The 136,213-nt window shown below is 59.0% G+C and overlaps 3 protein-coding genes and 1 non-coding gene across 6 annotated transcripts; 2 read left to right on the forward strand and 2 right to left on the reverse strand.

The window, feature by feature from the left end:
* Positions 1–4,734: 4,734 nt before the first annotated feature.
* On the reverse strand, positions 4,735–93,109 carry aPKC (protein kinase C iota type). Of its 3 annotated transcripts, none has more exons than XM_037219152.1 (15): positions 92,938–93,109; positions 90,555–90,724; positions 87,871–87,992; positions 86,215–86,304; positions 55,188–55,238; positions 48,686–48,771; positions 43,029–43,221; positions 40,341–40,445; positions 36,521–36,799; positions 33,318–33,437; positions 32,298–32,478; positions 31,696–31,814; positions 30,182–30,351; positions 26,325–26,440; positions 4,735–5,637 (listed from the first exon to the last, which is right to left on the reverse strand). In XM_037219152.1, the coding sequence occupies exons 2-15, from the start codon at positions 90,605–90,607 to the stop codon at positions 5,550–5,552; spliced, it is 1,773 nt and encodes a 590-aa protein (XP_037075047.1). In that variant the 5' UTR covers positions 90,608–90,724; positions 92,938–93,109; the 3' UTR covers positions 4,735–5,549. The 3 variants fall into 3 exon arrangements, with proteins under 3 accessions (XP_037075047.1, XP_037075048.1, XP_037075046.1); XM_037219153.1 differs by lacking the exon at positions 26,325–26,440 and adding an exon at positions 26,722–26,837; XM_037219151.1 differs by having other exon boundaries at positions 5,550–5,637; positions 93,016–93,109.
* Positions 93,110–93,446: 337 nt separating this feature from the next.
* TRNAI-AAU (transfer RNA isoleucine (anticodon AAU)) lies at positions 93,447–93,520 on the forward strand. The gene has a single exon. It is a non-coding gene; the product is annotated as a tRNA-Ile (tRNA).
* Positions 93,506–104,944, forward strand: LOC119096597 (polyamine deacetylase HDAC10-like). The gene is made up of 16 exons (XM_037219498.1): positions 93,506–93,594; positions 94,324–94,521; positions 95,627–95,810; positions 96,434–96,531; positions 96,892–97,059; positions 97,271–97,463; positions 97,942–98,001; positions 99,135–99,284; positions 100,064–100,116; positions 100,402–100,649; positions 101,354–101,420; positions 101,766–101,841; positions 102,157–102,298; positions 103,252–103,394; positions 104,498–104,725; positions 104,849–104,944. The coding sequence occupies exons 2-16, from the start codon at positions 94,388–94,390 to the stop codon at positions 104,942–104,944; spliced, it is 2,040 nt and encodes a 679-aa protein (XP_037075393.1). The 5' UTR covers positions 93,506–93,594; positions 94,324–94,387.
* A 4,611-nt stretch (positions 104,945–109,555) lies between these two features.
* Positions 109,556–110,859, reverse strand: LOC119096941 (enhancer of split mbeta protein). The gene is made up of 2 exons (XM_037219946.1): positions 110,733–110,859; positions 109,556–110,355 (listed from the first exon to the last, which is right to left on the reverse strand). The coding sequence occupies exons 1-2, from the start codon at positions 110,784–110,786 to the stop codon at positions 109,753–109,755; spliced, it is 657 nt and encodes a 218-aa protein (XP_037075841.1). The 5' UTR covers positions 110,787–110,859; the 3' UTR covers positions 109,556–109,752.
* Positions 110,860–136,213: the final 25,354 nt, after the last annotated feature.

Consider the following 136,213-nt stretch of genomic DNA (forward strand, 5'->3'; position numbering starts at 1 on the left):
TTTTCCACCGAATATGAGCAGAGCATCCAAGCATTCAACACACCCTGAGAATAATTCCCTTTGAAGGGAATGTTCCACATTTGAAAACATTATAGCAGGCTGTAGATATGATGAAATAAGCTCATTTATAACTAGTAGTACATTTTTGAGCGAAAAAGACCGCTCCAAATAACTCAATTTCTCTGCTTAGTAAATATGCTCCTCCGAACGCCATTGTTTGATTGCGTTATCGCACCTTACACAGCATTGATTGAAAGATAACTGGCGGCCTTTATATCTGGAAATCGTGCTCACGAACGCCAGATATGAACGTCTTCACAATCCCATTTGTCATGGCCTGGATCGCCCATGGCCAAGGGAATGACAGGATTTGACTAATGTCTTGCGTCACGGATGCTGAGCTGACCTTGAAATAGTCTACACGAAACTGCTGCACATCTTTGCGGGTGCGTAGCTCAAAACTGAAGGGATTCAAGCCTTAAGAAGGGCAGGGATGTGCACTGCACCGAATGATCTTCAAGATGGCTTTTTAGTTCAAAACCCCATACAAATGTGGAACACTTCCCTTGACTCATAAATAAGGCATGCAAGGCCTGCTGATGATCTACAAAAAAAATCAATAAAGCCTGCGGGTAGAGTTGAATTTTCTAGTAATTTCTGGTTTGTTTCGTTGAAAAAAGAAAAACAAGCGAACAAGCAAATACATAATGGAGCGCTTTCATAACTGAGTGTGTCATAACCGCTCAGTGTCGCTTTTTCGGGAGAGAGAGGCCTTTTTAACAACAAAGAACTCTTTCGCCAACCTCGGTGTCCCCCCCCCCCTTACCAAGACCTTGCCTGCATCCCTGGGTACACACATATGAAAGGTACACGACAGCGCTGCCACTCAAGACCATCGTCGTTCCGATCATGCAGCGTTGCAGTTCGGCACAGCCCAAAGCTACAAAGAAAGCAGTTCTGATATCACAGATGCGGAGAGCGGCGCGCATCCCTTTTGATCTTCAGCCGTGTGGGCGCGGTGTAGCTCAAGTGCTTCGCCTTTGTGACGTCTGCCCACCCAGCCCTGGGGGCCATTTCTGTTATGAATGTTGGCAGCTGAGAACGCAGCTACTCTGCATCCGGGTGACTGAAATGCTGCATTTAGTATCAGGCCCGTGTAGCGGCACTGATCCGTGTTCGAGTTTGTGTAAATCAGGACGTCTGGTGTCAGGCTTTAACGACGAACTGCATCGGGACGATACAAAATTCAAGCGATGTGCTCTTTTGGATGCATCGCCAATGAAGCATAGATTTTATCACGGTTGGAATATGAGGTATGGTGGATGTGGTAAACGCGGGAATGTGCGCACGCTTTGACATTTGATAGCTGAAGGTTGCTGGGTGCAGCCGCCTTGCCACACTCGCTGTCTCAGCATTCACGCACAACGCCGTTGACAACTCGATACGAACCGAAAACGTCCAGCATGTGGAGAAAGATCATTCTGCAGCAGTTCACCTTGCGGTGGCCCTGCCAAGACCCCCCCCCCCCCCCTCCCCACCCGATCCAGCGCGCCATCGGCGTGATTGGCCGCTTCCGTGACGGACGAGACGGGCGCACGGCGGCTCTCCACGCCGGCGGCGCACCGCCGCGTCGGTCCCTCCTTGCGGCGCGCGCCAGGCGCCCCCTCCGCGGCGCTGCGCCGCCGCCCCAGCTCCGGTCCCGTTCCAGGAAAGCCATACGATCTCCAGCCGACGGCGGCTTAGCCGGCTATTCCGTCTGCGACACTGCAAAGCCGGTGCCGAACGGGTCTCCGGCATGAGAGGTGCTGTAGCGCGGGCTCGTGCCCGCGCCGCGCGTCACGGCACGTCGGCACGTGACGTAACACGCCGTGTAGCATTGATCACCGTGAGTTTTTTGAAGCCGTTGTCTCCATTGACTTCGATCGGGCGCATGCGAACTCCCGCAAGGTCGGTGCAGTGGCTCGAGCAAACGACATACCGATCAGGGAAATCTTCGAGCTCAGTGAAGGCGTGTGTGCAGGATGCTGGGTGTGGCCAGACGGGTGAGAACGCCACTCATCGGCCCCGCGGGCACGCAAGGTGAAGGGTGGGGCACTGGTGCAGAATGCCCGTGGCCGAGGCAGATTGCACCAGGGTGGTTGATCGACCGCAGCTATGGATTGCTGTTTGATAGACCGCAACACTGCAACGCTTCGTGAGTAAGAGATGCCGTCAGCGGCCAAACCGGAAAACCGATCATGCGGCGTTAACTTGTGAGCTCGCCTGATTTGGGGGCATCCTTTAGTGGAACATGACCGCCAAGCCCTTACGATGCGTTGGTCGGATAGATTTATGCCGTTCCTCGGAGACTTTGTGGCTCAACATCATGCCGTGTTTTGTCGCGCTGGTACCTCTTTGGGAGCATCGGCAGTGTGCTGGTTAAGCTGCGCGTCTGGGAAACCAGCGGTCCGATTTCCCGCGGTGCCCGCCCTTCCTGCCCGGCTGAGAGGCAGGCGACGCCATATTAGCCTCCGCAGCTGAGTGCGTCGTGAAGCTCCAGTGGCGTGCACGTCGCGTTGCTCAGTGCATTCTGTGAGAACCGCTCTCGCTGCTTTTCGGAAGTCACGTCATACATACACTGATCTGCTTCAGATTTGTTTGAAAAAAATCCTGTCGCTATTGCCCATTAAAGCATAGCTAATGAAGCGATGTGTTTATTTACGGGTCATTATTAAGCTCACCTCTTATAAGATGCAACGACGTTGTTTGCGTCGTTGGTTCTTTCAATAACACCAGTAACACAGGCGGAGACTTGCATGAAGACAACGGACTTTGACTCCGAGGAGTTAATGATACGGTTAAGCCAGTAACATCCGTGCCTCAAGCGTAGATGAGTTCAGATATCATTACTGTATGCATGGATGCCAGTTTTAATTCCAGCAACGTAAATGAGGGGCTGCCTAGGGAACAAATGCTCTGCTATTAACAATGCCCATACGTGCAATGTGCTTAAGTCACTAAATTTGTCTTGCAGACATCAGGCTATTCGGTGCATTAATTTTGATCACGCTCGTGTTACGAAAATCCTGCTAACATCCCTGTGCAGAATTTTTACAACATGGTTCGTCCCACATTTCGCCGACGTCCTTGTCAGAGTCTGAAGCCGCCCCCTCCCCCCGCCCCCCGCCCCCCTCCACACCAACTTCCACCCAGAGACTACGCCGTCCATTCTCACTGGTATGCTTATCCTCACCACATTCGTTTCTTCATGCTTAAACCCACCCGTCGGTCAGTCGGCATTAAAGGTCCGACTCACGTCCAAGGCCAATGTAAAACAGCATGACATTATTAAAAATAGCCCCGATCCCAGCGTGTCGTGTCGGCGCCAGCAGCTGCTTTTGCGTCTACTCTCGCGTTCCACATTGACGTCGAGGGTCACGCTAAGCATGACCTTCACAATTATTCCCAATTTTTCGGGACGACGTGAACTTTGCGGGACTTTATTACCCCTTCTCATGAACCCAGACAACCATTTGGCGCCCGGGACATGCTGATATGGGCGGAACACGTCTAGAAGCCCCCCCCCCCCCCCCTGCGTGCGGAGTCACCGCATCTTCGAGTGCGGTAACCAGCCAGCCCAAGCGTTAGCTCTGGAGAAGCTGCACGCTGGACCGCACAGAGTTAGTCACCTGGGAAGACGCGGAGAGGAAGAGAGCTCCTCACGAGAAACGGACCCGCGAAACGAGACGGCGCGTCGTCCGCCGGGAGTGGTGATCAGTGTTTCCAGTAAATCTGTCCAGTCGTGACGCTTGCCTGTGCGCCGCAGGGGTGCGGAGATGTTTGCTTCGCCGTCGCAACACGAGTAGGATCAATTTAAATCAATGCATACAAACGCGCATACAAAAACGTGCATACAAAGTCGCATGCACACAAACTGACAAATAAACTGGCCATTAAGTGTGTTACGGCATCAAATTTCCGCCGAAAATGCTGTAAAACAGTTATACCAATGACAAGCGTGGAGTCAAAAGTGAAGAGGCATCACTTCAAAACAGCCATGAAAGACAAAGCTGTGCTACTTTCTGATGACTTTGCGATACTCGTAAATTTGGCGAGTTTACCAACGCTTCCGAGAACAGCTCTGGGCCGATTAGGCGCCGGTAGCCGACATCGCGGCACTGTGTCAAGCCACTCCGCCATCACTGTCCGTGACATCGGCATGCATGTCAACCGGTCATCCGGCGTGATGTCAGACAAAACTCTGGAATGAAGCAACGGGGCGTGACGCAAGCATGTCCGACCGATCACCAGCTTTATTTGACCACTTATTCGGCTGTTGTCCGGTTATTTTATTTTCATTTTTAGTTCAGACCGCCACATAAACCTGATGCAAGCTTTCGAACATCGCCCACGCCATGCTGTGAACCGGACGTAAAGAGTCGGTTGACATTTTGTTTTCGAGGCCCCATTCTGACGAACATCTGAATGCGGCGGGAACGTCATGTGGCATCCCTCGTTCATTGTTCTCGCCTCGATGACTCATATGTTCCGCGATATTCCCTACGTCCGCAGCCCCCCTGATCCAAAGACGCGGGCTGTCTCGTACAACAGCCAGCAGCGTCTCCTGCAGGGCGCAAACATCGAAGGAAAAGGGATGGCCCGGCGACAACCCTAACCCAGGCATTCAGAGCAAAGTACGGCTTTCGCCGCTGCCAAACGCCTCGTCGGTATTTCCCTAAAACAAAGGAGGTTCATAAAAGATTTATTGATAACCTTCCCCGGGGTGGCAGCGTGACGTTCGTCGGCGATGCCACACTAGCCGAAATTTGAGACACTCGTGCACACGACGCGCTCCCAAGTCGTGCACGCGTGCCCTCTCGCCGGGATCGGACACCGCACTGCGGGGATGTATGGACTAAGTAGAAATCTGCGGGCAAAAAAGCCCGGCACAAAAGTGCCCCGCTGTCGTGTTCGCAGCGCGCGATGCCACAAGCCCAGGTAAAAACGCTTTAGTCTAAGAGCTGCTATGATAAATAGAGGATCGATTCGGTGAGACGATTGCTCGCACTTACGCATAGTTAGTGAGAATGCAACTATTCAGAAGAATCACTTAACTGAACTTAACTAATACGCCCACATAATGGAATGGTACGAAGTCGCACTTCTGGTAGCTGCTGCCTTATAGATCGGCCATTTGATCGCGTCATCGAGGAACTGATCCACCCCGCAGCCGCCTCTATCCAATATGGAACAGTGTACAACAGAGACAGACACCGTTGGCGACGACAGTCGGTCACAGACCAGCTAAAACGAGGCATCGGCCCTAAATCACGAGCGTCGCTGAAGTCCAGCGACGCTCCACGTAAACACCGGCGACCCCCACGCTCCGAGTCGCTGAGGAGCCGGCTGGATGTGACGGCGTCTGGCCGCTCCAGAGGCGGCGCCGCCGGAGCTCGGAGCTGCTGCTGCCGGCCGCCACCTCCGCCGACCGAGCCTTGGCCGAGCCGGACCGGGCCGACACCGGAGCCGGCACCGGCACCGGAGCTGGCCGCCGCCGGCGCCGGCGCCGGCTAGACGCAGTCCTCGAGCGACATCAGCAGTGGGTTCACGTACTCGAAGCCCTCGAACTCGCTCTGGTCGATCTTCTCTATCACCTTCCTGCGGACGGGAGGGCGCGCGCCGGTCAGCAGTCAGCGGTCGGCGGTCAGCGCGCGGCTCCGGTGGCGGCGCCGCCGCTGAGCCGGCGCCGCGGCGGCCTTGACAGCGCGGGCGTGACCCCGGCCGCCCAGACGCCGGCACCGGCGCCGCGCCGTGCCTCCCGCCACCGGCGGGCCTATATGGGCACGGGCTGCAGGAGCTGGCGGGCCGCGCGAGACGCCGGTCATCCGCAGGCAGCGAAGCCGGACAGCAGCGACAGCGGCGCGGCGGTCCGAGAGTCAGGCTACAGCTGGCGTTTGGAATGATGTGGGGGTTTTTGGTAAACGTGGGCGGTGAAGACGTCTTTCTTTGCGGATTTGACATAGAGCGCCTGGTTTGGCAAGCCAGATGGTGTGGGCAGTTGAATGCACGTTGTCTGAGAAATGAAAGATATGGCGTTTGGGTAGTTTCCGCAGAATCCACGTGGCAAGAGGGGTGTCGGAAACGTCTTTAGTCCAGTGTCATGTGCCATGACAAAACAACAGTCGTCCACACCAAACCTGCCAAACTTTTTGATCTGCAATCCTTCTGCACCGTCGCAATAAACGGGGCTGCACAATGCTCCCTTCAATACAGGGATCAGTACTACTCCAATCGTCAGTGCACACGGCCAGTCCGGTTTTCAATAGATAAAATCATAGCGGTTGTCCACAAACCGATAACGTGCTAAACAGCAATGTACCAAAACATCGCTGTTTGACATCAGTAGCATTAACATACATCAATGGAGAAGAGAGGTCCAAAACCGGCACGCGACAGAACACAACTTTCACGAAGTGCATAAAAACAGACGTGCCCGTCATGCTGAATACGTCGCAGATCAACGACCCAGCCAGACTACAAGAGCACATTAACAGAGGAGGTCGCTGACACAGGCACACGGAAGGCTATGACCGGCCATGCACCCGTCCTGCAAAAAAGCCACGACCAGGCGCCGACCAACAAAAACGCCAATGGCCAGCAACGAAAAAACAGCAGAAGAGGGAGCAAAAACGACCGTCATGAGAGCAAAGCCCTGGCCGACATGCTCAGCTGGGACAAAAAAGCCGGCGGGATGCGGAACACGCGTCGCTTTCAGCGGCCCGCGAGCGTCCGCCGATGCAGGGGGAGGGCTGCCGCCCCTCGGAGCCGCCCTCCCTTCGCCCGGCCCGCCCCGCCACCTGCGCCCAAGGTCAGGTCAGCGTGGCCGTGAGGCGACAGCCCCACAAAAACACCGACGCAAAAACGCACGTCCACCGCAAAAACTCAAACAAAAACCGCACAGGTAAAAAATCAGCAGTGCCGGGGGCGGCCAGACGCGACAAAAACCCGGGCAAAAACCGGAACAAAAACTAGGGCAAAAAGCGTCGCGCCGGCCTCGCCCGTCCATGATTAACGAACGCAGCGAGGGTGGGGGACGCCAACAAAAAAAATCGATTACAACCGACGAGCAAAAACGACGGGAACAGATGGCGTTGCCCTTTTGTTTGGACAGGCACGTCGGGCGCGTCGGCTGTGGTGTCCGATGACCGCCGACAGGAAGTCCATGGAGGGGATGGGAGGGGGGGAGAGAGAAAGAGGAAGGGGAGAGAGGCGAGAGAGAGGGGGAGAGGGGGCGGTAGGGCGGGTGAAGGGCGGAAGACACGGTCAGCGAGACAGAATGACACCGACGCCAACCGGCCGCGATGAGGCTGATTGGGAACGCCACCCGGTCCACAGCTGCCGTCTCCGTCTTACTCGACAATTACCAGTCATGACATTCGCCGATCGCCCACTGCAGTTGCATCAGCAATCACCGCCAGCGATCCAAACCAGCCACGGCCGCCGGTGACAGTCCCGCCCATCGCGGCGAGCCGTCAGAGCGTCCGGAGAGGACCGGACCGGCCGAGATCGGCGCTCGCTGCGTGTCATCCCCGGCGACTAAGCCCTGCCGCGATGCTATCGTCCGGCAGCGGCGCACAGTTCGGCGCAGCACACGGCCGTGGAGCCGGACCCTACGGCCGCCTCCAGAAACCGAGAAGGCTGCCGACCGCGCCGAAAAATTCGGGCCGCGCGCGGATTTGCAGCGCCGGTTGCATCAGCCGGCAGGGCGGGCGGCCGGGCGGCCGGCCGGTTCGGCTCGCCGACCGTCGGCATCAGCTTGTCGCCGGCAGAACTGCGGGCCCGATGAACACAGCCAGCGGACGGCGCGCTGCCCGGCCCCTGACACGCACGCGCCACCAGACACAACAGGCGGCCGCTTTCACGAGCCCGGTCACTGCGGAACATGTTGGTGGTCCGAGGTCCGGGACAGCGGCGTCGGTCGGGCAGCCCAGGCACGCCGGCGGCATTGGAAGAGGTGCACTGTCGCCAGCATGCAGTGACGTCAGTGAAGACCTTCCACTGTGGTGGGACGACTCTGATCGTCGCTCAATCTAACCGATCCGATCAACCGATCGCAACAAAACCAACGGTATCGCGTTACGGTTCCCACGTGCACCAAAAATTTGAAGCCGATGCGTACAATTCAAGGGCAAAACAAATCGTGACAAAAAAACGCGACCACTATTCCTTCTATCCTGAATAAAAAAGGAAACGGATGAGGTATGTCATTCAAGTGAGGCGCTACTAGTGTCCTGGGCAGCGGAGGACAGAGGGCAGACTGTGCGCGGCGAACGGCGGTGCGGCGCCGGCTGATCCGGCGGGCTCCTCAGTCGGCCGCGCTGCCCTTCGCGGCCTACGGTCCAACACCGAAGGTCGCGCCGGGCCGCGCCGCCGCGCCGCCGAAGCCGGCGCGGGGGACGGGTCCCCACCGGCGGCCGCCGCGGGCTCAGTGCAGCGGGCGGGAACGGGGAACGAGGAACGAGGAAAGAACGAACGGGAACGAGGAACGCCAGGGCGGCAGACGTCAAGCATCAAGCGAACGGGAGACACCGCTGCGTTCCTTTTGTGAGAGTGTGTCATGACAGCCGGACGAACGGGCGCGATCCCTGAACACCTGAACCTGCGAACCCCCGCGGTCAGAGCGTTAGGATCACCAGGCCACCGACAGAGCGGTGCGTAAGTGCCGTCCAGAGCCGGCTGCGTCCGCATCAGCGTCGGCTGCTAGCCGGCACATCCGGTCCGCTGCGTCGATGCCGCAGCGCTAATCCACGGCAAAGCTAATTGAAATCGGTTGTCAAGGACGCCGTAAGTTGTAACATAAACCGGGCTTTAGCCCCAGCCGTCGACAAGCGGCGTTCCCCCGTGAACGTTGGTACTCACCGACAACAGAAGCCGGAGCTCCACCAACTCTGCTTACGATCCGCTGTGGAGCTCGTGCCCAGCACGCGGCGCAAGGTAAGGCTCAAAGCGTTCCGAATCGGTGCCAAGTGGCCAACGTAAAACATCGCCCTCCCCGCCGTCGCGACGGGAGGGGAGACGCCGGCCGGTGCCGGCGCCGGCGCCGCCGTGGGAGCAGGACCTCGTCAGCGGTCGGCGCGAGCGACGGAGCCGTCAGCGGGCGCTCTCGGCGGCGAGGACACGCTCGTCAGCCGGCGACAAAGGCCGATCGGTCACGGCCGCGACGCCACCCCAGTTCTCACGCGTCGAGCTGGAGACGGACGTGCCGCGCGCCGGCGGACGGACGCCGGGGGCGCGCGCCTCCCGAGCTAGGGGGGCGCACAACAGCGCCGGTGCCGGCCTTGCTCGCGCACCGTCCGCCGAAGACGCGGCCGACGGATCTGATGTGGCGGAAAAAGGAGACAAAAACTCGCCGGCCTTCGCAGGCTTAGCGTCTTACGCCCATCCACCTTTTTTTAAGACTCGTTGTGACAGGCGAACACGATCGGAGCAGCGAAACAGGACGCGGTCCCCAACCTGCTCAGCCCACTTGGGACGGGCCGGAGAGGCGCCACTGGGTTCCCACCGCCGGCTGTCGTCGCGGCTCGACGAGAATCGCAGTCGCGAGCTGAGCAGTCACGTCCCCGACGGCCGATCGTGGGAGGCGGCAAGACCACGTGGCGGAGGGCGTCGACAGCAGGCCGGAGCCGGCGTTCCCGCCGCGGATCGGGCGCCACGACACGTCCGGCACCTTTCCAGCAGCGTGCCCATGAAAGGAGTTAACGACGCATGTGTTTCTTATCGCGGCTAGTGCTGCAATCTCATGCTTCGATTAACCCAGAAAGCGGTTAACGTCAGGGTCTGGCCACGACCTGCAAACTCGCGCCCCCTCACACTCCAGCCATGCCACGCCATGTCCCCAGCCTGCGCCCCACAGATGGTCGGGCGCCGCCCGGTGGCGCGGCTGGCACTCGGCTCGGCGAGGGCTCAGCCCGCCCGGCGGCGTTTGCCTCCAACAGAGCTCCAACGGAAAGAAACGCCTGTCAGTCCGGTGCTCGAGCGCCACCGAGGACCGCCGCTGGCGTCGCCCGAGGCGGCGGCAGACACGGCGCGGCCGGCCGCATTCTGCCGGCGGGCGGACGTCCTTTGTGCGCGGCGGCGCGGTGGGACGGCTCCTTTCAGCGCGGCACCCCCGGTCCGCCCCGCTCCGTAAAGACGGCTGTGGATATCACACGAGGCCCGCCGTTTCCAAACTGGACGCGCCATCCGGGCGGGTACGCACGCCGAGCGGTGTCCAGCTGACACGCCGCTGGACCGCCGGCCGGACCGCCACCGCCGGCGCCCACCAGCCGGAGGCCGGGGCGCAGAGGGCGCCGGCGGCGTGCAAACCCCGGCTACACGGACTCGGCAACGACGGCTGCATGGGAGCCTGGGATCAGGGACGGAAATGTTCACCGGTGTTCACACATCAACCAAACAGCCTTCCGGACTATCTCCGCCATCGGGACCCCGGGCTTACATACCAGGTAAAACTACTGTTGCCTATGCGCGTTCCGGTGCTGGCCAGTGACATCGCATTAACTACTCGCATACACCCGAATGTGCTGCCAAACATTTGGTTCTTTTCAGTGCACCGTTAAAGTGGTTTTAAGTTAAATGTCCATGCCCGGCCCACGCACGCTTGCACAGAACTCAAAGGGAATGATCCAAATTTGAAAATATTGAAGTAGACATAAAATACGACGAAAGAAACCCGCTTATGAAAGAGGCTCACTTAGTATGCTTGTAAGTGAAAAAGACTGCTCTCGACAACACAATTACTCTATTAACTAAACGTGCTCCTTAATCGCCATTGCTTGACCGTGTCATCGTACCTTACATTACAACGATTGAAAGCCAATTGACGGCCGCTATAGTTGGAAATTGTGCTCACGAACACCCGATATGAACGAATAGACAGTTGTACGCTTCTTGGTCATTATCACCACTTTGAAAATGGACTGGCAGGATTTGAATGACGTCGTTATGCCGTAATGGATGCCTGGGTGGCCTTGAAAGTCTGCGCGAAAAGTTTACACATCTTCACGGGCGTGTAACTCAGAAACTAAGGGGGTTAAGGTCCTGAGAAGGGCATGGCTGTGAACTACGCCAAATTATCTTGAAGGTCGCTATTTCAGCTAAAAAACCCATACACATGTGGAACACGCTCTTTAACAAATAATGAACCTTCAAATTAAACACTTGTAACAGCATCTGTACATTAACTATTTCTCATTGAGACTTATTTCTATGATTCCTATTTGCATATCTCAGTGTATGTTTTTCACTTCATTTCTACATTCGTCAATGCCTTACACTGAATGAGGCTTCGCTAGCCATGGCTGTCGCGCCTCTCACGGTACTATGTCCATCACCATGAAAAGATTGTCCACCACTAGTTTGAACTAAATCCTTTTGATTCAAACAGCTCCCTAAGTGAGGTCCTTCCTTCAGCCTTTTTCAGCCAGTTTTCTCATTCAGTAAGATTGTGGAGTGCAATAGATTAGTTTTAACTGTAGCTGAAACCCATGACGACACCCAGAAATGGGTGGATTCATCTGAAGTCGTGGATATCAGCGATCAAGAACTTCCATTTCTGACCTTTTTGTGAACTTCCGCCACATGACCAATGCAAATATCAAACTCAGACCCATCGAGCTCTGGGGTGCCAAAGTTGTATGGGCGACACAATGAAAACGGCGAAACCTTTTGTTGTGCGGGCCTTAAATGGTGTGTATAGACAGTCAACCTGACAATGGCTGGCCCATTGGGCTAGCTGCGATTTACTGGGGGAGGGGGGGGAGGGGGCCTTCACATGTCTACAAAGCCAATGACCCGATTTTGCAAATTTCAAATGCAGTAGACAGCCCAGGACTTCATGACCCGGCCAACCCCTGCTGTCAGCTTCGACCTCACTGGTCACGTCAAAAGCTGGGTCAAGCTGAAAGGTCTCGACGCAGCTGCGAGCGACCGCCATTTACATGCGAAAGCCAAAGTCAGCGTCTAAAATTATATCCGTGCTTCCCGCTGACCCGCCAGCCCATGTACGTTTCGACAATGCTCTTCCGTCACTGTGGCCTGAAGCTTGGATGGGTCAGACCACTCCGTGGGCCAATATTTAGTGATGCCCTGTTCGGCGGACATGCTGAACAGCACGAGGACATGGGACCGACATCACTACATGAATACATCCTTCCCATCATATCTCTAAGCCTAATCATCAGATTGTGAAGAGCACGATTAATCTATGACGGTCAGGTATGAGGATACGATCTCCAAAACAGAATATGCGCTTAGGCAAATACCTCCAGTAAAACGCAGAACACCTAAATGAAAACAGGGCGGCACAAAATAATAGTATTACTATTTCAACACTGCACCTGCCACATGCTCCACATGCGAAGAGCACTTTAAAATTGCTCACACGCTCTCGTAGAGTGCGACATAACAAAGGGCAAGCTGGACCAACAGCCGTGTGATTTAACAGAGAGCTTTGCTGTACTCGATCGACCTTCACTGCAGGCAGTCGACCACACCCGCACACATCGCACTGCAGCACTGAAAAATAGACCACAAGGGCCTGCGCTCCTGCGTTTGGCATTACGAGCTCCTCTGCTAAAATAACCGGCCTTCAATATACCAGGAGGCTTCGGTTCAATAACACCAGGCAAACACTGAGATGCGTTCTGGGAACACGGGACGTTTCCCGGCGGCGTTTATGGTCACCGGTGTGCGGACACCGCGCCCCCACAAAGCGGACAGAGCGTCGGCGAAAGAAGCCGCCAGCAGCGAATCCCGACTGAAACCGGCCCGGCTGTAGCTTGCGTGGCATTATGAGTTCCTGCGCTAAAAATGACCGGCCTGACCGGCCAATAAGGACGCCTCATTTGGAAGCCTCTTCCTACTTGGCCTGCTGTAAGCGGCCAAGTACTCGATTACTGCGGGGCGGCCTTATAAGGCACGTCAAGCGCACAGATGAGCCCCGAGGCGACAGTCCCGATCGCGTACTTCGTGCGGGCTTTCTAGCGCGGCTGTGCTGGGAACGACCACCGCATCCGGAGAGGTGGCGCCTGACGGTCATATATAATAAACTGAATTGTACCTCGCTGGTTTAAAAGTGAAGCGCTGGAGAAGATCACAGAGCACGCCTAAGGGCCCCGCGGCCAAGCATGCCAAGCGTGCCGCATTTCCACGCTTGGCTCTAAGGCTAAGAGCCTGGAGTAATAGAAATAGCTGCTCATCCGCGGGTTTCCCGCAGACTGTGTCTAGTGAAAAATCGGCAACGATAGCGGCAACTCTCAGCACCAAACGGTGTAGATGGGGAAACACCAGCGGCGACAAACATTCTGCACAGGAAAAACAGCGCTGCTGGGCTGCTGAACAGCCTCGGAGCCCAGCCTCTGACGTCATCGGCTCCAGAGCTCCATCCATCTTTCCTCTGGCTCCATCGACTTCAACGCCTGCGGCGGCTGAAGGCGTGTCACAGCCCTGGTCAGGTCACCGCCCAGCCTGTCCGTCTACGGCTGCTGGCGGTGGCCCGGCCCAGTCGCCGGTGCCGTCGGTACCATCTGGGGGGAGGCCCCGCTGACCGGGCGCCCGCCCAGCCTGTCCGTCTACGGCCGCTGGCGGTGGCCCGGCCCAGCCGTCCGTATCGTCTGGGGGAGGCTCCGCCGATCGGGCGCCCACCTCTGTGACGGGTTGGCGACCAGACGGCCGGACAGCGGCCGCCGCCGGCCGTCCTCTCTCGACTGGGACCTATTCTGGGCGCGGCGCCGCCAGCTGCCAGCTCGCCTCGCGGCTGACGGGTCTCCCAGCCGTCATATAACCGCAGAATCACTCGCTGACTGCAAGAGCAACTGACAACATCCATAATAGAACGGAAAGTCGCCTCTAAAGGCCAGCTTCTGACCAAACATGGCTATAAAAAGATGCTGAGGGAATCAAAACTGACGACCCGGCCGCACCCGCAGGACGCCTGCCTTCTGACGACATCCGACGGCTACATGATTGGTGTAGACGTCTTCAATCTCAGCCTGTTTCTGCTTCCCGGACGTGGCGTACACTGTATCCAACGGAGTTGCGAAAGATGCTTCGGTCGCGTTCGGAACAAGGACGGTTGTGACCGGGGCTGGCCCCGGGCTCGGGAACGGAAAATCTCAGGGGCGACTCCTTCTAAGCGCGGCCTTTCAGAGGTGGGGAGCCGACACGAGGCCAAGTCAGGAGAATATAATTATAAATGAAATAAGGTTACCGACGACGTCGTGTTTGCGTGACTCGTCGCCATTCATACACGAGTTGCGAACTAAAAATAATGTGAAACTAGTTCTGAAATATTGCTTACTCTTGTGGATTTTCTCTGACAGTCCGTTAAAGCAACGCATATTTTTTAAGTTGAGGACAAGACATGCAGCAGACGACGGAATTTATTTGTTATCAGAATACCTAAGCATCAATTTCTAATCCTGATGAGCGGTATGAAAGTTAAAATTTGATATTCTACCTTGAAAGCTTGCACCTGATCACACCTACTCTGTCCCACATATTGTCCCTTACTGTCCATGGACAGCAGATCGCCAGATGCGGACGCCGCCGGGTCAGAAACGCCCCGGGCGTGAGGCCTAATATGGACATGATGTCAGCGAGGCCTGGCCGGGCGCCGCCGGCGGCCGCGCGTCAACTGATGGGGGGGGGGGGGGGCGGGGGGGGGGGCGATCGACAGCGGGACCAGTCCCGGCGGCCATCGCCGGATCCGGACATCCCCGCAGAAGCGGTCGACGGCTATTTCTGGGCGTCGATATCCGGCCTGGGTAGGCCGACCCTTCCCCCCCCCCCCCCCGTGCCGCCGCCGCCGCCGCCGCCGCCGCCGCCGCCGCCGCCGCCCAGAGGCCGGCCCGCTTCTCCGAACGCCGAGTGCCAGCCGGCGCTGAGATTAGCGTCAGAGCCGGCCGCTCTCCGCGGACCAGTGGGCCGCACGAGCGGCCAAGCCGCCTCTCCGGATGGCCGTGCTGAGGCCGAAGCGCCGGGGCCGACCCGCGGGAGCCGCAGCTGGGCCGTCGGCGAGCTGGGCGCGCTGAGGTCGCTTTGGGGTCGGACCCAATTCTTATACTGTCCTTTCCCCAGTTGTAAGGCCCTCAACCCTACTCGTTCTCCGCCATACCTCTCTATCTCAGTACAGCATAGACAGACTCCTGGACCGGCAGTGGCACGGCCCACCACCGCTGACTAAGCTCGTAATCGCACCATCACCTGGTCCCTGTCCGCCGCCCGTGGACTGGCCCCTGTCCCGCCCAGCCCTGGCCTCCACCTCGGCGGCAGCGGGCGACCGAGCCCTCGGCACGTTCGCGGCCGGCGGCCGCCGCCCCGGCCGGCGCCGTGGCAAGGCACGGACGCGCGGGAGCATCCGTCGGCACTAGGTCGTCGGCGCTGCTCGCTGCCGCCGGGCCTCGCTCCCGGCCGCTCCGTCGGAGCCGACACCGCACGGGCCGGCGCTGCTCACTCCCTCCAGGCCTCGCTCCCGGCCGCTCCGTCGGAGCCGACACCGCACGGGCCGGTGCTGCTCGCTTCCTCCAGGCCTCGCCCCCAGCCGCCCTGTCGGAGCCGACACCGCTCGGGCCGGCGCTGCTCGCTCCCTCCAGGCCTCGCTCCCAGCCGCCTCGTCGGAGCCGACGCCGCACGGGCCAGCGCTGCTCGCTCCCTCCGGGCCTCGCCCCCAGCCGCCCCGTCGGAGCCGACGCCGCTCGGGCCGGCGCTGCTTGCTCCCTCCGGGCCTTGCTCCCGGCCGCTCCGTCGGAACCCACACCGTTCGGGCCAGGACTGCTGGCTCCCTCCGGGCCTCGCTCTCGGCCGCTCCGTCGGAGCCGGCACCGCACGGGCCAGCGCTGCTCGCTTCCTCCGGGCCTCGCTCCCGGCCGCTCCGTCGGAGCCGAAACCGCTCGGGCCGGCGCTGCTCGCTTCCTCCGGGCCTCGCTCCCAGCCGCCCGTCGGAGCCGACGCCGCTCGGGCCGGCGCTGCTGGCTCCCTCCGGGCCTTGCTCCCGGCCGCTCCGTCGGAGCCGACGCCGCACGGGCCGGCGCTGCTCGCTGCCTCCAGGCCTCGCTCCCGGCCGCTCCGTCGGAGCCGACGCTCATCCCGGCGACGGTCAGCCGGCGCGTCGGCGGCGTCGGCCGCACAAGACGCGGCCGCTGGCACCGGATCACAGCGCCGGCCAGCTATGCCGGCCCGCGAGCGGCACCGGCGGGGGGATCCGAGAGGGAGGGGGCAGGTCAACGGCAGGCGGCACTCGGCCAGCGGCGCGGCCGGCGGCACTCGCGGCACGCTCGGTCCCGCCGGCCGGACGGTGTACGTGTCCGGAAGAGGATGCGCCAGGATTTGGGCGGCCGGCGGCCGGCTAGCCCTGCGCGCCTCCGCTCAGCGGCCAGTGCGGTTACTCCGGGGATAAGAGGCGCTCGGCTCAACGGCCGGTCGCATCGGATATCGGAGCTCAGACAACGTCGACAGACCGCTCAGCCGGGAGGCGTCTGAGCTGCGGCGTCGCGCCGCGACACACACCAGCATCGCGCTCCTCCGGCTGGAGAGCGGCGGCACATCCAGCCGCCGCTGACATCATTCGGCGCTCAACCCTCCTCGACGCCGCTGGCAACGCCTGCCGATGCCAGCCGCGCGTTCCCCGGGCAGCTTCGGGGCGGCCCTCAGCAGCCGCGGCCGCCGGAGGCGTGGCTGGACGTGCTCACAGTAGCAGGACTGACGTCGGGCTGATTAGAGCCTGATGCGACCTGGCAAGGGGTTGACACGGGCCTGACGCGAATCTGACACGTGCCTGACACGTGCCTGACTTGTGCCTGATACGTGCCTGACACGTGTCTGGCATGTTTGACACGAGCCTGACACGTGGCTGACACAGCCTGACACGTATCCCACACCGGCCTGGCACGTGTCTGACGCGTGCCTGGCACTGACCTGACATGTGCCTGACACGGGCCTGACGCGCTTGACCGCAGCGGCCGGCCGGTCCGCCGGCGGCTCGGACCCCTGACGGGCGGCGCCCGCCCGGCGTTTGACACTATCGCGTCCATCCAGGCGGGGAGCTTCACGTCGTGGCGAGCATTACGTTCTACTGACGGCACCTGGCAGAGGGCGCTATCTCCGGCCGGCGCCGCCAGCCTGGGAGCGGAGCGGCTGGCAACACAATCGGCCTCTGGCCGTCGGCGAGATCGGCAACCCCGCGGCGGTCACGTCCCGGCACGAGTGCAACCCCTGCAGACGATGGCCAGGCGCCCTCGTCGGAGGCGTGGGGGACGCCTCAGCACGGGGAGCGCGGCGTCGTCGCGTCCCACGCGACGCCACGTCCCGCGGGACGTCATCACTGCGTCGCCACGCAGCGGTGCCAGCCCCGTGCCGGCCATAACCCGCCGCCGCCGGCCCACGCCTACCCCGCTGCGCTTGACAAGGCGGTGTGGCGGCTCTAGCGCATGAAACTGCCCCGGTGACGACGTGAACCCCTGTCAAAGACGCAGCGCCGGTCAACCATGGAATACCGGCAGGTCCTTTTAAAGGATTAAATGCTTACATTTGCGACGGCGACTGGAAACGTGCTCTCTGACGCCTTTGGCTGCTGCGGCCATGGGCGCTGCAACTCGTCGCGCCGGTTACGGGAGTGCTCTGCATTTGTATGGGGTTTTCAACTGAAATGGTCATCTTCAAGACTATTTCGTGTTGTTCACAGCCCTGCCCTTTTAGAACATAAACCTCTCTAGTTTCTGAGCTACACGCCCGCGAAGATGAGCAACTATTTAGTGTAGACTATTTCAAGGTCACCCAGGCATCCACGACGCCATAACAGCGCTATTCAAATCCCGCCATTCCGCTGGCCATGCGGCAATCAAAGCCACGAAAAACATAACTGCCGAGTCGTTGATATCTGGCGTTCGTGAGCACGATTTCCAGATGTAATTGCCGTCAATTCACTCCCAATCAATGCCGTGCAAGGTATGATGACGCAATCAAACCATGACGTATTGAGCAGCATATTTACCAAAAAGAAAAATCGTATTATTTGGAGCAGGGTTTTCCACTTGAAAGTATACTAATACCTGCCAGTGAGCTTATTTCATCGCATCTGGTGCTTGCATCAAATCTTCAAGTGTGGAGAATTCCCTTAAACGCAATACCGTTTGTAAAATGTTTACCCAGTGCGTAAGAACCGTGCCAGTAGAACAGCAATGCCGTTCGGTCAACAAGCTAGAAAAAGTCGCAGCGTTTAGCGCCGCCACTCGTTTCTGAATGATGAGCCATGAATCCGCTCAAACTCGCACGGAGGCACGCTGGAGATGGTGCAATAACGGGTCCAGGCGGCTGGTGTGATTAGGCCGGAGCGCGGATTTGTTTGCAAGCTCCTGTAATCACTCGTCGGAGATAAAGCTGTTACGTGGTCCTGCATAATATAGATTGCGATCGGACAAAGGCAACCGAGGCCAATAAGCACAACTGTGACGGGCGAGATTAATGAATTAGGAAGCCTAAGTCGGCAAAAATGGAGACCAGTTTCCGTGTTATACGTCAAAGGCGACAGCAGTCCGTAATCCCTGCAGCACGCCCGTGTGTTGGTGCGGTGCTAGCATAACTGACATCACCGAGATCACGCCGCCACGTTATAACACAGAAGCATCTGGACACAGCCGTGCACTGGCAGTAGCGTTGCCCTGTCGGTGCGACGCGCAGGCACACCAATAGCAGGACCGTCCCCTTCAACGGCGGCGACGCCACGACGCTGCCCTGATATGGCGATACCTTGGTGTTGCTACACCACAGCGGCGCTTCACCCTGGTGCCACTGAACAGCAGCGGCACACCAGCTGTCTTGTTGACGTCCCGTCACATACGCATCACGGCGGTGCTCTGCTGCCGCGAATGACACTCGAATCCCAGCGGGGCACCTGTATGGCATCTGCTCCCGCTGTGTTGTGGTGATCCCATCTCAGCTATCCAGGATGGTCCCAACGTGGAGAAGAGCCCGATTGAAAAACAAAACAATCCAGCATCCACGGGCCCCTGGCGCTTACCCCAGATGCCACAGACAAGCCGCAGGCCGCCGACCTCAGCTGACAACAACGTTGTCAACGTCGGCAGAAGAGTGTGACGCCGGGGAGACCACATTGGCTGCGCCAGCGCGGTATGAAGTGTGGCGCCCTAACGCGACCGTCCACGTACGAGAGGAATGCACGTAGAGCGCCCACGCGTTTCCAAGAAGTGATCTTTCGAGCTGTGTTAACACGACAATCTTAAGCCGCGGAACGACGCCCACGCTACTGAGAAGCTAAGAAACTGAGAAAAAAAAACTCGCCGAGAAACACGACGTTACTGAGAAACTCGCCTGACACCACCCCTCCCCCTCCCTCTGCCCCCTCTCCATTCGCTTCCAAGCTCGGACAGCCGAGAACAACACAATGAACCACCTTGCCAAGTGTTTACTTATTTAACGCCAGAGAAATGGCGAGACTCCACCGAAAGCTCTTCAGCTGCGCAGCCAGCGTATCGTCGCGCGGCGAGCCTGCACCAGCGAGCGCGGCTTCACACTGCGCCCCAGACCTGACGCGGTGCGCGACGGCCGGCCGTGGCATCGGCTGTTCTCTGATCTGATCTGATCTGATCTGATCTGATCTCCGGATCTGACCGGAGCACGGCGCGATATGGCCCAACGCACAACGGTGCATGGACTCGACCTGGCCTGAAGCGTCCAGCCGACCTGATCTGACCTGGGACAAAGCGCACACTCCCAGACCACGGGCGGCTCTCACGGCGGAGGCCCTGCGTCTGCTCGGCCTGCTGTCTGCAGGGCGTGACTACCATTTATAGCTGCTTCCGATGGCCTGGACCCAACACCGCATGACCTGCTGCCGCACACGACAGAGGCGCGGGAGTCCAAACACGACCCGCCGCCGGACACGACAGAGGCGCAGGTGCGACAGAGGCGCGGAAGCCTAAACACGCAGCGATGCGAGTGTCGACGCGTGCCACCATGAACGGCCGGATCCCGCCAACCGTGCCCACGCCTCTCCTCCGTGCAGTGTGATACGGTGCTCCCGGTGGTCCGAAGCACCGCCGTCCCGGGCCGAGGGCGGCGGGCGTCCGCCAACCGTGCCCACGCCTCTCCTCCGTGCAGTGTGACACGTGCTCCCGGTGGTCCGAAGCACCGCCGTCCCGGGCCGAGGGCGGCGGACGTCCGCCGACCGTGCCCACGCCTATCCTCCGTGCAGTGTGACACGGCGCTCCCGGCAGTCCGGTGCACCGCCGTCCCGGGCCGAGGGCGGCGGACGTCCGCCGACCGGGCGGCGACACGGGGCGCCTCCCGACGCAGCAGACCTCTCCAGAGGCGTGGCAGGTGTGGCGGCCAGCACACGGACGCGGCCGGCGGCCGGCAGACGGACGCGAGAATATGGCCCAGGCTGCGATGCGCGTGTTGGAGGTGGGATGCGCTGGAGTGAGTCGTGAACCTCTAGCAGGCATGGCTACCAAATGGTAGAGCCACCACGGCTGCTTGCGCTTGATGATCTTGTGCCGTCTTACAAAGGGCGGCAGTCACGTCTCGATCCGGTGCGGTACCGACTTCCGAAATTTAAGTTTGGTAGACATCTTTGATGGCCATTCGGGCCAAGCAACCAAACAACCAAGCTCGTCGTCACGAGGCGCCTTTCATCACACCAATGAACGCTGTTTGACGCATAGCAAGATGCAGATGCAGATGATTTCCTCCGACCGGTGGCGATTGGAGACAAGAACTTGACAGCGCAAGAGCTATGGGCTGTCTTACTCTTTCCCGGCGCTGGCAATGTTGAGGAACGAGTATACCTTGTGATTGAACGAAGTTATGCAAGAAAAAACGCGGTCACCACAAAACGCGAAGAGCCAGACTCTTAGCTCACATAACGTTATGCTGACATAGTGTCAGAACGTCCTTGGACAGCTAAGCCTGCTTGAGTTGTCATTCCTCAAGCCTCAATTTGCACCTGGATTAAGTGAAGGCTTTTTCCTTGCACGTCCGCTTACACCGTCGTCCAGACACAACGCTGCCGCAGATATGCTCCGTAATCCAACCGGGAGTGAGGGCTGGGGTGGCACGGCCAGACCAGACCAGACCAGACCAGAGTAGACCGGACCAGAGCCAGAGTCAGAGTCAGAGTCAGGGCCGAGGTGGCACGACCGCTCCCCCGCCGGGGACAGCAGTGGAAAACTGGAGGGGAGAAGGAACTGACGGCGGCAGCGCGTGCGCACGGCCCCAGCCGCGCCCAGCGCCCAGCGCCCAGCGCGCGGAGAACGAGACTCTATGCCATCGAAACACAAGACAGGCGCCACGGCCAAGGCGATCCCGAGCCTAGACCTGTGTGACCTTATGACCTCACGCGTCTGTGTGACCTTATGATCTCCGGCGCCTGTGTGACCTTATGACCTCACGCGTCCCGAGCCGGCCGGCGCGGCTGCTCTCCAGCCGGGGGTCTGCCCCTCCCTCGGCCGAGCGCCGCTGACGGCGCCGGGCAGTGGTGTCCGTCTGCGGCAGCCGTCGCTGGGCCGCCGCGCCGCCTCAGCGCGACCGTGAGCCCCACCCTGGCGCCGCCGTGTGGCGGCCTGCGTCCGCACCGCCCGCACCCGCCGGTCGCCGGTGCGCCGCAGCCCCGTCCCGGCTGGGTCGGCCGCAGCCTCGGCGGCCCCGGCCGCTCCGCCGGCCAGACGGCCCGGCCGCCGGCCGCGCCCCGCCGCCGCCGGCAGCGGCCGCCGGCCGCTCACCCGTCCCGGTGCGGTCAGGGACTCGCCCGCGCCCGGCACGACTGACTGCCGGCGCTGGGGACCCAGACGTTTCTCAGCCGCGGATCGGCCGGCAAAAAACGCGGCCGCGGTCAAACTTTTGCGGGGTAGTGACGTCAGTCGAGCACCAGTCACAGGCTGATCCTTGTTGCTGGGCTTGTCTCCCGGCACGAAATGCGCCCGCAAGGCTGCTCCAACGGCAACATGACAAACACGTGTAGGAGAAAGGGCGTTCGAAAAAATGAGGGGCTTCATAGCGATTGTGTAGAGGTTTACGTTAATTCTTTACGTGAAAACCATTGTTCGAGGACTTACAACGAGCGCCTGTGCCTTATACGGCCCGTTTTGATTAGATCATCACCAGCCGCATGCCTGCTGTGATGTAAACGATCTTTTACACAGCAAAAAAACACCAAAACATGAGCCCCACACGAAGGCAAGCCAAAAATGTGTAGCACCACGCTGCAACGGACCAAAAGCAGGCCAACTAGTCTGAGGCCGGCGCGAAGCAAGCTAACACCGGAGCAGTCTGAACGGCTCCAAAGTCCGTTCAGACTGCTCGAATCAAGACGCGTTAGGTTAGGTTAGTTGTGTTCGGACGTCTTTTTCCCGGTTACAACCAATGTTTGACTGAACTGTGTTGCTTGTGAGAGGGATCTCGTCCTTGGCCAACTAGAGATAACGGTTGACTTCCAGACGACACATCGCATCCCAGAACTGTACCTGGCACGACTGGCGTTGACACTATTGCTGAGAGACAACGCACCATGTCCGAACGCCCCACTTCACACAATGTCTCAGCGGAGGCCATCCCGTATTGACTGGGTAAAGAGCTGCGGTGTCGGACAGCACTGTCAGGACCGGACGGCGACCGCGTCAGCCCCTGAGTGACCCGCTCTGTCGGGCCCTGGCGACAGGGACTCCGGCGCAGCCCGCTCCTGACGGGCCCAGAATAGGCCCGGCAGACGTGACATGACCCATAAACACGACACGGCGCATACACCGCGTCAGCCGATGCCAATCCGAGTCTTATCGCCGTCTGGGCGGACACTAACGCGCCGCAGGCCGGCCGGCGGCTCCCCGTCACTCCGTCAACTGCCGAGCCTTCCCAGAATTGCCCGGCGCGAATCTTTGCCAGCGCCGCTCCACTGACGAATCGCCCCCTTTAGCCGGCGCATCATGGCCTGATTGCAGCCTGTCTGGCGGTCATCGCGCCATCAATTCCGATGCGACTGACACGCCCGCCTCGCAAACATGCTCACATATTTTTATTTATTTATATATTTGTCCGTAGGAGAGCGACGCTGTCCTTGGCAGGCTGACGACCCCGACGGGCGCCGACGAAACGCGATCCCCGTGATCGAATCGGCCTAACCTCATCAGCATGAGAGAGCCGGGCCGAGGGAGCGGCGCTCGCCGCCCGAGCTCTGAGGACCCGCTCTCCTCCCTGCCCTCCCCTCCCCTCCCCTCCACCACCAGGCGTCCTTTGATGCTGGGAAAATCCGGCCGTCCCGGCTGCCGGCCCGGCGGACCGACGGCGAGGCCGGCCGTCAGCCCGCACCAGCGGCTCAGGGGCGGCCGGCTGCTCGCGACGGACCCGTGCCCGTCTTCGCGCGGAGTCGGAGTCGACTCCACAACCGGTCGAGCTCTGGCTGGCCCCAGGTGGACTCGGTCGAGTTGGAAACGTTTGGCGACGTAGAGGTGATCCCACCGTCCAGAAGCGGGAGTCGACACGTCGATTCCGGCACAAATGCATAGCGCGGATCCTGACTGTTTTTTGCATGACTTGTGCGCACAGATATTGGATCGCTTCGCATAGCACAACTTCGTCACTCGTCAACATCCATCTCCTAAGCTGGGTCCTACGTCGCCCACTGTCAAGGGCGCTGTCTTCTGGGTCGCCTGTTTTCACGCACTGTCGACAGCGGAGTCGAGTACGAAATTCAGTCACAACTTCATGAATTGGGGCTGGAGTCAACTCAAACTGGTGCAAGTTTTCCGGAGTCAGACGGAGTCAGCCATAAGTGGGATTTTTCGAAGTTTGAATCGATTCTGCCGGAGCAGAATCGACCACAGGTGCGACGCGGTGAAAACCCGTTTTCACGCAACCAAACGGCTGGGATAATGCGGCCCACATTGGTGGATGTTCCCCTGAAAGTGCGACAGGCCGCGAGGAAGAACCTAAAAAGGGGGGAGGGGCACCAGCGGTGGCGATGTTGGCAGGCGGGGCACCTCCGCTGAAGGAGAATGCCGACGACCACATGGGCAGCTCAGCGGCTCGCTTTGATGCAGAAGGTATGCTTGGATGAGCGCCGTTATTTCCACCCCAGCGAGGCCGCGTGACCGATGAGGAGCGGCCGGCCAGCGCCGTCGGACGACTTCTGCGAGTGCCGCCGACGGTTTACGGCCCGCGGCCGGGTTCCGCGGCTGGCAGCAGCGCAACACTGGTGGGCCGCAGCTGCTCCCTCGGTCCTCCGCCACCACGGCAGGGCCTCTCGCACGAGTGACACGTAAAGCGAATGAGAAACGCACGACAAACACCCCAACAGCCTCGCAATGGTCCCGGCCGCTTCACAACGGCTCACGCCTCAGCGGTCGTCTCCGCAGTCTAGTGACCCCCCACCTCCCCCCCCCCGGCGGTGTGGCCGGGTCCTCCAGTGTCGGTCCGCTTCCGGTGACCTTGACCCTGGCCGGGGGGGGGGGGCAGCCGCCGCCGGCCCCAGAATAGCCCCAGCCGGCCGGGTCAATCGGCGCACTTCAAACAGGCGGCGAGCGCCGGCGCCGGCCGAAATAGCCGGCCAGTGGCCGAAATACGCCCGCCAGACAGCCGCGCCACCAAGACCAACACGGCGCAGACGGAGCCCGTCGGACGGGGCGCGCCCGCGCCCGCGCCGGCCGGCGGACGCTTGCGGCCCGCCGGTGCCGGCGTCGCGTCGCGTCGGCGAGGTCGGAGCGAGGTCGCGTCAGAGCGAGGAGGCTGGGGACGCGGCCGGCGTCGTCGGAAGCGGGCGCGCTCGGTGAGCCCCCGTCGGGAGCGGGTGCGTTCGGTGAGCTCCCGTCGGGGCGGGCGCGCTCGGTGAGCTCCTGTCGGGAGCGGGTGCGCTCCGTGAGCTCCCGTCGGGAGCGGGCGCGCTCGGTGAGCTCCCGTCGGGAGCGGGCGCGCTCGGTGAGCTGCCGCCGCCGCGCGAGATCGACGGGGGACGCCCGGGCGGTCTGGTGTTGGCCGTGTCGGGCGGCCGACCCCGGGGCGCCGTACGACGCTGACGCCGGCGACAGGGATGGCCCAGCTGACCGTGGACGGCCCGGAGGACGGAGCACGCTCTGCAGCAGTGTCCGATGGCGACGCCACACGGAGCGGTCGGTGGAGCTTCATCTTTGACTACGTCGATGTATTCCGATGGGTAGAGTACTGGGGCACTTGGTGCTACAGGTATCTGTTACGACCTTTATAACTGGACGGCATTTGCGACGGACCTCCGACCACGACCAACCAGATCACCGAGAGAGCACCTACTGACGGGTCTTCATCGACGAGTGGACTGAGTGAGGTGCGCCATCCAGCTCCTCCGTCTCGCCTCCCTCCCCATCCCCTCCCCGGCTGGCGGTCACCAGGCCGGCAGACGGCCACCTCATCCAGCGGTGCTCGGGCCACTGACCCGCCTCCCCCTCCCCTCCCCTCCCTGCCTCCAACTCGTCCGGCTGTCTCTTACTGTGGGCCTCCCAGCGCCAGGCTGGGCGCGGCCAACCCGTTTCCTGCCGGCCGGCGGCCGTCGCCCACAATAGCTCCACTATTTGGGCGGGCCGTCTAATTTCGGCGGCGGGCGGGCGGGCGGGCCGTGCCGCGCCATCTCCGACGTTGGCCGAGGGCGCCCCCCCCCCCCCCCCTCCACCCGGTCCGATCAGACCGCGGGGACCTCACTCCGGACGGTCGTCGGCGTGGCGGGCACGGGAAAGGTCGCGGCGCCCCGTGTGACCGGCAGCAGCGGAGGCCGGCCGCCGTCCGGACATGGCTGTAAACACGCCGACTGCAGCCCTTCAATATTCAAACATTTTCAATATTCACGATCGTGGGGCTTTCCGCCTGTGACCCTGACGCTCCTCTGGACCCGATAAACTGCAGGCTCGTGACTATCACATGCCGTGTCGGTGGGTCCGAGGAGAGCGCGAAAGCCGCGCCCCTCTGAGGGGCCACGTGACCGGTCCGCGTCAAAAGAAGCGGCCCGATTTAACCCCGGGTTAATGGGTTCGAGGTGCACGTAAAAGCCGTGCACCTCCGAGGCGCCGCACGAGCGATCTCCGTGCGCTCGGGGCCGTCTGGCCGGCCAAACCCCGTCCGCCGGCCGCCGCGGCTGCTCAGCGCTCTCGCCGCGACAGAACCCGGGAGTCGTTCGCCGTCCAGCTGTGGGCCGAAGAGCAGCACACCGCAACGCGGAGGCCGCTGCGGTTCCGACGATCGGCGCCGCCAGTACTGGTCCAGGTCAGGTCAGGCCAGGTCAGGTCGCGGAAGGTCGGGTCAGGTCAGGTCAGGTCACTCACCAGTCGTCCGGGGTCAGCTGGACGGGCTCGTCGGTGAACTCGGGCGGGAAGTTGGCCAAGTCGCGCTCGGTCTCGACGCGCGGCTTGTACGGCGGGGTCACCTGCTTCTGCTCCAGCTGCAACAGACGGCCGCCAGAGGCGCCACCGTCAGCCAGCGCGCCCCAGTGCGCCCCGGCCCCGCGACTACCACAACTACGGACACAGGCGCCACGAAAGCGGGAGGGTGAGCGCAGACGACCCAGGCACGACAGCCGACTGCGGGAGAAACGAAACGTAAAGCGCACGACGAGCAACAACGGAAGCAGCCTGAAAAAAAACAAACAAAACGAGACCAACCGAGGAGAGTCATGCGGCCGGCCGGGCGGACGGCGCTGCCGCCGCCGCCGCCGGCACTTACGGGTCGCTGGGGGTCAGCTGGACCGGCTCCGAGGTGAACATGGGGTCAAAATACTCGAGGTCAGTGTCGCCGGTCAGGGGCGGCACATACGGCGGCACCAGGCGGCGGCAGCTCAGCTGAAAGGCAGCCCCGGGGCGGGTCAGACGGGGCCGGCGCGGGCCGGGCTCGCCGCCGGCCCAGCAGCAGCGCCGGCCGGCCGCCGGCGGCGTGGTGCGGCGCTGAGACATCGGCGTGCGCCGTTCAGGCATTCAGGCGACAGGCGTTCGTCACGGGTGAAGCAGGGTGAGCGGCGTTCCGCCGTGCCTTCGTGGCGTTGTTTATTGTGGTTGCATGGTGCAGCAAAGCTCATTTTGACCGCAAGTGCGCTGTTGGTGATCTTGGCTGGCCGTGAATCGCGGCCGGGAAGCTGACATACGGGCCGGTGACAGACAGCATGCCAGCAGACACATCAGTTTGCACGGAACTGCCCGACAAGATGAGGTGCAAATTCCAGCACTGGCGCCAGCCGCGACGCGCGGGCGCCAGAACCGCTCGCGGCCATGGCTGAAAGGCACAAGTCACATGGCGGGACACCGAACAGTCAGGCGTCGGTCGCAATGCACGCTCGTTCACAAACGGTCTCCAAAGCCGCCTGCACCACCGGGCCGCGTGTTGACCAGGACGAGAACCTCGACAAGCCGGAAGCTTCAGCACGCCCGTTTGAACCGGCCGTGACTGCCCCTCCCTCCAGTGACTGCCTCTCCCAGGGCGTTCTCAGTGTCCCAGGCTCGCTCTGGCGGGACCGGGGGGCGGCGGCGACGGCGGGGGAGGAGCAGGCACACCCGTCTCCGCGGCCGATCCTCGGTCGGCGGCGGAGGAGCAGACACGCAGTTCAAACAGTCGGACCGCCACACGGCTGGCGGTAAACCGGCGCGCTCGACCACACAGCCGGGGGTAAACACGGCCTCGCCGGCGGACGCGGCGCCAGTGATACGGAAGCAGGGGTTGTACTAACATTTACATTACATCCGGCCGCGGCGAGTGGAGACGCGCCCGGCGAGGGCGCCGACAACAGACGGACGCCGCCGCTGACCGGTCAGACGTAACACTGTTGTGCTAGAGCGCGCCGCGCCGGCACCGGTGCGCTCCGCCGGCATAGTGGGAGCGCTTCCAAGCGGGGTCAGCACGTCCGGTGACCGTTACAGTTGCCAAAATGCGGCGGAAAAAACACAAAACACGCACACGGCATGCATGTGCAACGCACTGCGAGTCGGCGCGCACGGCTACTATTAGGATGGCATCTGCCGGCGTTACCGGTCGCAAGAGATGAAAGCGCTGAGATTCGATAAGTGCTTCGCCAACCGGATGCATTTGGCTGCTCAGGATAACACCGCCAGTTCCGGGCTGGTTTTTGCCGGCTGTCAAGCAAGGTGGGATTTCCAGTCGGTCTCGCAGGCGCAATAATTCGACGAAGGACCTTTTAGGCCCCATCTCCGGACATATGCCAGTTCGCATCTCTTCTGGGAAGTGACACCGCCCTGCACGAGCCGCCGGTACCGACGGGGCTCCGTCCACCTTCCCGGAGCTGGACTGGAGCCCGCCCTGAAGGACGGGCGCCAGTCTCCTCCGCGGGGCGCGCCAAACGAAGCCCCCCGACGCAGCCGGCACTGCCGAGCCGGGAGCCGCCCTCCGCCGGTGCCGCGCGTCTGTCCGGAAACTGTCCGGCCCCCCCAAGACTTCGACCGCGGAGATCGATTCGGCCGCGGGCGCCGCCGGGACCCCACCGGCCCACGGGACCCACGGGACCCCACCGCCGCACCGGCCCGCCGCCCCTGCGCGCGCGAGAGCGTCCCCGCCACCGCCGCAAGAGGCCCGGGGTCCGCAGCAAACAGCGTGATTCGATTTGGCGCGGGAAGCTCGGCGGCGGCGGCAGCGGCACCGGCGCCGTAATAGGACCACGCGCCGCGCGCCGCGCGCCCCGCGGCCAGCTTTTGAAGTTGCCAGGACGGGCCGTAATGAAATTCCCCGGCTGGCCGGCCGGCTCGGGAGCCCCTGATTGAATTTTGAATTGCTCTCGAGAGCTTTTACGGCCGTCGCATAATTCCGGCACCGAGCGGCGCCCGTCGCCGTTCCGGTCAGGCCGCCGTCCCGGGGCGGGTCAGATGGGGGTACGAGCGCCGACCCATCCCCCTCCCCGCCCGGCCACAAGCCGTCGCTGTGCTGCCGCGGACGGGGCGGGCGAGACCGGGAGGGGTAGCTACCCCACCCCCTCCGCCTGCACGGGAAGGCGCTGGCAGCTGCGAGCTCTTGCTCAGGTGACAGCGCGCTGCTCCAGCGGCCGCCCAGTCGTGTCACTGCCGCAGCCCAGCCCAGTCGGCCTGCACGGTCAGAACTGCGCGCCTGCCGCCGCCCCGGCCACGAGACGCCAAGAGGTCACCCAGCGCCTGACTTGACCGCAAGCCAGCGGTGGCGCCGCAGCTGCCCTGACGCCTTTTTGCAGCAATAGCAACCAGAACGTCTCAAGCAGAGCAGGCGCCCCCCGCAAGGCCGCACACACGGTGCCCACAAACGCTGCCAGGCCGGCGAGAAAAAAAAAACAACCGACAGAAAGTGAATGGGCTGACGCAATGCACCAGCTAGAACAAGTGTTTTGGGGGATTAATACACGAGGACAAATTTCGCTACACGAAGCGGCGCTTGTTCCCAGAAGCAGGCGAGCGCGGCGCCATTGATTTCGAGCCACCTGCTATCATCACGTCCAATTACGGTAGGGCTCAACTGACCGGCCCCATTAGAAGCGTATGTTTCAGCTTCTTTTTTGCGGCACGGAGCTATCTCAGATTTCACCGCGAGTGCCAGGCTTTTGACACTCCATGGCCGGACGGCATCAGCACGAGCGGACTGCCGTCCCGTGCGAGGCGTCATTTTTAGGCACACCCGGCGGCGAACATGTCGCGGCTTCCGCGAACTGACCTGCAACAGACTCTAGCCACCGCCGAGCCGTGGACACGCTCCGAATAAAACGTCCGAAACATGCGCCGGACGCCGTCCGTGGGTGTGCATCCGAGCGTGGTCCAAAAATACACGGAACAAGGGGCTTGGGCTTGTCACCGGCTGGTTACTCACGACCGATGTCATCGCCACGCTCGGCTGAACGACTCCGCTCGGCTTTTTTAAGCCGTGCAGCCGCTGGCGGAGCGGCCCGGCGCCGGCGGCACCGGCCGCCGTCCTCGGTGAATCCCCGGCCGCTCCCGGCCACGGACGGCCGTGCGCGCGCCGCCAGCGCCGCCCCGCGGCGGCCGGGCCCAGCGCCACCTGTCGGGGTATTGATCGGGCCCGGTCCGGTTCCGTGAAGCGAGCTCGGCGCGGCCGACCGGTCCGCGAGTTCGCCGCCCGGTCCGCTGGCACTTGGCCGGGGGCGGGGAGGCGGCCGCGGCACACTGGCCCGGCCGAGCGGCCGCGGGCGGCGGGGGCCACGTACCAGCTCCCAGTCGATGGACTTGAAGAACGGGTGGTTGACGATGTCCTGGAAGCCGGTCTCCGGGTGGCAGCCGAGACGCTCGCCCGGGTTCTTGTTCAGGAAGCCCTTCAGGATGCTGCACGCCTTCACCGACAGCGAGCGCGGGATGCGGATGGTCTTCTCCAGAATCACTGCGGGCGCGGCCGGACGAGTCAGAGGCGCTGCCACCACGCTCCCTGGCCTCCCCTCCCCCTATCTCACCCCACCTCACCCACGCACCATCAGCGGCAGGCGCCTCCAAACCGGGCGCCGCGGCGCCGCGGCAGCAGCGAACAGCTGCTCTGCTCGGCCTCATCCAATCAGATCGCAGCAAACTGGATCATACCGTGAATGGGCACGGGGTATAAATGGCAGAGGTCGTGACGGACAGGGACGGTCTTCGTGACGGAGAGCACTGAGCCGCGCGGCATGACGTGCATCCTGATCCCACGTCCACCAGCCTCAACAGACTCACTGCACACAGCGTTATGCGAGGAACGGGAGCAACACATTGAGGGGTAACGAGCAGCAGACACCAGAGTCGCGCAGCACCGGTGCCGACCGCGCGCGTCTCAGATGTGCGACGCGTGCGTCCAGCAATGTGGACAGCATCGCACATGACGCCGAAAGATTGGAACACACCACTGGCCAGGACTGGAACATAGGCGCTCAGCGCATCGCCAAGGGCCAGCAGACAGCGGCGAAGCAGGAACGGGAGGCTCAAGGGGTATCATCTACGGGTTTAAAAAGGCCCACAGGGATGTCCTCACTGCGAGCGAAGCCACCAAATGACAGCTGGAACGTGATGATGACGTCAGCGAACCGGTGACGCCACCAGGTTCAGACCGACGTACAAGGCACGCACGTGCCGAACTCGCCTTTGAAGAGGCACCACATCAGACGGAAATAACACGGCAACTTCAAACAGCACTGAGTCAGTCACCAAACGGAAAGCGCTGGTTCAGAATACTTCTGTGTCCGAGGAACAGCACGTTCTTAAATATTCCCACCGAAACACATTTGGACGTCGCGGATGAGCGACGGAAACTTCACCACCATGCAGCGCAACACGAGGCAGATCGGTTCCCGTCCGGATAAAAACACCATTCAAATGCACACGCGCTTCAGCCTCGGCTGTCGCCAGTGTCCTGGTCCATCGTAAAGCGCCTAAAGACAGATGTCATGAGACATCCAGCCTCTGCCCCGAGCGACCAACACCCCAGGGTCAGGAGTCACCACGCCGCAGGAGCGGCTAACACCACAGGGCCAGGAGTCACCAGGCCACAGGAGCTACCAACGGCAAAGGGCCACGAGTCACCAGGCCCAACACCACATGGTCAGGAGTCACCAGGTCACAGCAGCGGCCAACACCACGGGGTCAGGAGTCCCCAGGCCGCAACAGTGACCAACACCACATTGTCAGGAGTCACCAGGCAGCACGAGTGACCAACGCCACAGGGCCGGGAGTCACCACGCCTTAGGCAGGGTCTGCTCACCTTGGAACAGGTAGTCCTCCGTGTTCTGGTCGGGGGACTCGGAGTACACGCCGATGTCGAACGGGCTCCGGCCGGCCAGCATCTCGTACATCAGCACGCCAAGTGCCCACCAGTCCACACTGGAGACAGACAGCGGCGACATCTAGCGACCGAGCGCGTAACCAAAGCCTGTCCGTACTGCCGCGACGGAACGGCCGGCGCGCAAAAGCCCGCCGTCGCAATGAACATGATCAGTGCACTGGTTGTCAGCATGAGAGGGCGCTTTTTGTCGGCTCAGAACACCACAGCCAAGAGGAGGATCAAAGTGCATATACAAAACTCTGGATCAGACACATCAGCTCGAGATCACGGCGGAGGATGGATAGGGCTAGGCTTCATCCGGCTTTCGTCCGTTCCCACGCCCAGCTCTCTAGCCCGTGACTGGGCACCTCGTCAAGTTCATGGGATTCTCTTTCTCCTCATGGTGCCGGATTCCAGGTTACGTTAGCCGTAATGACGGTTGGAGGCTTTACTCTGGGCCCCATACCGGGTCCGGGGGCACACGTACGCGGGCCCGGGCCCGGGGTGCTGTGGGGCCCAGATCAGGGGGGGGGGGGGGGTACCTGAAGCCGTAGTCCTCGCCGCGCAGAATCTCCGGCGCGATGTAGTTGGGCGTGCCGCAGAAGGTGGACGTCGAGTCGCCCTGGCGGATGCCCTCCTTGCACATGCCGTAGTCGGTCAGCTTGATGTGGCCCTCGTGGTCGATCAGCACGTTGTCCAGCTTCAGGTCGCGGTAGATGATCCCTGCCGGAGGATCCCCGGTCAGGCCCGTGACACCGGCCGCACGTCGCTGGTCTGCGCCGCCTACTGGCCAGACCATTCTGTGCCGTGCTCCGCACAGACCAGGGAACGGCTCCTGGTCACCAGAGTCCCGCCCGGCGCCGGACCCCAGGCGGAGTCGGGATCGATTCCCAAGCCGACCGCATTTTCCTTGAATCAGAATGGACGAGACTCATTCATACACATACCTGAGCCGCAGACTCAGAATCGGAGTCGACTCAGAGCCGTCCGTACTGCTGGGAATCGGTGCCAGAATCACATCCCACATGCCTGTTGGCGAGAATCGGACTCGACTTCACCCGGCGAAAATGTGCACGGAGCCGCCGGCGAGGGTCACGGTACCCCGGACCCCCGCTGGCAGCCGCCCGGCCCGCCACCGGTCGCGTGAGCCCGTGCCCCAGACGAGACGGGAACGTCGTCCGCGGAGTGCGGTTACAGCTCACAGCTTATCCGGATAAGACCCGGATCCCGCAAACCGGCCCGCTGCTGGGGCTCCCACAAGATCCGCCCGTCTCGTCTCATCGGCCACTACAAACAACACTGTAACTGGAGCAGGGAACGCACGGCAGTCGTCACCACAGCTCTGTTTGTCGTGCGCTCCTCGGGTTATTCCTTGGGCACTGCGGCACTGAATTTCAAACGTTCCGGACGCACCAAAGCAACACAAGGCTGCGCGTAATTGGAGCGTGAGACACAGTAGGCACATACCCACGGTGCCGTTCTCTCGTCGTGACCAGCCGCCGTCCGCCGCGACCCCGAGCCGCACGGCCGCCGCGGCCGCGCCCCGCCGGCCCGGCACGTACCCCTCTCGTGCAGGAAGTTCAGCGCCAGGCAGATCTCGGCCGTGTAGAACTTGGCGTGCTCCTCGGGCAGCTTCCGCTGGCGCTGCATGTGGAACATCAGATCTCCGCCGCGCACGAACTCTGCGACGGCGGGAGGAAGGCGGCGTCATGCGGCGGATACGTGGCGACTCCTGGTGGAGGTGCCGCCAACTGTGCTGCCGGCGGCGGCAGCTGCACGGCTGTCGAGAGCTAGGACAGGTATAATGGGAGCGTTCGCTCTCATTCGATGCGAGACGGGGACGGGAAGCCAGCGAGAAATGCCTTACTCCGCTATTCACGAAACGACAAAAACCAGCGCGATGCCATGTGAGAGTCGGGCGGGTCGAATGTTGCCATTAACTCCATTCGATCGGCTGGGTCATTTCTCACACTCATGCAAAAGAGGGCTTCGCCGAACGCACTGCGTCACTTTCGAGCACGTCCTTTGTCACAGAGGCAGACAAATGGGCTCAACGCATGCATCAGTGAGCGCATACATATTTCATAGCGGGTCTTATGACCTGAGTATCTTCTGCCGCTCAGGCTCTGTCGTACATCACAGTTCAGGCAAGAGTGCTTCGCTGCCCAGCGCAAGAGCAACGCACGAAAGACCGACCGGAGCCCGGGCTCACGACGACAGCCCGCTTAAGAAGAGAGCGGCAGGTCACTCACAGCCCACTTGAGACCCCACACGCCTGCAGAACGAGACGCCCGACGGCATGTAAACACAACCATCAGCTCCGCAAACACGCACAGACCATCGCGTCGACCTCGTCCGCGGCCGGCGGTCGCAGTCGGCGCCGGGCAGCCCGGACGAGTGGGCGCGCGGCCCAACCGGCGTCAAACGCCATCTCCGCCGCGCCCTCCGACCGGACGCGCCGCCCTGGCCGACGGCTCGCGTTACCGCCTTTTTCTCAGCGCCACTAATGGCGAGCGATTCACGGCCGCTAAAACGCCGCCATGTCGGAGAATCGAGCGGCGCGGCCGACATGCCGGCGGCGAGCGAACCGCCGCAGCGTGGCGCATCCGACGGACGATCCATCGGCACACCTGCGCGCCAGGTTTGGCACCGGAGAGGTACATGGACGCCAGGTCTGGCACCCGAAAGGTACACGGATATCAGGTCCGACACCGAAGAGGTACACGGACAACAGGTCTGGCACCGGAGAGGTACACGGACAACAGGTTTGGCACCGGAGAGGTACACGGACGCCAGGTCTGACACCGGAGAGGTACACGGACGCCAGGTCTGGCACCGGAGAGGTACATGGACGCCAGGTCTAGCACCCGAAAGGTACACGGATATCAGGGCCGACACCGAAGAGGTACACGGACAACAGGTCTGACACCGGAGAGGTACACGGACGCCAGGTCTGACACCGGAGAGGTACATGGACGCCAGGTCTGGCACCCGAAAGGTACACGGATATCAGGTCCGACACCGAAGAGGTACACGGACAACAGGTCTGGCACCGGAGAGGTACGCGGACAACAGGTTTGGCACCGGAGAGGTACACGGACGCCAGGTCTGACACCCGAGAGGTACACGGACGCCAGGTCTGGCACCGGAGAGGTACACGGACGCCATGTCTGGCACCGGAGAGGTACACGGACACCAGGTCTGACACCGGAAAGGTACGTGGACGCCAGGTCTGGCACCGGAGAGGTACACGGACGCCATGTCTGGCACCGGAGAGGTACACGGACACCAGGTCTGACACCGGAAAGGTACGTGGACGCCAGGTCTGACATCGGAGAGGTACGTGGACGCCAGGTCTGGCACCGGAGAGCTACACGGTCGCCAGGTCTGGCATCGGAGATGTACACGGACGCGGACGCGGTGCGAGATGCCATGCCGTAATAAGCCCGTGTTGATCAAAACATGAGCGACACTCAGCCACCAGTCATTGGCATGCGGTACAGAAGATGCGCAGAGCGTCAAGTACAATAAACTGGAGGTAGAAAGGGGCGCATTGGCTGTATTAAGGCAGCGGGAGGCTCTCCGCCACGGATAAGCGATAAGAATATAAGATCAGCTCCTGCCAATAAACAGCAACGTCTCTAAGACCGCCGTCGCACGCGCCGGTATCTCAATCATGTTTTTTAATGGGCAGGGGAAACCCAGTGGGCAATAGAGGTCCACCTTAACGACGCCGTTGTCCGCGCTCCTTGCTCGGCCAATCATTACCGGCCTGGCGGGGCGTGCCTCTGGGGTCTCTAATGAGCAGATACAGAACATCACGCCATGGGCCGTGCAGGTTACCGTTCGGCCCGTCGGCGTCGACGAAGGTCAATCGCGCGCGGACGAACCGGCCAAAAGGCGAGATTGATTAAACCACGCGAACGGAACGAACGACGGAGGCACCGTGACATCCGGATGGGTAAATCGACCCTGGGAGATCGTCCCTGCGAACACGCAGGGCGGAAAATGACACCGGGCATCACAGAAAAGGACATGAAACTTTCGAGGACGTGTGGGAGTGGTGAGCAAGGTACCCCCCACCGGGAGATCGACGATGCATCAGATCGACACGAGGTGGCTGCTACGCCACGCCCTGTGCACTTCCAACGTCCAGCCGCCGGTCCCAACACAGCCGCCGCACGTGGGAGTATGAAAACGGCCAACTCTTTACAACAAACCATAAATCAGACGCAGAACACAGCCGCAAAAACGTCCGCACAGAGCGACCGACCAACAAAGCGACGAAAGTCTCACTCGAAACGACGACAGAAAGTCGCGCTGCACACGGTGGCAAGAGCTGACCACGCTCGCCAGCCGAGGCGCCGTCTTCGCCACCCCAGGCGCTACGCTCATCGGCACAAACACCGTTCTCATCAACAGATAACGTCCCCACCAGCGAACAACATCCTCACAAGCTCAGACACTGTTCTAACCAGCTCAGACACTGTTCTCACCAGCCCAGACACTGTTCTCACCAGGCCAGACACTGTTCTCACCAGCTCAGACACTCCTCACCAGCCCAGACACTATTCTCACCAGGCCAGACACTGTTCTCACCAGCTCAGACACTGCTCTCACCAGCTAGACACTGTTCTCACCAGGCCAGACACCGTTCTCACCAGCTCAGACACTGCTCTCACCAGCTCAGATACTGTTCACACCAGCCCAGACACTGTTCTCACCAGCTCAAACACCGCCCTCCCCCGCCACACACGGTTCTCACCGATGACGAAGAAGAGCCTGCTGGCGCTCTGGAAGCACGAATGCAGTCCCACCAGGAACGGGTGGTTGGACGCCGTCTCGAACACGTGCTTCTCGGTCTGGACCCAGTCGATGTCCTCGTCGTCGGTGACCAGCTCCTTCTTGATCACCTTCATGGCGTAGACGCGCTTGGTGCGCTTCAGCTCGACCATGAGCACCTTGGCGTAGCTGCCGCGGCCGATCACGCGGATCAGCTCGAAGTCGTTCAGCGAGTACTGCCGCTGGCCGCCCGGCTCCAGCTCTGCCGGCGGCGGCCAGGTCGGGTCACGCGCCGGATCGGGTCAGCGGGACAGCGCGGGAGGGGGGGGGGGCAGCGACACCACTGGAGCACGTCATGCAGATGCGTTGGTTGGTTAGTTACTGGGTTTAAGGGCGCATTGACTGCGCTGGTCATTTACGCCTCATGAAGGTTTGCGCGATTGGCCCGCAACCCAGTATCGTGACTAAACGATGCATCCGATGTGATACGGTGATAGTGAAACGGCCGCCGTATCACTGGGTGGATACGGAAAACGCACAGATAATCGTTGGCTGTTGAAAGGCGTTCGGAGCAGCTCACTGCCAGCTGTTTAGCTTGTAAAATAGCAAACAGCGTGATGGCAGGCTTCCACCTGGCGTCACACGTGACGGGTCCGATCCCTGAGCATGGACCATCGGTGATCAGGTCCCACGGCGCATAACCCTGGCTTCGTCCACTCCCTAACACTCCCCCGTCCCGGCGCGGCGTCCCTGGAGCTACAGCCGCCCAGTCGACCGTTCGCCCCTTCCCTCCCCTTCCCCCTGCCAGCGCTCGAAGGGCCACGCAGGCGGCTGTGGCGGTCCCGCCTAGCGCCCTCGCACGAGCCGACCGGCGCGGCCGGCGCGCCAGCTTTAGCGCCCACCTGGGGATCGATGGAAACGACCCGAGGGGCCACCCTGGCCGCCGCCACTACCGCGACCCGAGGCGAAGGCCGGCGACAGCGGACCGGGCCGGCCCGACCGGCAGCGACCGGGGGCGGACCGTCGGCCACCGGTGGCGGCCGGGGGTAGACGAGCGGCTACCGGCGGCGGCCGCAGGCGGATGGTCGGCCACCGGTGGCAGCCGGAGGCGGACGGGTGGCCACCGGTGACAGCCGGAGGCGGACGGGCGGCCACCGGTGGCAGCCGGAGGCGGACGGGCGGCCACCGGTGGCGGCCGGAGGCGGACGGGCGGTCACCGGTGGCGATCCGGGCCGTGACGGCTCCGAGACCCGGAGTCTTCGGCGGACCGCGACTACCAGCAGCGGCAGGGGACGGGCTGGGACCTCCCCACGGCCCCGGGAGCTGACAACGTGCACAGCTGACGCCGCGCCACACCGAGACCGGCCACAGCCAGGCTGGCGTCCAGCCGTGGGGCAGCCGACCGGTCACCGATGGCCGTGTGTCAGTGGCCAAGCGACTCCAGCTGGCGGCACTGACCAAAGCTCCAGCGAAGGCAAATGGTCCTGTTCCGCGCAGAAGGTGGCTCCCGGTAATGCCCGGTCAACGGCGCGCTGCTGCGTGTGGCATCGAACCGCCGAATACCCATCGCATTCACTCTCGATGGCGCCAAATGAGCACGGACCACGCGTGGGGCCACGGAACCATGCGGACCACGGACCACGGCCCGTGGCGTTCCAAACCGAGCAGCCCCGCCCCCTCCCCTCCCTGTCATAACCCACGCACCTGGCGACCGCTCGGCGCACCGCTGTCCGGCCCGGGACAGCGGCGCTCCAGGTCCCCGAGGATTAATACTGCAAGCCACTCCAACTCCATCAAGGACAAGCCGGCGGTGTACACAGCCGGGCGCGCAAACAAGCCGCCCGCCACCGACAGGCAAACAACACTCTCGCACGGGGACAGACCACCGCCGCCGCCGCCGTCGCCGGTCGACGACGCGATGCATCGCCGGGGGCGATAGCGAGCGACGGCCGACGCCGTTCCGGGCGCGAGGTTTTGCGCGCGCCGGGGTGCCGAGCTGTGCGGGAGTCCACCACCTCAGGCAGCCGAGACTCGGCGCCGCGCGGCCGGAGCTGGCTTGGCTTCCGCGTCCCCGCGAGCCTGAGCTTCGCGGCACCGCCGCTGTCTCGGCCGACGGCGCCGGCGGCCGGCCGTGGCGGGGGCGCGCGCACCAACAGCCTCCGCCGGATCTGGCCGGTCACAAGTGACCCGGGCCGTGGCCAAGACCGGACCGGCGGCGGAGCGGACGCCGGCGAGCCGTGAGCAGCGCGCGCGCACACCGTCGCAAGTCTGCCGCGGCTCCGACCTGTTCCGGACATCGGGCTGCACGTGTGTGGGGCTCTACGTCTGCATCGCTTTGCGAGCCTCCAGAGAAGCCTGTGGATCCTCACCCCCACCCCCTCCTTCCACCCACCCCTCCACCCGTGGCTGAGGGCCGAGCACGCACCCCCGAGGAGCACTGTGTTGCCTGCCAGCGGAAGTCCGCGTCACTTTGCGGGCCCATCGATGAAGACCTCCATCACCTTGCATGTCCCATCGCGCGGCTGCGCGTCGCCGCCACGCGCCATCACTGAAATGTACGCCGCCGGGGGCGACAGCCGAGACAGCCGGGCGCGGCCGCCCCCCGGCAGCGCTGAGATACAGTGGCGTCGGCCTCCGGCGACGCACGAGACGGAGCGCCATCCATTAGCGCCCGCCACCGCGGGGGGCGTGAAACGAGCTGCCGTCGCCGTCGCCGCCGCCGCCGCCGCCGTCGCCGTCGGGAGCCTGGCCCCGGCCAGCTTCGGCGGCGGCCGGCTGAGCGGGGAGGCCGTGTTCACGGGCCGCGGGCGACGACCGGCTTCAAAGGAGGCGCAGCCGGGCTGCGCTCGGACGCCGGGGCGGACCGCGACACCGGGCCGCCCTGGGGCCGCCCTGATCAGGTCGGGAGTCGCACCATAACAGACGCCGGACCGAACGGGAGGGCGGGCGAACGAACGGCCCGCGGCAGCCAGCAGCAGCTGCCGACGCCGACTTCACGGGCGGCACCGTGTCGCCGTGCTTTAAGACCACGACCAGGCTAGACATGTGAGGTTGCATCAGCAGTCCCCGGGCCATAACCTCCCATCAAACATGGGGGGTTATGGCTCGGGAAATGCTGACGCAACTGACAAACAGCGCCTCACGGTTGTCGCGCCACTGCCCCCATCCCCCACCCCTCTCTCCACACATCCATACCAGGCTCCCATGGCGCGTTTGCAGCGCTGGAGTCTCAGACGCTGCAGCATCCCGTGCTCAGTGGCACCACTCGACGCGATACGAGCCCCGTGGCATGGCCATCAAACTTAACGTTACCGGCCAGCCGCGCCGTAGCTGACGTCACTGCGCCGTTTCGCTGGGCGGCCTCGCCATCGGTGCCAGTTGAGGGCACGCGGCCTCTGACGTCAGTACCGCCTAATGACGTCATACAGCCCCAGCGACGTCAGACATCAGCCGCGTCATTTCGGCAGCCGATCGTTGCAGGTTTGGTGGGGGGCGGGGGACGGGTGTGCACCAAACCACACCTATTGACGCCGGTTCCATCCATCCCGGCGTCGCCATCCTCCCCTCCCCCCCCCCCCCCCCTGGTGCCGGCATCCTGTCGGACCCCTTCCCCTAGCGTCGATACGCTTTGCGCCCCTCCCCCCTTCCCCAGCCGCCGCCGACATGGCGTCGGCCCCCCTGCCCCGGCCTCAACACCCTTCCCCCTCCCCTTGGCGCCGACACCCTTCCCCTCCGCTGGCACTGACACCCTGTCGGTCCCCTGCGCCCGGGCGCCGGCGCGCCGTCCCGGGGCGCCTGCTGACCTGCCGACGGCGCGTCCACGCTGACCACCTCGGTGGGCGCCGAGGTGGCGTCCTCGATGGGCAGCGGCACGTGCGCCTTGGTCGGCGGCACCACGCTGGTCGCGTCTGCAACACACGCCAGGGTCGACAGTGACACATGCAGACGCCAGCTCAGACAAGAGCGCGCGGCGAACGGCGAGCAGCAGTGGGCGACGCCTCCGCGACACAGACACGCATCACGCCACGCTCGGCCCGACAGGTCACCGCGACGAGAGCCCGACGCGGGACAATGGGGACGAGCGCTTACGGAGAGGTAGGAGAGGAATCAGCGGGGCAGAGCGCAATAGCGATCGCGCTGGAAATGCACCCGGAAATGCACCCGGTCCGCGCTGGAAATGCACCCGCCACTCGCTCCAGCATGAGTTGTTCCGAGAGCATCGACTCGCCTGCCTCTCCGCCGACAGCAGCATCACATGCATTACTCGCCGCGTTTCGCTGGAAGACGTTCGTCATGCATACAGCACGAATTCACCACGGCCGCAACGTGACAAGAACGACACCCACTTCCCAGTCAGACGAGCGGAGGCCGAGGGCGTGGGCGCGGCGGAGCGGGGCCAATCCCGTGGCTAATGTCGAGCCCATTCCAGTCAGCAACTCCTCGACGTCCGGACGACACATCGACTTGGCAGTGGGCCGGCGCCCGCAGCGGCCCACAAACGGCCGTCGGGCCCGCTTCGAATGCACGCCCAATCACCAGCTGACTCGGCCGAGCGGCGTGTTTGGACTCGTCGCAAAGGTCAGCACAGCCGCGGGCCAGTGTCGCCGATGAAAATGGTGCCCCGATGGCCGCGCCCGACGGGGCGCCGCGTCTGGACGCGGTCGGGTCGGGGTCACGCCGGGGTCGGGTCGGGGTCGGGGCGGACAAGTGGCTGGACCACGCGCGGCCAGAGAAGCCGAAACGCCAGGCGAGCCCCGCATAGAACAGTCTCCGCCGGATGAGATGCTATGCAGTGGGATTAAATAGGCCCATCTCGTGCCCCATTTTGGGATGCCAGGCCGGCCTGGTGAGAGACGCGCAACGTTCGCCACTTGGTCTTCCCAGGGGCTGCCCACAGAATGGCGAAGAGTTCATTTTTCCGTTCCACATCAAGTGGCTAGTGTACACCTTACGACATTGAGCTATTTGCAGAAGACAGGTTAGGACTGAACCAGCTAGCCCACAAGACCAGCGAATATCGTTAGCAGCTATGTTATATAAATGTGATCAAAAACAGGGGAGAGCCAAATTCGGTCATCACGTCTTAAAATGAAGATTGAGCACCAAGTAGGCGGCATTGCGCCCTGTTCACGATCGCACCCCGAGTGAGACGTACTGAAGATGCCCGGAGGGCTGAGGGTCCTCTCCTCCGCGTCTGCCAGCACCCCCGCCGCGGGCCGCAGCGTAGGTCCCCACAGCCGACCCACCGGTCCCCTGACCTCCCACCCTGATCACGCCTTCCCCGCCGTTCGGCCCCGTCCGGCGGGTGCACTGCCCGGCGGGTGCGCTGTCCGGCGGGCGCGCTGTCCGGCGGCGTCGAGCGGACGTGCTCGCGTGAACGCCACCGTCGTCCAGTATTATCAGCGGCTGGGGCCGCGCACGCGACGCGAGCTCCGCAGCCGCCCGGCGGCGGCGGCGGCGGCAGGTAGGGTGACGCCGGGGGCACCCATACGGACGTCGATTCACCGCCCCGAGGACGCCGCTCGTGCCGCGCACCGTCTTACAACCGGTCGCGAGACGCCTCTAACGGCCAATTAGGCCCTGACAGAAGCGGCGGCGGCGGAAGCGTGCGGGCCGGGCCCTGTTAGCGCACGCTGGCTCCAGGACTTGAGCAGCGCAGCTTGTACTGATCCGTGAGAGCTCTCCCCGATCAAGCCAGACCCGGCAGCACAGCTAGTCCGGTGTGGCTGATCGAACCTTCGGGTTCAATTTTAACAACTCCACAATGTCGGACATTGTTGAATGACGTCGCCCCGCGTCCGTCACAAGGAAGGCGTGCGAACGACAAGCGAGCACTAGCTGTGCGGATCAGCCACCCCGGGACGTGGCTGACGAGCGTCGGTTGACCTCGCGACGAGCGGATGAGGCCGCAAAACACCGCGCGCCATCCGTTTGTTCCTAATCCATCACCAGCATCGGGCGGCGGCAGCCCGGGACAAAGCCGGGATGAATGGATCGTCCCGCGTCCGACGGCGGGCAGGAAGGCCCGCCGCCGGATCCACCGGAGACGCCGCGCGACGGAGCTGCATCCGACGTCATACCGCCGCGACGCGATCGGCGACGCCGCCACAAGCCGGGGCGGCTCGCGCTCCGCCGGACCCGGAGGGTGGAGCCCCTAGCGCCGTCGGCGCGTGGCGGCCGTCTGTCCACTCACGCGTTCGTGCGCGGTGGTGGCGCGAGGCGAGGTGGCAATTAGCGTTATCAGCACCAGATGGAGCGGGAAAGGAAGGTCTCGCAGCGCTTCTTTTTCACAGACACAGAACCGCAGCACCGCCCTCCATCAACAAGACAACGGAGCCACTCTCCCATGGCAGCAGCAGAACATCATCACCCCTCCCTCGCCGTAACAGGACAGCGCAACCCCTCCCCAGCGTGACATGACACCTCACCACCAGCTTCCTTCAGTCGCAGGAGAGTGTCACCACGACCACGCCCCCGCGCGCGCCCCTCACCGGGTGGGAGGGCATCCCGCTCGCCGTTCGCCGAGTCGGTGCGCAGGTGCGTGGGCGGCACGATCTCGCCAGTGCACTTGTTCTTCAGCAGCTTGTGGCACTTCTTGTGGATGAGCAGCTTGCACTGAGTGCACTTGAAGCCTTGCCGGCCCAGGCCCCAGATCCGGTCGGCGCAGTAGGCACACGCCGCGCTCTGTGGAGAAGAGAGGCGGCGGTCAGACGTGAGGGGCGGCGGTGAGAGAAGAGGCGGTGAGCAGTCATGTGGTGAGAGGTGAGACGGTGTGACGGTGAGAGGTATGGCGGTGGCAGGTGAGGTGGTTAGAGGTAAGATGGTGAGACGATGAGGGGTGATGTGGTGAGACGGTGAGAGATGAGGCGGTGAGACGGTGAGAGATGACGCGGTGAGACAGTGGAAGGTGAGGCGGTGGTACGGTAAGAGGTGAGACCGTGAGAGATGACATAGTGAGAGGCGATGCCGTGAGATGCGAAACGGCGACGACGGCACACTCGGAGTCGGAAGGATCGTTCAGTGTTGCTGTTACCCCACGTTGATGAATGCGTCTAACGTGGCGCACCGATTAGCGTGATGGGCTTTGGCGTGAACGCCCTGAGTAGGTGCGCGATGATTCATGATGTGGCCGTGGTGTGCAACAAGGGTCAGAGACAGCCACGGTTAGACGAGGTCAGAGAATTCTGGTCAACTAAGGCCGGAGTGGGTGAATGCAAACAGTCTAACACACACAACACAGCCATCTGATTAAACCTTACCACTCTGTCACGTTCTATTTTGTTATAAAGTCTAAAGCCATCGGTCGCACCTGCGATTCAACCACAGCACACTATTGTCATAATCGAAAAGGGCCCACTAAAAAGCGGACAACAAGCGACCCTTTTACACAGAGTACGGATACGCACCTGCGATACAACCACAGCACACTATTGTCATAATCGAAAAGGGCCCACTAAAAAGCGGACAACAAGCGACCCTTTTACACAGAGTACGGAGCGAGCCAGCGTCGAGACTTGGGTGAAGCCAGGTTAGGATCGCACCCTTCGGTCCCGCCCACTGCCCCGACCAGCATCTGGCCAGTAAGTCGCGTACGAACATGATGGGTGAAGTGACACGCCTCCTCATCGTGGCAATCACAGCGCCGGTCCGATTACGAGCGGCTTCTTTTAATCACAGCACGGTCCGTTATAGTCAAGCTCTAAATCGAGGGCGGTCGACTAAAAGCTTAGATTATCGCTAACCGCCCGGCAAACAATGAAGAATGCTTCGCAGGTAACGTCGGATGCTTGCTCAGTACATCACTGGCACTCTCCAATTGCATTCAGCGTAGGTGTTGACCGAAGACTGCGCGAAACTAAAACGATCGCCGCCCAGTGAACACTAAAATGACCGCTGAACTTGCTATAATATGAGCGTTTCCATTCTTCAGCGGCAACATTCCAATGTTTTATCGTCGGTTTTATAGGACTTTTGCATGTTATGTAAAGTATAATTACTTGGTTATCGGGTATCGCCAGGCGCGCTGTGAATAATAAATCACAATACGATCCATAATGCTCTGGAATCCATTTGCACGGGTCACTGGATACTTCATTGATTAGCCCAGGTCCAGCTGGCCCAATGAGCCGCTCGGGTTGCGCCCGCCCTCACAAGGCCACGGCCGGACACCGCACCCCAGCTGTCCCTTCTCAACCACTGCTCCCTCCGTTCCAACCGGTCGGCTCGGCGCGGCGCGAGCGGTGACCCATTCCGGCGCGGCGCGAGCGACTATCTCCCCCGGCGCGGTGAGAGCCGTGACCCATTCCGGCGCGGTACGAGTGGCTATCTCTCCCGGCGCGGCGCGAGCCGTGACCCATTCCGGCTCGGTACGAATGGCTATCTCCCCCGGCGCGGCGAGAGCCGTGACCCCTTCCGGCTCGGTACGAGTGGCTATCTCCCCCGGCGCGCCGAGAGCCGTGACCCATTCCGGCGCGGTACGAGTGGCTATCTCCCCCGACGCGCCGAGAGCCGTGACCCATTCCGGCGCGGTACGAGTGGCTATCTCCCCCGGCGCGGCGAGAGCCGTGACCCATTCCAGCTCGGTACGAGTGGCTATCTCCCCCGGCGCGCCGAGAGCCGTGACCCATTCCGGCGCGGTACGAGTGGCTATCTCCCCCGGCGCGCCGAGAGCCGTGACCCATCCCGGCGCGGTACGAGTGGCTATCTCCCCCGGCGCGGCGAGAGCCGTGACCCATTCCGGCGCGGTACGAGTGGCTATCTCCCCCGGCGCGCCGAGAGCCGTGACCCATTCCGGCTCGGTACGAGTGGCTATCTCCCCCGGCGCGGCGAGAGCCGTGACCCATTCCAGCTCGGTACGAGTGGCTATCTCCCCCGGCGCGCCGAGAGCCGTGACCCATTCCGGCGCGGTACGAGTGGCTATCTCCCCTGGCGCGGCGAGAGCCATGACCCATTCCGGCTCGGTACGAGTGGCTATCTCCCCAGGCGCGGCGAGAGCCATGACCCATCCCGGCGCGGTACGAGTGGCTATCTCCCCCGGCGCGGCGAGAGCCATGACCCCTTCCGGCGCGGTGCAGACGGTGGCCCTTCCGGCGCGGTACGGCTGGCTATCTCCCCCGGCGCGGCGAGAGCTGTGACCCCTTCCGGCGCGGTGCAAGCGGTGACCCCTTCCGGCGCGGTGTGAGCAGCCATCTCCTCCGGCGCAGCGAGAGCCGTGACCCCTTCCGGCGCGGCGAGAGCGACAACCTCCTCCAGTGCGGCGAGAGTCGTGACCCCTTCTGGTGCGGTGCAAGCGGTGACCCCTTCCGGCGCGGTGCAAGCCGTGACCCCTTCCGGCGCGGCGCGAGAGGTGACCCCTTCCGGCGCGGTGCAAGCCGTGACCCTTTCCGGCGCGGTGCGAGCGACAACCTTCTCCAGTGCGGCGCGAGCCGTGACCCCTTCCGGCGCGGCGTGAGCAGCCGCCCCTTCCGGCGCGCGGTCGGCGGCAGAGCCTGTGCGCCGCCGCCGCGCCGAATGACAAACTAATGGCCAGCCGGCCGGCTGATTGGGAATTCGATGAACGGCAGAGGCCGAGCGGAAGCGCACCTCATCCGGAGCGGAACGAAATCCCAGCGGCGGGAGGGCGGGCGCGCCGCGGCCGCCGGCGGCCTCATCTGAATACGCCCCAGCCCGCCGCGGGGCCAGCCGCGCTGGCATTGACGCGGTGCGGTGCACCGAGTGCGCGGGAAGCGGCGCCGTTTTCACAGGAGTGCTCCATTATTTAGCGCGAGTGTCCCTGCACGGCGCCGAGTTCGCGGTCCGTCCACCAGGATCGGCAGGACTCTGGGACGGTGGACGGCCGTCCGACGGCGCCTCTCGGTGAGCGCAGCGCCAGGACGCCGGTGAACGGGGGCGGCAGCGCCGGCGCAGCGGCGCAGACGGCCCCGCTTGGGGCGTGGGTGAGGTGGCCCATCCCAGACGTGGTCCAGGAATGGACCATTAGCGACGGTCCGCCGAAGGCCACCCAGCAGCCGTGACCTCGGCGGCACCCGCGGCAGAGTCGGGCGACGGCGCGGCACAGAGCCACGGCGGGCCAGCTTATGACGGCTTCTGCCATCGATCCCAGGTCAGGAGTGGCAGGAGCGCCGGCCGGCCGGCCGGCCGGCTGACTCGGCCTCGGCGACGGGGCTGCCCTGGACTGGCCCGCGACCCAGCGGGACCGTAGGGTCCCGGCGACGGGTTACGGTCTCGCGATCGACCCAACCGGTCGGCGGACAGAGGCGGACAGCCCAGTGACGAACAGAGCGCAACGAAAGTCTAGAAGAGGACGATGGGAAGGCAAGGAGGAGAGGCGAAGGGGTTACAAGATTTCGGCGCACAAGTTATTGGGGACGGTAAGATTGCGGGAAAGAAGAGCATAACGTAAAAGGAAGAAGCGCTGGGTAAGAAGAAACGGCAGGATCACTAGAGAACGTGTAGGGGACAAGGAAAAGATAATATGTGGAGGGCGGGGAGCCAGGTGTGGGACACCATGAGGACAAGGGGACGACTGTGCACAGACAATGAGCCAGCCGGAAAACAAGGGCAGAGCGACAGCAGGACAAGAGGACAAGCCGAGGATAAGGTCTGTCACTCTTCCGTTGGGGATTGCGGCGATGACGAGTTTAGCTCCAGATGCCGTGGCAGACTGACTACAGACTCCAGACAGGACCAGAATAGGAGCGCCTCTGGCTGGGACGCCGACACCGCCCGCCCAACTTGGCGAGGACGCCGAACAACGCCAATACGGACCGCAGCATGGCCCGCGCGTGCCGGCAGTCAGGCGGCGTTCGTTCGAGTGGGGTATGCATGCGATATCGACTGAGGCCCACTTATCTAGGTCATTTAAAGTCACGCGCTGTGGAAGTATGATATATGAACGCATTGCGTGAGTTAAGGGCATTACCCGCACGCGATGTCACGGGCATTTATGCATTGACGTCAATGTTGGCCGCCCCTACAAGAGTCTGGGTCAAGTCATCTCGGCGCTCCCGACCAGTGGCGCAGTCAAGGAGGGAGCTTAAGCCCCTCGACCACCCCAGTCAGGTTGGAGCGGTTATTCATCACTACACTACACTACACTACAGACACTACGGAACATAATGTCGAAATCTGGTGACCAGGAAAACTGTTTGGGCAAGAAATATCATGGCCACTACCATGGGCAGCGACATGTATGGCCCAGCAGACGTAATTTGGTAGCAGGACTAGCGAATAGCCGAGGGAATGTGCACGGAACGCAGCTGGAAGAATTGCATAAGGCACCAGGGCAAACGTAAATCGATAGCCCATTAATACGCTAGGTGCTGTACCTATCATCGTTTGTGGGGTTTGTTAACCTGTGCGAAGTGCGTACGTTATGTCAATGAGTCTGGGACCGCTCCTAAAACATTACCTCCCCCCCCCTCCCTTGCAAATCTTGGTAGCTCCCCGTCGCCAATTCTGGCTGAGCCTCTGCTCTCGACTCTGTCTCGTGCCCAGGACCCACTCAATCTACAGTTCACGCCCTGAACGCCCAAGAGCTGTAAAATGTCTTCGGATCAGGTGCGCAGAGCAGGCGCCAGGCCGCCTCGGAGAGCCAGAACACTGCCGGTCATTCCGGGCATAGGACAGTCGCTGCAGTCTGCCGTCTTGGGTCGGTCAGGCAAATGACAGGTCCACACAACAGCAACGGGAACGCGGCCCAAACACTGCTGTTTGAAACGAATGAGCTCCTAAAAAAGCATTGAAAAGAAGCCCACCGAAAAACTGTTGTTTTTGTTTAGTTGCATGCGTAGAAAGTTGCGTCATTTCCTCCGGCGCGCTTTATTGTATCGTGCCGTCTGCCGTTCACCCCTAACGCTGCAATGCCGCTGCAAAGTTCCGCTTCAGCATGGGGCTCGTGGGAGGCCTGTACGGAATACAGGCAGCAGCAATGCGACGCGGCGCTCGCGTCCCAGCCTTATGACAAAGTGAGCTGAAGACCCCACTGTGAGCTGAAGACCACAGGTGGCGCCGTTCCACTGTGTCTGCACTAGCTGAACTTGAAAAGCCGCCTAGCATTTAATATTCCTCCTCGCTCTAGAATTCGTGATCTGTTTTGATACGCACAACTCGTTCAACAGGCACAACTCAGGCAAACGTCAGGACTCACCCGGTTAAAGCGTTTGGCCTGGAAGATGTGCCCGTTGACCTTGTAGAGCTTGCGCCACCGGCGGGCCCCACGCCGGTATATGCTACCTGTCGACACGAACACGCCAGGTCAGAGCAGGTCACGCCCTCCGCTGGGCGGCATGACGTCACAACACGTGCCCGCCGGACGAAGCACGCTCGGAGGGCGTGGAGGGGACAATTGGCTCGCGCCCGCCGGCGGACTGAGGCCACTTCCCTGACACCGACGGCCGCCCCGGCACACGGCAGCGCCGAGCCGCTGGGTGGTGGCGCGTGGCCATGTCAAACCTGTCCGCGAAGGGCTCATACACGCGCGCTGGCCCCAAATCAATGGCGGAGCACCGCCGTCGGCCGGATCACGCCAGATCCTACAAATACGGGCGGGTTAGCATCAGGCTTAGGTTTGGTGCGGACTGTGGACGCTGTGGGTGGTTTGCGTCGAGTTCGCGGCGCTGGTGGATGTCCCACCAGCGCCGCTGAATTCTCGCACGAACCTGCGCCAACCCAATGACAGTATCTCCCATGGCGTGTTTCCGCGCCTGTTCGCTTTTCCACGTGCGGAAACACAAACCCACACAACTGACGCCAGCACCCTGGCGCATGAAAGACTCGCAACGGTCACCACTTTCCAATGTTGTTCCCTTCCTCTTGACTGTACTCTCCCTCACATCCGTCACCTTCCTCCTAGCTGCCATCTTGTCCCAACTGTCACATCAGTCCCTGTTGTCAAATTGTTCCCGGCCGTGACCTCCCTCCCGGCAGTCACCTCCTCCCAGACGTCATCTTCCGCTCAGTTGTCTTCCCCTGGTTGACCTCTTCCTCCCAAACGTCACCCCCTCACAGCGGTGCCCCCCCCCCCTTATCGGCTATACTTGTCCTCCGACAGGCAACTTCCCCCCTCCCCCCACCTGTCACCTCTCTCCCCGCTGTACTCTCCCTCCCAGCTGTCATCTCTCTCCCAGCTGTCCCCTCCCTCCGAGCAGTCACCTTACTCCCAGCCGCCCCCTTCCTCCCATATGTGACCTCTCTCCCAGCTGTTCCCTCCCTCCCAGCGGTCACAAACTCCCAGCGCCAACTCCCCCCCCCCCCATTTGTCATCTCTCTCCCATCTGTCACCTCTGACCCATCTGCCACTTCCCTCCCAGCTGTCCCCTCCCCCCTCCCAGCTGTTCCCTCCCTCCCAGCAGTCAACTAAGACTGCCTGCCTGCCACACTCGCAAGCCCGAGGCTACCCCGCGTCCTGCGCAGCCATCTCAGCCGCGGTCATGTGTCGCCACCAGCGAGTGAGCCAACTTCATCAACTCAAACGACCACTTGACGCCGCGCTCAAAAGTTAATGCTCGTTAGTTAACGCTCATTTCCAATTACCAGCGAGCGGTTCCCGCAGTCGGGCCCCATTTAATATCCGCCCCAATATCACCGCATGTTTTGACCGGTTGGTTCAGCTCCATGGTGGACGAAGCCTCCAAGACTAGTCAAGCGTTGCAGCTGGCACCAAAGAAACGACTCGTGGTGTAAAGACCAACACAGGGACATCGCGGCGACACCTCGTTGCCATGGGAACCACAGAAACAAACGACCTAGTCAAGACATTTGCAGTTCGCTCACGAACCATGGCGCACGGTTATTCATCCTGCTTTAAAAATGAGCACAGCGCGCGCCGTTACCTGCACCCAATTCTAGCGTGATCTTGCGGAGCCTCGGCCCTTGCTCCGTGTCGGCTCTGTCTGACGCAGCCTCTGGGCACGTGAGAGGTCAGCCCGCCGCTGACCCGGCCCGCGCCTGGCGTCCCCTCGGGCGTCGGACGGGGCCGGGCGACGCCGGCGCCGCTCCCGAGTGCCCCAATGAGCGTGTCCGCCGACCAGCCACCGACGCCGATAACGACAGCGCCGGAGGGGCCGCGCGTGATCATCGTCAGCTCTCCCCCCTCCCCCGAGTCAGCTCCGTCCCTCCCTCTCTCTCGAACTGTCGCTCTCTCCTCCGATGGCACAGGCCTCTTCGTCAAGCCCGCTCTCGGGCTGGGGCGATAGCGGCTGCACGTCGGTGCCACCGCATTCAACAAACGACCGGTCGACTTTACGAAGTGGGGCAATCAACATGCCCGGCCTCCTCGCTCCCATCCACCGATTCAGCTGGGTCTGGGAACCCAAATCGAAGTCTTTTCAGTGTCTTGGACTAACCAGAAATAACTGGAAATATCGAGAAAACGTTGCGTTGGTAGTGAACTTCTCCAATAAATCAATTCGTTGGAGGCGCAACTTCAGGATATGTTGCGTCTAAGCTGATTGATGTATATTACATCAGCAAGTTGTTGGAGATGAAAAGGAACTTCGAATATAAGAGCAACGCCTCAAGTAAAATCAAAAACCCTTCGAATACATCGGAATAAAATGCAACGAAGGAAATGCGCTGAGCCCAATAACAAACGTTTCATATTACATACACGTATCGGCGGTCGCATCACGAGCAATCACACTTTCAAATTCAAGTTGATCAAAAGGTGTTAAAACTGTTCACTAAATACCGTGATTGCCTTGATCAGTTGCTTTGAATGCGTCTTGATTGCCTGGGAATTGGGCATATCGATATCGTATTGTTGGTGAAACGATGCTATTGGGGGAATAAAGGCTTTGTACGTATGTATGTATGTATGTATGTATGTATGTATATATATATATATATATATATATATATGTGTGTGTGTGTGTGTGCGTATTGTATATATATATATACATATATATATATATATATATATATATATATATATATATATATATACAAAACCTTTTGCCGAATGAGGTTAAACAAAATATAGGGTCGATTGAGCTTGCTCAGAAAAAGCCCATCCAGGATAAACAGCATGAGAGCCCTGTCCCGAACCTGGCCGTCTCTCTTACAGGAGCTAAATGCATTGTCCCTTCAGCGAACTGGTCCCTTCAGCGAACTAAATGCGTGGTCCCGTGAGCTGCGAACCGATAGCCCTCAGAGGCTGCGCCTCTGCAGGCTGGTCACACCTTCCCGTTTCTCGGGGATGCGCTACAGCTTGAGCCGATATATCCATAGCTCTTTACTCACCCAGAGGCGGAAAAAACAGCCGTCAGCCAATCTCTCCTCTTTGCATGCAACCAAGGTTCGGAAGCCCAACTGATCGTTTCTCACCGAGGAACTGCGCCCTGGCAATCAACAGCCCACTTGCATACGGAGCGAACTCCCGAGCTGGCAGCGAACCATCCCTTCCCCGGGCCCGCTCCACCTGCCGCCGCCCTGTTTCGGCCCGGTCGGGAGGACGCCACGCCGCGCTGGGCCCGCTCCCCCCCGCGGCGGAGGATCGCCCACGCCTTGCCACCGCCACCGGCGGATCAGCGGCCCGACGCCAGCCGCAGCCGACCCGGCGCAGACGACGCCCGCTCCACCTGCCGCCGCCCTGTTTCAGTCCGGCGGGGAGGCCGCCACGCCGCGCTGGGCCCGCTCCCTCCCGCGGCGGAGGATCGCCCACGCCTTGCCACCGCCACCGGCGGATCAGCGGCCCGACGCCAGCCGCAGCCGACGCAGCGCAGACGACGCTTCAAACAAAGCCTGCATTATGCATTCGGCCGCCGCCGCCGCCGCCGCCGCCTGGAATACCAGGCGGCCCGCGGCCCGGCACCGCGGCCGGACGGCCCGAGGGCGCACGCGGGGGGCGCGCGGGGGGCACGCGGGCGGCGCGCGGCAGCCGTCGGAGGCGACGCGACGACAGCGACATGCGCCGCGGCGGGGCGGCGCCGTGGGACGACGGGGGCTGTCGCGGCAGGCGCGCGCGGCCGGAAACAATGTGGGGCGAGCCCGGCTTGAGGAGCAGACGCGACAATGGCGAGGTGCCGGACGTCGCGAGAGGGCGGCTTAGGGGAGCGCGGACAGTCGCGTTATTGTCAGTGCGGGGCGCAGCGTGGGGCCCACGGCCAAGCGGACATTTAATGATACTGATGACGATGATGATACTGAATGATACTGATAATGATACTGGCGGACTGTATAGCACGTATCAAATGATCGCTGATTATTCGGAGCAGCTGCATGGCCTTCCTGAATGGCCCAACGGCGTGAGATTTGGACTGTCCCTGAAAGCATGCTAAAGGCCCCAACATCTGAGACGTTCTAGCAGCTCCCGCCGAGACCCACAACGGGGCCATTTTTCTCAAAAAGCACCGAGAATCCCACCCTTCGACCTGCCCACTCAGCGGTCTTCGAGAAACATCGATGCCCTGCCATGCGACACAAATCGAGGCTGACACTCAGTCATAATCAGATACGCATCATCTGATAGTAGTCAGCATGATTTTCTTTCTGAAAGGCTCTGTTTTACAAATCTTCTGGGGTTCATGGAGCATGTTACTAGTCAGGTAGATGAAGGCAATAGTTCAGATGTCGTTTAACTGGACTTTAATGAGGCGCTTGATAAAGTTCCACACCAGCGTCTCTTAGAAGATTCAACATGCACGGCATTGAGGGAAAATTGCTTGGCTAGGTAGGGTATGGAAGGATAGGGTACGTACTTTTGGGCTGTGTTCAATGGTACTAAATCCCAGTGAGAGGTAGTAGAGTGGGTTCCACAGGGATCGGTGTTGGGCCCTTTGCTCTTTAATATTTTTGTTAACAGTATTGAAATAGGATTAGAAAATAAAGTGGTTAAATTTCCTCATAACGTCAAACTGATAAGGGGTCTCGAAAAATGGAGACCAGATGAAACTTGACTTGGAGAAACAGGTGAGCTGGGGTTCCCTGTGCCAGATGTCACCTTATTATGATAAGCGTAAGGTGATGCATTAGGGCAGTTCTGGCAGCGAGGACATTAGCTATAAAATGGTATGCCAAGAGTCAGGCTACATCGAGAAAGAAAGGGAAAGGGAGAAAGGGACGAGGAAGAAAGGGAAAGGGACCGGTCGCCCGCGGTGGCAGCTGCCGCACGGCCGCCGGGGTGATGAGCTGCAGATGGAGCTGGCGGCCGACGAGCCAGACGCCTGGGATGAGCCGGGTCGCTCAGCGAGCCACGCCACCCAGCATGGTCGACACCCAATCAGTAGACAGGCGCTGAGGTCAGGACCCGAGCAACAAACTGAGATGAGGTCGGCACGTAGCCAGCCAAAGAGCTGAGGTTGGGGCTGTAGCAGTCAAAGAGCCCAGGTTGGGCCCAAGCAGATAAAGAGCTGAGGTTGGGACCCAACCAGCCAAAGAGATGAGGTTGGGGATTTGGCAGTCAGAGCTGAGGTTGGTGCCCGAGCAGACAGAGCTGAGGCTGAGGTCCAAGCAGACAAAGAGCTGAAGTTGGGGCCATGGCAGACCAAGAGAAGAAGTTGGGGCCCAAGCAGACGACCATACCTGGACCTGGACCCGAGCAAATATACTGCCAAGCTGGCACTCCCTGCTCAGGTCCCCGGAGTCAGGCCAGTTAGATACCCGACAGTCCGACACAAGCTGCGACTCAATTACCGTGAGCAGCCCACATGTCAAGCACAATGGCTTGAACTGGCGGGTTCTAGGGCTTATTCTGATATAAATGTCAACCCCACTCTCCCTGGCGAGCATTTCTCTGCAATTACTACCGCTGTGTGCGCCCCACAGACACCTAAATCACCAAGCATTTCTCTGTCATTACTACCGCTGTGTGCGCCCAACAGACACCTAAATCACCGATCAAAATAGTATTTGGAATCGTCGTGACCGGTCCATGTCGGTAGGCAATCATTCGGCAGATTCCCCTCCATCAAGTTACATACCTTATGACTGACATCTTGATATCATGTCGGCCGTTTCGTGTCGTGAATGGAGCTGGTGGGGGCCATTGCATGCGCTTAATACTCTAGATAGCATGCAGTTACAGCAAAACAATGGCGAAACCACACACTTGTTGGCAAGTCTGTCGGGATCTACGATAGGATAATCATGTGACAATCTATAACGACAAGCCGCCTTCACATACCATATACCCATGGCACTTTCAGCACGACACTAGATGCCCAGGACATTTGGACAAAACACGTTCCAAATCACAGAGGTCGAGCGCAGCTTGGTTAGGTATCAGGGAAGTGGTCTCCTGCCCAATATAGCCACAGTCCACGTTTGTTAAGCTTCTGCTGGGTGTTCCTCGAACCTTGCGGGCAGCCTGTCGTCTCTGAATGTGAGGAAGTGGTCTCCTGCTCAATGGAGCTACAGTCCACATTTGTTAAGTTTCTGCTGGGTGTTCCCCAACCCTTGCGGGCAGCCTGCCGTCTCTGAATGTGAGGCAAGTCAATGCCCGTGCAGTTTCCAGGCTTGGGTCCAGTTTTGCGGTTATGCTCACACAGACGGCAGCTGCTTACTCCGTTCACTCATTGAGCCAAACTACACACCGCTACCCTTTTGAGAAACAAAAACTGCGAAACCGGACCGCGACCGGCCTGCGGTTGTCATTAACTGCGAAGACAAAGCACCGCAAGGGGCATTTGGCTCGACCGATGTCCGTCACTTACGATCCTCTCCAGCGCAGGGCATCCCCGGTGCCGGAGGTATCCCGGGGAACACTGAAAGAGACAGGACGCAATCGTCAGTCTTTGAATAGGCTGTCGCAGCCGAACTCAGAACCTCATAAGCTGCACAGCTCATTTCGGGTGACGAGTTTGACCGCACCACACGGACAGCCACTTGCCAACACCCGCCACGCTGAACGCTCACAAAGTGACCACTAATCGCGACATGAATGACATGGAAGTTGATGCTTCTCGAAATAATCGAACAGCCCTCATGCTTCCAAATTCCATGACAAAGTCATCGAAGGTCGTACGCCGAACGGGCCGGCCACGCTGACCGGCCCGATGTCCGGGGTCGCGGCAGCCTGACCCAGGCCTGACCCAGCGGCCTGACCCAGCACCCTGACCCGGGCCTGACCCAGGCTCGACCCAGATCCGACCCAGCGGCCTGACCCCGCCGCTGGCCCGAGCCGGTGCGCAGCACTCGTCCCACCACATTAGCATGTCGTTTGTCTCGGGCCGGATTAGGGCGCATCCTACGGCATTAGCATCGGAGTCGACTGGGCCGCTGCGAGCGGGCCATCCACCCCGGGAGCCGGCAGCGGCGCCACGCCGTGACTGACGAGGGACGGCCGTCCGGCGACGCTGAACACACACACACCGGCTGAATTGAACAGCGTCGATCCCGACGTCACTCGGCTTTCAACAGCGCGCTGATGTTAACATAACAACGGGGCGTAGGGTCGGGGGCAGAAAAAGCCGCCGGATCACTGGCGCGCGGCGCGGGCGCCCCCGACGAGCCGCTCGTGCGATGTGCCGCGGTCCATACAGCAAAGGCCTCGAAGTCGTGAAAGACGGTTCCGAAGCCGCACTCAGTTCAGTTCATAAGACTTGTCAACAGAGCTGGAATGACGGGCTGCAGTGTGTGTGAACTAACGCCGCTGCAAGGATTGATAAAAAGCCAAAAGTTGAATTATTGTGGCGGGCTTGTCAACATCCACCATCTTGAAAGATAATCGTACAGTTCCTGACAACTGCCACCAGCGTTAATGCCTGTAGCAATTCTGAATTCAGAGACCGACCAAGTATCAAACAATTAAGGCTTCCCCAATTCAACAACCCAGCCAACTTAAAACACGGCTGCAGCTCATTAAAATCCTGCCTGTCTCAGTCCAGAATCGTGCAGCTACTTTGCAACCGTCGACGCTTTCCGCCAGCATATAAATGGGCAGAACCAATTAAGTAATGATGAATAATTACACAGATCAATTGACTCCCACCATGCAAGTGCTTTAGCGTTTCTGCAGCCTGTTACGTAGAAGTACCATAAACATTTTCATCGTAAAATAACCGCGCTATCACATTTTTCGGTTTTAATTCTACACGCATTCAATGTCTGCATCCCTTCAAGAAACAAACTTGCTGCGTCTGTCACGAGCCGGAACGTCTGAGACAACGCTCCTCCAGCCTCCAACACATCCAAGCCCGACACACAGCAAGGCAAGTCGCACGAGCGCCGAGCCCACGGGCCGCCATCCAGGCCGCCACTGCACAAGGCTATCACCGGAGCTCCCCCACCATCCAGCCCCCTCCCCCCCCCCCCTCCACTCTTGCGCACAGGCCATCACCGGAGCTCCCCTAAATCGAGGCCGCCCCCCCCCCTCCCCTACATACAGGTCACCATCGGAGCTCCGGTGGCTGTGACAGTTTGGGACCCAGAACACAGGGCGCTAGCCACCATCAGCCCCAGCAGCTCAGTCAGCCTTCGGGCCCGCGGCCCGGCCCGGCCCGGTCCCGGGCAGCGTGGCAGCTCGGCCATAGCAGGCCGACTCCGGGATTGGGCGCCATCAAGTGAGGCCCTTCGAGTCGGCCAACTTCTTCAAACAAGTTTTAACTCAATAGAAGTTTGAATGACTGCGGTGGTGGGCCAAGTCGCCGCAACAGCTCCTCCTTCGCGGATGCGCCAGCTGGCTTCGGTGAACCAAACCAAGCCGGTTCCGGACGTGGCCCGGCCGCGGCTTGGAGTGGTCCAAAGTGGTCCAGAGTGGTCCGCTTTATTGCCGGGAGGTCCAGAGTGGTTCAGTCGGACGCGGGAGGCTCCAGAGTGCACCAATCGTTCCAGAGGGCGGTTTTAGAGTGAAGAATGGTCAATGGCCTGATTCAGCGTGACCCGGGGGCGGAGGGGGGGGGGGGGCTGGGGGGCTCGGGCCGGCTCGGCCATAGTCCGAGACGCCTCAGGCTCCTGGGCCGGGCGGTAACGTGTAACGTTAATGTAACGTTTAACGTTTAACAGGCCGGGTGCCGTAACGTTTAACGTCCGGCGCGTTCGAGGTAAGACCTGGCGTTACCGACACGGCGGCAGTTAACCGCCGGAGCCGCTGAACGGAGCGGCTGTCTACGGCAGCCCCCACCATCAGCGAGCGTCCCAAGCAGCGTCACTGAGTCGGGCGGCCTCCAAGACCCCGGCACTACCGAAGATCGGCCAGAGCCGCTCTGAATACACAAAACCCTCAAGTGAGTCACCCGGCAAAAATGAAGAGCGGACGGCGTGCTACAGAATGCAGCTGAGAGGGAGATTTGGGCGATTGGATTCGTTGCATCGTGAGAGGTTAGGCTTTCACACCGACGGCACACGCCGAGCTACATGCACGCGGCACAAAGGCACCGCAGTCAGTCGACTCGCCCCACTCAGAATGTAAGGCTGTGTCCTCACGGTAAACACACAACCGGCGAACGATGTTGACCTCCGCGCGTGATAGGCATGATCCGTGTTTGCGGTTGACTTACGCCCCGCGTCTCGTGCGAACAGCGTTGGCCATCGCCCCCAGGCGTCGACCCCGTGCAAACAAGCGCACAAGAGCCCAGCCAGCTCGTGTAACTACCAACACCTGATCTCCCCACGAGCCGCCGCCGCCAGCGACATCTTTGAGGAGACGTCGCCGACAATTACCGGCCGTCCCCCTCGCCTCGCGAGCGGCTGGGTCCCGCCCGCCACCTCGCCTCGCGACCGGCCGCGTCCCGCTCGCCCCCTCGTCTCGCGACCAGCCGAGTCCCGCCCGCCCCCTCGCCTCGCGAGCGGCTGGGTCCCGCCCGCCACCTCGCCTCGCGACGGGCCGGGTCCCGCCCGCCACCTCGCCTCGCGACTGGCCGCGTCCCGCCGCCACCTCGCCTCGCGACGGGCCGGGTCCCGCCCGCCACCTCGCCTCGCGACTGGCCGGGTCCCGCTCGCCACCTCGCCTCGCGACGGGCCGGGTCCCGCCCGCCACCTCGCCTGGTGGCGGCGGCGGCGGCAGCCTCCTCCGGACCGACCGAGCCAGTCGTGGCGACACGGTAATGCACCTCGTCTGGAGGCGGGAAAAATCCATTGTAAAAGCTCCTGAATTGAAAAGTCTTTTCGACTGTCAGGTGGTTGGAAAGGTACATACGGTAGTCGAGCGAAAAAGAAAGGCAGAATGGATATGATGGTGATCATCATATACAGCAAGACACGCATCGCAGAAAATGAGCAATAAGGCAATAGCCGCTGTGGTATGAGCCATTACGTAATGGCTACATGGTACATCATTGCTGCCTGCATGACTGGCGCGGTAACAATGGAGTTGGCTGAACCGCACGGTAGCGTATTAGGCGGGGTAAAACACCGCATCAAGCTCCGAGGAGCACAAAATGTGTTACGTCACCGAGCAGGAGAGCACTGTAGGAGCACTGAGTGCGCTATGTTGCGACGTAGGGCACGAGCTGAAGCACCTCATCCCATCTCCCGACGAACATCCCGGCACGCAGATATCAGACCGTGTCTGTGGTATGACACACTTCTCGCGCAAAAGGGAGCGCAAAAGAAGAAAGGAAGCTCCGCTTCAGCTCCCAGATTGCCCCGTTCGCCATCTACATAAGGATGTCTTTACATCTGGCAGCTGCCAGCTCAGAGCGGCGCGGCCTGCGCTCCGAGGCCCATGGGAGGAATGACCGCCTGCTTCGTCTGGCGATAGCTCCCAGACGGGTCGACCCTCGGCCCGGCTAGCTCGATGACAGGTCGACTCTCGCCCGGCCAGCTCGGCGACAGGTCGACATTCGGAAGCCGGTGGCCGACCGCAAGGACGGCCGCCGGTGCCACTGCCGGAGCGTGCGGGGTGCCGCGGGTGCCGCCGCGGGTGCCGCGGGTGCCGCGGGTGCCGCGGGTGCCGCGGGTGCCGCGGGTGCCGCGGGTGCCGCCGCCGGAGCGTGCGGGGGGCCGACGGACCGCAGCCAGTTGGACCGGCAGCCTTTGTTTCAGGGTTGCGTAGCGCAAGTAATCGCGCCACCTTTTACGAAGCGCTGGCGCCCGCACTGGCCATGATACGCCCGGAGGTCATTGCGCCCGCCGGGAATCGAACCCACATCGCTCGCGTGGAAGCCGAGCACGCTGCCAACAAGGCGATTCAGGCCCTGGACGACGAGCCTTTAGTGAGGCATCCCGATCATTCGGGAACGTACGCAGGAAATCGGAACGGTGCAGACAGTGGGGCTAATGACACGGAGAAAAAGAGAAAACCAGAGGTTAAAAGAGAAAAAGGCGACTTCAGAATAACAGAGAACAGTCATGCATAAAGGATGTGCAAGAAAATGAAAATATATAACTTGGATCGACCCTGATTTAAAGGGACGGACGAACAATCAAAACGGGGTTAATCGACAGCGGCATCCGGCAATAACTGAAGGATTTTGCGCCGCCTGAAGCGCTCCAATCGTTTCAAAGTGCGTCGAGTCACCCACGCGCCTAATGTAAGGCAGCCGACGAGCTTATTAAGGCGCGCGGGTGAGCTCCTCGGCTGTTCTATAAAACCATATTAAGGGCGAGGCAGCCACCGTCGAAGAGTGTCGGTGAACACCGCACCTTCCGCGTAATCGCGAGATCAGCGCTGCACATTTACCAACTCCCTCGATAATCCCGCGTCAGCTAAACGCCCACACCAGACAGGAATCCAATGTAAAAATGAAATGTCACGTCGACGTGGAAACATTTCCAAGTACGAGACAAACAGACAATATTACAAAATTGGATACCAGTCATTTTGCGTCGTACCCAGACCGTCTCTACCCCCCTCCCCCCCCCCCCCCAGAGCGCCTCTCCCGCGGTAGAGCATCGCAGATCCCGATGTCACTAGCGTCAGCGCCGGATGAGCGGTCAGTGACGCCTCGCCACCCGACCCGAGGTCATCAGCGTCAGCGCTGGGTGAACCGTCAGTGACGCGTCGCCACCCGACCCGAGGTCACCAGCGTCAGCGCCGGATGAGCGGTCAGTGACACGTTGCCACCCGACCCAGGGTCACTAGCGTCAGCGTTGGGTGAGCGGTCAGTGACGCGTCGCCACCCGACCCGAGGTCACCAGCGTCAGCGCTGGGTGAGCGGTCAGTGACGCGCCGCCACCCGACCCGAGTTCACCAGCGTCAGCGTTGGGTGAGCGGTCAGTGACGCGTCGCCACCCGACCCGAGGTCACCAGCGTCAGCGCCGGGTGAACGTCAGTGACGCGTCGCTACCCGACCCGAGGTCACCAGGGCCAGCGCTGGGTGAACCGTCAGTGACGCGTCACCACCCGACCCGAGTTCACCAGTGTCAGCGCTGGGTGAACCGTCAGTGACGCGTCGCCACCCGACCCGAACGATATCGCCCCCAATCACCGGTCGTTCCAAACGTAAGATAGACCTCCATTAAGGACATCGCCAGCACACTATGCTGGCGATGTCCTCAGTCGATGGTCGGTACCAGCGGCTGCCCGTCACCGCCGACAGTGACGACGGTCGGCGGTGTCGCCGGCTGGCCGGGTCGGCCGCGGGGATGACACCACCCACCGAGCTGGACGGCGTAATGAGGCCTGTTGTGCCGGCGCTGTATCGGTTAGCGGCGCATTGACGCGGCGCATTTGCCGACGAATATCGCGTTATGGCCGCAAGCTTTCGCGGCCATTCGAAGCAGTGCGTTGCATACATACTTGCTTCCGTCCTACCACCCAATGACCATCATTCATGTCGGCCGCCGAGGTAAACAAAAGCTGGCGTCGGCGCCGCCCGGCTCCGCGCTGCCGCCTGAGCTCGGACGCCGCCGGGCGGGCGCTGATCGACAGCTGGGTGCCGGCCGCAGCTCCGCTCCGGCCCGAGTCAGCCGCCGCTCCGCTGCCTGCTCCCGTCGGCCCTCCGTCGGCCCTCCGTCGGCCCGCCGGCTGCCGACTCTATCCGCGGATCGGCGGCGCGGGCCGGGCTCTGCCGGGCACGCCGCGCGGGGGGCGTCACGGCACGCCGGCGGAGGCAGCGCCCCTCCCGGCGTCACGTCACGTCTGCAGTGTCACGTCACTGCTGACGACCCTCCTCGGGGCGTCACGTCCTCCCTGACGGCGCGCCTCTGAGGCGTCTGGCCGCCGCCTGTGCTGGTGTCATCCCCGGACGCGACTGGGGATTCCGGCCGCTAAATCGGCGGCCGCGAGCCGCCCACGTGCCGGGCGGCCGAGCGCCGTTCGGCTGCCGGCCCGGCGATGTACGGCGGCCGGCGAATCGTGCCTCTCCAGACGGCGAAGCACGGCGCCGGCGGACCCGCGGAGGGGCGGGGGAGGGTCCGGCGCAAGGCTGGAGGTGGTTGTGGTGACCACGGATGTCACGGTGCTTTATGATGTGATCGGCCGGTGCCAACGCTGCGCGCCACGGACGCAGAGCACAACAGTCACGAGGAGATGGATTGGTCCCGAGCGAAGAAGACAAATCCGCATGGAGTCGTCCATGGAAGTTCATAACCTCTCATCTAATGACTGAAAACGAGCGCTCGCCGCGCCGGTTTCCGCTAACCTTAATGAAGACTAAACACTGAGCTTGCATGGCAGTTGGTTGCAATATTACATCGTCTAGCCATCCCACGGCGATGTGAATCTTCAACAGTTGCGTGACTGCATAACCATGAATGGCTGCACCAATCCAAATTTACCGTCCTTACAGTCTCATCACGGCCCCGAGCAGTTCAACACGCCTGTTGGTTTACCCTACTTCGGGATATGTTACGACGCAGGCCCTTCTGAACGCGACGCATTGTCTTTATCTTGGGTGCTAAGGTTTGCTGCTAGCCTCCCCTCCCCCCCACTCCCGCGACGCCTTTCGCGCAGAGATCTATCACGCTCATTTCCAGCCGCAATGACGACATCAAATGCAGGGAGCGGGGTTAGTGAGGCATTCGGAAACCCGAGCGGATCCGTAAAAATGGCAAAAGGCTGAGGCATAAAAAACGCCCGCCGGCTAAGTACGTACATTCGTCTTGGTAGTTAAAAATACACGGCGTGAGAACAGCAATAAATCGTTTTGTGCTGCGCACGTCGTCCGCGTGTCAGTGGCCACGACACCGTCGCAGGCCCACAAAATGTCTTCGGCGGCAGACTCCGAGCTCTGGCAGTCGTCCCTGAAGGCCGAGCACCGAAAGTTCCGTCGTAAACAGCATTAAAAGTGGCGTCCGTGTCTCCGACCGGCCGGGGGCGCACGCCGCGCCGGTCCGTCGCCGTACACCACAGCCGTGGCCGGCAGCACGGAGACCCGAGCGGAACTACGCCACCACACGTCTCCCACGCCGTCCAGGGCGCACCGACGTCCTCTGTGCCCGCTGCCAGAAATGGCGGCAAAGCTAAAAGCGGCAGTCCTCGTGAATGCTCTAAATTCAGAAGCGCCCTTCCCTGAAATGATCAGAAACGAAGCCCACGGCTCCATCTCTGGCCGCTCGTCAGACATCGCGGGACTTCCCCAAACAAGACGTCACCAGCAGAAGATCCCAGTCACACCGCGGCACTCCCCCCTCCCCCCTCCCCCCCTCCCCGACCCAAACAGCGAGGTCTGTTGGGGGGCCTGAAGCCCGGAGCCGCGCGAGCCGGCGGCGGCGCCGGCCATCGGCTGACCTGATCCTGCCAATTGCCGTCGAACGACGGCCCGCCCTGACGCGGCGGAGCGGACCGAGGGCGAGCCCAGGTCGCGCGCTGCTGGCCGGCGGCGGTGCCGCGCGGCGGGACGAGCGCCGGCCCGGGTCACTCGTCGCCGTCGCACTGATTTCATGGGCCGTCTGCTCGGCCAGCGAGGCGGACGGGGTCGAGAGTGCCCGTCGGGCTGCCCCGAGGCCCCAGGGAGGCTATTGCGGATATTGAGGGCGGTGGCGGAGACGCTGCAGATGGCAAACGGACGTCGCAAAAAGGAGACGAGAAGATGTACGCGGGGATGGCGCATCCATGCATTGCTGGAAAGCCGGATGTTCGCTCTGGACGAGCTGGAAGTTATGCTGGGGACGAGTGGGGGAGACGATGTGAGGGATGTGGGATAACAAAAGAGGGAGGACGGGACGACGCACATACATCACGCATCTCGCAATAACAAGACGGTGGAAACGAATAAGAGCCAATATCCCAACCGAAACAGGAAGACAATGGCGGGAATGGGAACGGAAACCGAATCAGGCCTCGCCCCAAATCACGACAGTGTTGCCGTATGAGACGTCGCCACCGCTCGCCCTCATCGGGCCGCATTCATGATTCAGTCGCGGGCGGCACGCGAGGTCGGCGTCCTCGCCCGCCGCGGGCAGTGCATACCCCCGCCAGAGGGGCAGAGAAGCCGGCCACAGCCTCTGCCCCGTCTGGGGCCCGTCGGCGGCCGCCACGCTCCGCTCCCAGACCGTGCTGAATGGTCAGAGGGCCGCATCCTGGGGAGGTCGGGCGCGGGTATGGTCCTGGAGAGAGGTGAGGCGCGGGTATGGTCATGGAGAGAGGTGAGGCGCGGGTATGGTCCTGGAGAGAGGTGAGGCGCGGGTATGGTCCTGGAGAGAGGTGAGGCGCGGGTATCACCCTGCAGAGAGGTGAGGCGCGGGTATCACCCTACAGAGAGGTGAGGCGCGGGTATGGTCCTGGAGAGAGGTGAGGCGCGGGTATGGTCATGGAGAGAGGTGAGGCGCGGGTATAGTCATGGAGAGAGGTGAGGCGCGGGTATCGTCCTGGAGAGAGGTGAGGCGCGGGTATGGTCATGGAGAGAGGTGAGGCGCGGGTATGGTCATGGAGAGAGGTGAGGCGCGGGTATGGTCCTGGAGAGAGGTGAGGCGCGGGTATGGTCCTGGAGAGAGGTGAGGCGCGGGTATGGTCCTGGAGAGAGGTGAGGCGCGGGTATCGCCCTGCAGAGAGGTGAGGCGCGGGTATCGCCCTGCAGAGAGGTGAGGCGCGGGTACCATTCTGGAGAGAGGTGAGGCGCAGGTATCGGTACGTGCGTGCGTGCGTGCGTGCGTGCGTGCGTGCGTGCGTGCGTGCGTGCGTGCGTGCGCCCGTGCGTGCGGGCGCGCGTGCGTGCGTGCGTGCGTGCGTGCGTGCGTGCGTGCGCGCGTGCGTGCGTGCGTGTGCGTGTGTGAGCAGGGTCTGCTGGAGTGGATCTGCAGGCGTGGCTGGGGATAACATCGGTGCGACAGCCCGTTTGGGCGTGGGTGCGACACTTCTCTGCCGTTTTATGCCGCCTTCTTTCAGTTCTACATGGAGTTCACCCGTACCCAACGACCGCCGATGGATTCCAACGGCGCGACACCGCTTGAAGAGGCGGATCTTTCTAGCGCGCGCGCTAGTCAAGAATGCGTTCCAATCAGGAACCCTCGCTATTGGAATAGCAATAGCCAGCCCGCGGAATGACGACGGAGCCGCCAGGGCCAGCCAAATAGGCTGCCAATATGCAGGGAGCGGCGCCGCAACCTCGTACGCACGACGCTGACGTCACTGGTGTTGATGATGATGAAACAAATGACTGCAATGGAGCTGATGATGATGACGATGGTAGAGACGGTGACGGTGACGGTGATGGCGATGGCTGTGATGACGGCAAGCGTCATACTGCGTGCTTCAGCGTCCCGGCGGGCGCCACCAGCTGCGCTGCGGCTCCGTTCCACTGCCGGAGGCGCGACGCCCGGGCCCGGCCGGCCGTCGGGCCGGCTCTGTCGGCGCTTCGGCGCTTCGGCGTCTGGCGGCGGCGGCCGCTCCTACCGTCGCCGGCGGCCGTTCCTGCCGTCGCCGGCGGCCGCTCCTGCTGTCACCGGCCGCCAGCCGCAAAGGGCCGCCACGAATGGGCGGACGGGCCAATGTGCAGCGTCCGTCCGGTGTCGACGGCCGGCCATGTCAAACAAGTGGTAACGAGCTGCCGGCTCGCTCCCCCCCCCCCCCCGCCCCTGAGGACGCCTATTCAGCAGCCAACGTTACAAAACAGAAACCGAGAGGCAGCACGGAGAAGCTGTCTATCCGCGCGGCCGCCGTTCGCTGCCGTTCGCGCCCTGCTGTGCCTATAGCTGGCGTTGGTTACATATAGCAATCAAAACTGCAAGCTCTGTACGACGCACGTCTCTAAGGCGAACCTCCCATTGACCGAATCAGTGGCCAAAGCCACTCAGCCGAGTCTCGCCGGAGTCACGGCGCCAGAGAGCACCGGGGCTGAGCAGCGTCACGCCAGTCCCCTACCCTACCCTGCCCGTGTCTCACGCCTGATTAGATTAGCCTAGCCCAGCCTAGCCCCGCCTTGCCTTCCTTTGTCTTCCCCTGGCCTGTCCCGTCCTGCATAGCTCCGCGCTATCCTGTCCTGTCCTGCAACGGCCTTGCCTTGCCTTGCCTTGCCTTGCCTTGCCTTGCCTTGCCTTGCCTTGCCTTGCCTTGCCTTGCCTTGCCTTGCCTTGCCTTGCCTTGCCTTGCCTTGCCTCGCGGGCTTGCCCCGCCCTGGTCAGCCCTGTCCTGCCGGCCCACATGCGGGCGTCGGCCGGCGGAACACAATCTGGTCGGCCGTTCCCGTGTCGACACCGACCGCGTCCCGACAGATGGGCGCCCAGATGGGACGGGAGATGGGCCTGCCACCGGCCATGCTCGGCCCGGCGCACCGGTCCCGGGGCGGGCGGGCGGGCGGGCGGGCGGTCCGGGTCCTGGGCACCGGTCTCGGGTCCTGGTCCTAAGAAGGGGTCCTGGATCGGGATGGCGGTCCGTTTCCAGTTCGTGTGGTTTGACGGCAGGTACATGCGGACAATGAATGCCCTCGAGGTGACGCCGTTCTGCAACCTGGTCGCCACAGCTGCTGCTCAGCGGAGGCGATGTGACTGGCCAACGCTTGGAGTTGGGGAGGAGAGTGTGGAGGTTCGACGTTCAGTTTGCAACATTATAAGCCTCATGTTAAGCCTCAGGAGTGTGAGAGGACACGTGCCCCCGTCTCTCCGGTGACACCGCCATCCGCCATCAGTCATTCGAGCTCGTAAAATAGCAATAGTGGTTGGTTTAGTTATCAACGCAAGTGACTCTTCAATTCGGCGAGGCCAAATCTTTTCAGAACCATTCCATCACCGTATCCCAAGTGGTTCCTGATATAATGGAATGGATTTATTTGTCGATTCGTACGGACGATGGATGATTTTTCCCTCTTGTTGAACAGGGCGGACTGTTGGCTCACTATAACGATAACGGTGTGCTCCTATGCCCAGTCTGCCCACCTGTCCGTGAGTGCATTCCCTTGCACGACCCCACTACAACGTGTCGGCCCGCGTCATGACCTATGACCTATATATGGTCGTCTCAAAGTCTCTGTAGCCCGACGACTACCACGCCAACCGTGCGTGCGACGCCGCCGACTTGGGCGAGCGACCAAACCCCGGCCCGCACTGAGCTCCACGCGGACTCGCCCTGCGCCGACTCCCCCGCGCGCTCCTCGACCGCCGCCTCCGCGGCGCCGCCGCGTCCGCTGGCGGCGCACCTGTGCGGCGAGCCTGAAGCAAGGCGGCACGTGGCAGGCGGACCGACCCATCGCCGGCACCGATGGCTACCCGCATGTCCTGGCCGTGCCGCCCCGGGGCGATGAGCAGCCGTCGGGGCGGAGCGAAATGCCCCGGCCCGGCGCGGCTCCGCGTCGGGGCCGCCCGCCGCCCGTGCGCCCGGAGCCGCCTGGTGAGCGACGGCAAGACCCCGACGCCACTCCGATGCCCTCCGCCCTCTCCCGTGCCGGGCGGCAGCGGCGCGGCTCTCGGCTACTGCGCGTGAGGCCGGCAGGGACAGCACCGTGGACAGCCCGCGCGCGTCCAAAGACAGCGAACCGCCGCGCGGTTGCCGCTCCGAATGACAGCAGCTGATTACATTCCGAGCCAGCCGCCCACGGCGCGGTGCCATACTGCAGCCGGCCGTGAGATTAATCGCCGGGTTATTAACTTTTGAATGCACAAAGCGGGTCAGGATATGCCGGCCCGACAACGACAGCAAGATTGCATTAAAGTTGCGAACAATGGCTGCGTAATCATCCGGTTCTGGAGTCGTCTCTTCACATGCGAAGGCAGTGTTGAAAAGACGGGCTGAAAGCAATCGGCGGGGAGTTCCAGCAGCGGGGCGCGTTTGAACAGCGTTCAGAACGGCAAGAACAATAACTGAGCGCGATGAACGTCATGCGCGACGACATATGCGCGACGGCGGGCATCCATGCTGCCTACCGAAATGCAGCTCTCAAAACTGTGCAGTGCGATGTTCCTTCCTGTTTTCGGTCTGTACTAGCGGTCTGCACACAATGCTCACAAAAACACGCAGGTAATGGTGATCAGCGACTGGCAACTTCCAGCGTGGGTTGCTCACGCCGCTGACGACATCTGGCACGGGTGTCGAAAGCCACAGACCACCGGCAGTATGGTATGCTGTACGGTAAGTTTCTCCCTGCCTGTCATTACCTCGCCTTGCATGGCTACGCGCAAGACGAGCTCTCGACCGAGCCGGCGCGCAGAACGAGGATGACACGGCAATGGCCGTCCGTCTGGGCCGGACAGCCGAGGCAGCTGCCACCGGAGGCGCAGCGAGGGTGCTCCAGCCGGGCCACCAGGTCGTAACGCAGTCCGCGCGGGGCGTGACTCAGCCCGCCCGCTGGGTGGCGCTGCGCCGCGCGGCCGGCCGGGGCGCACGGCCTGCGCCGCCGCCGCTGTCGCCGCCGTCGCAACCGTCGAGGCCGACGTCCGACGGCGCGTCGCCGTCGCGGATGCGGCGGCACCGCCCCCGCGTCGACGGCGCTGACGCCGCGCCGCAACATAAGGCCATCACGCAGATTGCCCGCCGACCCCGAGCTCATGAATCTCTGACGGGTCAGTGACGCCGCTGGCCCGAGTGCAAAGGCGTGAGCGACGCGGCGTCAGGCAGGCCCGAGCCGGGTTTTCGCGCCGCCGCCATACGCGGGCGGGGCTCGTCTTGCAAGGGTCGATGGGTGGCAGGTGGTGATGTAACGCAACACACGCGGTTTGGTGGTGTTCGTGATACTGGCTGATCGTGACGCGTGTAAGAGGGCATGACACTCGCACAGCTCATAAGAATGCCCCGTCAACTAACGAGCGCCTCGTCCCGTTTTATCAGCGACGTCGGGGTAGCAGTGCCCAAGATAAACAGGCAGGAGGCGATAACGAACAGTCCAGGGTGCACAACAAAGGCAAACATGTAAAGGGCACGCAGGGAAAGGATGGGCTTTGTGTTTGAATTCCTTTGCTGGTTCTTGCTAACAAACAACGCATACTGCAACTGTAATACCATGCCACGCAGGCAAACTGAGCATCCCTAATGGAGAATGCGTTCTGGGACGGTGGTAAGCTGCACCGAGGCCAGCGTGCGATCGACAAGGGAACGACACGATTCTTCAGCGAACAGGACGCATCGGACGCGATCACAAACGCGCGGAGATGCGACAAAACGCCAAGTCCGAAGACTTATAACGTATTGAGCGCCAGATAGTCCAACAGTGCAAGAGCGTCATCGCCGACAGAAAAAGAACGCAGCGGGCAATCTGACCAGTGACTACGACACCGACCGAGGCCTGACAAAGTAAAAACAAGAACATTCTCACTCTTGTTGTGGCGTCGCTAGACGCCAGGCGCCAGATGAAAATAAATGCGACTGCCTTTCGCTGCAATGCTAAGGCAAAAAGGCCCATATCGAGGAGCCGGTATTACCTGGCAACCATTCTTGCCGGCTTAACACGACGTGCTGGAGCAACATAGCACTAGCAACAAGCAATGCACTTTGTATCGCACAGGCAAAAAAGCTGTTGATTTCAGCCCCTTCGTCGCCTGTAATAGAGCCTGTCCGTCCTTAGGACTTGTGACGGTTTTACCAGCTTCCGGTCCTCAGGCTCCCAGCAACCGGCCAAGCATCTCAATGCAGAAGCGGACCTGAGCTTAAAGCAGGGCTTGGCAATACAGCGTCACATCAGAAGGATGTGGGCGCTGCCGTGACTGGTGCTCAAGATCATCATAACTTGATTAAAGGCGTGAGACTTCACACAAAAATCGGCGCCCTGCAGCTTGAAAATGCAAATAAAACGGCATCGTCTTTGCGATCTAACCATGTGACTAATCATCTAACCTCTGAATCTTACTTGATTAATCTGGCTAATGACCTCAAACAAACCATACACTTTTACTGATAATTAATCGCATCCGGCTTCTAGAAACTTCTCTTGATTTCGGGACAGATATCAAGCATCCGGAAAAAACCCGTTGGCACACAGCAGCTGTCATATTTTCAAAAAAGGATGCACGGAGCAAAAAAAAGTACTGACTCCCACGTTTGCCAGCAAATGCGGCACATCCGCCGGGCTTCGGCGGCAGTCCGCCAGAGGCGCCCGGGCTGGCGGCGCACCGTACCTGGCCGGTTCAGGTAGACGGGGCCGTCGGCGGCCGGCAGGCGGACGGAGAGACGAGGCGGAGGCGGCGGCGGCAGCAGCGGCCGCGGCCGGCCGCTGAACGCTGCCGGCGGCGGCGGCGGCGCGCAGCATAGCACCGGCTGCCGCTCGACGGTGACGGGCGCCGGCGCTGGCGGCGGTGGCGGGCCGCAGCAGGAGCGCAACGGCAGCGGCAGGGGCAGCGGCAGCGGCGGCGGCGGCGGCTGCGGCGCGGCGCGCGGTCGGCAGCTGGTGCGCGGCCGCGGCTCGGGCGACAGCCGACACTGGCACTGGCAGCTGCAGGTTGGCTCGCCACCCACTCCGGCGCTGTTGGGCAGGTAGCCGTTGCCGGGCCTCGCGGGCGCACGGCCGGCGTCCAGCCGCGGACGCAGCGAGAACGTGCTCCAGTAGCCCCAGGCCATGGCTGGCGGCGGCGCGCGCCGGCGCTGGGCGGCGACGCTCGGGCACCCTGTCGTGGCCCGGTGGCCGGTCCTGTTCCGTGCACTGCGCCCTTCGATCTGATTTGTACGGCCTATATTCCAACGTTCCACAGGCGCGCTCTTCTCGACTGTGGCGAAGGTCCCGTGGTTCGTCTTGCGTGGACCACTTCCGGCACAAACCAAGGCGATGTCCGCGCTGCTGGAAATCACTCGCATTTGTACTGTCGCACTCATCGCGCCATGCGACGTTGCGCGAGGAAAATCTCAGCCCTCCCCTCCCCTCCCCTCCTCTGCCGCTTCTCGCAGCGGTCATAGAAGTTCCGCTTTCGTCAAGAGGGCCATTACCGTACAACAACACATTCGTCTACTTCCGCAGCTTAATGTTCCTCCAGAGCTTGTTTACATAATGACTACAGCAGACTTCTCGTCGGCCGAGTAACATATATCGCTGATTGGTAACAAAACACCACCACAAGAACGCCCAATATAGCTGCTCTGGGAACGGATAAATATCCGCCATATCGCTCGAATCTAAATCCCAACGCTGCTACCATGAAATGCCTTTGACAGGCCAGAAGCCATGCGAATAACCCATCTAAAAAGCGCTCCCTTCAACCTGCGAGAAAGGATCAGCGACACTGTACGGCACAGTCTCCACACCAAACCGAGGATCCAAGACGATGGAAAGCGTTGCCGGCGCCCGCGCTATCAAACCGCTGGTCGTCTTCTGGATACGCCGTTTCCCTGGCCATAAAGGCGCTTCAGTGCCATAGTATGCCGACCATGGCGGCCACTGGAAAGATACTGGAGGAGGAGCGCCTCTAATGGCCGCGCGGGTCCGGCGAACGACAGTCCACCGGCCGGCCAAAAATTCGGTGAAGGTCGATGGCGTTTGACAGCGGAGGACGGAGCGGAGGAGGACGGAGGAGGACGGCACCCCGAACAGGGACGCAGCGGCCGGGGTGGCTGCGTGCGTGACCCTTCTGTCTCCCCTCCTCCATCCCCCCCCCCCCTTCCCCGGCTGCCGCCGCTGAACTGGGCGGCGTTCGGGTGCGGCGTGGCGGCGGTGGCGCCGGTGCTGTTGTGCGGCACAGTCTGGCAGCCTGGCGGCGGCGGCGGCGCCCGCAGCACGCCACGACGGCCGGACAGGCGCCATGATGGACACACGTGCGGAACGATCGGCGCGTGACTGTCACGACGCTCGCGCTGACCGCCAGCCCGGCCGCGCGAGCCAGATGCCAGCCTGCTGATGGCTTCCGTTCCTCGGCAGTGGGACCCAGCTGATGTCAGCCCGTCCCCCGCCTCGGAACGGGTTGACAAACGACAGAGAACGATGCGCGAGGGAGGGCACCTGCTCCAAAATACAGCCAGTGGGGTGAGTGACGGTTTCACGTGTTGACCCTATCTCGTAAATTCACGTCATGAAACCGGCTGCCGCTATAGCTCTGGGAGCAGGAAGTTATTTCATCGGGGACCTCCGACAAATGGCTGCTCGGTTGACCTTCGACCCTGAATGAGCGCACCACATATCGACCCCAGCATTGCCTGAGGCTGCCAGATAGTGGTTGCCTCAATGCCTCGTTGAAACAGAATCTGTTGATATCGCTTAAAAACAGGTGTGAGATGTGAGCGGGGCATTGACGGACATTAGGACGCATCCCTTCCCGCCGCGGAACCCTGATGAGCTCCCTTCCAAACAAAGGGAGAACAGCTCCCCGCCGCCTGACATGGGCAGCCTCACATTAGCACCAAGCGCGGCTCAATGCCCCGGCATCTTTCCAAAGTAAGCACGGCCTGCGTCGTTCTCAGCGGCGGCCGCGACGCCCTGCTCCGGCAGCTCCAAGCGCCGCGACGCCCTGCCCCGGCAGCTCCGAGCGCCACGACGCCCTACTCCCGCAGCAGCTCCGAGCGCCGCGGCTTCGGCAGCTCCGAGCGCCGCGATGTCCTGCTCCGGCAGCTCCGAGCGCCGCGACGTCCTGCTCCGGCGGCTCCGAGCGCCGCGACGCCCTACTCCCGCAGCTTCCAGCACCGCAACGTCCTGCTCTGGCAGCTCCGAGCGCCGCTCGTCCCGCCGGCGGAGGGGGGTCATTTTTTAGACGCCGGGGGGGGGGGCACCATCGAGGCGGTGGCGCCGCCGAGCCGCTGACTGGTCAAAGCCATGACCCCACGTACCAACAGCCAGCCGGCGGGGGCAACTCTGACGTTCGCTGAAGACTCCTCATGACACCCGAGTGGGGCTTGAGAGAGCGCTCCCATCGACGAGGTAAGAAAACACAGCCACCGGAGGTCATCGACGACTGGCGGCCGACCCCAACAACAGGCGCAGAGCGGTGGGTCTGTCCACAATGGGGATGGGGGTCGGCAGAGGTCAGGCCCCGTCAAATCTATCCGTCGAATCGGGCCACCTTCAAACGAACGGGTCGGGTCGGGTCGGGTCGGGGCGTACCAGGCCGAGCCAGGCCAGGGCACGCCAATGTCACGTGACCCCGCGCCTCCCATTCGGCCCAGCTCGACGACCCGGCGGGCGGCACCAGCCGCCAGCACGGCCCGCTAACGTCGTCACAGCGACGCCCGGCCTCTCAGCAGCACCACAAATCACCGCTCACGCCGCCGCCCGCCCAGTGGAGCGCACCGCCGCCAACTTAACCGACACAGCGCCGGCCGCCGAACGGCGCCGCTCGCTCCGCAGCACGCCGGCTCGGCCGGGGTCGAGGTCGGGTCGGAGTCGGGCGGTAACGGCGCCGACGCACGGCAGGGATGCCGCGGCTTTGCCTGCCATCCGCTGACGGTGGCCCCTTGGCTTTCACACCCCGGCTGGTGGTGAACCGAGAGGTGTTGGCGGTGGCAGTGAGCAAGAGGGCACGCGAGCGCGCTGCTGATCAGAACGGGCGGACCTGACGACATCGTTCACAGCGTCGAGGTAGAGCTGGACCATCTGGAGCACCGGAGATCCTGCCTGGAATAGCCCGAGGCTTGCCGAGCCTGAGGCAATGCACTTGTGAACATCACCGTATCTCCATTGCTGGGAATCTTTGTGGGGGACAACTTTTCACGAGTTCCATTAAAATAATTACTTCTGATTTGATGGGCGGTGGCTTACCAAGCAAGGATACACCGCATATAAAGCGTCCTCCCTCCATAAAACCAACGCGCGCGTATCAACGGGCATCTTTTGATAATCCCTTCAGCAATAAGTAAGTACAGTTTCAGGCTTGTTCATCCTGCCTCACATTTATACCAGATGTCTGGTTATGACCGCGGCCAGCGCGTCAGGGCGCCAGCACGACCCCGCTCGACTAGAACACCCACCCGACAATCGCGGCCGTGAAAACCCGTCGACACGCCCGGGGCGACGCCACAAGCCCGCGAACAGCACCGCACCGCCTGGTGACGACCGCGCCACGAACGGAGACCAGACTCGGCACTCCGGACGGTCCGGGCGAAGGCGCCCTCGGCCCGCCAGGCCGCTGTCCCGGCGCCGCGCCGCGCGCCGACCTCACACCAGCAGCCGCACTGTCCCGCCGCCCGGGGCAATCACGGCGCGCACACCCGGCCGGCGCTCGGGGCAGCCTAGCGCCAGCGCCACCGTACCTACCGCCAAGCACCCAGTACCCAGCAACTAGCACCCAGCACCCGGCAGCCGGCACCCGACGCCGGCCGGGCTCGGCCCGAGCCGCGCCCCGCGGCCGGCGCCGCCCGCCACACCCACCACGTGACGCAGACTGGCGTCGGCAGCGGCGGCGCCGCCGACGGGCGCCGCTATCGACGCGGCGCGGTCACGGGGCGCGGCGCCACGTACCTGGCCGGCCGGCCGGCCGACCGACACCGGGGGTCAGCTGGTCTGCGGTCCGCGGCGGGCCCGGCCGTCGGGCATGGCCGGTGGACCACACTGGACGTCCAGCACAGCTGGCAGAACCGGTCAGCTGGTCTCAGTGAATGGTTCGGCGGGTCTGGTCGGCTGAGTTTGGTCGGCGAGTCTGGTCAGCAGGTCTGGTCTGTGGGTCTGTTTGGCGAGTCTGGTCTGTGGGTCTGTTTGGCGAGTCTAGTCGGCGGGTCTGGTCGGCGTGTCTGGTCGACGGGTCTGGTCAACGGGTCTGGTCGGCGGGTCTGGTCGGCGGGTCTGGTCGGCGGGTCTGGTCGGCGGGTCTGGTCGGCGGGTCTGGTCGGCGGGTCTGGTCAGCGGGTCTGATCGGCGGTCTGGTCGGCGGATCTGGTCGGCGGATCTGGTCAGCGGGTCTGGTCGGCGGTCTGGTCGGCGGGTCTGGTCGGTGGTCTGGTCGGCGGGTCTGATCGTCGGGTCTGGTCGGCGGGTCTGGGCGGCGGGCCTGATCGGTGGGTCTGGTCGGCAGTCTGATCGGCGGATCTGGTCGGTGGGTCTGGTCAGCGGGTCTGGTCAGCGGGTCTGGTCGGCAGTCTGGTCGGCGGGTCTGGTCGGTCCTCCTATCGGGACAGCCAGAACAGGCAGCCGCTATTCCCGCCGACAGGCTCGGACAGGGAGACACAATGGCCTAGCTGAGCTCGGCAAGATCTAACGCGCCAGATGGCCGACCTAAGCCAGAACACATTAGCTGACCCACCGCCCAGCACACCTGGACGGCTGCGCGGGACAGCCACGGGCGCGGACATCACCGGCAGGCCAGTCCAGACCGCCCAGGACCGGTGCCGCGGCCAGGGCGGCCGTTTGGCACACCTCTGCTGTTGGCCCGTCCGGCCCAGCCATACGGCCCGGCGGGCAGCCGCTGGACATACGTCTGACCGGTCCGGCAGTGTCGGCCCGGTCGGCCAGCCCCGGGCCGGGCATCAGTCCCCTCGGCCGCCGCTAGGCCCGGTCCGCCGGCGCGGTCGGCCAGCCCCGGTCGGCCACCCCCGGGCCGACCATCGGTCCCCTCCGCCGGCCCGGTCGGCCAGCCCCGGGCCGGGCATCAGTCCCCTCGGCCGCCGCTAGGCCCGGTCCGCCGGCCCGGTCGGCCAGCCCCGGGCCGGGCATCAGTCCCCTCGGCCGCCGCTAGGCCCGGTCCGCCGGCCCGGTCGGCCAGCCCCGGGCCGGGCATCAGTCCCCTCGGCCGCCGCTCAGCCCGGTCCGCCGGCGCGGTCGGCCAGCCCCGGGCCGGGCATCAGTCTCCTCGGCCACCGCTCAGCCCGGTCCGCCGGCCCGGTCGGCCAGCCCCGGGCCGGGCATCAGTCCCCTCCGCCGCCGCTCAGCCCGGTCCGCCGGCGCGGTCGGCCAGCCCCGGGCCGGGCATCAGTACCCTCGGCCGCCGCTCAGCCCGGTCCGCCGGCGCGGTCGGCCAGCCCCGGGCCGAGCATCAGTCCCCTCCGCCGCCGCTAGGCCCGGTCCTCCGGCGCGGTCGGCCAGCCCCGGGCCGGGCGTCAGTCCCCTCCGCCGCCGCTCAGCCCGGGCCGGGCATCAGTCCCCTCGGCCGCCGCTCAGCCCGGTCCGCCGGCGCGGTCGGCCAGCCCCGGGCCGACCATCGGTCCCCTCCGCCGCCGCTCGGCGCCAGCTCCGCAACGTCAGCGTCAGCGCCGCTCGGTGGCCGCTCCCAAAGGCCAGACCGGGGACTGTGTCCGGCAACTGAGGCGACGAGCCGGCGCGCCGGCCGCGCGAGCGGGGAGCTGCAGAGGCGGGTGGGGGAGGGGGGGGGGGGCGGGTGTCGTGCACGCCCGCTGGGAGACGGCTGTCACCAGCAGCACGACCGCCGGTCTGTGCGGCTCCAACGGCTGCCAACGCCGGCGGCACTGACTGATCTGCCATTGATACTGATCGTCGAGATCAACGCTTGTCGCTGGTTGTTGCGACCGGGCTAAGGAGCACGCCGTGCGCGATATGCGGACACGGGTCCGTCTCGGGATCAGCAGTAAGATGCGCTCTTGACGCACTGGTGCTGACATATTTTCCCCACAAAAGCCGATCTGTTGAAACGGGCGACCACGAGTGACATTCACGCGACCCGACCCAGGTCTCCGGTTTGCTAAAACGTGTTTCGCGGTGAGGCGTCTGCTGGCGCCACGGCCTCCGGCGAGCGCCAGACCCGATGGTCGAGGAGAGCCAGACCGGCAGGCCGCCGTCCATCACACGACCCGGGCAGTCTGGCCTCCCCCGCCGGCCGCTGACCGGCCCTGCAGCAGACGGCCGGCCGCCGCCTTCAGCTCGGCTAATCGGCCATCAGTCGCCGCCGGCTGCCAGATGCGGGCTCTGCGCTTCACAGCGCCGGCGGCCGGCGGCCAGCCGCCTCCTCAGCCGGACACTGCGGGCCCGATCTCCGCCGCGCCAGCGACGGGGACTCCCAGGCTCGCGGTCATCACGGATCACCCCCGCGGGATCCAGCCACGCGGGCCCGCCGCGCCGGCAACGGGGGACTCCACAGCCACGTGGTCATCACGGATCACCCCACGCGGGATCCAGCCACGCGGGCCCGCCGCGCCGGCAACGGGGGACTCCACAGCCACGTGGTCATCACGGATCACCCCACGCGGGATCCAGCCACGCGGGCCCACTCCACACTCATCACTACACACGGGCCCACTGATCACCGACCATGGAGCAGCCCCAGGCGGCCTCGCATGTGCGGCATACACCACTGACCAATGTTTTTTATTAACTTCCACCTACCGCTGTTGTATTGGCCACCTGGGACCGCTTGGCCAGCTGGCGCCACACTGAATGCTGACAACGAACAGCGTTTGCTGGGATATCTCTGAGAAATGACCCCACTTTCAGACACTGAAGCTGGCGTTTGGTGTGTAACGCCCGACCAACGGCATCAGTACGTCAAGCCACCTGATGCAAGGCTTGAATGTCCAAAGAACTTATCAGAACGACGGTTCCTTTATCACTCTCCCCTCGGCGGCCATGCGATACACTAAGCCTCCCCCTCTCTTTCTCTTCCCCTGCCTGCGTCCCCGCATCGCCGCGTACATTTCGCAGCGCCTTCCCCGTAACACATACCAGCTGTCTGGCAAGGCACGCCCAGTCGCCTGCTGCTCTAACAGGGATATAAAACATGGAAGGTCGCCGCCACATGGCCGTGCTGGTCTCAAACTGGCGGGAAGTGTTTAACGGCCAGCCCAGCACCGGCAGCGGCAGGGGTAGCATAGGTGTCGTCTCCCTTTTTCCTCTTTTCCTCCTTCTCATCTCTGTCCACTCGATGATGGCGAACGCCGAAAATGAGTATTTGCATCTTCTGATATTTGCTCATCTACCAGCCAACAAGTTTTCAAGACCAAACAGGGTGAAAGGTTATGATCTCCTCTCAAATACAATGTCCTCCATCGATGTGGCGACTCGACAAATCAGGAATATGCAAACCCCCAGAAACATGCCGGACCAATTCCATCCTGAAATCCAGAAACATGCCGGTCCAATTCCATTCTCGCGTCCAGAAACATGCCGGACCAATTCCATCCTAAAGTCCAGAAACATGCCGGACCAATCCCATTCTGGCGTCCAGAAACATGCCGGACCAATTCCATTCTGGCGTCCAGAAACATGCCGGACCAATTCCATTCTGGCGTCCAGAAACATGCCGGACCAATCCCATTCTGGCGTTGGCTCTTTTCATGCCCCGCCATGGGGATAATACTTAACTCACACAAGACAGCGGAGCGGCTATACATCGGTCCTGCCTTGTTCCTGGGCCTGTTGTTTGCCGGAACTTCCCAGGGCCTGACCTCACCGCATACCCCCATGACGCTGGGGAGCTTCCAAAGACACCCCCGGGCGTCTTTACCTGCTCCTCCCTGAGTAGCGAGGCCGTCCGGCCGGCACGTCTCCCGCAGTGCAGAGGTCAAACTTCGCACGGCCTGACCGCCGGTCCCAATCGAGCACTGGATTCAGAGGCGTATGCGGAACCTCGCAATGGGAGTACAGCTCATACTGTCACTGAAAAGATTTCACCGTACCGCAGGCCACCAAGTTTTCTTGTATGATGTACAGCACCATCGCGTGTTTTAAGCCCACTTCTGTTTACGTCGGTACCTCGACTTTTTCATTACCTTAGTCTATTCCGACAGCTCATCATTCATTCCGAAATTCATTCGCATGCGAATTAATCCTCACACAAATATGATAAGAATGGCACGTGCCGCGCATCCCCTGCCCTTTCCGCTCTCGGACACAGCCCTGGCTCGACTGCCCCGCCCCCCCCCCCCCCCCCTTCTCCCAGGTTGCCGGCGGTGTCCCGGCAGCGGCGCCCACTACGCTGCCGGACGAAACCCAAGGCCGAAATGATAGACCGCTCGCGACGGAGCCAATGTTTGGCAGCCGGTGCCGACGGTGATGACCGCCGCCAGAAGGCGCGACGCGAGACGATGCATGCACGGCAGGCGCGCCGCCGACCAGCCGGGCCCGGCCCGCGGACCGGCGCGCCGCCGCCGCCGGTGGACGTCACCTGCTGCTCTCCACGGCACATGCCCCCGGCGAGAACGCCCGGCAAACGAGAAAAGTTGTCACATGTAGTTCGGAGCAGTGCCAATATGCAGTGACGGCAGACGACGATCGGCGGATCTCGCGATGCGACTCCCGTCGGCTTTATGTCGGCGGAAAAACGCAATACCACCCGCGTTGCACCGCTCAATGAAGCCGCGCCACGTCACCACCTCCCCAGCCGGCAGAGCGTCATCTCTCCAAACCAATAACCGGCTGATGCCCGCCTCGCCCGACCCGCCGTCACTCGGCTCTCCTCCCGAGCCCTGCCGGCCTGCTCTCGGCCGTGGCCTCGTCGTGAGCCGGCCCCGTCGGGGTCAGCGCCGGGCGGGGCGGGGCGGGGCGGGGCAAGGCGCGCCCCACGCCCCATCGACCCCGCGTCGGCGCCGACGCCGACCGGCCGCGGCGACGCCCGGCGGCGGCGGCGGCGGCGGCGGCGGTGGTGGTGGTGGCGCACCGCCCCGGCCGCCAGCGGGTGCGGGCGGGTCGCGCGACACCCCGAGATGGGCCACGCGGGTGGACACCCGCCGGCGCCAGGCGAGCGGCGGAGATGAGTCGTTCTGGAGCCGCCCTGGACGCCAACCTGGACCCGTCCTGGAGGGCGCCCTAAAGGACCCCCTGGAGGACGCCTTGGGGGACACACTAGAGGAGGCCCTGGATGACGCCCTGGAGGATGCCCTGGAGCCGTCTTGGAGCCGCTCAGGATGTCCTGGAGGATGTCCTGGAGGATGTCCCGGAGGATGTCCTGGAGGATTTCCTGGAGGATGTCCCGGAGGACGCCCTGGAGTCGCCCTGGAGTCGCCTTGGAGCCGCCCTCAAGGACGCCCTGGAGGAAGCCCTAGAGCCGCCGTTGAGGACGTTCTGGAGGACGCCCTGCAGAGTTTCCTGCAGCCACCTTGGAGCCGCCCTTGAGGACACCCTGGGGCCGCCCTGGACGGCGCGCCGCCCGGCGGCCGGTCCGATCCGGTCGCCGCCGCGACGGTACCTCGCGGACGGCGCGCGGCCCACCTCCGACTGATTGGTTCATGTCGGTGCGTCGACTTGATTCCGGTCGAGCGAAGGCACGGCCGGTCAATAGCCGCCGACACGAGACGGTCGGCTTATATGACACGAACCGACCGTGCATGTTAAGCTCGCCCCGTTCCGTGATTTCAATTCTGCTGCCTTCTCGGAACATAATGGCGTGTTTGTATGCTCAGCGCCATCAATAACGCCGGCACCTGCGGGCGTAAGCCACCGCAGCCATTTCCAGAGCGCTGTAAGATGCATCGCCACATCACACGGCATCGACATATGTCACGCTGGGGTCACGGCGCCGCAAAGCCTGGCCTATTGAAGCTGGCTTTGTCCTTTTAGCCGAGCCCCAAGAGCCATCAGATACACTGCCGAGTCGACCTCACAGTATTGGTCCCGCTATTAGCGACGCCGGGGCGATTTTGTACGGGTCATAACGCCCGCTGGCACAGAACACAAGTCGTCGCATGCCGCTGACTGCCTTCGGACCGGCCGCAGGGCGGGCGCCGCCCACACGCGCGGCGCCTCCCTCTCCGGCCGCCCGCTGCTGGTGACGGCCCGCCGGGGCTTCCCGACCCGACGCCGGGCGCGGAGGCACGGCGGGCGGCTCGCGGAGCGTGGGCTCCCGCGCCGGGGGTCGAACGAGCTGCGTCCGGACGCCCCCCGCCCATCCCCGGTCCCGTCACTACCCCAGCGGCCCACTGCAGGCCAGGCGCCAGGTCAGGTCAGTCGCCAGGCCAGGGCAGGTCAGTTGTCAGGTCAGGGCAGTTGTCTGGTCAGGGCAGGTCCGGTCAGTTGTAAGTCAGGTCAGTTGTAAGTCAGGTCAGTTGTCCGGTCAGGTCAGGTCAGGTCATGTCAGTTGACAGTTGCCAGGTTCGGTCAGTTGTGATTCAGGTCAGTCGTCAGGTCAGGTCGGTTGTCAGATCAGATCAGTCGTCAGGTCAGTCGTCAGATCGGGACAGTCGTCAGGTCGGCCGTCAGGTCGGTCGTCAGGTCGGCCGTCAGGTCGGTCGTCAGGTCGGTCATCAGGTAAGCGGATCAATGTCCTGTGGGTGGCCGCAGCCAATCAAGGCCTCAAAGCCGACCGCGGCGAATGCTGGAAAACGCCCGCACGATTTAGTGCTCAATAGCCATTTAAATGGAACTGATCAAGAACGAAACGTAAATCATGAACGCCATCGCTGAATGTTGATTTTGAGCTGCTTGGACCATGAAACATGCATATGAATATCACGCAGTGGACATAAATCAAGCTCGTTTGCCATGGCCTGGCACATTTGTAATATTCCACGACACAATGCTTAGAGACGGTCCGATTTATTTTCAGCACACGCTTCGCACCGGCCAGCTGTACGGGCCAACAGCACGGCAGCCAGCGGGTCCGTATTCCCCTGCACGGTAACCGGGCCCCAGTGCGTAAACACGGCTGTCCTCGTGGGAGCAGCCACACAGACGTCACCGACCGGACCGTGACGTGACTGGTTAACCGGCCATGACGTCACTGGTCGGGGTCGGCGTGACGCAGCCGGCGCGTCGTGTTGACCTGGTCGGCGAGGTCACGGTCACAGAAGGGAACCCTCGCGGCCTTTCCGAAAGCATCTGCCGCGCCCTCTACGGCCGTGAGCCACCTCACCTGGCATGTCATCGCCAGGCGGCGGCACGCTTGACTCAGAAGCCCAAGGGTGTGCGTTCAAAACTCCCAGCAACTGTGTTTCGATTCATCCTCCGCAGTAAGGTTCCCCGCAGCGTTAATGATCTGTCAGTTGCACGCGCCGTAAATAAGCCTCACACCACCACAGACAACGTTGGTCGGGTCGGTGGTGCGCGTGCGACAGCGCTAGGTGGCCCGTATCGCCAGCTGACGCCGCCGGGCCTGGAGGGGTGCCGACTCAGCGCTGCCGGGAGCGACCGGCCGGCCAGCGGCGCCCGCCGGCGGCCGGCGCACACACCGCGTCGGTGCGTGGCGCCACGTCGCGGTGCCGTCAGGGGCGACTGCAGGCGCGGCAGTCTACCCTGGCCTACCCTCGCTCTACTGCTGCAGCAGGCCTCCTCTCGCTCCCTGTTCCTACCACTCCTTACTGTCCTCCTCCTTAGGAGACTCCAGTCCTGTCGCTGACTAGCGGACAGCTCCGGTCAGGGCGACGTTCGGTCGGGTCACGCCCTGGGCCGATTCCCGCCGCCAGTCGGCACATGAGGTCAGGCAAGGTCAGTTTAGGTCGCGGCCGGCCCGCTCTGGCTGTGAGTACGTAACTGGTGTCGAGCCTAGACTTCAGTCACCCTGTCAGCGCGCGGGCTCAGCTGGCCGGCGTCGGTCTCCGCCAGGTGTGCCTGTCCCGGGTGGGCCATCTCAGACTAAATTCTGCCGCGGCAAAATCCTCCACGGGGTCACGGCAGCTCGGGTTGGCCCGAAGTACAGCTGGTGGCGGCGCCAACGCGGAAAATCCCCCCCGGGACTGAGCGCTGGGCCAATCCTATTAGAGTGCTAATTAACTCATCTCACAATTTACAGCTCGTACAGTGCGCGTATTCGCTAAGCGTCAGCATCCCCATGTTAACTATGCCGCCTGGCAGCGCGCTGCGGACCGCGCTGTAAAAACTGGCCGGACTGCCTCCCACTGCCGCACGCTCTCGGCTTCGCAGAGCGCGACCGAATCGAAGAGCCGTTCATCGCCTTCTTGAACAACAAGCTGCAAATGCTGCAATTTGTGTGTCGTCTGGCATTCACCGGCAGGCAAAGACGCCTGGGAAGTGAGATGCACGGCTTCGAACAGTGCATAAAATCCCAGCCGGGAAACGATCAATACCGCGCCGGCCAGACCGAACGTCCAACGGGTCACAAAACCCGACGTCCAAACCGTCGCACGCCTTGCGCGTCCGCACAACTCCTCCTCGAGCCGTCATTCAGCGCGGTCGGCCGGCGCCCGGTTCGGCGGGTCGTCTGTTGCGCCCGTCGCCACCAGACGCTAATCAGCGCCGGCAGATGCGCTGACGCCGCCCCGCTCTGCCCGGGCCCGAGTCAGCTGTTTGGCCCATTCGCCGGCGGCTCCATCCAATCACTGTCCCGAGCGGCGCGCCAACTTCTTTACCAATCGCCGCGCCCTATTTCCAAAACTGGGAGCCACTCCGGCGGGCCCGCGCAAGCGACGCCATCATTAGCCTCACTTGATAAATTTGCAGACCCAGCCGGGCGACCTCTCGCCTTCTCGTCAGCCGCCGTATCTCCGCGGGCGGACCGGACCGGCGGCGCCCCGGCGCTCACAGCGCGGGCCGCGTATCGCACGCGACTCATCCATCGCGGCAGGATGATGGGGCGGCAGATGGTGTTTTGAGCCGGCGCGGCGCGTACACCGCGGCCGCCGGCGACCCCGCCGGCCAGCGCGCGCCCCGGCGGCCACGGCCCACTGGCGCATCGATTTCAATCGTGGAGGTTTGGGCGCCGCAGCGCTGCCCAGACCGCACGGAGGGGCGTCAACATCGGCGCCGACACGGCACGGTGGTGTCAACACCGCGGCGAACACGGCGTTGGGAGGGCGCCAACACCCGCGCCGAGGAGCCACGCAGGAACGGCGCGTGGCGGTCGGCGTCACGGTCAGTGACGCGCGAACGGGCGGCAGGGCCTAACACGGAAAGGAGGGCAGACAACGTCGCACGACCGGGCGAGTCTCATCACCGCAGCCAACACCACAGTCAACGTCTCAGTCGACATGACGGGGAGGGGCGACAGCACCGCAGTCATTACCAGTCACCGCGGCAGGGAGGGGCGTTAGTACGGCAGGGAGGGGCGTCAGCACGGCAGGAAGGGTCGTCAGTACGGCAGGGAGGGGCGTCAGTACGGCAGGAAGGGTCATCAGTACGGCAGGGGGGGGGGGGCGTCAGCACGGCTGGAAGGGGGCGTCAGTACGACAGGGAGGGGCGTCAGCACAGGCGCAGCCAACACCACACAGCGGGAGAAAACCTCAGTCGATACGACAGAGACTGTCAGCGCCACAGCTCACACGACAGCCGGAATTACAGACAAAGGGAGAAAAGTCAACACCGCCCAGCACACTGAGCCGTGAGTGGCGTCAATACCACATCTAAAAGCCGCAGAACTCGGCCAAAACACCGACTAAGGTCAGCTGGTGTGGGCAGAGGTGTCCACACCACGCGGCACCGCGGCAAACACCACTCAAGCTTACGGAAGCGACGGCACCACGGCGGCAGGAGCGGACGGCGGCGCGGGGAGCAGGTCGACATCGAACGCCGCCATGCCACCCAGCTCAGATGGCGGCGAGCGGCCGGGAGAGAGAGCGCCAGCCTCGGCACACACGGCGCGCACGGCGCACCCGCCTGCCGCCGCACAGCCGTCCCGCCGGCGCACGCCTCACGAGTCGCGGTCGCGTCCGCGGGGGCAGCCGCCGCGCGTCGCTGACGAGCCTCCGCGGCCGTCGCCGCACGCGGCCAGCACCAGCCGCTGTGCACCGGACACCGGGCGGCCGTCTGTCGCGCGCGCGCCGGACTCGTGCGCCCACCGCCGGCCAACGGCCCACTCCGGATCGGGTTTCACACGTGCGGTGATCGGGTTCACACGTCACACGTGCGGGGTGTGTGGTGCACAGCGGCGCCACGGCAGCGTGGCCTGGGCGGCCACGCTCGCCTCCCGGACTGGACGGGTGATGCACCCCTCAGGCATGCATCCCCAGGTTCCAGAGCTCGGACCGACTGCCGGTGAGTGAGTGTGGACCGACCAAACACCAGCTGTTTCCAAACAGGATCGCCCATACCGCTCAAAATAATGATCTGCGAATTTGACGAAATTGAAAGTTTCTGGTCCGTGGACGACACGACCACAGAACTGTCGGTTAATGCACGGCGCGCCGCATAGCATGCGATCCTCAACGGATCGCGCTCAGCAGCAACAGGGGCTATCGTTCTCGTTTTTCCTTCTTTGTTTTGTTTTTCTTTTAGTCTTTCATCGCACGCATTTCATCCCCCATCGCCATCCCAGTTTTACACAAATCATTGCAACTGCTCAGTTCTTCAATTTACACTCATTTGCTCGTAAACCCAGAGCACTCCACATACGTGTGCTATTTTGATCACACTATCGTCGTTGACGCTGTCAAACGACCGCTCCCAGACAGCCAATTGTCAGAGCACGTTCCACGGAGGAGTGGTATAGCTGTGGAGCATTCGCTACTCCCGTGATAAGGCAGCCAGCGTATGGTGCCAGCGGAGCACAGATATTGTGCCATGTCACGAATACCCATGCCCGCCCATGAATACGCATTTCGGTTAATTCTTCGCATCCTTTTTCGCGGTATTGTGTTATTTGACTACATCATGCTGTGGAAACCCCGTACCAAGTTGGTACAAAGCTTGTGCAGTCCACCGAAATGCTGTAACATCGGTGAAAATGGTCTTTTCGACCTTTGAGAACCTTTTCGACGTTGCTTACTGAGCGTCGTCTGGTCGTTCCCATTTGGGATTTGTACCTTAACACGCGCCCGGGTGGCCGGCTAGATACCCTTCGTTCGGGTGGGGGGGTCAATTTGGACCCCCCTAAGATCTCGGAAACCGAGAAAGCTAGAGGCACCAAATTTCCAGTGTGTCTTGACCTATACGTGAACTCACTCAGGTCAAATTTTGAGCTTCCTATGTCATGACCTTCAGGTCAAATAAGGTCAAACAAGGCCAAATTCTACGTTGGTCACGAAAGTGCCCCCAGAACCTAGGAAACTGCATCTATGCAAAAATTTAAGAGCCCATTTGAGGTTAGTGACCTTGTTTGACCTATTGTAGGTCATGGTGACCAAAATCACACAAAACTGCTCTGAGTTTTGCATTTGAACAACCGACAAAGATTACGCTAGGCAGTATGTTCATAGAACAAAATGTCGACCCGGGTCATCTTAGGTCAATGACCTTTTCTGACCTCCAAGAAGTCAATGGAAGATGTACAATGCGGTTCCTGCTGTCAATAAACTCGAAATGAGCACCACAAACTATCTCATACGACAAGCCCCAGAGTCATAAATCAGGTTGGTTGTGGCCTTGGTCTGACCCTCATACCTGACCTTAGGTCAACGTTATTTGCTCATTCAATATTGGTAGTGCCTAAGAAAGCATATCAGAGATGTATGGTTTCATCAAACACTACATGGACGATTCCCTTGAACTTGCCTTCGCTGAAACCATGGCCTGACTTTGACCTGCCATAGCTCAGCGACCTTACAAGGTACATCTGAATTTGTATCTTAAACGATCCGCCATTCAATTGTCTACAGTTATGCAAAATTTGGCGCGGCTACGTACCGCCGTTCGGAAACCATTCTGGAAAAACCTTCGGAGGGGTCAACTCGAACCCCCCCCCCTCCCCACCCCACTCAAGCGCGTGTTAAGAGTTGGACACAACTGACTTGTCTGGCCAGCACCCATGAGTGTGTTGGCTGGAGCGCGCCTGTCGGGGGATTCCCTGAAGCCCACATCATGAGGCGGCGTCACTCACCGTGGATGGTGATCTCCGAGTCCTTGTTGACCTCGTACAGTCGAATGGCCTCCTCCAGCTCCTCCTGGGTCGACAGCGTACACGGGTCGCCTGCCGACGGATCCCAGGCATGACGTCACAGTACTGCACAGACGAAACGACGCCATTGGCGCACGGCACGGGCTTAGCTGCGTCACCGGTGCACGCCACCAGCGGCGTGACGTCACCGGAACATGTCATGACGTCACCGGCCCCCACAGCTCGGGCGAGCGGCCGGGACCCGCATGCTACGACTGGGCCTTCAGCAGCACTGCCGCCAGCCGGCGACGGCAGAGCTGTTGTCTGTGGCCTTCTCACGAGGCCGCACGACATGTGAGGACGCGGCAGCGGCCGCCTCGCGGCCCGTCCTGCCGGAGGAGGCGGACGAGGCGCGCGCGCCGCCGGCCCGCTGAGCAGACGGGCCCGGCCGCGTGACGGCCCGCCCGGCCGGACAGCCGGCTCAGCCCAGTGGCGGCTGACGAGGCCGCGCCGGAGGCCGACCCGCGCCCGGCGCCCACCGGCCGGCCGCTGCCGTTACGCCGGCAGCAGGAGCGTGAGTGGCGTCGAAGGTCGGGCAGCGGGCCCGCGATGCCCGCTCAGGCTGAGCTGGCGGGAAGGCTTAACGCCTCGCAGCCCGGGCTTACCGAGCATCAGCGTCAAATGAGCTGGAAAGCGACAGCGAGGGACGCGGATCCAGCGGCACGCTGATACACGACAGCTTTCATTAAGCGCCCGTGCAGGCATTTAACTGCAATGGTCTTAATGGCCGAAGCTCCCCGATAACACAACAGTTGAGAGGAGCGATCACGCAACGATGAGCATTGTGGGTTTCTGGCATAGCATGTACTTCGTCACGACAGCCGCCGGAGACCAAGAGTGGGGGAAAACTAAGACAAAAAGCAGTCGGAAAAAGCGCAGCCCACTTACGACAGACTGTCAGTTCACTCCACATCTCGCTGGAGATTATGAGCACTCCATTCATCCACTTAATGAAAGCTTACTTATCCCGACTAAAAGCCAAGCACGACGTCAGAAAAGAGCCCGAAGAAATCCGAAAGGCAAACGAAAGCTGACTTCGTTTCAAGACCCGCACTGCCATTGCAACTATGCGCATTTTGTACACCACGCATGACGAATGAACCAGACTATGACTCAAACTAAGCTTACAGGTGGTTTACAGCCGAATATCAAATATCTTATCTACAACTCTGGACACAAGAGCGGAATGATCAGATCCACACCAGCTGCGCCCAAAACCAGGGCCGGCTCAGTCACTGCTGAATGCCGGGGTCCCGGGAACACTTCCGTCTTCACCACTGCACCCACAATGAATGCCGGGATTACGTATGCTCTCAACGACGCCTCAGCTATCGTTCATCATATCATTCTCCTCAGCTATCAAAGCTATCGTTCATCGCTCATCATCACCCGACTAAGCAAGTATCGCGAGTTTCAAAGTGAGGTTGCTAACGACTTATTACGACCATAAGACAAGACAGGCGACACTGCCAACAGCCGGGAGCGTCGCCTTCACACCGCTCGGCTCGCTCGGCTCAGGGGCGCCGGCCTCCGGGGCGCGGTGCCGCAGGCGGAGAGGGCGCGCGGATTGGGCGCGCCAGAGAGCCGGCCCCGTCTCACCTTCCTCGTCCACCCATTTAACGGTGAACTGCTCCTGCGGCGAGAAGCGGCACGTGTCCTTGATCTCGCCCACCAGCGCCTCGAACCGCATCGCCGGGCTGATGTAGGTGATGTAGAACTCCCTGCCGGACGTCGGGAAGGAGGACGTGTTCAGACGGCGACAGCAGCCATCGGTATTAATGCCGCTGCTGATGACGAGTTGGGGGAACAGCAGGCGTCACCAGAACACCGTGCTAAGCACCGGTGGTAGTGACAAGCCTATTACTGAACACGAAACACAATCAAATGTTTTGTAGTTTTAAGCGCCATAGAAATAACTCAGTGGATACGATAACCGTGCGTAAAAGGCCTGTGTGTCTACGAGTTTGTATTCGCATCGTTGCATCGTTGCATCGATGGTCCGCACCTGGTAAAGACTTATGCGCAATGCAATCAAACGCAGGTTAAATGGTTGTCACTCATCTCGTCTCAACGCGAGGGTCGACTAACTACGACAAATCGCCTGCATTCTCGCCTCAGGACCGCTGGAAACGCTCCACCCCACAACCAGACCCCAATCAACCGGCACGAGCGACGCCAGGCAACAGCAGGCGCGGTGACGCCCAAACTTCCCGCCGCCGGGAGCGATATGGCCTCCGAGGTGAGGACGCGAGGGAGCACCGGCGGGTGCTGACGTCCGATAGTGATCCGCTCCGGCCTCCCCGCAGTTCCAGGGGCTGTCCGGTGGACCATGGCAACGCCCCCGCTCCGGCTTCCCCACGGCTCCAGGGGCTGTCCGGTGGACCGTGGCAACGCCCCCGCTCCGGCGCGAGATCCACCCCGGCATGACTGTGTTCATACGCAGCACCCGCTTCGGCGCAGGATTCACCCCGGCATGACTGTGTGCCTACGCCGCACCCGCTCCGGCGCAGGATTCACCCCGGCATGACTGTGTGCATACGCGGCACCCGCTCCGGCGCAGGATTCACCCCGGCATGACTGTGTGCATACGTGGCACCCGCTCCGGCGTGGGATTCACCCCGGCATGACTGTGTGCATACGCCGCACCCGCTCCGGCGCAGGATTCACCCCGGCATGACTGTGTGCCTACGCCGCACCCGCTCCAGCGCAGGATTCACCCCGGCATGACTTAGTTGATACGTGGCACCCGCTTCGGCGGGATTTATCGTGGGATTCATCCCGGCATGACTGTGTGCATACGTGGCACCCGCCCCGGCGTGGGATTCACCCCGGCATGACTGTGTGCATACGCGGCACCCGCTCCAGCGCAGGATTCACCCCGGCATGACTGTGTGCATACGCCACACCCGTTCCGGCGCAGGATTCACCCCGACATGACTTAGCTGATACGTGGCACCCGCTTCGGCGGGATTTATCGTGGGATTCATCCCGGCATGACTGTGTGCATACGTGGCACCCGCTCCGGCGCGGGATTCACCCCGGCATGACTGTGCGCATACGCCGCACCCGCTCCGGCGCGAGATTCACCCCGGCATGACTGTGTGCATACGCGGCACCCGCTCCGGCGCGGGGTTCACCCCGGCATGACTTAGTTGATACGTGGCACCCGCTCCGGCGGGATTTATCGTGGGATTCAACCCGGCATGACTGTCTACATACGTGGCCTGATACGGTATATCGGGCGCTTAAGGAGCAGCGATATAGGGACAGAGGGGGAGAGGGACAGAACGGGAGCGGGAATGGGACAAAACTGGAGGAAGCGGGAGCGGGACAGAGCGGGAGTGACAGCGAATGGTTCGGACCGGCACCGCCGTTCTCGTGCCCTCCAGACGACACGGACACAGCTGAAAGGTGCCAGCTGCCTGCGCGTAGGTGGTGCGCTCAATGGGCTACAAATGACATGTTATGTCAGCTCCCACGTGTTGGGGCACGTGGACTTTCGACTTGTGCTCCCCATTTTGTCCCACAAACAGTTGCGCGACGTCTTTTGGCATTGAACACAAATAGTACTGATGTTACTAAAACCTTTAGGCGGTTCCGCACTGATTCCACACTCCTTACTTGATGATAACGTCAAGAGGAATTGTGCCAGGCTTTGAGGCGGGTCTGAAACGTGGCCGTGTCGGCGGCCTCTGGTGGCAATGCGGTCTGCAGAGCTGATCACTTTGTTTATGTGACGGCGGCGTGGCTGTGTGGTGGGCGCCCCCAACGGCACACAGCACGTGATGTGTGGAAAGACAGATGACCTAGGGGACGGTCCCGGCTATCCCGCCGAGGCCGCCTGAGGATGACCACTGTGATCAGTGGACCGCAATGACCACAGCGTACAAAGTCACTTATTTGCCCTTGCGTGCTCGGTTTCCAACTAAAAAAAAAACGCATCAATTAAACCTCCACCTAAAAACATGAAGCCGCGGGCATGCGGAACAGACTGAGAAGTGTGACGCTCCGCGGACGCGGCGGCTGTCCCAGCACACACTCCATTATTGCCTGGTTACCTCCGGGACCGCTGACAGCGAGCCACGCAGAGAGCGTGGCCAGCGCAGCCTCGCCACCGACCCATCACGCGGCAAGGTTCACCACGATGGGTAGACGGCTGTGGAGAATTCTTTCGGCTCCGAGCTCTTAAACCAGCTGGGACCACGCCGTCCGGACGAGGGCGGCGCCGGCGCCGACGGACAGCCGGCGGCGAAGGACGCCCGGCGTCGGAGGCCGCCACTCACCCCTTGTAGGCCGTCTTGACCTTGATCTCGTCGGGCACCTGGTCCTGGGTCATGGTGCGGCTGGTGGGGCGGCTCCGGCTCCAGCTCTGGCTCTGGCTCTGGCTCAGGCCTCAGCTCGGCTCAGCGTCGCGGTCGGCGTCAGATAGGGGCGAGGGGGTGGCGCACGGCGGCTGTGGATGCGGCGTTTGATTAGATGTGTCAAAACATAATGGGCATGGGGTCTTGGATGCTGATGTATGTGATATAAATCCAGTAGGGCTCTGAATTTACTAACCATTTCTGCTAACATAGATTTATCTAGTCTTTTTTGGCAAAAAGTAAATGCTTATCACTAATTGCAGGTATCAGCTGAGTTCAGCGTGGAAAAGGAAACCACAATTGCTGTAGCAGAAAAGCAGTCTGCTGAGTTTGACAAATTATGGTGTGACATGTGTAGGAATAGCAAAAGGGCAGAGCATGGGAATGACAATACATCCCTGTTCGCTCTCCTATTCAAAAAATGCACCTTCACCCACACATTAAATAACATCATCAAACTATCTCTCCCCATAATTTTCCACTAGTTCCTAGCTTCTCCACACCCCTTCCCCTGTTGTCGTGAATCCCTGTGCATCCTATCTGCCATGCACTGAAATTTAAGCATACTGCCCCACCTATGCTGTAACTTCAGCTGTCATTTACAAGAGCAATATGAACTGCTCTGCAAAAAAGGGAACAAGTTGTGATCAAATTACTGACACCTATAGCTGTGAAGCTACAAAACAATTGTTAGTCCACCGCATCCGAAATAGGATGAAATATTGTATACTGCATTGCACAAAACAGCCCTCATTCAGCTGCAACAATTTCTGTTTTCAAGACACTTCTCTATCTCAAACCACCACCATTTTGTTCAAAACATGGCATGTCACCCACTGCAGCAAATATGGCAGAACCATAGGATATTGACACTGCTTGTCTCTGATAACCTCATGAACCTCATGAGCATTACCATACAGACAGTATCCAGGGGCTGACAAGGGCAGGGTAGGGACAATATCCAGAGGCCATTGCTAAAGCAAACTGTGGTGTAAAGCATTAGATACATCAAAACTGCCCGTCATGTAATATCATGCACAAATACAACTCATATCAGCTGGTGGGTAATGGTGAGATTGTCCAGCTTTCACAGAGGCACCCAAATACCAATGGTGTTTTTTATCTACTGACTGTGAGGGCTCTGAGGGATCCCTGCTGATAGCTCAGTTCTTTAAGAGCACCTGCTTTCTGATCCATGCATCCCTGGCAAAAGGCAGGGTGGCATCAAGTCACTTTAGGCATGCTATTTGCTCTTGGCAAGCATGGCAATGTCAGGTGACTTCAGAGGGTATAATAGAGATGGTCAAGCAAAATGGCATGTTAAACTTTATGAACAAGATTCTGCTATTGGCCAGGAATTGCACACTCAGATTGGAGATGTGGAACTCACACAATAAACACTGTTTAGCATGATCTCTGATCCTGGAAATATATCAATTCAACAGGCTTGGATTTGTACTACATAAAATATTATGGAAGCCAGACAAGCAAAACCAGTCACTCACCTGTTCACATGCTAACATTCTGATTGCAGCCAAGATGCAAGTGGTATGACTAGTGATATCTGTCATGTCATGTTCTGCATGCATTATTATTTATTTGAAACCTATGCATGACAATCAATGGGAGATTGATCACAGAAAGGGATAGGTCAATACTGGTGACAAAATAGATGAGTGGTCAAGGTGCTCATCTAGTGAATCAGAGATGCAGAGTTTGATTCCCAACAGTGCCTTCCCAGCCTGCCCAGGTGAGAGGTGGATAACACCACATAGCACAGCACCCGAGGGGGCCCCAATGTTCTACTGGCAAAAATAAATGGGACAACAAGGCAAAAAAATACATGAAAACAAGTGAACAGCCAAGCAAACCAGCATGTTTTAATTTAATTGTGCCGTCTTTTGGATGATGGGCAATCAACCAAATAGAATGATAGAAGTACACATGCTTGAATTCAATTATCACTTTCTTAGCTTTTCTTAACTATCCAAACCACATGAACTGTCATGTAAGGCTGCAGCTGATAAACACTGCTTCATTTTGTATTTTCATAATACAACAGCATTGTTCATTGCATGATTTGATGTGGAAATGTTTTAAGAACTTATTTGCAGAATAAGCAGCCATGCTTAGAAGCACAGAACCCTCTTAAAATTACAGAATCAAGCTCCAGAGAGAAACAGCAAAATTACTGTTTCTGAAAAAAGTGTCAATGCAACTAACTTCCAATCATGGCAAATGATGGTTAAATACGCCCTAACATAGGCAAGCAAATCAAACGTTCAAACTATGCCAAACTAGTTACCTTCTTCCATTGACCAGACTGATGAAAGGTGAGATGAGATAGTCACAGAATGCAATAAGTAAACGTAAAACAGCTTACTGGGTTGATTTACGGCCTCTCTAATGACCCTTCACGACCGCCTGAAGTTCACCGCCCCACGCCGAAACCCTCTGTACGACCGCCCCGAGACCGATACAACGCGAGGTAATAATGCCTCCCAGAAGGTCCATAACACTGCTTCGTCCAAGTTGTAGCGCAGTGACGCATATTTCGTCACATATGTTCGCTACCAAATTTCCAAAATTTACTTAACAAGGATATTTTACCTTCTGGCCTATCTGCATTGTAGACGCCGGCTTTTGGAAAGTAGTTGTTTCAAAACACTTGCATCTTGAACAGAGTAATTTTAGAAAAAAGAAAAAACCATGATTTTTCTGAGGATCTCATCGATTGACTAAATTGTATAGTAGCACTCGCGGCGAGGTGGTACGATTACTGCTGTTTTTATACAACGCACGCCAGCGGCCGCCGGCCGGTTAGCTCAGTTGGTTAGAGCGTCGTGCTAATAACGCGAATGTCATGGGTTCGACCCCCATACTGGCCATACTTTTCCACTCAGCACAATTAATTGCTCATGAATGGCACCGCGCCGGCATCACGGCGGCTGCGACCCTGCAGGTAAGTTTCACTTGTAGCTTTAGGTGGTGCCTTTGATGGGTAATTGGAGTGTCTTACTACGGTGTACCCCGTACTTTTAACGTTTGTGAGATTCGAAGCGGAGGTGTCCTCCCGGTGCATCGATATTTTACTGGATCGCGTGCGTGAGAACATAATGCACAGGTACCAATGTGCTCGCATAATTCTGACATGCTCAGAGTAAATGGCATGGCTTTGACAGCTTTCACCTTGCTAGATAGACCTGGTATCCTGTGTGAGGACTGTTCCCAATATAGGACTCGCACTTCCCACACCTGTAATGGTTGCAGTAGATGTAGCCCAATGCACAATACATATTCAGATTTGGGAATCTCTTCTTAAGTATGATACATTTGAGGTTATGTAAGTAAAAAGGTGAGAGTGTAGATGATTATTATGACTTCCAAGCTTCATATAAACATCAGATATGCTTCCCCCTTGCATTTGTTTTGCATTGCAAAATGGTCACAGGAGAGAGAGCTGGCATACTGAGATGAGAGAACCTCAGAAACAGCAGTCACCATTGACCAGCAGGGTGGTTGTTTGTAATCGGCATGTTTTTTCATGCGTATTGCAGGTTGATATTTCATGGATGTATTTCAGGTGCCAAAGTTATCCTGCCTGCTAGGTTTTGAACTATCACTGCATTTGTCTGACATTTTCTTAAATTTGGCAACCGAAACTAACCCATTGTCTGTGTTGGTGTTCCAGCAGCACAAGCCTCAATATATGACAACACAAGCCTCTCCACATTTCATCAATAAGCAAGTTGATCATGGATGCCTGCATGCTTCAAACTTCAGCATCCACTGGGGTGGTTTATGATGAAGATGTGATGCTACAACATCATTGCCTCTGGGATCCAGATTTTGAGGAGCGACCAGAGCGACTGGAGGCTATTCTTAACAGGTGGCCAGAAATTATTCCCAGGAATACGCCATCTTTATATTTGTGTGCCACTGTGTAATTACTTGAAGGTTACATTAGATTCAATTAGCCATTGCTATGCATGTTTTGGGCATCCATCTAATTATCAGTAAAAGTGGCCTCTAATTTTTACCACATTATCTGCTTTCAACCTCTTGATTGGAAGGATATCTAGGCACAGAGCTTGATCTCATTATAATAGATTTCTGATCAAAGGTAGCATTCCAGGGCTAGAGCTGGACACACTGCCATGTTCGCCATGGCCTGCCTCACCTTCTGATGTTACCTGACCTTTAGCATGGTTGCTGCCGCTGACAGCGGGCCAAGCCACTAGGGGGGAAATGGCAACCACTGAAAGCAAATCAAACCCAACTCACCAGTGGTAGTCAAATTGGAAGACAGGTGCTCCAACCAACTGAGCTAATGGGATGGACAGAACTGATAGCCGGTTTGGCCACTGATTTGGGAGAGCACCGAGTTTGGTCTCTTGAAGTCCCATTTGGATACCTATTTGCCCCATTGTGAGTTTTAGATGTAGAAACCCCAAAGAAGTCCAAAAAGAGGTTATCCTAGCCTTGAACTAGCGGATAATTCACGGTGATTGCAGCCACCACCAGGAGAACGAGTGATCCGATCATTCACGACCCAGGTGGTGAATGAGTGTCCCTAGTTGGCTATTTGGACTTTGGGCATGTGGACCCTTCACTGGCGCTCTCTAGCCATGTCGCAGTCGGTTCACCAAGGGACTGCTCGGCCGGCGGCGGCACTCCGCTGTGCAGCGGTTGCAGCGCTGTGCTCGTGTCTCCCTCCCCCCCCCCCCCGGCGTCTGTGGTGGAAGGAAGCCCTCAAACCGCTAGTTGTTGCTTGTGAGACAACTGCTGTGTCTTGCTCGTGGAACTTGACCTACCTGTCCATGAGAATGACCGAGGTATGACCACGGGCACCCCCTTGACTCTGGCGCTGTTGAGGGAGTTCAGCTGGGGGTTTGCCGAAACCAATGTACGTCATGATACAAGTCACGTTTTGCACCATAGCGCCCGACTTCTAACCCCGCCACCGACTGTAAGCACGCCTTGCCTTGCGTCAGGTGCCGTGAGTTGGGGCTGTTGGAGCGATGCCAGCTCCTGCCCTGCCGACCAGCCACGGAGGCCGAGCTGCTCATGTACCACTCCCAGGGCCACGTGTCGACGGCGGCCGGAACGAGCAACTCCGAGGATGCTGAAGCCCTGCAGGACCTCTCTTCCAAATACGATGCAGTGTACTTTCATCCAGTAAGCAGTGGGAGGGCTCCGAGTTTCCATTGAGTGTTTTCTGCTATGACTGCTCAATGTTGGTGGTGTAGGTATTGTTTTTGTCGTTTAAGCAGACAGCAGTTCAACTCATCATGTATTTTGTGACTGCAGATGATTTTTAAGGGCCGATCAGTGCCTTTGACAGCATGTATTACCTTAGATTCCATGGCGTGAAATATAATTTTAGCGAAGCCCATAAGCACAAAGTGGGCCGAACGAGGGCATCCTATAACCCAGCTTGACCCCAAACTGGAGGGATACATTCGGGCTCCTGGAGCAGATGGCTGTGCATGACTGTTGAACTGTGTTTAGCATTGCCTCGGTGCCACTCGTTCTCGCACGTGCATGCGTTTTCGCCAGTTGTATGTGGCCGCCCGTCAGGGACGTTGTGTTGTGTCAGGGATGGTAGGTGAGTCGAGTCGGAATCTGGGGGATTATCCTGACTTGAAAATTTATTTTTGTGACGAAGCGCGCAATACTAAGCTGGAACCTTTGGGGGCTAAATGACCATGTTGGCAATTTATCGGTGAGTTGGGGCACATTCCCCTAGCCCAACCCACCCACTGATCGCACCCATGCCGCTAACCTTCTTGTATGCTCAGTCTACATACAGTGCTGCCTTGCTGGCGGCAGGGTCAGCTATCAGCCTTGTCGATGCCGTCATAGATGGCACCGTCAGAAACGGAATGGCGCTGGTCAGGTAAATGACTGCTGACGCTCTGTGCCGATGTAATCCATGATGCCCATGATCATCCATGATGTAACTTCCCCGTTTTGTTGTTTCTTGTTTCACGTTTTCGATGTAGATTTCAGGCGTAAGTGTCGCGTGCTCTAGCACGCTGGGCTATTTTGCCCGTCAAACTGCATGACCGATAGCGGGGTTTGCCACGCAAGAAGATCCCCACACCTTTGAAAGCTGCTTCCTTACTTCCGTTATGCCCCGGGGCAGTTTCGCTGCGCCTTCCTGTCGCTTCACGGGCAGCTGCCGTGCACCTCGCCCCCAGCTGTCCCCCCAAGAGCCGCGCGTCGGCGCCTCACACAGAGTCGATGTCTGCCGCAGGCCGCCGGGCCACCACGCCTCCCACAGCGAGTTCAACGGCTACTGCTTCTTCAACAACGTGGCGCTGGCGGCCCAGCGCGCCGCCCAGCGCCGACTGCGCGTGCTGGTGGTGGACTGGGACGTGCACCACGGCCAGGGCCTGCAGCGGGCCTTCTACCGCGATGACCGGTGGGCGCGGCGTGCCGGCACGGTGTAGGAGGGATGGGGAGAGGTAGTGCGGGCGGCAAGTTGTTTACGTGATTGTCCGTTGGAATAAGACAACGGACTAAGCCGTTGCCTTTCTTTTTCCTTGAGGAGAAACCGCATCCGTTACTGCGCCAGGGCGGTTCACTCGTCCCCGCCCGTGGCGTAGTACTGCACCGTCGCGCGCTGCCGCCAGGGTGATGTACATCTCCGTGCACCGGTACGAGCACGGCACGTTCTGGCCGGAGCTGCGGGAGAGCGAGTTTGACCACGTGGGCGGCGGCGCCGGCGCCGGCTTCAACTGGAACGTGCCACTCAACGCCACGGGCATGACGGACTCCGACCTTCTGGCCGTCTGGTACCGCCTGCTCATGCCCGCCGCATATGAGGTGACCGGCCAATCACAGTCGGCACTCGGCCGGCGTTAGGTTGAAATACCCGCCGCGTATGAGGTGACTGGCCAATCAGTCAGCACTCGGCCGGTGTTAGGCTGAAATACCCGCCGCGTGTGAAGTGACTGGCCAATCATAGTCGGCACTAGGCCGGCGTTAGGCTGAAATACCCGCCGCGGATGAGGTGGCCGGCCAATCAGAGTCAGCACTCGGCCGGCGTCAGGCCGAAATTCCCGCTGCGTATGAAGTGGCTGGCCAATCAGAGTCGGCACTCGGCCGGCGTCAGGCGAAAACTCGGGTCATGTGTCACGAAAGAATGAGGTAAGCGCGGGGCTAAGAAAGGATGAGAGGCGTTTTACCAAGGAGTTTTACGGCGTTTTACCATTTTCGCCAAGGAGTGGGATGGTTAAGCGTCTAGGCTGGCAAGCCGCGTCCTTTGGGTGTTTCGTCATAGGTTTATTGTTTGTTTTTACAGTTTGCCCCCGACATTGTGCTGGTGGCAGCGGGATTCGACGCGGCACTGGGATGTCCGCAGGTCAGTCAAAACCACTACAGTGATATATAATTACTTTGCTTATATATACATACATACATATACATATATATATATATATATATATATATATATATATATATATATATATGTGTGTGTGTGTGTGTGTGTGTGTGTGTATGTATGTGTGCGTGCGTGCGTGTGTGCGTGCGCGTGCGTGTGTGTGTGTGGTTGACAGTGGCCACATTTTATTGGTTGCTTAGCTTTCCTCAATTGACATTTCCCTGACATGTAGGATGCCATGTGTGCGTCATTTGAGTAGTATGGGTTTGATCCCTAATGGGGAACATGTTTGTGTGATTGTTATGGGGTCAGGACCAATAATTGAACTCGCCTTAAACACAAGGCTGGTGTACAGATTGTAGCTAAGTATGCAGACCTCAGTTCCAGAGCTGGAACGATCATGGAATTCACACATGTTTACTAGAATGCAATGCTAGTCCGTACTTGGTGATCTCATAAATCTTTCATCTGAAGGTGATCGAATGTGGTGGGAAGATTAAACAGAAAAAAATAATTACGGAACCTGATGCGAGTTGTTTCCTTTAAACGTTTAGCCAGAACAACATTTTGGTTGGATGGATTTCTGAGATCAGCGCCGCCGCTGAGGAGTCAGCTGACCTTGAGCGCGGCTGCTGCCACCGGCTGCAGGTCATCCCAGTGAGGGGCAAATAACGAGCGCCTAAAGCAACTCGAACCAACCCCGCCACGGGCGGGGGAATCGGAAGGTGCCTTCTGACCTACCGGGATAGACAACTGTCATATTGTCGACTCTACCCTTCACAGCAATATCTGCTTCGGATAACTTGTCCATTTGTTGGACATGGAACCTGATGGCTAATGGCTTAGGCATTGACGTGTTAAGACGGGCCTGGAATTACTTTTCGCCGTGAATCACGAAACACTTAGCATGCGTTTTGCCCTCTGGTCTGCTTACTCAAACAGATGTGTCAGATTTTTATTTATTTATTAGGTGCAAACAGCCGAACCTTACTCTACCAGGCGAGTTATCTTCCGCGGCGTTGTGATGCGTCATCGCTCACTCGGTACGTTGCCTCCCTCTGGCCGCAGCGCCGGCCGTCCCCTGACCCCGCTCCGCCGTCTCCGACCCCCAGGGTGAGATGCGCGTGAGCCCGGCGTGTTTCGCGCACCTGACGCTGCCGCTGATGGCGCTGGCGTCGGGCCGGCTGGCCGTGGTGCTGGAGGGCGGCTACTGCCTGTCGTCGCTGGCCGAGGCGGCGGCGCTGACGCTGCGCCAGCTGCTCGGTGATCGGCCACCGCCGCTGCCGCCGCTGCCGCCGCCCTGCCGCAGGTCAGCGGCCGGCTGGGTCACGGGGGAGGGGGCGGTCCTGTGACCGGGTCATGGGGGAGGGCTAGTCATGTGGCCGGATCACAGGGGGACGTTGGTCATGTGGCCGGATCACGGGAGGACGTTGGGCATGTGGCCGGATCACGGGAGGACGTTGGTCATGTGGCCGGGTCACGGGAGGACGTTGGTCATGTGGCCGGATCACGGGAGGACGTTGGTCATGTGGCCGGATCACAGGAGGACGTTGGTCATGTGGCCGGGTCACGGGAGGACGTTGGTCATGTGGCCGGATCACGGGAGGACGTTGGTCATGCGGCCGGTTCAGGGAGGACGTTGGTCATGCGGCCGGTTCACGGGTGGTCCTGTGACCGGGTCACGGGGAGGGGACGATCCTGTGGCCGGGTCACGGGGGGCGGTCCTGTGGCCGAGTCATGGGGGCAGGTGGACGGTCACGTGACCGGATCGCGGGGAGGGCGGTCCTCTGGCTGGGTCACGACTGGAGACGGCCGTACTGCAGGGCGGGTCTGGGCTGTGTCGCCGCGTGACTCGGGCGTCGTACCGTCCTGTCATGGTGGCCCGCGTCTGGACACGACTGAGAGGACCACACTGCTCTTTGTCTCTGGTGACAGATATGTGACAGGATGTGGTGTCAGGCGTAAACATTCGCGGTAGAGTGTGGACGCTGCCCTGGCCCATGTGCCGGACGTCACCGCGTGTGACGTGGCACATGCGCAGGGGGATGGTGCTGGCACGCGGCTGACGGTGCGGGGCTGCCGAGTGTCCGGCATGTGATGTTTGTGACTGGAGAAGACGGCGGCACTCACGTTGACGTAATTTACAAGGTCGAAGAAACGCTAAGTCAATATCATTGTGAAAGGTCCCATTTGACAACATTATAGTGAAGTGAAATGACGGTTTATCGTGTGCGCGCGGATAGAAAGCAATTTACCCTTGTGGTCTAAGGTGTTTGTGAAACCTTGTGATGATGAATGACCACGAGTGATCTCGCACTTTTCTTCGAATGCGGTGCATCCCCACGGACCGCCGCTTCTCACCCTTCGCCGCCTGCTCAGCCTGGAGGAGACCGTGCTGGACGTGGTGTCGGTGCAGCGCCGCCGGTGGAACTTCCTCGCGCTGTACGACTCGTACGCCGCCGGCGCCGGCGGACTGGAGGTGCTGAGTGAGCTTCACCTGCCAGAGGTGGTGTATCGCGGCCAGCCGGCCCAGCCCGGTCAGCTGTTCCCCACCTGCGGCATATGTCCCGTTCAGAGTCCGGCGCTGAAGGACCGGCTGGAGCGGGAGCTGGCGGAACTGAGGCGAGGTAGGCGCACTGGACATTCGGCTGGCAGCCGGCGATCGGGGCGGGGAGAGGCGGGAGGGGGGGAGGCTGAAAGTGGAGAGGGGTAGGGGGGCGAAGCGGTTAGAGGTGATATGGGAACCGTGCTGTACGGTTTACAGTTGAAATTGTAGTTGTATTACCTCCTTTTGATAAACTGTTTGGTTATATTACACTCTTTCCAAGCAAGCATTCAGACGTTTTCACGAAAATATGTGTTATTGCACTTAGCTTACGTGATATCTTCATCTTTACCACAGGCCCCATTTGTGATTTGACAGTTTATTGCATGTCTTTGCCCACGATCGAAACCAGGTCCACTGTGAACCGTGACCTTGAGCCCATGGTATAAAAAATCACCGACGTTCTTTTATTCGCCAATTTTTCGTCAACGAATACATGCCGTGTTATGCAGACCATTGGACAAAAAAGTACGTCACGGAAAACACGTTACGAAAAAGCAGACAACGGGCCATTTGAGCATAAGGAAACCCTGTGAGACAGTTTGTGGGGCGGCACTACGCGATAGTCGTGAAGCGATGACAAATGCACTCCGGGTTTGGCGATACGGTCCTGTTACGTCACTGATACGCTTTCCGTTCAAGGCAATGGAAGGAAAATGGCGCCAGGTGATCCTAGCTGCAGCGTCCCGTACGTCTCATAACTTACATACCGTCGTTCTCTCGCAGTCACTGATCTCAGCGTGGCTCCTTACCGTGTGGTGTTGCCCACGAAGCGGCACTCGCCGACAGACTGGTACGCACGGGCTTCCCTTTCCACGCCCATCACCCACTGCGGACGATTTCGCTGTCCTAGGTCAGATCCCATCGGATGCAAAACGGTGTTTCAACGAGGCTGTTGGCGCCGATTTAGAAGTTGCTCCTTCCATTCTGTGTAAGAGGCAGGCTGCTGGGCGCATTTCATTCCCAAAAATAGTCATCGCTTTGAATCGCTTGAAGTTTTGTGCAGAGACACTGTTTCCGCGTTCTTGCTTGTGGTACGTTGGCAGCATGACACGCTGTACATAACGCGTGCCACATCGCGTGCTTCGTGTCGGACTAGTTCAGCTGACTGAGCGTGCGTGTCCTGACTGCTTCGCAGCGCCACGGAGCCGACCTCGACGGCGTCGGACGACTGCCTGGAGGTCACCTGCGAAGGGGACGAGGCAGTGACGCAGGTCAGCCGCGTGCGCCGCCGCCGCCGCCGGCACCACGCCGACTGGTCGAAGCGCTGAGAATCGCCGCCACTGACGGGCTGATCCGCAGTGAGGCTGCTATGTCCGGGCCGCTTTCCTCTGATGTATTCGGTGTGAACGTTGTCCCTGCGGTCTTTAATCCATGCTTGCGCTTGTAAGTGAGCAGTGTTTCCAGGCTCGATGGACGTTCAGTGGCTCAGCGCGCCGGCAGCGTGCGGCCGTCGTATGCCCACGCCCCAGCCGCACCCCTCTCCTCACCATGTCAACCATGCTTGCACCGTTCCCCTCCTACGGCAGGTGATTGACGCGGTGCTGGACGGCCGCGCCGCCGCCGGCTTTTGCCCCAGCGCCGACCCGAACGCGACGGCCGCCGTCAGTCACGCCCTGCGCCGCTGCCAGCGCCTCCTGGTGGTGGACTGGCGAGACATGGCCCTTTGCGGTACGACCCCAGACGTGTGGGGGTGTCCCGCGTGGTGTGTGCGTCTTTGATGAGATGGGCAATGGGATGGATGTCTCTCGGTGCTTGGCATCGTGCTAAGTAGGCGTGATGAGTTGCAAATAGTCAACAACACAAAATTTGGCGCGTATAGATGAGCTGCAGCCGATAGCCACCTAGTTATTTCCATTTGTTTGTAATGGTAGAGGAGACGGCAGATGAAGGTGATAGCCTCTGATGTGAAACAAGGGAACAGAAGGGCTCTGTGGGTGTTACATTGCAGCTGCATGTATGTTTCTAATGCATGTTTCAATGCCTGTTATTGGTATGTTTTATATTCAGAACGCAGTCTGGCACCATGCCTGCCTTCCACATGATCCTATATGGTTATCTCACACTCGCTGCCTTCCAATTGGCTGACCCTAGATGGTCACCGACTCAGAAATCGGACTGGTTGGAACTGATCGTCTGGCACGGACCCCACTGTCCACCTGACCTCAGGTAGTAATACACTGGATAGTTGAATGTGCCCCCATCTCGGTAACTGGCCGCTGCGGGTAGCCGACCGACACCCCAACTGACCCTAGGTGATCATTAACCCCAACTGGTCTAAAACCCCAATTGATCGTAGACGATTGCCTGGCAGTTACGCTGCTTCCAAACTGCCGCCTGCCGTCCGTCTGACGCTGGTCCCGCCTGCGAGCTGGCCCCGGCCGGTGACCCTGCCTCCCAACTGACGCCTGCCGTCCGTCTGACGCTGGTCCTGCCTACGAGCTGGCCCCGGCCGGCGACCCTGCCTCCCAACTGACGCCTGCCGTCCGTCTGACGCTGGTCCCGCCTACGAGCTGGCCCCGGCCGGTGACCCTGCCTCCCAACTGACGCCTGCCGTCCGTCTGACGCTGGTCCCGCCTGCGAGCTGGCCCCGGCCGGTGACCCGTCGCTGCCTCCGTCCGCAGACTGGCCTATGACGGCGAGCGCCGCCTGCCCGCGCGGGGCTCAGGCTGTCTGCGTGTCGATCTCCTGCCAGGGCTGCGAGGTCACGAACCTGCATGACCGGCGCGGGACGCTGGCGCCGCCCACACCCACCACCGAGCCTGCGGTAAGGCCCCGGCCGGCGCCGCCCACACCCACCACCGAGCCCGTGGTAAGACCCCGACCGGCGCCGCGCACACCCACCACGGGGCCCATGGTAAGACCCCGGCCGGCGCCGCCCACACCCACCACCGAGCCCGTGGTAAGACCCCGACTGGCGCGGCATGCTGGCGCCGCCCACACCCACCACCGAGCCTGCGGTAAGGCCCCGGCCGGCGCCGCCCACACCCACCACCGAGCCCGTGGTAAGACCCCGACCGGCGCCGCCCACACCCACCACCGAGCCCGTGGTAAGACCCCGACTGGCGCGGCATGCTGGCGCCGCCCACACCCACCACCGAGCCCGTAGTAAGACCCCGACCGGCGCCGCCCACACCCACCACCAAGCCCGTGGTAAGACCCCGACTGGCGCGGCATGCTGGCGCCGCCCACACCCACCACCGAGCCCGTGGTAAGACCCCGACCGGCGCCGCCCACACCCACCACCGAGCCCGTGGTAAGACCCCGACTGGCGCGGCATGCTGGCGACGCCCACACCCACCACCGAGCCCGTGGTAAAACCCCGACCGGCGCCGCCCACACCCACCACCGAGCCCGTGGTAAGACCCGACCGGCTTGCGCGACGCGAGATGGCGCTCGTGTCTGGGTGTGAAGGTGAGACATGGTGGATGGTTGGTGGATGCTGCTGTCGTGGTACAGTCTTGATTTGATAGCACAAGCGATTGCGAGGGTCTGGATGGCTGATGGTTTGCTGTCATGGTATAGTCTTGAATTGATAGCACAAGCGATTGCGAGGGTCCGGATGGCTGATGGTTTAAGCGGTAAGGTGCACTGCTTATGGGTGAGGGCACGCCGTTAGGAGCCCAAATAAAATGGCAGATGCTGTTCACCTTTTAACTGTAGCCTCATGAATTATTTCTTTATTTGTCACGGGAATTGTGGCGGCTGCTTAGTAATGCTTGTGGCGTAGATACTAACACTGGAGTCTTAATGGTTGGCTTATTGGATCATTTCGCCACATACCGTTGGAGCCGAAGAGCGGTTAGGGATATTTACTGTTTCATGTGGAATGTTAGAGAAGTCGGCCGTCACGAGACTCCGTGTCACCAGATGTCGTGGGCGGGCGCCGGTCGGATCCGCACGCCGCTGATGCTGGAGACGCCGTCGCCGGACGCGGCCTGGGGCGCCGGCGAAGTGTTGGCGCTGCTCTGGCAGCTGGTGCTGCCGCTGGGCCGTCAGCTGGCGCCGCAGCTGGCGCTGCTGGTAGCGCCGCGTGTGCCGCCCGAGCTGTGCGCCCACGTGACGCACCAGCTGACGGCGCTGGCCGGCGGCCGCCTGGTGGCGATCGGCGCAGACAGCTGCCTGCCGGCGCTGCTCGGCCGTCCGCCGCGGCCGCTGCCGCCGCCGGGCGCGCCATCTCCCGGCGCCGTGGCCAACCTGCGCCGCGCCATCGCCCGCCAGAGGCAGCACTGGTCCGCCCTGCCTCGCATCAAGAAGGTTCCTGATGCGATGCCGGAAGGATCGAAGTCGGAGTCGACTGCTGCGATGCCTTGCTGAGTTGGTTGGGAGTGGTGGCTCACGTACAAGCTGAGTTACCTGAAGACTTCCTGTTGCGACTTCCAGGATGTAATGCCTGTTCGTGCACTGGTGGCTGACGGTCAATGCCGGCGGCATGTTGGGTGCTGACTTCTCACGTATTTTGAGCCGCGTGATAGTGCAATGGTATGGTGGCTGTGTTCGCACTGGGAGTCGCGGCGTGTCGTCTTCATGAGCAAGGCTGAGGGCTCCAGCAAGCGTCACTGTGGTGTATGCGCTGGTTGTGTAGTAGGTTCTGTGACAGGTTTTGTAGCGGGTTATGGTTCTGCAACAGGCTGAAGTGTAGATTTTAATGGGTTGAATCCTATCAGTGCTGTTCTGCTGCGAGCTGTACAACATGCATTTATATCGGGGTCATTGCAATATGTCTGCTTAGTTGCTTTGCTTACAGAGCTTCATGGGATACTCAATATGTTTGTAACCTTAAAGGGCTATGTGTTCTTGATATGGTGCTTATTTTTGTACTATGCGGGCTGTTTTACCTCCCGATGAGTCCGCGGTTTTTTATGTGCTACTGTTTTTTACATTTTAAACTGGAAAACATTTCGTCACATGCCGACGTTTTCGGTAACAGACATGTTCGCTGACAGGTGGTATTCATCCATCCAACTGTCTGTGAGAGCAGTAGGTCACCGAAAGGTCACGGAAACCCCACCGAAGGTCGTCAGTGAAGTGTGGCTGTGTACAGAACCACCCAAATGAGGCTCACTGTTCCTGCGTTTTCTTCTGGCCAAAACTCAGTTGGTCCGTTGTCCGTACCCGGCCAGGATAGTGGCTCGGATTTGGGGAGGCGTTCGTACAGCAGAGTTGCCATGAGTTGAGAGTTGCCATGCGCTGCCTTTGGGAGCGAGACATGAGGCTCCAGTGGGTCTGCCTCGCTGCCAGTGATAGCGCTCTGTGGTTACGGGAGTTTGCTTTCTTGATATATGTATGCCGTAGATGGAGGGATGGTAATGCGCTACTAAGTACGCAAGAAATCATGCTCTTCCGCTGATAGGGGCAGCTAGTTTGTGCACCCAACAAATATACGCCCTTATTTCTGTGGTCGCCGTGTAAGTGGTCTGTGGATAGGGCGTGTTACGAACCAAGCATAGATGTAATGGACTATGCCAACATTAAGTGGATGTTGACTGACAGCGGTCGGTGCATCTGTGAGGTGACTGAGACATATGTCACTGAGTCCCCGTGCTCTATTGCTAGCGCATAACCCTTAATCACCAACAATCCTAACAGATTGTTTAGGGCCGCATGAATGAAGAAGCATGTGCTGTGGTGCAGACACCCATCCACAGCCAAGTAACACGACACAATATTAGGAGGGCAACCGACCTGACGAAGAATCCTGACAAAGCTGTCAACCTTGCTCCGCTGGCACTAGATGTCTTATCATGACCCGCTTGGTGACGCCACTTGGCGCCCGCGTAACTGGGCTGGCTTTGCTAACGGGATCAGTGATTAATTGCAACTTACGGCAAAATACATAACTAGCGCCTCTTGACAAAAAGGAAGCCGTCCGGTATGGGGGGGCTCGGGCTTGATGTAGGCCAGATAGGCCCCCGTCTGTCCCTTCCGCAGTATGAGTTCCGACTTACCGCGTTGAGTTATCCACCTTCATTACGCCAGGAGGTACTGGTAAAACGACGCCATATGGCAAACATTGTTTACACTGACAGAACTTGACGTTTCAAGCCGTGTAAGCACAGCTGAGCTGCTTTAAGCAAGCGCAGCCTGAAACATTGAACGAATATAACTAACGTTTGCTCCATGGCATCGTTTCGCCAGTAGCTCCTGGTATATTGAGTGTCGATATTTCAACATGAGAACTCTAAAGTCATAATGGGGCTCGGGTATACCTTAAATCCCGAACGTGTGCCGCGTGGCCTCCCAGTCCGCGCGCGCCACGCCAGCGCGGAGGCGTCGCCGGCCGGCCCCAGACACGTGGCCGCTGGGCCATCAGACACCGGGCTGCTGGTTCAGGAGATGGCGCGGTGACGTGGCACCCAGCCCTGGCCAGCGCGCTGACGGGCGTGAGCTGTGCTGCTCCGCTGGGTCACAAGGCGCGCGGGCCAGTCACCAGCGCCGCAGTGGAAGACGTGGACGGCAATACGCAACGTTAGCCGTGCAAATTGGGTTGTACTTGCATTGAATTGAAGTAGTGCGTTCAGTGATTAACGATTGGACCTCAGGAGGCGTGTTGTACTTGTAAGAGGAAGGGACTTAACAAACATCGTCGGAGCAATGTAATTTTGCGAAATCACTTGGAGGGTCAGCCTAGTACGTCTACCTTGGCTCTCAGGATGCATACAATTGCATCTCGTTGCTTTAGAAAAGCGTAAAGACAGGTTCACATTGCTCATGTTTGTTACTTTTAATATGTCCATGCGGAGTGTTGTGTAGGAACGTAAGAAAGTAGAACTTTGGCAACAGGCTGTGTGCACCATAGTCCATTTACATTCCCTCATGTTTATTTATTTATTGCTTTCATTTACTAGAATCGTTCAATAAATGCACCCGCAGGGTGGGAGGGCTCTCGCTCAAGTACAGAGGCTCAGCCGCTAGTTGGATGGGCTCGAATATGACCTTGAACTGAATGCGATCCCAGGCCCCTGCACCATACATTGTATCGAAGCATTGCATGCATTATAGCTCTACACAAACGCAACGAAACAAAACTCAAACGAGCCGCATCCACTGACTCCGCCGCGCGGTTTCCATCGGGGATTGCTGATGCGACACTTCAGTGAGCGCCGCTGGCACTTGTCATATTCCTTTGATGTGCCGAGCCGACGTCAAGGAGTTAGGGCGCCGGTGCGGTCAGACCCGCTCTGCATGCTGTTCTTGAGAGGCAAATTAAGCAGCGCAGAGATCGAGGCCAGGGGTGAGGGCCTGCAGGATCCCCTCTGCCGCGTTGGCACCGTGCCTGCACCCAGGGAGGTCGAGTGGGGCTCGCAGCTAGCGACCGCACGACCGCACTGATCACGCTGCGGTGCGACCTCTGCATAACACGGCCACGTGCATCTTAAGCTGCTGCGACGGTGGCTGACGAACATTTCCGAGGCTGGCTCGAAGATTATGTCCGATCCCCATGTCATGCTAACCTTGTTAGCGGGCTTTCAGGCGACTTTTGGCTGATAATTCTTGTTTAGCGTTATGGAGGGGGGGGTGTATTCGACTGACTCGCAGTCTGACATACATGTCCCAGAGGGGGTGACACTGGTGCCTTACTGAGTGGTGTGATGAAACCGCTAATGGCGTCCTGCGGCGGGGAGCGTTCTATATACTATGGTCAGATTTCGTTATTTGGTGGGTACGAGGAATGTAAGAGTGCATCAAAACAGAGCGTCGTCCTTGATATTGTAAGCTCAGTGTAGAGCGTTGTTTTATCTCGGTAGTATTTTCAGCAGCTAACGAGGTCAACAATCTCTACATTGTCCAGGTATCATATGAACGTTGTAAGCGTTTTGTTCACGTGATTTTGTTCAGTCGATAACTCTTTGCAGCCTTGAGGAGGGCTCGTCGCAAGGATTTGCGGAGCAGTCGGCGTGCCTCAGAGACGCGGACACCAGTGGTTCGCTGTCTGATGGGCATAGCGCTATTTCCATGTATTTCTGGTGGATGTCGTTTGGTGTTAGCATTGTCCAATTTCATTGTTGGGGTGCTGCATTAGTGGATACTAGTTTTGTTTCAGCAATCATATTGCAATCCGTTATACCAAGTATGCACGCAGATCTATTCACGTACGACGAACAAAAAAGATATCTTGAAGAACATGGTCACGTGGAGTTATCTATTCCGCTTAAATGGACCCGCGATTATGCAAGGAAGATTTGGGTGTTCTTTAAAACCCCAAATTCCTTGATTTCTCATTCCCTTGCCCTTCCAGGAGCTTGCGGAAAAATAAGCACGACACCGCGGCCCTTCCCGTGATTTAAAGTGCGTTGGGCGTTGGGCGACACATGAAGACAATCCACGGCGTCGTTGACCCCCTTTGCAATTTGAAAATCGAATCGCATCTCGTCGATCTGTTCGTCCCGTACATCTTCTACGGCCGCTGCCGGCATGCTGACACTTGTGCATCCCCAACAATGCGGATCCGCAGACGTGGAGGTGGTGGGTCAAAAAGGGCTTTCGCTCTCTCCTCATCCTGGGACGTTGCTACGCTCACACACGAAGGCATTGTGCTTATGCTACTCCATGCACGTCACTCATCGAACTGATGAAGGTGCTGCGCTCATGCTTCTTTATAGGCATTATTTATCGAAACTGATGAAGGTGCTGTGCTCATGCTCCATGGACGTAACTTGTAACTGATGATGTTGTGCTTGTACTACTGCACTGACGTAACTTCCCAAAGCTGATTGACAAACGAACTGACAATACAGGCGTAGATAGGGCATTCCTATCCTCCTCCTTTACAGTGCAGAACTGATTGCCATCATTTCGGGCGGCTGTCCGCGTTACCGAATCAATTCTCCACTTCGGGTGCATTCTAGGATTATCCATGGAGGTTCATCCTGTGATATTCTCACCCCGACATATGCCTCCTCTCATCCGTTCTTTTAGCGCAAAATATCAATATCTCGCACGGTGTATTCATACACACTAGGCTGCAGGTGAACATGAACTCCGAACAACAAATGAACATGCGAACACAATCAACACGACTATCACAGGTACACAAGTATCACAGCGCTGTCATCTGGCAGCTCCTCTTCTGCGGCGCGCGGCGCCTGAAAGCCCTCGAGCGGCGCACGGGACGCCCGCGCCGCCTACCACGGCCTCCACACGTTCTCATCGCCAAGCTTCAGGTTGAGCGGGCTGAACTGGTCGGCGCGCGGCGCGGCGGCGGTCGGCGTGGCCACCGTCAGCAGGCCGCTGTCGGCGCCGCTCGAGTAGCCCGAGCTGCAGCTGTCGGCCGGGCTCACCGGGCACGTGGCGCCGACAGTGGTGGGCACGCGCGTGCGGAACTGCGGCACCTCCACCGACAGCGGCGCGCTCAGTCGGCGCTGGTCCAGCGCGCGGAACGAGCTGCCGAGGTGCTGCATGACGCGCGTGCCCAGCTGCACATCCACGCCCGGCGCGAACGCTAGCGCGCGGCTGACGACCGTGGCCGCCGCCGAGAAGCCGGCGCGGTACCGGTCCAGCTCGGCCTGCGGGTTGGGCGGCGGCGTGGCGGCAGCGGCGGCGGCGGCGGCGCGCTGCCCACGCAGCCGCTGCAGGTGGCGCACCGCCAGCTCCAGCACGTCGGCCTTCTCCAGCTTGGCGGCGCTGTCGCCCTCCATGGAGAGCGCTTCCACCATGAGGTCCCGCATCTGGTCCAGGCAGCGGTTGATGCGCGCGCGCCGACGACGCTCCAGCAGCGGCTTCAGAACCTGGTGAGGCGGAGAGAGCACGTCAAGATCGTGGGTATATGTAGATCGCGAGGTATGCTGCAAATGCTTCAGCAGACGATGCTGTTGAGCATCTGTCCCACGGCCGACAAAGCGCTAATTTGAACGCGAGTCAATCGAAAACGCTAGTGTTGCGCTGCACTCCACCTCGCCGAGTGCAATGCAGTGCCTTTCACGCTTTCACAAGCGTGAAGGGTCAGCAGCAAGCACATGAGGAGTGCCATGAACCAAGCAATGCTCGTCGGAATCTGATCGTACAAGAAAAAAAAACTTTCAACAACTAACAGGAGACCACATGGTTCACTAAACCCGTAACGAGTTACAAATATCGAATCCAAATAATTGCTACCGATCCTCACCTTTTTGTAATCATCCGGGCGAGCTCCGTCGGCAATCACTTGGCTGGGCGCCATCACTGGTCTCGAGAGCAGCACACGTGTCTCGCCGATGTATCGCACTCCGCTCCGCCGTCCGCCCCGCTCGAGCTCCCAGAACCGTATGCCGGCCGGCGGCCCGCCCGGCCGGTTTTAACGGCCGGGCGCCAGGTGCGCGCGCCGAGGGCGGCTCGCCACAGCGTGGGAACGCCGACATTCCCACAGTGAGCGCGCGGCGCCGCACCTGGCGCGCACATGCGACGCCGCGCGCGTAGTGGGGGAGACCCGTAGTGGGGAGGGGCGGCTGCACGTGCAGCCCGCGCGCGCGGCGGGCGGCGCGGCGGGGGACGTCGGGAAGACGGAGTGGCAGACGCAGTGGGGAGGGGAGGGGGACGCGCCGCGCGAGACGCGGCTGGGGTGGCGCTGGAGGGGTGATGGATGTCGTTTGGGAGGCGATGGCACGGCATGGCTGCTCACCCCCTGTTGTTGCGATGAAAGGCTGCAAGCGCAACGAAAGGCCGAAAAACATATGACATGAATTGTAAGGTAGCTTGTTATTATAGAAGTCATTAAATTATCATGTAATGCATATAATTGTCAGACACGTCCCAACTGCTAACACACGAGGGATGGAGAAGCAGCAGAGAAGCACTCCTCTTCAGTGTCGTGACTGGTGATTTGTGATTTTTTAGATAGACTCTGGGGAAATTCATCATGAATTCAAGGCTGTTACGCTGCAAAAACGCTCTGCATGATATCTCCCTGTTTCATATAAGCAGAAAGACCTTGGACTTCGTCTCTTTTCTCGCAGAATTATGGGCAAGCGTCCTTCAATATTCCAGGAGATAGTGGGTTAACGACGTTATCATCAAGAAATGGTCATATGGACAGAACTCGACGCCCGAGGTGTCGTCATAGTCATGGGTAAGCAAGGTGAAGCAAAAGCTGACATTTAAATAAATAACGTGGCAGAAGGTGAAGTTACTACCTTGCGTAAGACGCTAGGATTTGGGAGGTCGAATGATTGACCATTTTGATATATTTCTAATGGCAGTGCCTGCACGGGTGCGAAGTATTGCCGGTATTCCGGTGCATTGGCCTTTCAGTGCGAATTATTGCTTAATTGTTCGTGACACGACTTGACCTCTTGACTACGGCTTGAAACAACATAACTGTTCCATTGTTTGTTTGATGGCGTTTAAACAGCACCTCATGGCACTGGTGGAGATCGGTTACCCTCGGCATAAGTACCCTCACCTCATAAGCTCTTTGTTTCTGTTCCTGACGATTATTGTCCGTGGGTCCCAGTGACTGTCAGCAAGAAAATATCTTGAATTTTATGATAGGATGACTATCTTCATCAAACTATGCAGACTTTGCTCGCTCCCGGCCATGAGCGCTCCCCGGATGCGTTCGGTGACGTCATCCACTGCAAATGAATTTTGGGATCAAAAGTGGTGCAGTGTTGTTGCTTAGCCGGACACAGTCATGCGATTTTTTGTCATTGCCCTGTGACATAGAAGTAATGATTAACCCAGCAATGTTTTTGTCAATAGAACGCTTGGAGGAAAAACTTACTTCTAGGTGTTATTTAGATTTAACGGGACTATGAATGCGGCATAAAGATTGTTGAAGACAAATCGGTCGTTTTTTCAAAGCAAACCAGGAGTCTGGTGGCAGAATTCTACTCAATCGGCGTTTCGAATAGTAAATCTGAGCCATTGAGGAAGCGTTTGAAACCTGGGCCTGGAACATAATCGGACATGTCCAATCCGTACAGTCACGGCAGTGTGCATTCAAATTCTGATCAATCAGGTGGCCTTTTCGCTTTCACGATTAATCGACTTAAGTCGAGCGTGTCTATGGCTCTCCACTCTCTATGACTTCTCAATGCTATAGCACGGTCGCCGATTTGCGAGGCGTGCGTGCTGTTTGAGCCAGGGTGCATGAGCACCACAAACAGCAGGCACACGTTGGTGCTGAGGGTGCTTCAGTCGGGTACGTGCGTCACCGATTACCGAGACCAAATGGGCCGGAGCTTCACCAACATAGATATTGTAAGCCCAATTCGGTTTTGTCTTCTTGGGTGTGCTCATCAGGATGATGCATACTCGGGTGGAACGTTGAAGAATAGATGGGGCCTCGAGCTCAAGGCGCAGCATCCACAAAAGACATCGGCACTTAACGCCTTTAAAACGCTGAACCACGTTGAACCGCGTTCATGGCGGGTAATGTACGTGTGCTACGCCCAGCGTTTACATCGCGTGGCGTGTACGTTGCCCCCGTAGCTTCCCCGCCACCATCCTCACCGCACTGGTATCGTGGCTGGCAGGCGTGTTTGTTCTGCGCTGGAGCTGACAGGCGTGGCTGCTCCGTGCTGGAGCTTTCAGGCGTAGCTGCTCCGCGCTGGAGCTGACATGCGTGGTTGCTCCGCGCTGGAGCTGGCAGGCGTTGCTGCTCCGCGCTGGAGATGATAGGCGTGGCTGCTCCGCGCTGGAGCTGACATCATCCTCCAGTCCTGTGCATCTCTGAGCAATAGATTACAATGGCTCGCATCACTCGAGGTCATGGTATTGAAGATGTGCCGGTGTTTCCACGGGAGTGCTTGTGTAGCATGCGCCCAGCGGCTACCGGTCGCTTTCGGAAGAGAAAGCTTCCCCGGCGGGATAGCGGGGACAGGACAATGCTGTGAAAAGGAGTCACTGTGATATATTCCTCTTAATTGCTTACGATGTGCCCGTTTCGTGTCTGGACTTCGTTAAATTACTGTAAATCCAGTAAATTTGTCTGCTCGCCATATCTTTGTCAAAACTCTTAGTAATTAAGAAAGTACGTGTGTATCGGGAATAAATTAACCCAATTTCTCACCATAAAAGTCTATCCGCGGAGAAAGGATACCACATGGCGCGCACGCCTTCCGCGCTCCTTATCCGATCACCCCATTTTCCACCTTTCTCCTCCCAGAGCGAAGGTCGGCCCGGTCCGTTACGCCCTGCCCTATTGTCAGCGCGAGACGATTTACATAACTCCGCACCGAGCAGCAACGGCCATATGCCGCGTGCGTGCGCCAGGTGCCCTACGCGCCTTTTTACCGGCGGTCTGACACAGTTAGCGCGCGAGACAGCCTTGAAAGCGATCGTCGGGGCCGTCGACGCCGCGCCCCGCACATGCTGTAGCTCGGCGCGTCGCATTCCTGGCAGGTGAACCTTCCGCCCCGCCCCTGCCCCGGAATGCGCCGAACTGGAGCGCTCCGTGCCGACCATCTGTGGCGGCGTCGGCACGCGGCGGTCAGGTGCGCCACTGGCGCATCTGCCGAGCGGAGGTGCCCCGGAATGCCGGCGGCACGTGCGCGCCGTGTCACTCCATTCAGCAGTTTAAATGGCGCAGCCGGCGCGCTCCCACGGGGCGCGCGCGGCCCGGTGGGCTATCGATCGGCGACAAGGCCGCATAGCTGCGCCCTGGGGGACGCTGGAGGTCGTGGGGTGCCGGCGGCCGGGTCGCCGGGCGCGCGGGGTTGACGGGCACGGCGCTGGCTGGGAGCCTGAACCTATGGTGGATGCCGCGGCCTGGTTAACGCGCTCTGATTGGGGACTTGGAAGGCCGGATCAGATGGGCATAGGGTGCAGAGTGCAAATGCAACATGCAGACAGGTAAATACGATCTGAAGGATGGGCACGTGGAAGAAGCGCCTCATGGTGATCAGTTGCTAACGATGCAGCACGCGGTTATGGCATGGTGCAGCTGCAAAAACCCAGTCCGGGCTGCTTGTCGGACTCTTTATGCAGCTCGCCTGGTGGCGGTAATAATAAGCCTTCCGTTTCATGAATTATGTGGTTGTTTGTTGCTTTACATTAAACTAAGTAATTTTGTTACGTCAGTATGGCAACAAGCTTGATATAAGCAGGAAAAACGTCTTTCTCGACCATGAGCAAAATGTTCGCTTGAGAGCGTCGTTCTGTCGCTTTTCCTGGTATAATGAAGAGCTATTATTGTCAGTATCAGAGCTCTGAGCTCAGAACATTCACTTAGCATGGGTGTGAAAGAGAAAGGAAGAGACAGATAATAGGGGAAGGCATAAGCAGCCTGGGACCAAAAAACGGAACGATTAGTTTGGCCAGCTTTTGCCTGTCCTTCCAGCCACTTAAGAAATTACAACTTTGTCCTTTCTGGACTCAACTTAAAAACGATCTACCCACAGTTCAGCACCGGGTAAACCGCATCTCAGCAAAGCAAGATGAAAACAACAGTATTAGCCTTATTTCTCGGAAAAACAGGAGAATGGAGATACAGTTAGGTTGATACTTCGGCAACATGTCTTTCTCGAAACAAAAGCAAAAGTAAATTCCTTTAATATAAAGATCATCGAAACAATAGAAGAGGCGAATTTAAAATTCCCGGCCGATGTTGCTACTCGGTTTTTCAGGGTTTTTCTTTGAAAGGGCAAGCCACAGTTATTTTTTTCTTTTTCACTTCTGCTATTGTTTCGAGAAAGGCATGTGACCGAAATATCAACCTCGCTATATCTCTATTCTCCTGGTTTTTCCCAAGAATAAGGCTCATACTACTGTTTTATTTATGTAACTAAGGTTCCTCGCTAATGCACTGAACAACTTACGTAAAATCAAGGAAGCTGGGCCTCGTCTCGCAATCAGACAGCATGCGTTACGCATCAAAGGCTTCGCTGACTCAAGTCATAGATCTCACACGTTAACATCAGGAAAATCTACATGATTTGATGTTTAGTGCTCCTCGGCGTCGCAGTTTTACGATCAAGGCTCACGGCAGTTCATGGAAAACGTTGCTTTTGCTTTACTTTGGTGCTTTGGAGACCTGAAACCGAGAGACACTTTATTCCACAGACACCGTGGAGCTTAGAGACAATGCACATGTCCTTATTGATTTAATGAGTACGACACTCAATTTGTCGGTCACCCGATGAGAAGACCACCAAATAGATGCATGTCATGACACGAGTGCTAGAAGTGGCGACCTTTTTCATACCATGGCGATCCCGAGTTTTGACTACTTACGGCACACTCGAAGTGACTGATTCCTGATATTTTATAACGACCCCCTGACTTAAGAAATATACCATCTACGTTACGGGCTTCTTTTCCGAACGACACACGGCGCGTGATGTGTGCCATTCATTTGCTCCAGCCCTTTTGAGCAGCAACATAGTGACGAAATATATAAAGAGTACAAAGCTCTACGCTCTCAGCAAATTGCATGTTTTTGTGCGCGTGTGCTAAGGGTATGCCAGCTCGTTGGAGAAGCATAACTCGGAGACAATTTCCGCCCGTCATACCCCGCAATAGTCGTTCATGGTGTGTCCCTACTGCATAGGTGAACAGGCATTCCATGCCGTTTCGTTTAGGTGCATAAGTATTCCAAATTGTTTTATTTGTATGCAAATGATTTTCGAAAGCAGGAAGACACCAAACAACTCAGCAAAATCTGTTCACTTCCGATACCCTATCTTATGAAGATCTTTTCGCGGTCGTGTGTGAGGACTGAGGACAGAAAGAGGACATGTGGAAGACAGAAGCGTAAAATTCGTGCCAATGATGTCATCGTGCTGCATGATGACATGTGCATGACACGTGTAAAGCTTGTAAGATCCGGAGCACCTGCGTCCTAGACAAAGGACAAAGCCGCAGAGAACGGGGCTTAAATCCAGAGAACGATCATGCACCGGCACGTGTGGTACGTGCACCCAAATACCCAATGCATATCTGATGGGACTATATGCAGCCATGCATGAGGGTCACGCGATGACCTAGTCTCTAAGTGGGCGCGACAGAGGAATTTGTCTTCGAGCCGAGGTGCATCTTTGAACGTGCTCCCTCACCAATGGGAGGCCAGCCTCTGTCGGCGGTCCAAGTTTGGCCAGTGTTTGAAATTCAACGCAGCTGTTTCGTGCTCCGGGTTGGGACACTCTGCTCAGCGGGCTGTCTATCTTCCATTCATAGTCATACCCGTCCCCATCTACCGCAGCCCAATTTCACGGTTCCTGCTCACAACAAGATCTTCAAACCCGATCAGACCAGACGCTGTCTTCTCAAAACGCCGTCTCCTCCAAACATAGCCAAACAAAACTCATCAAAGCCGTCGCGAGCTCCGTGGCTCGAGGCTGCGTGAGCCCCGCCCGCCGCCGTCTGACCCGCTCCTTCGCCACGAGCCCACTCCGCCCGCCGTCCTCCGTCCGCCCGCGCGCGTCTTGATTCAACCCTAATCTCTCTAATCCGGGGCGCCATTACCTGCGCAATTAGGAGCTCGGCGTCGCCACCTGCCCAAGTCTCCCACGCTGCCACACTGGGTCAGGCCCGGCGCCGTCTTACACCTGCCGGCCGCTCCCACGGCTCCGCCGGGCGACAACAGCCCCTCCGCCGCCACCTGCCCCGTTCTCCCACGGGCTGACGGTCAACATGCAGCCGCTGCAGGCGGCTGGGCCCGAGGTCGAGCCGGACAGATGCGGGCGCCGCCGGCGACGGAGAGCTGACCCGGAGGCGCCACCCGCCTCCCGAGTGGCGCGGGTCGGGTTCGGCGTGAAAGGCGGCGGTGCAGAGGAGAGCTGTGGCGTGGGCGGTCTCCAGCGGTCCGGCCTCGGGGGTGCGAGGCTTGTAGGGTCGCAATGGACGGGAAGCCTCGCCAGGCAGCCTCGCACTTTCTCTGGCGGGGCAAACCACTCCCGGAAGCCAGATGCTCCCTCCCCCCCCCCCTTCTCTCCTGGCACTGCGCGAGGCCGTGACTAGTTTGCCTTTGGTGCGGGCCAGATGGTGCCGATCGCACTGAACATGAGATCGAAGGGATTGCAGGAAATCTGAACGGACAGTCAGCGCACTGGAACGACGGGCGTGAGACTGGGATGGTGCTCAAAGACCGAAAGGAAGCCGATGGGATAATCGACAGATGGGAGAGGCCCCAACAGTCGGGGGGGGGGGGGGGGTAGCCAGGAGTCAGGAGGACGGCTGAGAGCCAAGAGAGGCGGCCAGAAGTTAGCAGACACGATTACGGACCAGGAGAAACAACCGGCGGTCAGGAGGGACGACTAGGAGTCAAGAGAAGAGGTCAGGAACCAGAACGGTCGATCAGAAGTTAGGAGGCACGATCGGATTCAGGGGGACAGCCAACAGCGAGGGTAGACGACCAGAAGTCAGGATGCGCGGCCTGGAGTCGAGAGGGACGGCCAGGCATCGGGAGAGATTGTCTTCAATCAACAGGGCTGATCAGAAGAGGCGGGAGCGAGAGCCGAGAGTCGACAGCCGGTAGCCAGTGGGGACAGCCGCGCCTTCAGGAGAGAGCGAGGACCGGTCGCCAGGAAGGGACGGCCTGCATGTACTCGGCCGGCGCGGATGACATGGGACACGAGTCACCTCGACCCGAGGGAGGCCCGCGCCTTCAGCCGACTCAGGAATGCGTCGGAGCCGGCCGCTATCTGATAAGAGACCACCTGCCTCTGGTTCCCACAGTGCGGCCCGCGCCCCGCGCCACACGTCCGCAGCTTAGCATGCGGACGCCGTGTCGTAAAATGCGGAGCCCCTGTAGGATTTGTGTATCAGCTGCCAGAGGCCTGGCTGGTATCGGGGCTGGGCTGCGAGATGACCATTAGACACGGCTCGCCGGAGGTGGCGCTGCGCCGCCGCGCCGCGGCCGAGCGGTAAATAAACAAGCCTCTTATGCGGGCAGCTGGGCCCAGATCCGACCGACTGAGATTTGGCACGAATATGCCCCACATTCGTGTCTGCTTGAGAAGCGGGCCAGATTTGCGCGAAAATGGATCTATTCTTGCGCGCCGGGACCGTACCGCGCTCGGAGCGCGCCACAACAGAGCACTTGACCCACCTTATGCCAAAATATTAGTCCGAGTTATCGCCGCCGAGTGCCTCGGCGGGCCCAAACAACGTCCCAAAACAGACCGGCCGGCGCGGGCGGAAGCCCGGCCGCCCGCCGCGTCACGTTTCGGCGCAGTCGGCGAAATTCCGCGCCGTGACGCGCACTGCACAGCGCAATGCGCCATTGAGCAAACCGACGGTAGTAAACCCGGCCTCGTGACGAATTGCCGGCAGTCGCGCCAATTTACGCGGCGTCATCAATGAGCCCGGCGCCGCCCATCCGCCGCCGCGCGACCGCGCGCCACCGGCCAAACGGCGCGTCATGCCCGCGCCATTTCGCCGCGCGGCGCCGGCCGGTCATTCTTAAAAAGGCGCGTCGGGCCGGCCGCGTCGCATCGCGGCCGCCCGCCACTGAATGAAGCCGGGCATGGTAATGAGCCACAGCCGGAGCACCTGCCGCCCGTTCCCACGCTCGCGGCCGTGCCGTATGCTGGTGGGCGGTGACGTCACGGCCCTGGCGCGGGTGTGGCGCCGTCACGTGACGAGCACGCCCGGTCGCGTCGTGCCGAAACTGAATGAAATGACGGTCCGAATCGAAATTCGATGCCGGCGTTTCCGGACCCGTCGCGCGGTTTCCGTGGGTGCGGACATGACCACTGCGTTTGGTACGGGCTGGGTTGGCGGCAGATAACGCGAGGAGGTCGCAGATGGGCTCCGAATGATGGCGGGTGCGGCTCTCCGTGGGTGTGGACATGGTAACTGCGTTTGGTACGGACTGGGACTGGTGGCAGATAAGTCGGGGAGGTCGCAGATGGGCTCCGAATGATTTGTGACGCATGAGAAGCAATCAGCATACCAGCCATGAGCCCAATCTCACAGATACATTGATGTATCGCCAGTCAGCTGACTTGCTGGCAGCACAGCTTATTTGCCTCGATTTGCCATCTAACGTCGTGAATCAACGATACGATGGCGGGAGTGTCAGGCTGATGAGATGGGGGTTCAAGAGAATAAGGCCCCCGAAATGTCTTTTACGGTAGATACTTGGGAATTTGTGACCTCTGTCGGTTCCATGCATTGAGTTGCAGCCTTTCCATCTGATTTTGCTGTGGCAGAAAACTTCGCTTGGGATCGCCTTTGGTCCTCGTTTCAGAAACAGCAACGTTGGAAAGCCCTGAGCTGGTGGCAGTGTCGTTTGATTCGATGACAGAGAGCCGCGGAATCAAGACGACAATGCCATCTTTATCCGATGGCCCTGTGATAGCTCTCAAGGATGAAAAGCTGGCCTTGCCCCAAACCGAATGAGATGTCACTCGATCCAACATTTCTGCTAAGAACGGATGACCGTACCGGAGATCATCCCATTTCACCGGTCATTATGCTGACAATGATAACGTTGCATTATATTTCATTTCGGGGCTGATCCCCGTCAACGGCTTAGCGTAAATAACGAGAAATCCCGTGACAATCCTTAATAAACAAGCCCAAAACGGGCGACATTCGTCTTTACAAGTCCGCTGCCGCTGCTTCTGGAGATAAGCCCCGTCGCAGCGCGCCTGCCATGTCGCACAGCCGGACGGCAGCCAGCTGTCTCTCGAAAGCTGCCGTCACTGCCGCCGCCCGCGTGTCGCGTGACCGCGTGCGGCGTGCCGCACGTCAGGCGTGCAGCGTGTCAGGCGTGCAGCGCGTGAGTCACCGCGGCCGGGCGCCGCCCGCAGCCGCCGCCGCCTCACGTGCATCAGTATGCGGCGGCGCGAGCGCGGACGGCGGTCACAAGGTCACGCTGAGCCGGGCCGGACCCCCTCCCCCCTCTCTGCACCCGGGCGCGTATTTACCAGTCGGCCGACAAACATCTGATAGGCAGCGGGCGGGCCGCGCCGCCGCGATACGGCGACCGATTACGACCATAAAAGGGTGGAGCGGCCGGTCAAGACACCACCTGTCCGTTTTTCTCACGGATTGGAGGCGGTGACGCGGCGCGCCGGCGCCGGATTTGAACAGCGCGCCGCCACCGCCGCCGCGCGGCGAGGCCGGGAAAGTGTAACAATGGGCGGCAGATGGTGGCCGGGCTGAGGAAATGGGGAGGAGGAATTTCCTGATCCGGGGCCCGGTTCCGCGGGGCGGTCAGGGGTGGCGGCCGTGACGTCGGCGTGGGACCGCTGCCCAACGAAGCTCCGCTCTTTGTTTGCGACACAGAAATGACTTTGAAACTGCGGCGAGAAGCGCAAGCGGCACACTCGCAGCGATCGAAAGGCGGGCGAGCTAAAGGTTAAGCGCATGGGGACTTAGAATCGCTGGGTCAATGACTGATTTTGGTAGCGCTCTGTAAGGCGGGGCATCAGTCCACCCTCAAGCAGAAGCCGGAGCTTGCAGGAGTGCCATCAAAATGCCATGGCGGCTGTTACCGAAGCAAGTGTGATAACTCAGACCAAATTGATTACCAAGCTTTGTTACGAATCAGGGCTCCTGAATACTGATTGCGCTGCTGGATGATGGAGTGGGCCTTATTCCGCTTCGTGCATCTGTCAGCATCCCCTTTATCTTATTGTATAGTGTCCAGTTGAAGTGCAAGAGCGTGAATGAGAAACAATCGGCCAATTGCGCCGCCGTGAACAGGCAGCATCAGTAGAATTGTATGGATTGATCAATTCAGTTGGGTAACATGCATGGGTGCATCACATTTTAGCGCGATTTCATTGGCATTACAATGTATCGATTCCTGAATTCATTGGCGTGGATGACTAATATTTAAAGACGAGACTGAATCCAGCGTCAAGGCATGTCATTGGCGTGGATGACTAATATTTAAAGACGAGACTGAATCCAGCGTCAAGGCATGTCATTGGCGTGGATGACTAATATTTAAAGACGAGACTGAATCCAGCGTCAAGGCATGTCATTGGCGTGGATGACTAATATTTAAAGACGAGACTGAATCCAGCGTCAAGGCATGTCATTGGCACGTCCGTGAGCGTTCGGGCTCTCATTGGTGCAGAGTCATCATACAAGTCGCGAAGAAGTGCGCGGGGGGAGACACTCACGCCTGTATGCGTACAATCGGAGGAGCAGCAAAGCCATAAAACAAGGCGCATCACAGCAGCAATCAATAAACGAACACGGTGGTTGTCAAACTTTCAGGCCTTCATAGACAGCGCCCCTAGTATGTCCAAAACACCGAGCAGGCATGTATGTGTGACGTAGGTGGCGAAGTAGGAGCTAGCTTTAATTATCCGACGCCCAACCTACCTGTCCTCGGCGGAAACTGCTACACTTATCTCTGGCTGTTTTCTCCTCTAACTTCGGTGAAATTCTCCGATCGTGACAGCGTAAAATTGGTGAGGCAAGTCCATATTGTTTTTTTTTTGTTTTTTTATCGTGATCGGGTTTCTGTTTTTTCAGGAATGGACTGGTGTGAGACCAGTAGGAGCGCTGATTGTTATCCTTGGCTGTAATGAAGTTATAAATAGATCTTCAGATTAAATTGACAAGGCTCGAATTAGTTTCCAGATCAACCGATTAGATGGAATTTCGTTAGACTCAAGCCCAGGTGAGGGGCTCAAATCTGGTAGCTGTCTGTTTGATGGTCGGTTTTAATTTGATGCATGTGGCGGAAACAAACGACAAGAAACTAGGCAAACACAGGAGGCAGGCTGACAGGTCACTCTCCGATGACGATATGGGTCACAAGTGCCTCGTTTCCAACGGTCTGAGTCCTAAATGAGCAGCGATTGAAATCATACAATGTTGATTGCGTACTAGCGGCACACTTAGAGAACCATAATCTTGATGGCAAAAATCGCTATGACGGTATTTAAATGGCGTCGACATTGCAACACCCACCGTGATCTCATCACACCCTTCACATGCCCCGTTATATAAGCTCACCGAGCTGGCCGGTGCTGGGGCCCGCCCCCTTGCCCCTAATGACACGCGTCCGTCTCCGGCGCGCCGGCCGAGGCAGTGTCACCGGCGCCAACACCCGTCCGTAAATCGGAGGATCCGTGGGAAAACTGAGCAGGTGGCGGACGAATTAACCGGCCGCTGTTTGAGTACGTAATTGTGGTGGCGACACCGCACGGCTTTGGCGCCGACCTGATTAGCTATAAATCGTCCGGACAGAGAGTCCAGCCGCAGCGCCGGAGAGAAACGGCCAAAGGTCGGGAGGGAGGGACAAAACACAATTAGCCGGCCTGGATAATTGGGTGGGGGTCAGTGTACAGGCGGGGCGGGGTGGGGCGGCCGGCGTTGCGAGCGCTGTGTTTTCGGCAGTGGCGGCGGCGGCGCCCGTTGAGGTCTGTTTGTTTGGCGGGACGTCTCCTTAGTCATGGCTGTTATTGCCGCCACGGGTATTACTCCGCCGCCGACTGGCGACAGCTAGGCCATCGATAATGATCAATGGGGAACGACGCCCGATAAACGGGGGATTTTGTGCCCCTGCAACCGAAAGGCAGGGTGTTGGAGGAGAAGGGGCTGTTTTCAATCAGATTTAATTATGGTGGCCATAGAAAACAGTCGTGCAGATTCCATTTCACCAGGTTGATGTAGAACCTAAGCGCTTAACAAAACATCGCCAATCGTGTGGGCAAAAACACAGCAGGTGTCCATCTAAAAGATAACCACCCCCTGAAACTTTTCGCAATCTTAGTATGCTGTCAGTAGTTTACCGGAGAGAAACGGTCAACTGGATTTTGCCAAAGTAGATTCAAGGCATGACAAGCTTGATAGAATGACAAGCTGATTATAAGTGTTACACGTGCTGAGTACCCAAATGAACAACTAGAGACTCGCTCAATTGGCAAAATAAGACAGTAGGAATAGCCTTACCCCTCAGAAAAACCAGGTGAATGGAGATACAGTTGGGTTAATATTTCGGCAGCATGCGTTTACCTAAACAATAGCAGAAGTGAATTCAGAAACTGCCTGCCGGTGATTTTACTCTATTTTTCAGATTTTTTTAAACAGCAAGCCACAGCTTTTACAGCACACCAACACTTGGGGACTAAACAAAGCGCGATTGCCAGCCATTACCACGACACTGTGCCTATCTGAAAATTAGAAAACGCGAGCATACGTGTGCGTGCAAACATATTCAAGCAAATACGCATCACGCATCACGCTTCATTCAAACATGTAAGCGAGTTGAAATAAACACGCATCACACATCTCGCATCAATTCTACATGCAAGCGATTTTAATTAAACAGGCATCGCACATCACGCGTCAGGCATCACTCACACATGCGAACGATTTTAAGCTAGCACATATCACACATTAAGGCACATAGCACACTCGCATAACCGGCCATGATGAGCCCTGTATGATAAGATTTGGTCGTCGACCTTTTATAACAAAAGATCCGGTTATTTTCCTCTCTGAGTGGTTCTGTGCTCTGCAGATGACTTCAGTCCCCAAAAGGGGCATGGAGTCCACACCTCCCTCGATTTTAGCCTGAGCGTGTTTTGCCAGAAAATGGTCCCTGAAAGGGCAATATCCTGTTTTGTTTTTAGCGTCTCGCAGGTATTCATTATAACGAATAGGGCGCATGGACTCCCCAATATAGACTATGCCTCTCCCATGTTTTCACAGTCTATACTTGATTTCGTAAGCCATAGTGTTTTGCGTGCAAGCCCCTTGACGCACAGAACTGCATAAATGACATATATTGCCACCCGGGCACTAAGGCTTCGATATGGAAGATTTCACCAGATGCTTTTTTAGCTTATTGACGTTTTCCCAAGCCACCTACAAAAAAATCAAGCCGACTATATCTCCATTCTCCTGGTTCTTCTCCTAGGAATAGGGCTATTCCTACAGTCTTATCTATGTGAATAATGTTGCTCGTTAATGCACTGAACAACTTACGTGGTTGGCAAATGGTAAATTATCAATATGGTCTGTACACATCTCGGTATGGCTGCTCCAATTGGTTTAAGGCTACAGAAAGTTAGAACCTGCTTGAGCGCTGAGAAATACAACATTTTTCCTGACATACAGAAAAAAACAAAGATTTGCATGTTTACGTCCTTTTGGGGTACGCAGTGAACGAGAACATTCAAGCCATTCGCAGATCTGCTTATTGGCGTTTAGGCGTGTTAGACTTGAAGGGCAGTCAACCGCTGTACACGCAAACACTTACAACACTTCTTCGGCAGACCGCCTTGCTAAAGCGGAGGCCGTTAGTTCTGGCTGTAAGGTCACGGGGTCATGGCAAACCGAGGTCAACCGGGCACATGTCTGCGAAATTGTCGGCGCAGGCGCTCAGGCCACCGGGTTAGCGGAGATGAAAATAGTCCACCAGAGCACTGGTCTCCATCATGTTGATAACGACAACCAATTTCGTCGGCAATCAGCCACCATCTTCAGGTTGTTAGTTGTCAGCGTCCTGAGTTGTGAGATTGGCCAATCCCACCCGCATGTCTTGTCTCTGAAATACGTACGGAGATTGCCTGCCCGGTAGCCGCTCGTTGGAGCCACAGCCCGAGGCGGCGCTGGCACCAATTAGCAGGTTGCTTTGGTAACTGCTGGCTGCTTCTGCAGTTGCTGGACCCGCGGCTTGTCATTTAATTTCGTGGTCCGCGTTACCGGCAGATTTTAATTTCGTGGTCCGCGTTACCGGCATATTTTTATGCGCCAGCTCTTATGACGAGATCAAATGTGGTTTGCCTACCGTGGGTCGGAATAGCGACCTCGGATTCGCAGTGCATGCCAGAAAGAAATGACACTGCAATTGCGCCGATGACCTGCTCATCAGTGCTGATTGCTTGGTGCTTCAATGCACAAGCATTTGACAGATTAACTCGATTGTTATAATGGCAGTCATAATGGCGTTGAGTGTAAATTGGTCGCCATGAGCTGGGGTATCACATAGCACCGGCAGACAATCTTCTTGGTTTTTAAAGAGTGCAGCTCAGATTAAGAACAGCAATTTTTCCGACGCCATTTTATAACTTATCACTTAATGTGGAACCACACCACTGTTAATTGGATTGGCAGGCGGCAACAACTAATGACTGGTCTGCTAGAACGAGTAAAGATGCAGATGTTCACCATTTCATATTTTGGCATTATGTGTTTTAAGTACTTTAAGACCGACCAGCGGACGCGAAATGTAGCTACCGTTGGGTCTACGATATCAAGCGATGCTGTCTGGAAAAGCGCAAGCATGCCTTCACCCTTACTTCATCTTCCTGTTTATTCGTCTCCATAAAGCCACTTAATTTAACGTTAACATAAAAGACACAGCAATGACCTCACTTGCCATATGCCACCTGAATCAGCGGCCTCCGTAGGACCGTAGCTCGTCACACCGGCCTCACGCAGATCGCCGACACCGGACCACGAAACAGGCTGCCGGATCTGCGGCAATCTTTGGAGACGGTCCCGAGCAAAATGTGGACGTGGTTTTTCCAGCACTGCATGATGGATAACGGTGGTACGACAGAACTTTTCGACAGTGGGAACAGACGTCAGTTCAGCCGGACCCGAGACACATCCGTCGTCCTGTTCATGGACAAGGCACTCTGATGCACAGAAAATGTGAAAAATCCAGGCGTGATTATGGATCTTGTGCCGTCCTGAAAGCTGCACGTGAGTCATGTCACAACTCGTTGTTTTAGCATTCTTATCGCTCGTCTGAAAGTCAAACACATGTTACTCGCCAGTGTTCTGCCACGCATCAGCGACGAGCTTGTGTTCTCCCATGTCGGTTACCGCGCTCGGGCTCATGGGAGCGTAAACCACACGAGTGACGCTGAATTCCAAAAACTGTTTTAACTTGCAGCTGGGGCGATCTTCGGATGACGCGAACTTGGTCATGTGTGAGATGGTTTACGAAGATAAGGCTGGCTTATTGCACAAAAGTTTATTAGTTTTCATCCTTGCCTTTTTCACAAAATATACACCAACGACGAGGCAGAGACTTTGCGTTCAAAACTTTCTTACAACAATAAATATTGCAATGCACATTGGTCGTCACTTATCTCGTTAACTGCCAGCTTCGTCGATAATCGTGCATCGCATATAAATATATATATATATATATATATATATATATATATATATATATGAAGAAATGTGTATGATTAAGTGCTCATGTTGATGATGATAATCTTGTTGCATGGGTGGAGACAATGCTGCACTTTGCTCTAAATTGGCTCACTCAGAATCGTCATAAAATCAATTCGACTGAACAAATGTTCGAAAAGTTCAGCGTCAACAACTAAGTTTGAAAACAACATTCAGATCCCATTTTAGCCAGCACATACAAAGCCTCAGTAGATATCCTTGGGACCACTGAAGGTTTCGTTATGAACGAGGAACGCAGGACATTTGTCGCTGTGTGCTGCGCTGTTATGTTACTTTGGTCGGCTCGGTACAACAGAGCTACTAGTTTTTTTTTTTAAGCAAAATCTGGTAAGTGAGAGACTTTTCCACCCGCACATTGCGTCATTATGTATTTCCTCTCAGTATGGAATAATTGCTCCTAAATGCAAAAACTCAGAAAGCAAAATTCGTCCTATTTTGGCGCTTAAGTTATAGTAAAATAGGAGCCCAATTTTGATGACAAAATTGGTGTCCAAAGAGTAAAAACTTTATAAATCTCGCTCGCTTTGAAAACATTCGGTTGATGTAGAATGACGCACGGACAATCGAGCGTGGTGATTGAAGTGTGTGTTTTTCCGGCTGCGAAGTTGACCAGATACGCCTGGATCAAGCATGCGCTCACCTCAAACTGCACGCTCTCACGTGGCGATGAAAACAGTGGAGCTCTCGGAGTCTGGTACGGCATCCGCACAGAGCTCGTTCACCAATCAGCTGTGCGATGAGCTGAACGTGCATGAAGCCACCCGCCGCCAGGTGTCAGTGGCACGCTAACGTTCATGGATTTCTGAGCAGCGTTGCTGCGCTGGTTAAAGATTGATTCTGGGCTTTAGAGGATCAGCGGTCATCTCGCGTCTCCTGTGATAAGCTGGTTCCTTTGCATCGCGTGTTCGTATCACGTAAATCGATGCAGCTAGGCTGTGCAGACTTTCGTGGAATTTGTGTGTACCTATATAATTTGGAAATAGTAAAGCCTCTGCACAAAAGTGGCCTTTCAAAATGTTCCTGCTGAGATCCGGAAAAGATCATACAAAAGGAGAATAATCTGGTTTTGTTTTTGCAACACCCACTCAAGCTAACTGAAAAATTGTCTGTATGATCTTTTATGGCCATCCGGACGGCGAAAACAAAAATGTGGCGAATGTATAAAAAAGCAAATGTTCACCTCAACCATTTCGGTGTGAAATATGTCTGCTAGTCACCAACCAATTTCTCGCCAGCGATGTATCTGGCGTGACTAATCGCTGCAGCAAGGCCGGACATTTTGCTTTATGTACTGATATGAAGTGTTCAGAGAATCGAGGCTTTCACGACTATTTGCTTGGGTGAGATCAACAATATACCTGCGTTGGTAGCATGCAGTGGGGATGTGTATCCACATATTCGGTATCGTCGTGTTCCAGCAGCGTACTGTCACACTGACCTCCACGCCCCCCCCCCCCCCCATCCCCCCTCCCCGTCTTAACTGATACTGGGTCCCTCCGGAGCACCAAGCTGCATGTTTTTTCTTAGTACATTGAGTTGCATGTTGCAGCAGTTGCATGCCATTTCCTGGAAGCAGGCTATTATTACGACATTTATTTGTTTGCCCTGGAAAGAGGCTATCATCATGACATTTATGTATGTGCCTTCTCATAGCATGCCGTCTGAATCTTTATTGATCATAGTTGGCGAAGTACTATGAATCCAGCACATGATGCTGATCGCAAACTATATGCATGCAAAAATATGTGGGCAGAATTGCATGTTAGACCACAGAGCACAATGACTTATGGGCACACAAATAATACTAGCGCTCACCTTGGAAGGCTCAGACAAGCTTCTTTGCCGCTTGCGCACGCGGAAAAGGTCAACTGAATCACGGTGCTCGAACTCATTGTCTACCGATAATTGGAGACCTAAGGCGCCCGCTACCACGGGGCTGCGGTCTCGCCTCGCCGGCCACTGATGACGGGGTTCGTGGAGAGAGCCTGAGTCACCGACTCTGACACACATTCGTTCTGCTGAAACTGTTATAGCCGGCAGACGCATGCTGCCCCCTCATTTCCCGTCGGTTCCCGGTATTAAAATTTTATCCAACTCTTCCCCGGTGTGACACCTCAGCGACGACCATAAGGGCCAACTTCCTCACTCAGACGCCCGCCAACCCAGCCTTACGTCAGAAACAAATACGCTCACACATGCCTCTAATTACGGGTTGAAAAGTGAGCCCCTAAAACCGATCCCCGCCTGCACGTGATTCGCCTGGGGCGCGCCGCACGCTGGCCATCTGTGCTCCCGCATTCTTTCCCCCCATTAAAAACATGACCTCGTCACCGTTCCCACGGCTCGGGCCCATGTGCGGGCGCCGCGTCCCCCGTGCAAAGTGTAAATAAATACCGGCGCGGCGCGGCGGCGAAAGAGGAGCCCTCGGACAGCTCCTCCCCGACTTACGCCCCGGCCAGGGAACCCGACCCGGCCGGCGGGTCGCCCGAGACGGCCGCGCCACCGGCCAGATTCGTGTTTTTCTGGGTCGCGCCCGCTCGGAGAAGCGTGGCCAGGGGCGGCCGGCAGGCCGGCGTCGCTTTTCAGCGTCAATATTGACGCATTTACGGCTTGGGCTGTGTGGTAAGTGGCAGAGAAAAAGGCGAACTGACAGGTTTTTTTCGAGGGCGCGCATTCGGCAAACGTCGCTCGACGCAGCACAAATTGAGTGGGGCAGATGGTGTTATTTTAGGGCGGCGGTACGTGACGGTGATGTGTTGTCCGGGGGAAAACAGCTCGCCGGCGTATTGTGTTCGTTTGTTTGACACACAACGGCTGTGGCCGCGGTGCGTTTGGCGCACGCGATAGCCTCTGTAGTCGAGCTCAGCGGCGCGTCGTCCAACATTGTCATGCAGAGAACATGGTGCAGCCGAGCTGGTGCAGCAGCTGGCGCTACCTTTAAGCTAATGTTCACATTGATTTGTTTTGGTCGATGTTGGGAAAATATCGCTGGCACTGTGTACTTGTTTAGCGCTTCAGGCACTGAGCTTTGACTGTTGCTCGTTGTGGTTAACATTGCAGTGAGTTCTGCAACGTGGCCGATCTTTATTCACATAGACTAAGAACGGTTGCGTTCTGTTATCTCTCCACCAGTGAAAAGCATGAAAGATAAACAATACGGTAAAATTAAAAGAAATTAGGCCTTTCGAAACACTGGTTTTGAGCTAAAAATGTATGGAGTGGCGACATGCCCTCCGATTGCTGTCGCATCGCTCGTTTGAAGACATTGCCCACTTCATATTGCAATATTTCTACGGAGTTTCGGCCTCAGCAAGGAAATTTCAACCTGCAAAAACGTATACGCCTAGCAGTGCCTCTTTTATGGCAGTGCCTAAGTTCATAGTGCTCCAGCGGACGTCGATATGCAGTGATCACAATATCTCAGCGGCACGTATTTTGTTGGGATTAAACAGCCTCTCTTGCGTGTTATGATTTTCTTCCAATGCCATAATAACAAGTGTAAGCTTTGTTCGACCCTATAATGTCTTTATATGAGCCACTGGCTTATTCATGCTTCAGAACTCGCTACACAAGTCCCATTTTAGCTAAATGTCATGTGCTACGCCCAAATATATAACGCACGCTGCCGTGTTGGGAGGAAGCGGCACGTATGACCAATGTCATCGCTCGTGCAGATGGAACCCAATCACAAATCAGATGCACAAATCAATGTCATCGCTCGTGCAGACGGAACCCACCAATCGGCGTAATGCTGCCCATGAGTGGTGCGCGTGGAACACGGACTGCCGGCGCTTGCTGCGAGGACGGCCACCTGAGCTTAGCCAGATGTTGATGGGCTGGAAACAAGGCATTTGATATCTCTCACTAACAATCTGGAGGACATATCAGATCCCTGTGGGGCCTCGGCTGGTGACGTGCCGTGTGTAATGTGCGCTGGAACTTTCCGAACGGCACTCCAGCAGGGGCAAAACTTTTTTAAATGCTCGGGACGCAGAGGTCTCTTTATGTTCCCCTTGCCTCATGCCAAGTCATAGGCCTGGGGCCAATTTTTTGTTAAATATTGGATGAGGTGCTGTGTCCCAAAAATAGAAAGTTCAAAACGTTAGTCAATGAAGGCTTGCAGCCTGTTATGCTGCAAAGCAAAGGTATGCATGCCACAACATCAGGGAACTTCGACGACATAACATAAACCCAATCGAGAAACTGCAGTAACTAGTGAGGGTGTAACACTACCTACGGTGACGAATCGTTGAAACTCGCATTCCTCAACATGAGATCATTTGTCTTGGTTTTATAGACATAATTACGGAGGAGCGTGCAAAATGACTTTAAAGCTGACACATCCATGAACACCAACCGAACGAAGGGCCTTAGCACTTGGGGCTCACATGGCTTAACGCTCATTCCCATATCCACTATAGTAATGTTTTTTCAAATATAGTTTCTCTTGAATCCTTGATCTGTAGCTAAGGGTGTCAATACACTGAAAGGGCGTGAAGGATAAAAGCTAGGATAATGCTTACGTGTCGGTAACTGCTGGAACAGAGTGAAAAATGGCAAGTTCAAACCTTTCGAAAGACTTAAATACTTTTACAGCCCGCTTCTGCTCTTTTTCGGAGAGCTATTTGTTGTTGGTAGGAGAAGGTGCAGAGAATACTTGCTCCTCCTCACATTCCCTTGAGAAAGTTTTCATCAGCCCTGACAACAAACCAATAACTATAAAGCAGTCTTGGCTCATGTTTCGGAGCGTCTATACTCTCACGCACTCTTTTGCAGTTATATTTACCAAGTACCAAGAGCATTCAGAAGAGGTTCGCAAAACTCATATGCCCCTAAGAGAGGCACGCCTGGTTGGTTATGCATAAAAAAGTTTTTATCATCCCAATTATAAAACATAAAAAAGCTCCTCATTTTAATGGGCTATCCTGTCAGACACACTTGCGCAGTGCGCATGAGCGGCACAATAAGCGCGTCCGTCGTGTGACGCTGGTCCATATTTCCGGCCGTGTTATTCTGGCCGGGCCGTATCGGCCCAAATAACCGACCCTCGTGTCCACCTTCCCATTAGTCGGGCGCGTCCCAGACGAGGGGTCACGGGTCGCGGGGGAGGGGGACTCGTGGCCCGCACGGGCCAGGTGCACACCTGGCACGAGAGGCGTGGGAACGAGCCGCACTCCCACGCTCGGCACCACCCCTCCCGCACAGCTGGCCCTGGGGCCGCGGCGGGAACAGGGCGCAAGTGTTCGCAGGTCCCCTCCCCCGCAGGGTCCCACCGGCTCCAATGATAGCTGATGCTCTATTTGGGGCAGAAATCTCACAGCTGTCGTGCCTCGCAGACATCTCAAAGAAATGATTTTGCGCAGGTCGGGGAAGGGTGTCGGATTTTGAATGCGCTCCGTTGCTGGGAGCGATTTCATGGCCGAGCTGGCCGTTGGTTCTGGTCAGTCATGGGACTACTTCACGCTTGAATTTGCCTGGCGAGCACAAGAAGCTCCTTTTTTATCGAGACACGCCTGAGTTTCGTACTCTCCCTTTATCAAGCACCGCAAAAACTGGAAGGTGATTAGAGAATTGTTAGAATGCAAAAAACACTATACCTGTCCTGATGACATTGATATTAAGCTTTGCAGCTTTGTCGGCTCGCACCAGATGATCTAAGTTTGTGTAACCACTCACATAAAATAGAGATTGACAGCGATGGTATTTCATTTAATTACTATTCTATTAAGTCTTCTTCAGTCTTCCAGACGCTATGTGTCCATTGGCCGCGAGTGCCCCGTAAAGACGGAACGCTCCGTAGGCTTAAGAACAGAGGAGCTGGTAAACTAAGGCTCATACGCTTGTCGTAAACTGCTTATCAAGTCGCTCTTTCCGATGTACCTTTGACCATTTTTGCGGGCGTTTATCTCTGAAACTAGAAGGGCTTAGGTCTTAAGAAAGGTAGGACTGTAAACAGCATCGAAAAGTCTTCAAGATGACCATTCCACTTTAAAACCCCATATAAATGTGCAACACCTCCTTCAATGAGTAATACACACACACACACATACGCACACACACACACACACACACACACACACACACACACACACACACACACACACACACACACACACACTATATATATATATATATATATATATATATATATATATATATATATATATATGTGTGTGTGTGTGTGTGTGTGTGTGTGTGTGTGTGTGTGTGTGTGTGTGTGTGTGTGTGTGTGTGTGTGTGTGTGTGTGTGTGTGTGTGTGTGCGAATTTACAGATATCTCTTTATCTAGAGGTGTTCGTCCCCAGACTGAACTGGAGCCGAACCAGGGTACGTAAAAAAAAATTCTAGGGCTCAATTTTGCGTTCTTTGAAGTTGATTTTGGCAGAGCTATGCATGTTTTACTTGTTAAAACGACCAGGAAGCGTCATGCAAAATGTTTTTCCAAGAAGTGAACAAAACAGGGGATAAAAAGGTAAGGTTTTCGGTATCTGTGTGCCCACGGGCGCGCTAAGGGCGCGCTCAACCAAAGGGAAATATTTTAATCAATAATTTTCTTTCCCATCATCGTCCACACAATTTTTCGTTTGCTTTCGGGATGTCCGGAAGTGATTCTGCGGTTTCGTCTCACATCAGCCAACCATAGCCAACGACACGGCGATAAAAGATTCTCCGTATTGACCACGCCCGAACGGGTAATCATCTGCGGTGATCCTCCGTGTCGGCAGCGTCAAACACCATTTCCGAAAATTTTCCAACGTTCCGGATAATGCTCCGATATCATCAGCCGGCCGAACGCGCCCTCAGGTAGCTTATCTGCCAAACATTAAAATTATAAATTCACTACGTACTTAGCCTTGTCAGCGCTGGGTTTAAGAAAGCATCAAACTAAGACAGACGAAGTAATCTTTATCTCAGGAGAGCACACATCTGTCTTCGCAGATGCATGCCAGACCATGAAGGCCGGGCACGAGCCGCGTGAGAACACCCGCGTGAGGGCCTAGCACGCGAGGGTACTCCCGGCGCGTCTTGGTGCCATAATCCGGGCTGATGGTACTGTACTGGTGTTCCCCGGCGTTATTGTCCTGTCAACGTCACTCTTCCCGGAGAACCACCCGTCCCACAGAACAAAGGCGGGGCCACCGACGAGCCGCGGCCCAGTTCTGTCACGGCCCGCCGACCTGCATTGCATAAAGGGAATCCGACCCACAGACGCGCCGCCGCTGGAGACGCCGCCGCGCGCAGTTGTCTGCTGGCTCCAAATGGACATCGGGGCGCGGGCGGCGGCGCTCCCAGCCGCCCCAATCATTACAAATTCATGGCTGAGGCCCGGGTTTACACGGCAGGTCTATAATCACGCCGATTGTGCGCGGCGACGCCGCCCGCGCGGCCCGGCGGGGGGCGCGGGCGGGCGTCTCGCCACCGACAGGGCCGTCTCGGGGACGCCGCGTCGTCTTGAGGGGAGGGAGCGGGTCGGCGGCGTCATCAGAGAGCGGGCGACGGCGTCGCGCGAGCGCGGGCGCCTCCCGCGGCGCCGCCGGCGGCGGCGGCCGATGACAGGTTGTCGTTGCGGTCCCGCTGGGCTGCAGACAGAAGGATCACCCCGACACGGGCCGCCGCTGTCGGAGGCCGCTGGCACCGCGGCACCGGCGGCAGGGCCGGGGACTTGAAGGCGGTACGTCAGTCGTAAGTGGCACTTCGAACCGAGCACCCCGAGCATGGATCAGTGCACTCAAGTGCACACGTCCAAACAGATGTCGCGTTCTGTGTTCGAACCTTCTGGTGGGCCAGGGAAGCACAATGTTTGATCCGAGCTCTTGACGGTAGGTTTGCTCCAAGTGACAATGTTTTGCTTTTGGTTTGTTGTCATTTGAGTTCTTGCACTGAAAGTACACGATATACCAGGAAATACTGGCTACCCGAAGACACTAAGCAGACGTCGGGATAAGAAAGTGAGTACAGTCTCCAGCGGTGCGACCGCGGATAAAATCTGAGTCTGAAATACTGAAGAGCTTTGGGAGTATATTGACGTCAAGGGCGGATTGGGATACGAACATCCCAGAGGCACGGAGAGGAGGTAGGTCAAATGCCCTCTTTAAGTCAATGTCATACATGCAAGTACATACATCAGCAAGCGATTAATAACGCTGTTTGGTGACTCGACCCCTTGGTTCCCAATGCTATGAAAGATAGTGTGTGTCTCAAGCCTGTGGCAGTAAGCATCATGGCCTACAATGCCCGTCTTAGTAGCACATCTGTGATATACCTCAAGCCGATGTCACCAATCTTTGTCACTTGCACAAGACACTGAAACTTCATCCGACTGCACGGCATGACATGACTACTGCAGTAAAATATGCCGATAGTCGTTTCATAAATTCAGCAATAATCGTGTTGAGTATGTTTTCGTGAAACTCTTCTGTCTCTTGTCGTTCTCAAACACATTTCTGTCAGCCCCGATGAACACGAATAGCCATTGAGCAGCGCATCAGGCAGCATGCACCGGCGCGTTCGGCATGCTTGGGAACACATCGTGCGCTTCATCCAGACATTGCCATGGCTCGTAACAACACAACGAACCGCATTATACTTTCGTTTTTAGGAACATCACTGGAAGGACTTTGGCAAGCACTCAAAGACGAGCGTATGCATGCCTCAAACGTGCCGCGCGTGGATGTCATGACACGCTTATCCTCTGGTTATCGCTGTAGTCGCCGCCAGCGCAGAATGGTGTCGACATCGACGCGCCATTCAACACCAAACACCGGCGCGGGCGCCGACGTCGTGTGTCAGCGCCTCTGTAAGTGTGGTGTGTGAGTGTGTGTGCTCTGCGACTGGCACCAGGAGATAAGCTCTGAAACGACGCTCGGTTCGGCTGTGGAGGGCTGCAGTGGGTTCAACGATGATGACAATTTAGAGCATTTTATTGTTTCTGTAGTGCGTTTCTAGTGACTTGTTGTACCATCGTGCAATCATGCTTTCATGACCTACCATTCTTTTCTGGTTCGTATTGGCCATGTCCATGACAATGAACGTGGAGTGTTAATTAAGCTTTGGCAATAAATATCGTTAAGAAAAACGGCGATGTAAAAGTATGCTTTCCTGAGAGTGTGCGTTGCTTGTATATATATATATATATATATATATATATATATATATATATATATATATATATATAAAGACCTTGCGTGCCATGGGTGTTGTACATCTTGAGATATGGATAAAGTGAAAGGTGGGCATTGTTTCGTACATTGTAGTGTCTGTGTGCAAGTGTTTGCTAGGTAAACAGCCTTAAGACTGGCGACCCCAAAGCATTTGGCAACAATGCGCTTGATCAGAAATATCTCCCTAGTGTGTCACTCGTTCGCATAAAAGTTCTGTGCCTATGCAACGTGGTAACGAATCACGGGAACGGTGTACGATAAGCTTGGGACGGCTTCTGTTGCGCTTTGACGGGTGCATGTTTTTTATAATTCCTATATGGTTTATTGCTGTGCCATTTTGTGATGCGTTCCTTACGTGCAGCATTGCGGTGAACTAGTTTTGGAA

This window comes from Pollicipes pollicipes, unplaced genomic scaffold (assembly GCF_011947565.3).
Source record: "Pollicipes pollicipes isolate AB1234 unplaced genomic scaffold, Ppol_2.1 Scaffold_4295;HRSCAF=5057_pilon_pilon_pilon, whole genome shotgun sequence".
NCBI lineage: Eukaryota > Metazoa > Arthropoda > Thecostraca > Pollicipedomorpha > Pollicipedidae > Pollicipes > Pollicipes pollicipes.

Bases quoted from the DNA above. Each gene is read 5' to 3' on its own strand.
- LOC119096597 (XM_037219498.1), top strand. From the start codon at position 94,388: ATGGATGCCTGCATGCTTCAAACTTCAGCATCCACTGGGGTGGTTTAT. The intron at 94,522-95,626 runs GTGGCCAGAAAT...GCCTTGCGTCAG, and splicing joins CTGGAGGCTATTCTTAACAG to GTGCCGTGAGTTGGGGCTGT. The intron at 102,299-103,251 runs GTACGACCCCAG...CTCCGTCCGCAG, and splicing joins GCGAGACATGGCCCTTTGCG to ACTGGCCTATGACGGCGAGC.
- LOC119096941 (XM_037219946.1), bottom strand. From the start codon at position 110,786: ATGGCGCCCAGCCAAGTGATTGCCGACGGAGCTCGCCCGGATGATTAC. The intron at 110,356-110,732 runs GTGAGGATCGGT...CCGCCTCACCAG, and splicing joins GCCCGGATGATTACAAAAAG to GTTCTGAAGCCGCTGCTGGA.
- aPKC (XM_037219152.1), bottom strand. From the start codon at position 90,607: ATGACCCAGGACCAGGTGCCCGACGAGATCAAGGTCAAGACGGCCTAC. The intron at 43,222-48,685 runs GTGAGTCCTGAC...TCTTCTCCACAG, and splicing joins AGGCCAAACGCTTTAACCGG to AGCGCGGCGTGTGCCTACTG. The intron at 36,800-40,340 runs GTCAGCAGGCGC...CGCCGCCGGCAG, and splicing joins CGTGGACGCGCCGTCGGCAG to AGCTGGAGCCGGGCGGCCAG.